Genomic DNA, 144,179 nt, shown 5'->3' with positions numbered 1-144,179 from the left:
TGTCACTGGACTAATGACCAAAAGTTGAGCTGTGCCTCTAAGAGTTTTACGGGTTAATTCAATTAACTGTTTCAATCCGTAAAATAAATTTGACTTGGAGGTATACTAAAACTTTGAGTTCTCAAGAGAAATGGATTCGACAAATTCAGCCAAATGAACGGAACTTTAGCAAAGAACCACCTATAATTAAAGAGTCTTGTTGGTCCGAGAGGCCAACATGATGAACAACTTCTTCTTCTTAGATGAAGCACTGTAACCAATAATAACTTCACTCAACTGGATAGATCTTGATTAAGCTGATCCAGGAAAACCTCTCCTTGGTACGTTTACAACGAACGTCTCAACTGGTACACAAACGTCTCTCAACTGGACTCCTATCTGTTACCGACTCACTGAGCTAGTCACCGACACCAACTACGGCACTGCTACGACATTATGTCATCCTGATAAAGATTGAGTTTACAAACAATAGTGGAGGGATGGAGACAAATAGAAGAGAGAAAAAGTTAAGAGAACTTAACACTTGGTACCTGATCCCCCCCCCCCCCCCCCCCCCCCCCCCCGTTATAAAGATAATATAAAACATACACAATGCACAATATTCCTTAAATAACCTCAACAAAATCTACATGTTTCAGACAACGTGTGATAATTGTTTCGAAACGTTCAAGCCAATCATGTATATTGTATACCTTCTGCCGTATTTAATGGCTTAATAATTCTCGTTGCCATTTACATTGTTGTGTTCTTACCAAATGAGACTATTAATTAAAAACCAAACTAAGGGACATCCTGAATGAATTATCAGCCTTAGGCTCATGGTAGTCGGGTGCCACACACGAGCGATAAGACTTATCGCTCGGTCAACCGAGCGATAAGTAGCTCCTTATGGCTCGTGCGCGTCATCACATTTAGTCCAGTTGCGCGTGCTGTCACGGTGGATGCTAGCCATATATGTTATGGCTAACATGTTTTCGCGCGTAACAAATACAACAAGATTTAATGTGACACTGTGTATGGCACTGTTTTTTGCCGCGTTTCTTACAAAACCTCGTGTATTGTAGTTAGGGAGGGTATGTAATGGCGTGGGATTAGTTTAGTAAAAGCAATTTGACTTCAAGAATCACTAGTTGGAAGCCTAAACTAAAGTATTTTTATAGGTGGCAATTTTTATTTTGGCGGGAACACCCATATACGGGCCACGCCCTTTTTCAGGGTTTCGCGGTCACTCGAATTTTTGTATTTCAGCCCAGGAAGGTCTTAAAGACTACCTTAAAATGCTTCGTTTCGGAAATATGGCCGAAAAACGGTTTTTGGCTTGACGCAGTTCATAATTTCCGTGATTTTTGGCATTTCCGCCTAGGAAGGTCGTAGAGACTATTCTTATACACTAAAATGTACATAATGGCCAAATTTATATACAACTTATAAAGCAACATATACCCTAAAAGACTTATTTTCGGAAATGTGGCTGAGAAACAGATTTTTGCCGAGCGAACAATGACAATATTCACAAATGGGCTATTGGACTGTTAACTAGAAAGGTCTTAAAGACTCAATATGAGCAACACAGCATTTGTAAGATTACTCACTTTCTGTCCAGAAAAACCTACAAAAATTGGAGATTGATCTACTTTATTTGGCATCTCTCATAATGGGCCAGGCCAGCAGCATATTTGTGTCTTACGAAAGGGCAATTTTTCAAAATTACGGTTTCTTTAGTAAAGGTGAATGGGTCAGTTGCTAACAGCAAATTGTTCGCAATTACCGACTCCTGCACATCATACTATACTCAAAAACGCTCACTTTAGGAGTCATTAATAAATAACTACTACATGATTTGTGAAAACTCCAACAATTTTTCCTTGGCACCAATTTAGCCAAAATGTAATGACCAAAATTCAACTTTTGATTTATTCATTCCATGAAACCATTTTATGTACTAAGAATACGGGACCTAAAATAACTCGGCACTGGATCCGGGCCAGATTGTCGCTTGACCACTGACCAGTACCCCACTTTATAATTATAATTGACCTCACTGCCTCGACCAATATTGGTCTGTAATCCCTGGATTGAGATCTGTTGGCTGCAGTTTAATTTAGCTCATTTACCATAATAGTTATACCGCAGTGGTTTGGTTTGCATAGATTTTCCCATTGTATGATAATGTCTTAATGTGTGTCATTCCTTCGTTTTTTAATCAAGTGGTTACTGGCTAGCTCTTTTGTTATTACAGCTGCCTCGAGATCTTATCTAGGGCACAATACATTAGTACTAGAACATTAGAACTGTAATTCTAGAACTTCAGATTAAGATTACTTGGCCGAATGGCAGGGTTCGATATTCGACTCTAAAACGCTCAGTTTAGGAGTGATTAGTAGATAACTACTGCATGATATGCGAAAACTCCAACTAGACAAGGATCATTCTTAATCAAAGTGTTCCTCGACTTGTACTTAAGTCTTGTAACCTACTGGAGTTTGGGCCACTGAATCGAATACGACCTGATATTAATTTTAGGATGTCGGGAAATTCATTAAGATTTTTGTTCTTTGGTTTTTCAATTGTGCTACAAATCCGAGTTTGAGTTGATAACACCGAATTTCTTGTTTGACTCTCAAAGAGAAGAACCAAGGCTTAGGTTCCTCTTTTTGGCTCTGAGATCCAACTTTAAGATCGGACTTCGGAGATCCTCGCGTCATAGATCATGTAAGTGTAACATCAGTACCGTAGATCAGACTTTTGCTTGATATTGGACCTATAAATCTAATTATATATTCGAAACGGGATGTAACCAAGGTTAATTTAGATAAGATATACCAGCTTTCGGGATTATAACAAGACCCCACGAAAGGCAGGCAGAGCATCCTAAATTCTCATGCTATCCTCACGTTGACCATCTAGGTCCAGACTCCAGCCTCTCATTAAAACTATTAGGCCCGAGATCCGTCCCTTGTCCCGTTGTGTCCCGTCAGTAAGAGATCGTTCAGATTTTGGTCATTTAGACCCCTCCCCGCTCTAAAATCCACTTTACCCAAAGCTGGAAAAATTTCACATGTGAAACCTAAATAGCTAAATGAGCATCTTGAGACCTTCTATTATATAAACCCCGTGATCCTACTATAAGCTTATAACTTATAAGGCATTGCATGCCGAAATTAAGATTCACCTCAACTGGTAATATGAACCTGGTATGTTACCTGAATGTCCTCAGTCAAATCTCGAACCCTGCTAATGCTATTCTGCCAAGTAACCTTAATCTGAGGTTCTAGAATTACAGTTCCAATGTTCTAGTATTTGTGCCCATGCCCCAGATAAGATCTCGAGGCAGCTCACAGCTGAAATAACAGAAGAAATAGCCAGTCACCACTTGATTAAAAAACGAGGGAATGACACACATTATCTTACGATGGGAAAATCTATGCGACTAAAAAAAAGAATATGGGGTCATTCTGAAGTGGGAACCAAACCACTGCGGTATTATAGGAAATTAGCTAAATTAAACTGCGGCCAACAGATCTCAATCCAGGAATTACAGACCAATATTGGTCGAGGCAGCGAAATCAATCATAATTATAAAGTGGGGTACTGGTCAGCGGTCAAGCAACAATCTGGCCCGGATCTAGTGCCGATTTATTTTAGGTCCGGTATTCTTGGCACATATATCATGGTTTCATGGCATGAATAAATAAAAATTTGAAGTTGAATTTTGGTCTGGCACGTCACACATTTTATTTAAATTGGTGCCAAGGAAAAATTGTTGGAGTTTTCACAAATCATGTAGTAGTTATTTATTAACGACTCCTAAAGTGAGCGTTTTTGAGTATATGATGTGCATGAGTCGGCAATTGCGAACAATTTGCTGTTAGCAACTGACCCATCGAACTTTACTAAAGAAACCGTAATTTTGAAAAATTGCCCTTTCGTAAGACACAAATATGCTGCTGGCCTGGCCCATTAAGAGAGATGCCCAATAAAGTAGATCATTATCCAATTTTTGTAGGTGTTTCTGGACACAAAGTGAGTCATCTTACATCTTGTGACAAATGCTGTGTTGCTCATGAGTCTTTAAGACCTTTCTAGTTAACAGTCCAATAGCCCATTTGTGAATATTGTCATTGTTCGCTCGGCAAAAATCCGTTTTTCAGCCACATTTCCGAAAATAAGTCTTTTAGGGTATATGTTGCTTTATAAGTTGTATATAAATGTGGCCATTATGTACATTTTAGTGTATCAGAATAGTCTCTACGACCTTCCTAGGTGGAAATGCCAAAAATCACGGAAATTATGAACTGCGTCAAGCCAAAAACCGTTTTTCGGCCATATTTCCGAAACGAAGCATTTTAAGGTATATGTTGCTTCATAAGTTGTATATAAATGTGGCTATTAGGCACATTTTGGTGTATCGGAATAGTCTTTAAGACCTTCCTGGGCTGAAATACAAAAATTCGAGTGACCGCGAAACCCTGAAAAAGGGCGTGGCCCGTATATGGATGTTTCCGCCAAAATAAAAATTGCCACCTATAAAAATCCTTTAGTTTAGGCTTCCAACTAGTGATTCTTGAAGTCAAATTGCTTTTACTAAACTAATCCCACGCCATTGATATTCCTGACATATCCTCCCTAACTATTGAAATGAAAGTTTGAAATTTAATTGCTTATAATTGAAATGGAGTATTTATTGGGGTCACAATTTATCAATTTGTATTGTCTTAAAGCTTCAGCGATGATTGATCATCAAAATGAATGATCTCGAAGATGGTAGATGAGCGATGACTGCTGAGGCTTTTTTGGCTTTGAGAATTGCATACAGTAGAGATTATCATATCAGAATAAATGATAATTTACTATCACGCAGTCGAATCAATGAAAAGCGAATGTTAGGTTGAAGTATAGTAAAATATACTATAAAGTATAATGATGAATGATTCTCTTCCAAATAAAAGAATATACAAATTAGAATTTAGACAATCAAAAAGGGGAAGTTGACTAATCTCTCAGTATAAAACAAAAACACTAATCTCTCAGTATAAAACAAAAACCACAGGAACATCTCGAAGTGGTTGGGGTAGGGGTAAGGTTATGGTTATGGTTCAGGCGGATTCGCTGGTCAGATTTCTTTGATACTGGCAAAACACTAAAATTAAGGTGGGCTGTGGTAAAAAGCGAGGTATTAGAATATACAATCATACATATCTTTGATATAATATCATTATCATGACATAATGTTCCCTAATTTAAAGTACAGGATGTGTTGATTAAACTATAAATTATGATTGTACAGTTTAGAACATTTTTACCTCTTAGAATAATTAATGCTAAAAGTTAGGAGACATGTAATCTGAGCTACTGGATAACTGCCAATTGTGCATTGATTATGGCGTTATCGGGCATTGCTAAAAACAATGCAAAAGAACGCAAAAGTATTAAGATTATCACAAAATTATAAATTATGGAACCGACAGAGAATGTTGGTGGGGTGTTTTTGATCATGATATTAAGCATAATCTACACCCATCATCCGTGATAGTAACAACCATGAAATTGGAAGATGTTGTTCGTCTCCCTGAATTTTCTTGCTGGAATATCAGTTGAGGTAACTGTTAAGTGGGGGAACTATCTAAGTGACCGAGGATTTCTAACATGGTAGGCTGCAGAAGAGTGTGGTGTTTCGTAAGTGGACTAACATTAAATGTAAGACAGTGAGTAACATCCTCATAGTGTTGAGAGTATCCAATTATACATAAGTCAAAACTTTGAAGTAGATGTGAACAATAAAGTCAACAAGTTTCCGCACCTCTAGTCTTGTCCAGTCGTAAGACATTTTCTCACTCATTTATCTGCAAATTCTTGTTTACCATAATATTCCCAATATTGTGTTCATTTCTGTGTCGTGATGTTATCGACACCTGCGAAGATTGCTGCATCCTCCCGGACACATGACAACCAGTTTTTCCGAGGTCTACCTCTTGACCTTTTACCATGCTTTGGGATCCAGTGCAGAAGATAGTTGGGTATTCTTTCTTCTGGCATCCTCACAACACATGGCCAAACCATCGGAGTCTAGCTGCTCGTACGAAAGTATCAACAGGGGCGATGTTAGCCCGCTTAAGTACATCAGCATTAGATACATGATAAAACCATGGGGGGGGGGGGGGGGGGGGGGGGGGGTCCAACCCGATGTCCGATATGAGGGTTGATGAGGCCAAAATCGGAAAAATCGGAAAATTGAGAAATTTACAGAATCGATCTCTAAAACCTCTCAGAAGTGATATAATTCAACCAGAACCCCTACATATGCTATATTGTTATGAGAAAACGAACCAAATTTTGGACATTCCAATAGTATGTTTTATGTGTTTTTCCACTGCAGGGGCTAGTATGCTCACTACTAGTTGAAGTTATCATGTACTCCCAGACCCAGGTGCTTTGGCCTCTTGACGTGAGATCGATTGTTTCTGCTCATTAATTTTATCCCTGTTACTTGTTATTATGTATTAGTACAACACTAGGTACCGGGTTATATTTTGTCATTTTGTGGTCCCGTCTTTAAACATACCATAATATCACTAGTACACTGCACCTTAAATGTATAGTCACGTACATTTGTATCGTAACACATGCTTGGCTGGGGGATCATGTTTTGTGTCCGTTCGGTACCCTATATGTTAAAAACGGACAAAAAGTAGGGCGGACAAAAACAGACAAAAACAGACAAAACATTTAGATGTCCTCCTCCTCCTCCCTAGTCTTCCTCCTCCTTCTCATCAGTCCTCCTCCTCCTCCTAAGTCTTCCTCCTCCTCCTGAGTCCTTCTCCTCCTGAGTCCTCTTCAGTCCTCTTCATGACTCCTCGTCCTCCTCCTCCTCCTCACCCTCCTCCTCAGTCCCCTCCTCCTCCTCAGTCCTACTCCCAGTCCTCCTCCTTCTCCTTCTCCTCCTCCTCCTCCTCCACCTCCTCATTTCTCCTCCTCATCCTCCTCCTCGTTCTCCTCCCCATCAGCCCTCCTCAGTCCTCCTCATAGTCGTCCTCCTCCTCCTGACTCCTCCTACTCAGTCATCCTCCTCTTCTTCCTTAGTCCTCCTCCTCTTTCTCCTCCTCATCAGTCCTCATCTTCTGTCCTCCTCAATAATCGTCCTCGTCCTCATCCTCTTTCTCACCCTCCTCCTCAGTCCCCTCTGAGTCCTACTCATAGTCGTCCTCCTCCTCCTGACTCCTCCTCCTCCTCCTTCTCCTCTTTCTTCTCCTCCTAATCAGTCCTCCTGCTCAGTTGTCGTCCTCCTCCTCCTCGTCCTTAGTCCTCGTCCTCGTCAGTCTTCCTCCTCAGTCCTCCTCAGTCCTCCTCCCCATCATCCTCCGCCTCCTCCTCCGCCTCCTCAGTCTCCTCCTCCTCATCCTCCTCCTCAGTCCTCCTCAGTCCTCCTCCTCATCATCCTAATCCTAAGTCCTCCTCCTTCTCCTCCTCATCAGTCCTCATCCTCAGTCCTCCACTAGTCGTCCTCGTCCTCGTCATTAGTCCTCCTCCTCCTCCTCTTCCTCCTCCTGAGTCCTCCTCCTCTTCCTCCTCCTGAGTCCTCCTTTGGAGTCCTCTTTCTCCTCCTCATCATCAGTCCTCCTCCTCTTCTTCAGTTCTCCTCCTGAGTCCTCCTCCTCATCCTCCTCCACCTCCTGAATCCTCCTCCTGAGTCATCCTCCTCATTCTCCTCCTTATCCTCCTCCTCCGCAGTCCGCCGCAGTCCTCCTCCTCCTCCTTCTCCTCTTCCTTCTCATCTTAATCAGTCCTCTTCCTTAGCCCTCGTTATCATCCTCCTAGTCCTCATCCTTAGTCCTCGTCCTCATCCTCCTCAGTCTTCCTCCTCAGTCTTCCTCCTCCTTCTCCTCATCAGTCCTCCTCCTCCTCAGCCTCATCCTCCTCATCCTCCTCCTTAGTCCTCTTCAGTCCCCAGTCCTCTTCCTACTCGTCAGTCCTCCTCAGCCTCCTCCTCCTCCTCCTCCTCCTCCTCCTCCTCCTTAGTCCTCCTCAGTCCCCAGTCCTCTTCCTACTCGTCAGTCCTCCTCATCCTCCTCCTCCTCCTCAGTCCTTCTCCTCCTCGTCAGTCCTCCTCCTCCTCCTCAGTCCTTCTCGGTCCTTCTCCTCCTCGTCAGTCCTCCCCAGTCCTCCTCCTCTTCAGTTTTCCTCCTTCTCCTCCTCCTCCTCAGTCCTCCTCTTCTTCAGTCCTCATCCTCCTCCTCATCAGTTTACACAATTTATTGTTACAAAAATGTTTTTAAACGCATGTGAGTCTGTAACATATTGACATGTTACTGTTACTGACTCAAAATGTGCTGTAGAATTTTTTTTGTTTAACATAGTTCTACTCTCCAGTACTATGGAAAAGTTGTTACATGATAAATAAAGATTTTGATAAATAAAGTGATTTTCATCCCTTTTAATGTTATTAAAAATTGTGTAAACTATTCTTTGTATCTAAGAGATAACTGTGCTACCCATTTCTGCAGATAGCCTGTTACAAATTGTGGAGACAATTTAAATCAAAAGTTACTAAAGCGTTCGTTATTTGTTACGATTGTTATTACCAACCGTACCTCTTTCAATTGTGGACCGGGGTGGATGTTTCTGTCAAACAAGAGTTGATACGACAGTGTGTTTTTTTTCCGGACGAAACGATTCTTGTTTGGAACAAGAAACTATTTTGGGGTTCTGGGACCACCACCAATCGATTTCTTGTCATATTTAAGTACAGAAATAGCTACCTATATCGCCTAGAAACCTCAGAGGGAAGATTTAAATTTTCCCGATTTTTCCGATATGAGGGTTGATGAGGCCAAAATCGGGATCGGAATGATCGGATTGGATCGGGTTGGACCCCCCCCCCAACCATTTGATTTTCAGGATTCTCCTCAGACATCTATGATGGAACACCTCAAATCTTTTCATCTGCGTCTGTGTGGTATTCCATACCTCACTTCCATAAAGCAGTATAGTGAGAACAGCCGCTTTGTAAATCCTGATTTTAGTCGGAGTCTTGATCTTGCGACTGTACCATATACTGCTAAGCTGATAGAATGCCCCAGAGGCCTTTTGAATTCGAGCTGATAGTTCTTTGTCAATTGTTTCATTCGCACTGATGATTGCACCCAAGTAAGTGAAATTGCTGACCTGCTGTATTGGGAGACCTTCCACATTGATGTCCATAGTGTCGTCTTTAGAATACGGCCTCTGCGATGCACTTTTGCTGACAACCATGCTCTGTGTTTTGCCAGCATTAATCTTCAGACCCGCATAGTCACTGTATTTGCAGAGAAGGTCAGTGGTTTCCTGCAGCCCCTCTTTTGAGTTATCTAACATGGCCATGTCATCAGCGTAATCAGTGTCCAAGAGATGTTTCTCTTCTACCCCGGGGGCTGGCAGCTGTAATAAAGCCCCCTTGCTAATGACCTTGTTCAGTTCCATAAGGTATGCTGAAAAATTCAAACAAAAGTTGAAGACTGGTGGTCCCTGTATATCACCTTGCCCAGTACCCGAGTTGACATCAAACCAACCTGTAACCTCTCCATCAGGGACAAAAGGATTTCGCGATTATTTATATGACCCTAATTCTAATGTACTTGTCAGGTAAGCCGTAGTGCTGCATACTTCTCCAAATGAACTGCCTGTCAATCGAATCAAAAGCTGCTTTGAAATCAACAAAATTAATATACAGAGGGATATTATACTCAATGCATTTATTGGTGTATAATACAGCGGAGTGAATAAACCTGGTCAATACATGAGCGATTCTGTCTAAAACCACTTTGATTCTCCCGGAGGAATTTTTCCATGCCATTGCTTAGTCTCCGCAGGAGTATCATCTGTAGGAGCTTCGAGGCTGTGGATCTTAATGTAATGCCTCTGATGTTAGCGCAATGAGAGGTGTCACCCTTCTTTCCAACGATAATAATAACACCTTTGGACCAATCCTCAGAAATCTTCTCATCTTCCCACACTTTCTTGAACAACACAACTAGTTGATCGACCAACCCATCCTGTCCATACTTAAGTTGCTCGTTGGTGATACCATCCACTCCTGGACTTTTGTGATTCTTCAGTTTTTTGAGGGCATCAACAATCTTGTTTCTTGTAGGAGCCTCATCCGAATCGGAAAGGTCGTCAAAACTGGGCTGCGGAGGGATGTTGTCTAGGTCAGAAATATTGGCCTCTTGCGGGGGAGGGTTCAATAGCCTAGAGAAGTGCTCTTTCCACCTTTCTTTCTGGGCATGTGAGTCGGCAATCAACTGGCCAGATACGTCTCTAACTGCAGTTGACTGCTTCTTCTTCTTTCCAGATATGACATTGATCTTCTGCCATACCTCACGTTGCTTACCTTTTCTCGCAGCTTCTTCCAAGTCATTGACCATTCTATGTGCCCAGTTGTTATCGTCTACCTTGCTACTGTTTTTAAAGAGCTTATTCAATCTAGAATACTCTGACCTGTTAGCGTTCGAATTAGGGTCTTTACGCTTAAATTCCTTACGGTTCTTCAATAATTCTTTTGTCTTCTGAGATTGGTGCCTGTCCTTCTTTTTTCGAGGTCTTTGCCCAAGGATTTCCATGGAGACTTGTTGGACAGTTGTCTTGAAGTTGTCCCACATTGATTCCTGGTCAACCTCAGGTTCCAAACAGTCAAATTTGTTTCTCAGAACAATATTGTATTCGGAAACAAGTGAATGATCACGCATATGCTCAATAGCAGGAATCTCAAGCTTACGTTCCTGCTTCTTTTTCACTGACATAAGCTTCATTCTCAGTCGTGCTCTTACCAAATAGTGATCAGACCTAATGTCAGCCCCCCTACAAACTTTTACATTTAGCAAAGAGCCTCCAAACTTCTTACTGATACAGATGTGGTCTATTTGGTTTACAGTACGACCATTAGGTGATCTCCACGTACCTTTATGTATATCCTTTTGCTGAAACATAGTGCCACCGATGGTAAGTTGGTGGGCAATGCAAAAGTCCAACAATCGGGTACCATTGTCATTTGATGAGCTGTGAAGCGAGTGTCCACCAATGACACCTGACATAGAACTGCAGTCCGATGTGACCTTAGCATTAAGATCACCGAGCAGTAATTTTAAATCATGTCGGGGTAGCTCATCGAATGCACTTGACAACTGCTGGTAGAATTCATCCTTATCATTATCTGAAGCCCCCTCAGTTGGCGCATATACCACAACAACAGAGATGTTCAGGTGTTGACTATGCAGCCTTGCACTCAACAAACGGTCAGATATCACAATGCTGGCAAGCATAACCGTTGCCCTTATATTCACAACACTATTTACCCCCTATACTATTATATCCCCTTTATTGTTTTCCAGGCATTAAGACTCATCGAAAGTAGTTCAGCAGGTATATTTAAGTTCAAAACATTCTAATTCAATGTTAAAGATGACAGGAATAAGAAATAGTTATGTGGGTGTTTTTAAGAAATTTGCACAAAATACGCGCCAGCATGTTATACGAAATTAGGTAAAAAACCCAAATTCGCCATATTTGTTAAAATTGAGTTAGAGATCTGAAACTTTGCAGGGCGTCTAGACCTTGTCCAAATCGACTGTTAAAAAAATTTCATGTTTCAGGAGTATCGGGAAGTGGGTTTTCTGGAACCCCTGTTTTACAACAGATTGTCGTGAAGTATAGTATATAATATGTATGTATAGACGCTTTAGCAGTCAATTGTAGCCTACATTTAAGTGTCCATAGATTCAAAAGTATAAAAGATACAGTCATTTCGAACCACAGGTTTTAAAGATAATTGTTTATAGTTTAGTTTACACTATATTGAAAACTAATTTATCGTCATCATCATCACTTGATGACGTCATCAATTCAAGTGTTTTTAAAACTTGATTTTTGACAAAGTAATAACTTTTCAAATCGATTTTAAACCATTAAGGAGTAATTTTATTAAAAATCTGAATACATTTTCACCTTAGATAATTGTTCAAGCATTCTGAAAATCTACCGGAAAAGTTTCCTACCTTACTCCTTCATAAAGATATTCGCTATTGAAGTTAGTGCTTATTTGAAGAATAATTTTATAAAAACACAAAAGTTGTGAATTAGTATTCTCTGGTGTTGGACCATCCCTTGGGTTGTGGAGCTCAATTTTGCTTCTTAAAGGTCTAAATTGTGTTATAGGCTAGTTTTAAAGTTAAACATCGAAAAGTTGCACACGTGGGGACACGCCCAAATTGATTTAAAATAGCTTATATCACTGAAAATTGTTATTTTCACGATTTTTATCAACTTTGGAGTCCCGTTGTGATTCAAGTTCTTTTTAAAATCTTCTGAAACTTTGCATGCTTATCAAACTATATATTAAATACCACTATGCAAAATTTTACGGTGATTCAATATTGTATGCGCACGCAACGTCCGCTCAAAGTTTGCACGTGCGAAAGGTGAGAATTTTGCTCATTCGTGATTTCGAATATATTCTGCTTTCCCACGATATTTAAATGGCATTATATATGAATTAAATGCCAACTTGAATGAATAAAAAGTGCCATTTTCAGTCTGTTATCGACAGATATACCTACCTAAACACAAGGAAATGTTTTCAAAGGTAAAATTTCGAAATCGTTGAAATTACCTCCTTATTAATGAAGTTTCGACATTATAATCAAAAAGAGATGATATTTGACCAAAACCCATAATCATGGGTAGAGTGAACCGCTGCCAGTGTCTCTGATCTTTTCCAAACAAAAGGAAATGATATTAATTTGAGGAACCGTCCGCAAATGCAAATTGATACCGATAATGAAATCGGTCGCTCGCTTTTCCCATTCATTCACGGCTTACGAATTGTAATAAAGCTTATTGAATGGGAAAAGCGAGCGACCGATTTCATTCTCGGTATCAATTTGCATTTGCGGACGGTTCCTCAAATTAATATCATTTCCTTTTGTTTGGAAAAGATCAGAGACACTGGCAGCGGTTCACTCTACCCATGATTATGGGTTTTGGTCAAATTGGTAGATAGGAAATTAATGAATTTGTAATCCTCTTTGAAAGGGTAAGACCGACACGTCGCCTTCTTATACCGTCCGTCCTCCCTGAATAAATAAGTAAGGAGCCATTATCCAGTAGCTCTGATCCTGTACCAGGCATATGGGTCTCAGTTATACCAAGCAAGTCCAACTTATACTCAGAGATATTCTCTGATAGCTGGAACAACTGACTTGAACTACTTGTCAGAGATAATACATTCCATGTCCCAAATGTAAGGCCTGTTTTAGAATAATTCGCTGGCTGTTTCTTATTATTAGAGTCGGAGTCCACATTTTTCTTTCATAACATTATAAATATAATATATTCTTGTTGTTTTTCTTTCAGTTTGAGGTGGCAGTTTCACGTTATATTGCAGTCAATTCATTATAGCTGCAACTATAACACAAACATTGGAAATTTTTCTGTCAGGAATCTTCGAGAATTCACTAGTACTGATCTTGGCTTAAACTGCACCTTTTTCAGACTGACGATGGGTTTCGACTTCCGAACTTTAATGGACCACCTGCAGACTCCTGTTACCTCCCATTTTGCACACAAAATTGTTGACATTTAAGAAATGTTGACAATAGAAAACTGCAATACTGTCAAAGTTTTATAAGGGTTTTATAAGTTTTATTATTATATTATAAGTTATTATTATTATATTATAAGTTATTAATAAGTACTGATATTGGCTTAAACTACACCTTTTTCAGACTGACGATGGGTTCCGATTTCCGAACTTTAATGGACCACCTGCAGACTCCTGTTACCTCCCATTTTGCACACAAAATTGTTGAGATTTAAGAAATGTGGACAATAGAAAACTGCAATACTGTCGAAGTTTTATAAGGGTTTTATAAGTTTTATTATTATATTATAAGTTATTATTATTATATTATAAGTTGTTATTATTAATAAGTAATTATTATTATATTATAATTTATTATTATACGTTTTATTGAGGGTATGATGGTCGAAGAATTAATATATCAGTATCACTATTAATATATCAATATTATTAGTAATATTGTTCAAAATATTGTCTTTTCTAGATTTATTTTGTTTATAAATTCATAGATTTTAATCTTTTACTTTTGATCTTATTTGGTAGTCTTAGTTTGTGTTAACCCAATAGAATTTCGGTAAAAAAATATACGAAAAATTATAATAATGATTTAGAAAAAATCAATATGAAAATATTTATTCCAGAAATTTATAAATTCTAAAATAAATTATTTGACCTAAACAAATTCTTCTTCCGGTTACTTTCTCCATCCGTTTAGCCATTGTTAACTCCCTTCCGGCCCCGTTCATCCATACCTCCACACCTCCCTTCCATTCAAATTGAACGCGTAATACGTGTCGTCTACCTTATCGGACGTTCGCGTTTTAATTTAACAGGACATTACGTGAGCAGACATTAAATTGAATGTAGCCACTTAGTGAAACAACAATGGGGGTCACAACGTGATGCAAAGCATTTGCACGCCAGTCCGGCTCTTACTAATTCGCTCGCCCAAAAATTTCACGTGACTTTGGTTTTTTTTTTTTTTTTATTGAAATCTTTCAAATCAGTCAATTACATACAAGTTTACACAATGAATTAGTTAAATATAATATTGTCCTCTAAGCATGGATTGTAAAAGTTGAAATTGTCTTGGACAAAATGTATGTAACTAAAGGACCTGAGGGTCACCAAAACACAGATATTGAGTGCAAATGCAGCTCCTGCATGGCATGGGCCCTTATGGTTCTGCAGCCGTACAAAACGGTTTTACATAAACCCTGATCCTAACCCTAACCAAAACCCCGAAGCTATCCATAACCCTTACCACAACCCTAACCCTAATGCCTTGACCATTGTTAATGATCTGGCCCGGCGCGCGCTACTTCGTAGCACTTGCCGTCGGGCCAACATTTCGAGAAGAAAGCGGCGCGCGCTACTTCGAAGAAATTTAGACGAGTAACATCCGTCAACCTAATGCCTAACCTGAGCCCTGAACAATCGAATTCATGTTTTACTAGCCTGTCACGTGACAAAAACGGTTTTTTGCCCATTACTCTCCAGGGAAATATTTTTACCCTAAGTCATGGGTGGTGATTCGGAATCAGCGTTCAAAAATACAACGATTTAAATCAATTTCATACCCAAAGGGCCTTTTCAGAAGAATTTTCTTAAAATTTGGGCGAGCGATTAATTTAGTAGAAGCGCGCCAGTCCATGTGTGCGGCGCTATTTTCAATGTTCAATTTCAAGCTTTCTCCATAATATTAACTATTTGCTATTAGTATTACAAACTTTACTGGGCGGCGCTCAGCCCGTCATTCCACCGAATCTTTATTTTATTTTTGACAATGATAGCCTGAGGAGTATTGACAGACTGAGAAGCGAGCAATATAATCAAAATAAATATATAGTAATGATTATCTACGCAGCCTAGCGGGCGCTATGCGGCTATGAATCTTGTAACGCGATGCGTTACTGTGCCGCGCCGCGCACTCAATGAGGCTTCGCACAGCGAGATGCGCTACTGTGCCGCGCCGAGCTGCCATGAATTGACATCGTCAATTAATTATGAATCTACATATTGATACATCTCCGTGTATATCGTTAATTGACTGACCCAGCTACTATAATATTATACGCAGAGCTTTGCCCGAGAATGGAGAATAACAAAAAAGGCGCGCGGTATAATAGTTACCAGGTTCAAGGTTTCCGATCAAACGCTGCTATTTGTAGCTATTTGATATACTATACGCTGCTATTTGTAGCTATTTGACATACTATACGTTGCATGCCACTTTTCGCGAGCGAAGCGCGCGCCGCCGAAACATGTATCAAGTAGCTATTTGTGAACTTTCGTCGCCAATATGCAATAAAAGCAATTAACCTTGACGGATGTTACTCGTCTATATTTCTGATCGAAGTAGCGCGCGCCGCTTTCTTTTCGAAATGGTCCGATGGCAAGTGCTACGAAGTCTGTAGCATATTGGAGTCTTTAGCATACTGGAGTCTTTTGTAGCGCGATGCGTTACTGGCTAGATCGGCGAAATGCGGTACTGTGCCGCGCCGAGCTGCCATGAATTGACATCGTCAATTAATGGAGTCTTTAGCATATCGAGCAGAAATTACCCGGGCCGTAAGTGCTTTTAGTTTTATTAAAAGCTCACATGGTCTCTGATTTATGCTTTAAAAAACGCGAACGATGATACAAAAATATAAAATAAATCCAAGCAACTTTAATTTTATCATGCACCTCCTAGCTGTGCATGAATACTGATAACGAATGACATCAAAATGGCTTTTCCTCAAAATACTCACTGGAAGCGAAACAATTGAATTTGATTTTGAAGTATACAGCAAAACCCCAAGCCAATTAACCGGCAACCGCGTCCGCGTCACGATTTACTGCTAACCACGATTTAATTAACGAGTGATACTTTGCTCTAACCAGAGCCCTCTCGCTTGCAGTAGCGCGCGACCGTCGAAACAACAATTTTAGGTTTACTACCTACCAGGACGCGCGCCGAGTTGGATTCGTCGACGGTCCTGGAACAAATACTTTACGAGTATCACCCGTTAAAAACAACAAGCGCGTCACGCAGTTCGCGTATACACATGGCTATGTGAAGGTGATACTTGTAAAACATAGTTCTAAGACCGTCGATAAGTCCAATTCGGCGCGCGTCTTGGTAGATTATAAACCAAAGATTTACCGGCCAACAAACATAATATTAATTATATTTATAATCAATAATGCAATGTGAACAATAAAACTTCCTAATAACGCGACGCCCGGCCGACAGCCGTTTATTTTCCTCTAACTCCGCTGTTTATAAATATTTTGGTTGAATCTATTCAATGAAAATTTTGACAAAGTGAGCTTGATGCTTGAGCCAGAGGGAGATCAATGTACAAAGTGAAACAACGGTTTGACAAACCTACAGTTTCATGTTTAACGGGTACACTGGTACAGATACCCTTAAAATATTTGTTCTAAATATGAATTAGACCGTCGACGAGTCCAACTTGGCGCACGTCTTTGTGGATTATAAAAGTAAAATTTCATGCTAGAAAGTATTATACTATAGCGCAATCATTGTCACAGAAAATATGTTAATTGTCGTTTAGGTTTATTAATTAATGTTGATATAAATTTGTTCTCATTCAAAAGCATTAATATTTGACCACCGGTCAAGCAAACATCGTTTTGACGTTGTTAATTGCGATCTTTTGGCGCCCCACTTTAACAGTCTGAAGCTCTAAATCAACAGTCAAAAGGTTATTTTATTAATTGTATAGTCTTATGATCAGTTATGAACTTGCATCGACCTCTTCAGACTACACTGTTTATTCCATAGTTCACTAAGCAGGAAGAATATCTTTGCTAGCTTCAGAAAGTTGAGTAGTTTGTGCGTTTGTGCCGAGTGCTTGCGGAGGGTAGGATCCTTGAGGTGGGTAAGACGGTGGAGGAAGGTTGGATACTTGCGGAGGGTAAGATGCTTGCGGAGGGTAGGATGCTTGCGGAGGGTAGGATGCTTGTGGCGGATAGGATGCTTGTGGAGGGTAGGATTCTTGTGGCGGGTTGGATGCTTGTGGCGGATATGATGCTTGTGGAGGGTAAGATACTTGTGGCGGGTAGGATGCTTGCGGAGGGTAGGATGCTTGTGGAGGGTAGGATGCTTGCATCGGGTAAGAGGGAGCGTGAGGAGCGACAATGACTTGAGGATTTTGAGCTGTTGGATCTTTCTTCTTCGTCAGAAACATGATTGTAAGGATCAGAGCAGTTATCACATTCATGGGTAACGTGATATAGTTATATGTTACATACACATGTTACATGGTAAGGTCTCCTCCTAGTCGTTGGAGTGGCCTGCATCACACACATCGCGTTGGCGGCGTAACATATGTCTCCACTGTACTCGGTTGGTAGCCAAAGCTTCTGTTGTGTCGTTGTCGATGTTTTCAACACCTGTAAACTTAGCAGCATCTTCGAGTACGCAGGACTTCCAGTTCTTACGGGGTCTGCCCCTTGACCTCTTTCCATAGTTTGGCTTCCAGTTCAACAGAAACCTCGGTAGTCTAGAGTCTGGCATTCTAACTACATGTCCATACCAACGTAGCCTGGCAGCACTGATGAAAGTCTCAACTGACTTGATGCCAGCCCTCCTAAGAACTTCGTCGTTGGTTACATGAAAGAACCATTTAATCCTAAGGATCCTTCTCAAGGAGGTTTGATGGAAAACCTCGAAACGTTTCATCTGCTTTTTGGTGGTGTTCCAGACTTCAGCTCCATACAACAAGATGGTGAGGACAGCAGCCCTATAGATCCTGATCTTGGTTGGAGTCTTTATAGTTCTGCTATTCCAAATGTTCCAGAGCTGATGAAAGGCGCCATTAGCCTTCTGGATACGGACATCCAGGTCTCTGTTGATTGTCCCATCCCCACTAATAGTTGCACCCAGGTAGACAAAGTTGCTAACCTGCTCGACGGGTTCACCCTCAACCGACAGCTCAATACAATCATCCTTGATGAAAGGTCGCTGGGAGGCGCACTTGCTTACAGCCATGCATTGGGTCTTCTTTGCATTTATTCTGAGCCCAGCGTAGGAGCTGTAATGAACTAATAGATCAGTTGATTCCTGTAGGCCTTCCCCTGAGTTGTCCATAATAGCCATGTCATCAGCATAATCGGTGTCCAGAATGACCTTTTCCTCGACCGTCTTCATCTCTTTCTGCAGCACTGCGCCTTGACTGATGATCTTGTTGGTCTCAGCCAGAAATGCAGAAAAGTTTAGGCAGAAATTAAAGACAGGAGGTGCTTGAATGTCACCCTGACCTGTGCCTGAGTTAACATCAAACCAGTCTGTCAGCTCCCCATTAACCCTCACGGCACTCATGGTACCCCCAAAAAATGACTGAAATATTCTGACATATTTTTCAGGCAGCCCATAGTGTCTCATACTGCACCAAATAAAGTCCCTTCTGATAGAATCGAACGCTGCCTTGAAATCCACAAAATTAATGTAAAGAGGAATGTTAAACTCAAGACAGTTATGAATAATAGTTCGGAGAGAATAAATCTGATCAATACATGAGCGGTTCTGTCTAAATCCGCACTGATTCTCCCTGAGGAGACACTCCATACCAGCATGTAACCGCTTAAGAAGAATCATCTGAAAAAGCTTGGATGCTGTAGACCTTAAGGTGATCCCTCTGTTGTTCCCGCAGACTGAAGTGTCTCCTTTCTTCCCAATAACAATGATCACACCCTTTAACCAATCTTCAGGAACAGTCTCTTCTTCCCACACTTTCTTGAATAGACACTCTAGTTGATCAACTAGAGCACTCGCACCATACTTCAGTTGCTCGTTAGTTATCCCGTCCACTCCTGGGCTTTTGTTGTTCTTAAGCTTTGTCAGGGAATAACTAATCTCGTCTCTGGTGGGTGGTCCATCCGAACAAGAGAGAGAGTTAAAGTGGGGTTGGGGTGGTACTGTATCAAGGTCGGCAAGGTTGACACTTGATGATGGGGGGTTCAGAAGTTCAGTAAAGTGCTCCTTCCACCTATCCCTCTGCTGTTGGGGATCCGTGATCTTCCTACCGTCCTTGTCCCGGACACAAGATGCTTGAGGCTTCTTGTTCTTACCAGAGATCTTCTTGATCTTTGCCCATACCTCACGCTGCTGACCTTTGCTCGCTGCTTCCTCAAGATCAGTAGCTACTCTAACTGCCCAGTTATTGTCGTCTAGCTTGCTGCTTTTCTTGACTAACTTATTAAGTTTAGAATACTCTGACCTGTTAGTGTCCGAGTTTGGGTCTTTGCGCTTAAACTGTGCCCGCTGAGTCAATAAATCCTTGGTCTTCCGTGACAGGTGTTGCTCCTTTGCCTTCCGGGGTCTTTTGCCTAGTACCTCCAGTGAGACATCAGTGACGGTCTGACTGAGATTACGCCACATATCCTCGAGGTCGACCTCACTATCCAGACTTGCAAATCGGTTTTGAAGAGCCACATTGTACTCTAAAACCGTAGTACTATCCCTCAGGCGCTCAATGGCAGGCACATTGGGCCTGTTGGCGTTGATCTTTGTCACTGACTGAAGTTTGATTTTCAGCAGTCCTAGAACCAGATAATGATCGGAGCCGATGTCTGCCCCGCGACATACCCTAACATCAAAAAGTGACTGACGAAACCGCTTTCCAATGCAGATATGATCTATCTGATTGACGGTGAGCCCGTTGGGGGACCGCCATGTTCCCTTGTGAATGTTCTTGTGCTCGAAGAGAGTTCCCCCGATGACAAGCTGGTTCGTCGCACAGAAATCCACAAGTCTTGTCCCGTTGTCATTTGTTATATGTTACAGTGTTAAATTGTCTAGTGACACATGAAATTGACACGATTCCTATCGGTACTGCACTCAAATGTGTGATAAATGAGCCGACTAACGTAAAAAATGATCGAGTACATCTGAATTGGTTTGAAGTTTTTACAAAGGTTAAAATGGTGGAGATGCCTGACACAACCAAAACCACAAGCCAATATCCAAGTCCGTTTCTATAATCGCAAAAAAGCATCGATCCTCCGAAAGCATAAATACAATTTAAAGTGGTGTACTGAACACAAACCCCAAGAAGAATGATTTCTGGGTCAGGCAGATTGGTATTTTTTTCAGATTCTTGTGGATTTCTTTTTTTCAGGAAGTGCACTGTTATCACAAGAGAAGCTATAGCCATGACCGGGATCGTGATATAATCGTAGTGCTTTATGATCGAGTCGTAGAGGTAATAATCTTGGTAGATGTTAGTGCACTGTAGTATGAAGATCCAGACTGAATTTAATCCAAGATAGTTGCCACTAAGGTTGATGATGAAAGACCCAACCAATGTTAGTACTCCTTTAACCAATTTGCTGTCTTCACTTTTAAGGGTCGTCAAGAGAGCCACTACTACAGACACCCCGATAAGTAGGCCACACACCAGTATCACACGGATCGTACTGTATAATCCTAGTTGAAAGATTATCTTTGATATAGCAACTTGTGTGAAGTATCCCGCCGATATCATATTCGCAACTTTTCCCATTTTTGAACCTATAAAATAGTATATTTTATTAACCTGTAAAATAGTAGTACTATTACTAGTATAACTATATCGAGCGTGCTAAATCACTCAACACTCGAAGTCGATCTTCGAGATTTTTCTAAAAGTTAAAACGAACTTGAATCGATGTATTTTCGGACACTGATTCCGAATCACCCACATGACAATGGGATAAAATGCTCCCTGGCAAGATATTGGCCAAAAGCTGTTTCGATCACGTGATATGACCGTGTAAGGAAGTTGGTATAATTTCCGTAAGGTCTAGGGTTAGGGTTTCAGTACATGCTTTTGTTAGAGATTAGATTAGATTTAGGGTTTATAGGGTCGGGATCAGATTAGAGGGTAAGGGTTTTGAATAGTCGTTCAGGGTCAGCTAGACAACGGGTTGAAAAAGACACGTGACAGTCGAGTGTAGAGTGATTAATCATCATCTTAACTATATAATATATAGGTAAAATAGTATATTTGTTACAGCACTGCGTTCACAAAATTAGTATTACCTTAGCAGACATTATTTGACCGGACATTGCGTAAACGGACATAATTTTGAACGGAAATTAAAATGAACGATAGGGCCTCCAGGGTCTAATTAGTGCCCGTTCAATTTAATACCGATAAGGTATTATATAGTTACTAGTGTAACCCGTGCATATGGCTGGGACTTCACTATCGCAGTTGAAATGCAAATGTATAAACCCGCTAATTATATTCAAAAACACGCATTACATTTTCGTAGTTAAAACGGTGCGAAAGTATGAACTCGCTCATTCCAAACAGACCACAAATAATTCTGAGTGCACCTCACATATCTTATAGTAATAGTTGATAGGCAATCTTGACTCTTGAGTTTCCTGCCAAATTACCTAATTATATAGCAAATATATTATAAGAGGTTAGAGAGCGAGAGTGGGAGAGTACACACACACATACACACACACTCACACATTTTAGTATCACATTTGGGTCACAAAATGATCAATTAAACCACTTACCACCGCCCGATTTAAAAAACTTTATCATTTGGCTTTGTCAGTTTATGAACACTATAATTAGCCTAATTATATAAGGTCCCGCAGGTAAAATTGTTAGTATGAATATTGAATACCAGCTCCTTAAGTTATGAACTTGCATCGACCTCTTCAGACTACACTGTTTATTTCATAGTTCACTAAGCAGGTAGAATATCTTTGCTAGCTTCAGAAAATTGAGTAGTTTGTACGTTTGTGCCGAGTGCTTGCGGAGGGTAGGATCCTTGAGGTGGGTAAGACGGTGGAGGAGGGTTGGATACTTGTGGCGGGTTGGATGCTTGCGGAGGGTAGGATACTTGTGGAGGGTAGGATACTTGTGGCGGGTAGGATGCTTGCGGAGGGTAGGATGCTTGTGGAGGGTAGGATGCTTGCATCGGGTAAGAGGGAGAGTGAGGAGCGACAATGACAGGAGGATTTTGAGCTGTTGGATTTTTCTTCTTCGTCAGAAACATGATTGTAAGGATCAAAGCAGCTATCACATTCATGGCTAACGTGATATAGTTATATGTTGCAGGCTTAAATCCGTATATACCGAAACATACAATTGACAGGGATCCTATTGGTACTGCACTCAAAAGTGTGATGAATGAGCCGACTAACGTAAAAAATGATCGAGTACATCTGAATTGGTTTGAAGTTTTTACAAAGGTTAATATGGTGGAGATGCCTGATACTACCAAAACCCGCTCCTACTAAATCGCTCGCCCAAATTTTAAGAAAATTCTTGTGAAAAGGCCCTTTAGGCATGAAAGTGATCTAGATCGGTGTATTTTTGGACGCTGATTCCGAATCACCCCCCATGACGTAGGGTTAAAATGCTTCCCTGGAGAGTTATGGGCAAAAAACCGTTTTGGTCACGTGACAGGCTAGTAAAACGTGAATTCGATTATTTAGGGCTCGGGTTAGGGTTAGGGTTGTGATTAAGATTATGGATAGCTTCGGCCTCGGGGTTATGGTTAGGGTTAGGGTTGGGATTAGGGTTTATGTAAAACCGTTTTGTACGGCTGCAAAACCAAAAAAACCAAAGTCACGTGAAATTTTTGGGCGAGCGATTTAGTAAGAGCCACCAAAACCACAAGCCAATATCCAAGTCCGTTTCTTTGGCAAAAAAGGATCGATTCTTCGAAAGCAATAATCAAATATACAGTGGTGTACTGAACACAAACCCCAAGAAGAATGATTTCTGGGTCAGGCAGCTTGGTATTCTTTTCAGATTCTTGTGGATTACTTTTGACCAGGAATTGCACTGTTATCACAAAAGAAGCTATAGCCATAACCGGGATCGTGATATAAATGTAGTATTCAAGGGTCCATTCGTCGAGGTCCAAATACTTATAGTCATGGTAGATCAATGACGATCTAGTGAACTGTAAGAAGATCCAAAGTGAATTTAATCCAAGATAATTGCCACTAAGGTTGATGATGAAAGACCCAACCAATGTTAGTAGTCCTTTAACAAATTTGTTGCAGATTCCTTCACTTTTAAGGGTCGTCAAGAGAGCCACTACTACAGACACCCCAATAAGTAGGCCACACACCAGTTTCACATCAATCGTATGGTATACTCCTAGTTGAAAGATTATCTTTGATATAGCAACTTGCGTGAAGTGTCCCGCCAATATCATATTCGCAACATTTCCCATTTTTGAACCTGTAAAATAGTAGTACTAGTATTATAACTATATCGAATGTGCTAGATCACTCTAAACTCGATCTTCGAGATTTTTCTAAAAGGGCCCCAGATAGTTGAAGCCAACTTGAATCTATGTATTTTCGGACGCTGATCCCGAATCACCCACATGACATAGGGATAAAATGCTCCCCTGCCAAGATATTGGCGAAAATCTGTCTCGATCACGTGATATCACGTGATATTAAACTCCCTTATGAATTAAGGGAAATCTCAAGGCCATCCGTGTTTAAAACCCATTTAATCAAGTACCTCTGGACAGTTCTAAACGACCATATAACATCCTCTGACAGTTAAACAATTTACCTTAATGTAACTATATTGTCTAAATATAAATTGATATGAAGTATAATTAATAAAATATGTTAAATAAAGTGTGTTTATAATTATGATTTATGGTACATTGTTATTTATTATATTTATATTTTAGGCTGTAACCTTATTAGTTCAATGGAATAAACCTAGCATGCCTTGGTTGCAGCATCGCTTCACTTATAGGTGCATTTAGGGCCCGATGTAATTGCTATGATCAGTTTACTGGTCAACTGGTGTTTCGGTGTCCCTTATTTTGTTTACACTCGGTCACTTGTCAAGGCATGTAAGGTCATTCGGCGATATTTTCTTTGAAATAAAATGATGTATTTGTGTAACAATTTGAAAGTTTATTGATAAAAAAAAAAAAAAAATTACCGTATGAGGAAGTTGGTCTAATTTTTTGTTAGGGTTTCAGCACATTCTTTTGTTAGGAATTGGGTTAGGGTTTATAGGGTTGGGATCAGATTAAAGGGTAAGAGTTTTGAATAGTCGTTCAGGGTGAGCTAGAGAACGGGTTGAAAAAGTCACGTGACAGTCGAGTGTAGAGTGAATTAATCATCATCCTAACTATATAGGTAAAATAGAATATATGATGCTTTTGGACACGAAGGGAAACTCACAACGTAAGGCTTGAAATCTTCGTAAAACTAGTACTACATCATTAGAGCCTGCAAAAAACATTTAATTTTAAGATAGGCACTCTATCAAGTAAAATTCATATATAATCAATAATCATCATAGTTTATTAACTCAAACGTAAAAATTGGCAGGCAAAATTTAATCAGTCAAAATTCGTAGCATGCAAGTAATTATGGATGGAAAATTATAGTATAGTATGAAACAAACTAAACACTTTAGTAAAGCTGATAAGCAGTGATTAGCACTTCTTATCAAACAAAAATGCACTAATCAGTGTTAAAACTGCTGTGTCCCATTACGGCATTACTGTAAATTTTGATAACGCTAAGAGATCTCGTTAAAGTAGTGACGGTAACACTAAGAGCATAATATTATCTCTTCAACATACCAGCTTAATTTGTAAACACGGCCAAATTTATCAAATGATCCCGGTTGTAAGTATAAATTACAATTTATTTTGTCCTGCTCAAACGAAACCAAAAGACAGCTGGAGGATCAGGATTGACAGCTGGTGAAAGCAACCAATGCTCTGAAAGACCAGGACAGAAAGATACATGAGATGGACACAAGCTTAGAGGAAAAGGAAAATGCTGCAGCTGAGCAATCTGCAATTGCAGATATTCTAGCTGAAGTGCAGAGAAATGGGGCAAGAATGGCAGACATGGAAGCTGCAATGAAACAAAACCAGGAGAAAATCGCGAACGAAACGGAAAAAGTATCCTTATATGCCGAGATATTGAAGAAGTCGAGTGAAGGCGGAACAAAGACGAGCACATTACAGCCCAAGACACTTGTTAACGTTGTAATGTCTGAAATAAAAAACTCTGATAGGAAGAAAAATCTGATATTCCACGGAGTACCAGGTTTTGTGAAAAAGTTTACCAAGTAAATTGACTATTAGGATACTTGGAAGATGTTTTGATAACACTAGGGTTTGCCAAGCTGACGCCCATTAGTTTGGAATTGTTGAAACCCGACGTAGATTTGGTATTGGAGGACCACAATGAAGATGTGAGCATTCCACGCACTGTTCGGGTGCAATTACCAACGGAAGCAATTGCTTCAAAAATGCTGAAAAATGTACCACGACTGAAAGCGGATAAATACTTTTCTAGTGTCTACGTAGCACCCGACAGAACCCCAGCTGAACAAAAGGCAAGAAACCAACTAGTTGAACAGCTAAAAATGAAAATTAAAGAGCAACGTGAAGTTAAGTGGGTGATTAGAAGGGGGTAGGTAGTAACCTGTGGGAAGGACTGACAATTTCACCCAGAACTCCTAGATCATCTATGGGTAGCAACTCACGGCTTGAGACTTATTAAGATAAATGTAATTGCGTGGCAATCAACAGTAAATGTGTGCCTAATGCAATTTCAAAGATTTTTATTTTTAAAAGAATTGATTAAACTTGGTGTTAACTGCAATCGGGTTGAGTTCGAGTAGTGTTTTAATGATCGAATTGAGTTGGCTATGTGACCAAAATCTTTATTATTATTATATCGGGTCTCAATAAGAGGTTATTAATATTAAAATGCACTGTGTGATATAAATAAAGAAATCTAAAAATTTACAAATTACCGTTTTATCTCCATTCTATTAAGTCCCCAAACGTTAGTTTTGAATTTTGAACAAAATCTTGACTCTTTTTTGTCTAATAAAATTGGTTTTGTTCTCTTTACGATCCCGAATTTGAAAGTTTCAAAATTAAAGATATTTTTGTGTTCAATATAACAGTGCATTGGATAAGGCAGAATGTTCATAAAATTTCTAAAATAAATTTACTACGGTGGCCATTAAGACGGATTTGAAAAGGGGTGAGAGTTTGTCCGAAAAAAGTGTCTTCACGCCCGTTTTGTGTGCAACATAGCTGGCACTGAATAGTATATTTTTTTACACCTACTTCTTATTATTACTGGGCGGCGCTCAGCCTGTCATTCCGCCGTAGTTTATGAACACTATAATTAGCCTAAGGTCCCCAGGTAAAATATTTAGTATAAATACCAGCTCCTTAAATAATTAAATATAAACAAAAGAGGGCACAAAGAAGCATTACTAGCAATTGTGTCCTTTACCCTCTTACATAATTTGAACATTTTTGTGGCTAACTCATTGAACAACATCTGAATTAATATGTATTTAGTATTAAAATATTCAGTAAGTAATCTTTTCATGTACGCTGTACACTGAAGTTTATAGTAAATGCAAACCAAAATTTGTCGATCAGCCGCGCGCTGAACCAGTGTTACTGTTCCACTAGGTAAAAATTGTGTATATTTTAATTTTGTACATTTTTGAGTGTAAATTAATTTATTAATTTATCACAAATTATTTTATTATAATAAAACCACTTATGTAAAATGGTTATTTTAATTTTAAATATTTGAACTAAATATAAATTGATTATTTTTTTTTATTGAAATCTTTCAATTATTATCATCAGAATTTATTACAATATCAATGTTGTATAGAATTTCTAAAAATGGACTAGAGAAACCAAAAAATGCCTTGACAAGTGTACAGCGATGATAACAATCAGGGGACACCAATACACCCAAATAACCAAACAAAAGGCCTCGAGAGACCTGATGAAAAGTCGAGCAATTACATTGGGCCCCAAGTGCAGAAGGAGAAAAATGGGCAAATAATATGAGCTGTGAACTTAGGAGGCATTTCTAGGTTTTTAAGAATAATTGCCACAACCCAAAAATTCTCAATTACAATTGGCTGATTTGTAATATTTCCAATGGAATGAAGTTTTAACGATAAAATTTAAATAATTGAATATAAAAGACTAAATCAAAATTGTATCCGAATAAAGCAAAAATGCGTGATGAGTACCTCAAAAAAAAATTAAAACAAAAATAATAGAGGAATACACTACCCGTAGTCTGGAGAAAAAGAATTGTCAGGATCTGAACTAGGGTCAATATCTACAGATGCAGTACAAACATGTTCCTTCCAGATGTGTTTAATAAGTTCTGTTTTAAACACACCTGGTCTGATAATCTCTCGAAGGGAAAGAGGAAGTCGGTTCCAAGTGAGATGAGCTCGATAAAAGTAAGATTTAGATATAGCTGAGCCAGGTGGAATTGAAGATATTACTGATAAGTGATCAAGATGTGAGCTTCTCAGTCGGCTTGACCCGGAGAAGAAAGTAAGGTACTGAGGCAGAGTGGTGCATGGGTGGTATTGATGCACTAGGGAATGAAAGAACTTGAGATCATGGTAATCAAACCTGTACTTTAGGGGCAGAATATTTAACTGTTTACAATGGGCATTATAGATTTCCTCTACACTATAGCTTACACCGTAATCATTACGAATCCATTTGAGGGCCCTTTTCTGCAATCCTTCAAGCCTATTGATAGTGCTACTGGACGCTGGTCGCCAAATGATGGGACAGTGTTCGAATATTGAGCGTACAAGAGTAAGATACAAGACTCTTCTCTTGTTCAGATCATTAATAAAATGACAATTTCTCTTAAGCATGCCAAATTTTTGGTTAGCTTTACCATATAGAGCATCGGTCTGGCTATTAAAATTGAGATTAGACGTCATGATTATGCCTAAATCTTTTTCAGAATCTGTATAATCAAGAAGAGTTTGGCCCATAGAGTAAGTGTAACGTGTAAATGGTAAAATGCCATCTAAGGGAGACCACCTCTTAAGTATAGCTAAGACCTTACATTTATCAGGATGAAACTTCATCTTATTAGTTCTTGCCCATGTCATGAGATAATTAATATCGCTTTGAAGTATATGGTGGACCTTGGGATATCTCTCTCCACATTTTAGTATCATCAGCGTATAAAAGGATATTAGTGCCCTGAGAAAGTCCAGAATATATATCATTTATGAAAAGAACAAAAAGTGTTGGTCCGATTATTGACCCTTGAGGAACACCTGACAACACCGGTAGGGTTGCAGAGATAGCCCCATTAACAACTACACATTGCTGACGTCCGGAGAGGTAACTTTTCATAAATTGGAGAAGCATTCCATCGATGTTATAATAAAATTTTAGCTTGTATAGTATTAAGTCGTGGTTAACGGAATCGAATGCTTTGGCAAAATCGAAGTAAACAATATCAGATCTAATGTTCTTGTTAAGAGAGAGGGATAGGCTATCGCAGAATTCAACCATCTGAGTTGCACAAGATTTGTGAGGCAGGAAACCATGTTGACGAGGATCAATTTTATCATAACATCTACTCAAAAGTTCATCTCGAATAATTCTTTCCATGACTTTCATAACTAAGCTAGTCAAAGATATTGGCCTATAATTCTTAATGTCATTCTTGGAGCCTTTCTTGTGTACTGGAACAACAATTGCATATTTCCAATTTGAAGGTAGGAAGCCGGATACATAGCACTTTGTGAAAAGAATCTCCAGTGCTGGGGCTAACGTAAAGGCACATTTTTTAAGAACTTCACCATGGATTTTATCCGGTCCCATAGATTTTCTAGTATTCAAATTCTTGAGAATATCTACTATCCTAGACGAACTGAAAAGGGTAGATACATAATCAATATCATCCTGTGTGAGTGTGTTATCAACATGTACATCATAATCACTAGGCGATGAGAACTGTTGATGAAAAAAGGTATTAAATAGGTTTGCTTGGTCAGAATGATCACTTTTGTGTACATCTTCTAGGTGAATTTGTTCAGGTATGCGAGTATTCTTAGATGTTGCTTTTACATAGGACCAGAATTTCTTTGTAATTAGATTCGAATCATCCTCGTCCTCAAAGCTAGATGCCATCTTGTTGGAGGCAATTTTCTTAAAATCGCTTCTGCTTTTAGAGAACTTAAAGTACTTCTCAGCCTTGCAGGAAGGGTCTGTGGTTTCTTTATAACTTTTGTGTAGCCTTTCTTTTTCTAGGCAGGCCTGATGAGACTCAGCGTCAAACCAAGGAGGTTGAGCCCTGCCTCCAATTTTAATCTTTGGAATATGTTCATTGGTTCTTTGCTCTAAAACTTCCTTAAACTTGTTCCATGATGTTTCAATATTACCAGTGAACTCTGCCTGCCAGTCAATATCTGCAAGGTCTGCATTAAGTGCATCCCAATTTGCTCTTTAAAATTTAAAGATTCCCTCTTTTGCGATTTGATGCGCTTCACCTTTGATTTCAAAGTAAAGGAGACTGCAAAATGGTCGGACTTACATGGAATATTATGTTCTGAAATTTTTATATCGGAGATAAGATGGGGTTTATCGGTTAAGACTAGATCAAGAATGTTTCCTCCAGTATGTGTTGGACTGGTAATAAGTTGTTCTAAACCAAAGTTACTAAAAGTATCTAGAAAGAGCTGTTCAACCGGATTGCTGCTACAGTAATTCTGCCAATCAATACCAGGTAGATTAAGATCCCCTGCAATGACAATACCTCTAACACCTCTACGTTGCCTTGCCTTCCTAACATAATCTTGGAAGGCGTTATGATTGTTGGCCCCTAAAGTACCTACCCTATAGAAGCTGCAAAGAATTAGTTTACTACCGTCCCTAAATTTGAGTGTTATACCAAGAAGCTCTGCCGGGCACTTGTACTCTAACTTAGTAGATACAATATCAATGTCCCTACGTATAGCAACTAAAACGCCACCCCCATGCTTCCTAAATCTTCTTGGATTCTGTGGATCTGGTGGATGGGTTTGTAAGGAACGATCAAGTCTAAAAACTTTGTACGATTCAGGTATGACTTCAGAGTCAATGATAGACTTTTTAAGCCAAGATTCATTGATCAGGAGGATGTCCGGTTCATGGCAGTGAATATAGTGATGGAGTTCAAATATTTTAGTGTTGTCAAAAGAAGGATTGTCGGACTGTAGCTGTGAGAAGGGAATCAGGCCATGCGTATTAAAAGAAACAACCTTGAGGTATGTAGTAGGCCCAGGGTTAAGTAAGCTTGGGTTGACAATAATTAAAAGGACAGCGTTCAAGGTATGTATCCAAAGCATGCAGCTAACAGTAATAATATTGAGGCAGTGCATAATTAGCTGAATGTATCCGTAACTGTCTGGCTTGTTTTCAAGACCAGTGAAGTTCAGCTTGCCAAGTAAGCCAGGAGAAGCCCCTAATATTTTATAAAGCCACCAGTCTTTTTTGAAGAGAAAAAACATTAATACCGCAGCATAGCTTTTGCTATGACTGTGGAAGAGATGAATAAATTCATTGTCTGAGATGCTGTGGAAGGCTGGGACAGTAAAAGGTCTAAAATGACACTCCAAAGCCATCCCAATCGTCACACTCATCACACATAATGCAAAATAGAGATACAAATAAATCAAAACAAAAAGTCTTAAAGCATCAAGAACCCCGATGTCGGGCACAAAGTTACCTGTTATACTAACCTGCTTAGATCTGCGGTTCTTACTGTTGTTATAAATACCAACTCTTAATCTATATTGACTTAGATCTATCATCTAGTAGCATTAAGGGAACCCTGTTAACCGACATCCAGCTCCAAAAACTTAAAAAAAACAGTCTAATATATCTTAAAATTCGAATTATGAAAACTAGCTTGACCCCTAAAGCCCTAATAGTAATTACTGAAAAGTGAATGGGTCAAAAAAGTTACTATGAACCGCTCTCAGATAAAGTTTAGCTAGGACACCCATGCCCCTAGCCTCACTGGGATGGATGTCTCCAGCCTTGAAAAATCTATCATCTCTGATATGAGGTACTCGTGGATCAAAGTATCGTAGAGAAAATGGACGAAAAGCGTCTAACATATGGAATCTTCGATATATACATTCATTCTTGATGACACTATTCATTTTCATAACAAAAGAGTTAGTTCTCCAGTCATGCCTGCTTTTGCAAGGCAGAGGTAAAAGGGACTGAAAATAAACTTTTGAAGAAGTATAAAGTTCTTTGATTAAAGCACATAGACTCTTAAATTTAAGCTTAATCTTATCTAAAGAGTCTGCATATCTAATGTCGTTCGTTCCGACACTAATACATATCTTATCTACAATGACAGACTCATTCGTAGACTTAAAATCTCTAATCTGCTCCATCACTTGATGTATTCTTGCTCCTCCACTGGCAACAGACACAACATCAACACATTTTCTACCAAGTTTTACAGTGTCCAGCCTGGCAGCATAGCTATCACCGGCGATTAGGCACACATGTCTGAATGCTGGAGCTGTGAGGCTACCGTTATCAATATCACTCTTGACGTGACCTGACGGTTGTTCAGCTCCCTTCGTTTGTGCTACATCCGGTAGAGGTGGCTGAGGACGCTTTAAGGATGATTGTGGGTATAAAATAAAATTTGTTATACTAAAAAAAAAATTTGTTTTACTAAAAGGCACAATTAAAAACCTTATTTTTTCAGGAGTTTAAACTTGACAAGCTAATCACAATGCTGGCAAGCATGACCGTGCCTCTTATATTCACAATACTATTTACCCCCTTTCCTATTTACCCCCTTTACTATTTACCCCCTTTATTATTTACCCCCTTTACTATTTACCCCCTTTACTTTTATACCCCTTTATTCAGGCATTAAGACTCATCGAAAATAGTTCAGCAGGTAAATTTAAGTTCAAAACATTCTAATTCAATGTTAAAGATGACAGGAATGAGTAATAGTTATGTGGAGGTTTTTAAGAAATTTGCGCAAAATAAGCGCCAGCATGTTATACGAAATTCGGTAAAAAACCCAAAATCGCCATATTCAGGTGCCTTAAAAACCATGTTAAAATTGAGTTAGATATCTGAAACTTTGCAGGGCGTCTAGACGTTGACCAAATCGACTACAAAAAAAGTTTCAAGTTTCAGGAGCATCGGGAAGTGGGTTTTCTAGAACCCCTGTTTTACGACAGATTGTCGTGATATATACATACATATTATATACATACATATCTATATTATATTTTAAACTTGACGAAATTTCCCCGGCAACGGGGACATAGAAGAAAAAACACCGAAAATCGACCTCAAAATGACCCTCTGGTGAAATCAAACCCAGCTCGCAAATGGAGTTGAAACCTCGCCATTTTTAGCAGGGTTGTAGAAAAAGGATAAGAATAGGCTATAGCATTCTTAGAATTTTGATTTAGGCTTTAGATTTTTTATAATTAACGTCGGAAGTGAGGTAAAATAACCGTTAGAATAATGTCGTTATTTTAGCAAAGGTTTACTGCGCTGTTGCGTAGCAACGTTAAAATGCACGTGCGCGAGCAAAAACATCTTAACTACGCGCGTTGTTATGCTGTATGCTACGTCATAATTTCAAAACTAGCTCACATTTACGCTCACGCTATGACTTATATTCATAACTTTGGTTGTGATTGGTATTTTTTGATGCGGTAAAAAGTATCGTTTTGGGAATCCGAATACTAACAACGCTGTCGCCATTGTTAAATAAGTTTTTGTATCATAAATGATTTCATAAACTTTGTGATTGAACTTTATATAGATATAATATAGATATCTATATTTAAGACTATTTACTAATTTAAGACAATGAGTAAACGACATCTACAACATTCAGATGGAGAGGAGAAATTATACTTCCCAAAGGATGGTGAGACTGTACAACAGTCATTGGTAATAGTCTCCACCATCCTTGAGACTTTAGAAAATTACGACGATTTCAAAAAAGACAACGAAGATTTTATCAAGATTTATCTTAATGAACCTGATTTTAGCGGGAAGGGTAAAAGAAGGAGTAAGCGGAAGTGATTTTATTTATTATTTATGATTTTATTTCATTATGTCAGAGATTTTATTTTATTATGTCATTCTGTTCTTTATCTTTTATCTTTTATCTTTTATCTTTTATCTCTTATCTTTTATCTTCTGTCATTGTATATTTCGTGTAATGATTATATTTTGATTGCGTTTCATTTTTTTATGTGATTTGATTTATTTATTTACAATTTACATTTATATTTTGTTCGTAACCCTATTTACAGAACTTGCATCGTACTATCATACATCCATATCTCTCTCTATGATCAGAAAGGTCCGTCACATTTCATTTAATCCAACCGGTACAGTGACTTCTTCCTATCTATTTATAGATATTAATCAATTGTTATATAATATTTTTATATAACGATAATAATAATAATTCTAACGTTTTTCCAACCTATATCCATTTATTCACATTTGTAACTCAGGTTAAATCTACACTCAACGTCCCAAGTGTTGAGTCATTTGATAGATTATGTCATTTTACCAATTTCATTCAGCACAAATTTCCTTTTTTATTTATCACAATTCTTTCATACGTAAAAACTTCAATTTGAACAGATCTATCAAATGAGACGATGAGGGACCTGACATTTACCGAAATGATTCAAATGTGTAATTCATATATTTTCAGTGAAGCAGGGTTCGTGAACTAAAGCATATTTGTTGGATTGTTTGACCATTGACTAGCGATGACCGATAAATTCGAACGATAAATTCGCTCCCTTATAGTGTCCTTTAATAAAATTTTCGACTACAGCGGATTTCAACGCGCGGTGTTATGCTGTATGCTACGTCAGAATTTCACAACTAGCTCACATTTACCCTCATGACGCTATATACCTATATATATTTATAACTTTGGTTGTGATTGAAATTTTTTTATGCGGTAAAAAGTATCGTTTTGGGGCTATATGATGAAGAGAAATTAAAACATAACTGATGCTTAAAATTTCCTCGAACAAAGCTTTCGACTAGCGGCGGGTTTCTAGTCTATACTATAATTTAAACTTGACGAAATTTCCCCGGCAACGGGGACATGAAGAAAAAACACCGAAAATCGACCTCAAAATGACCCTCTGGTGAAATCAAACCCAGCTCGCAAATGGAGTTGAAACCTCGCCATTTTTAGCAGGGTTGTAGAAAAAGGATAGGAATAGGCTATAGCATTCTTAGAATTTTGATTTAGGCTTCAGATTTTTTATAATTAACGTCGGAAGTGAGGTAAAATACCCGTTAGAATAATGTCGTTATTTTAGCAAAGGTTTACTGCGCTGTTGCGTAGCAACGTTAAAATGCACGTGCGCGAGCAAGGACATCTTAACTACGCGCGTTGTTATGCTGTATGCTACGTCATAACTTCAAAACTAGCTCACATTTACGCTCACGCTATGACTTATATTCATAACTTTGGTTGTGATTGGTATTTTTTGATGCGGTAAAAAGTATCGTTTTGGGAATCCGAATACTAACAACGCTGTCGCCATTGTTAAATAAATTCCATTATGTCTACTGTATAACAGAGCTGTATGATGAAGAGAAATTAAAACATAACTGATTTTTAAAATTTCCTCGAACAAAGCTTTCGACTAGCGGGTTTCTAGTATATATATATAATATATTCAGGGATAGACGCTTTGCCAGTCAATTGTAGCCTGTATTTAAGTGTCCATAGATTCAAAAGTATAAAAGACACAGCCATTTCCGACCACAGGTCTTGAAAATAATTGTTTACACTTTAGTTTACATTGTATAAAAAATTATTTGACGTCATAAACACCCCTTGATGACTTCATCAAGTTAACCGTTTTTAAAACTTGATTTTCGACAAAGTAATAACTTTTAAAATTGATTTTACACCATTAAGAAGTAATTTTATTCAAAATCTGAGGAAATTTTCATCTGAGATAATTGTTCAAGCATTTTGAAAATCTACCGGAAAGTTTTCTTATCTTACTCCTTCATAAAGATGAAGGAGTGTTATACTAATTTAGAGTTAAAAACTAAAAGCAATAATTGTATGTTCTATAGTATTAGTATTGCAAGGTTTGTGAGGTTACTCGTTCTGTGGGGTACTTTCTCAAAAGCATGGTAAATATAAGAGGTAATTTATTCTCAAAGAGAAAACGAGTTTAATATAAAGAACTATAGATGTGGATACTGGTGGGGAGGTGAAACACATTTGTTTACTTTAATAGTAAGCACATGTTCAGCGGGTTGAGGAGGTGAAACACATTTGTTTACATTTTTAGGGTAAGCACATGTTCAGCGGGTTGAAGAGATGATACACATTTTGTATTATAGAAGGCTTGTAACACTTGTAACGCTTTCTTGTTACCCCCCTTTGAAGGCCCCGAATTATTTTCTGAACGAAAGCTCAAAAATAACCGAGAAATCGACCTTCTTATTAACTCATTTTGATGACTGTTTCTGACCTAAAATTGCACGAAAAATCGATTTAGCTAGGTTTCAGAACCTATAAACACTTCCTTATCCCTCAAAGTTGATGTTTTATAGTTGATACGAGCAACAAGCAACATATTTTTTGATCCTTCGGTTCTACTCATGACCTAGGCAGTTAAGCTGAACCCGACAGATCGAGGCAATCCTCACCTTAACTGATCAAACTGGTACTAACACAATTTTCAGATATAAATGTTCTTTGCGATAAGTTTATTGCAGCTTTGCAACTTGAGTGAAGACGAGAGTACGAAAACACACAGCAGGTAAGCAACTCACTTTTGGTGACTGTTTCTCACGAACATTCTGATCCTGCAACTTATGAACAGCTAGGGAGATCGTCTCCTTAACAAATCGAACAGGTACTATCACAATTTCCAGAGCACAGCATGATAACAAAGTCAAAATAAACACAATGAAGGTAGGTTACCAACACCACAACATAAAAACTATACTAACAACTGAATTAAATTTATTCTGACGACGGGCAGCCCTGATGTGCTCCGTGATCCTCAACGAGCGACCACTTGTAAATTGTAATAGAGGTGTTATGTCATGTGATACCGATCCGTCCAATCACAATTACAAACAGGACGAGTCAGCAGATCGATATCGTGTGTTTACTTTCCTTATCTTTAATTGACCCTCTGTTCACATTGTTATCTCTACCACATCTCGGCTCGGCAAGGTCCGCGTGCAATATCTGCACCGCGGTAAACACGCCATGATTACGTCATGAACTTGAAATAGTGTGATTGTTGTACTTATATAACCGTGCCCATTGCCCACGTACAATACAAACTGTTGGGGGGGGGGGGGGGGGGGTTTAAGATAAACAACCGATCTTTATAGTGTGTTGGTCGCTCCTCCAACTGACTGTGATGCTAACTGTTCAATCAGGAACGGAACATTAACATTGTTTAGTTATAGCATGTTTCGGTTTAGTTGTTCAATTGCGGAGATTAGAGGGGGCCCAGATTAGTATTATTAAAAACATTTACTCTAATATGAGGTCGCGATTGTGAACTGAGTGAGATCCAAATGATGAACTGTGCTTTAAGTTTACACCAACTGGAAGCAAAGGAATAATGCATATATCCATGAGTGCTCCTTTGCTTAACTTTGACAGTAAGTGTTTGAAAACAGAATCTAGGACACGACTTCACTGACAAGAACTGTATGTTCCAGGAGGAGGCAATATACAGGAGGACAAGCATGGTTATACCTGACAGAGTTGAAGTACTAGTTCACCATGGTGCAGTTCATGTTTACCAGGTTAGACACTCAAAATTTCAATTTGTGCTGTGTAATTAGTCATTGCCGTTTTAAATATGATGTAAACTTGGAATCCTTCTCGCAATTGTAATACGAGTTTGTGTAACTTTGGCTATCTGAAGCGGTACAAGATTTTGGGAAACAAAGTTGTGGCGAAGATGTTGCCTTATCTGAGCGACATCGCATTCGTGTGTGCCCAACTTTTAATTTGAACCCTGTTTTTTTGAGGGAGGTGGACAGTGATTTTTTTTAAATGACCAGGTCTACTTAAATAACTAAAAAATTATGTTAATATTCTGTTCATGACTGGAAGATAAGTTCCTAAAATCCCCCCCCAACAGTTTGTATTGTACGTGGGCAATGGGCACGGTTATATAAGTACAACAATCACACTATTTCAAGTTCATGACGTAATCATGGCGTGTTTACCGCGGTGCAGATATTGCACGCGGACCTTGCCGAGCCGAGATGTGGTAGAGATAACAATGTGAACAGAGGGTCAAATAAAGATAAGGAAAGTAAACACACGATATCGATCTGCTGACTCGTCCTGTTTGTGATTGGACGGATCGGTGTCACATGACATAACACCTCTATTACAAGTGGTCGCTCGTTGAGGATGACGGAGCACATCAGGGCGACAGGGCTGCCCGTCGTCAGAATAAATTTAATTCAGTTGTTAGTATAATTGTTATATTGTGGTGTTGGTAACCTACCTTCGTTGTGTTTCTTTGACTTTGTTATCATGCTGTGCTCTGGAAATTGTGATAGTACCTGTCCGATTTGTTAAGGAGACGATCTCCCTAGCTGTTCATATGGTGCAGGATCAGAATGTTCGTGAGAAACAGTCACCAAAAGTGAGTTGCTTACCTGCTGTGTGTTTTCGTACTCTCGTCTTCACTCAAGTTGCAAAGCTGCAATAAACGTATCGCAAAGAACATTTATATCTGAAAATTGTGTTAGTACCAGTTTGATCAGTTAAGGTGAGGATTGCCTCGATCTGTCGGGTTCAGCTTAACTGCCTAGGTCATGAGTAGAACCGAAGGATCAAAAAATATGTTGCTTGTTGCTCGTATCAACTATAAAACATCAACTTTGAAGGATAAGGAAGTGTTTATAGGTTCTGAAACCTAGCTAAATCGATTTTTCGTGCAATTTTAGGTCAGAAACAGTCATCAAAATGAGTTAATAAGAAGGTCGATTTCTCGGTTATTTTTGAGCTTTCGTTCAGAAAATAATTCGGGGCCTTCAAAGGGGGGTAACAAGAAAGCGTTACAAGTGTTACAAGCCTTACTGATATCTGGATATTATCCGGTTGGAAGAGACAAGGACAAGTGAAACAAGGAAGTTAGGAGTAAGGGCAAATTTTCGGCGTCAACGCCATCTTCAGGCTCAAATTATTTGTTATATAGTAGTGTTGAAAGTATTAAAAAAGTTTTAATACTTTCAACACTACTATATAACAAATAATTTGAGCCTGAAGATGGCGTTGACGCCGAAAATTTGCCCTTACTCCTAACTTCCTTGTTTCACTTGTCCTTGTCTCTTCCAACCGGATAATATCCAGATATCAGTATTTCAATCATGAGACTAATAAACAGCGAACTACTCCGTTATTTGATGTTACAAGCCTTCTATAATACAAAATGTGTATCATCTCTTCAACCCGCTGAACATGTGCTTACCCTAAAAATGTAAACAAATGTGTTTCACCTCCTCAACCCGCTGAACATGTGCTTACTATTAAAGTAAACAAATGTGTTTCACCTCCCCACCAGTATCCACATCTATTAAGTATCAACTGCTTCAAGTTTAAGTATACAAGTTATCTACCAAGATCTATCAGTCATAAAATATAAAATATATGTAATGCTTTTGGACACGAAGGGAAACACACAACGTTATAAGGCTTGAAATCTTTGTAAAACTACATAGTTAGAGCCTGTAAAAACATTGAACTTTAAATACATATGTATATTTGTTAATGTTAGCTTTTTTATGCACGAAACACCACAGGTGAAAGAGAGAACACAAGTATGTAATACATCTCTACCGAGTTGAGAGACTTACTGACTAGAGTCGGAGGGGACCGCGATAATTTGCTATTTGCACGGGATCATCTAACATTAACTATAGTCCTAATTTCACTATATCGCAAACAAATGGAGCAAAAAAGTACGCGATTTATTATAGTTTGTAGCGTGGTTAGCACAGCACGCACGCACAATAACCGATTGTCCAATCAGTATCCTAATCCAGAAGATAAGTAAATCAACCAATAGAAAACGTGTATCTAGGTCACATGATAGAGAAAGAGAGTAGTGAGTTATAAATCATTTTAGACAGCTTAGTATTAGAAAAATGTAAGAATGTGTTAAGTCATCCTCTTGACCGTAATCTAAAACCAGATATGTATGTATAATGTGTATACTGTATATGTGGATTATGCCTAATTTTAAATATGCCACAAACCAACTTCATGATTGAGCTCGACTTTCTGATTTGAATACGCGATCATGCAAAAGGAAAATGACCTATATAGTGTGTGTAGACTGCAGTAGACTGTATGAGTTTAGATTATATTCCTCATAAGAGATTCTTTACATATTATTATTACGTTAGTCATCTTAGCACTGAATTTCTACACAATAGCTATGTGTGAATTAGTGGCGCACGAAGCAGGGACAAAAGGATTTCGCGGTTATTTTGGCCAAAAATCGCGATACCGCGAATTAAATTTCGCGGTATATTAAACTATACATAAAATTTGTCGCAAATAATGGGAAAAATCGCGATTCCGTACATGCCGCGATTTCCTTTTTTCCCTGGCACGAAGGGGAACTTGAAGAGTGTCTAATTAAATGGCAAAAATTATAATCCCCAAATGATCCCTGAAAATGTGTGGGATATATAATTATGAACTCTCCTAGTCATCGGAATTTGAGGAACTTCAAGACGCATACATTTCAAATAAGGACGCGTCAAGATACAGCTAGAAAACCTCCGACTTTTATTATTTCTATATCAATATTATTACTGATAACATCAGAACGGCTTTTCCTCAAAATACTCACTGGAAGCGAAAGAAGAATTTGGAGTGTACAGCAAAACCCCGATTAAGTTACGAACTTGCATCGACCTCTTCAGACTACACTGTTTATTTCATAGTTCACTAAGCAGGAAGAATATCTTTGCTAGCCTCAGAAAGTTGAGTAGTTTGTACGTTTGTGCAGAGTACTTGCGGAGGGTAGGATGCTTGCAGGGGGTTGGATGCTTGCGGAGGGTAGGATGCTTGTGGCGGGTAGGATGCCTGCGGAGGGTAGGATGCCTGCGGAGGGTAGGATGCTTGTGGCGGATAGGATGCTTGTGGCGGATAGGATGCTTGCGGAGGGTAGAATGCTTGCGGAGGGTAGGGTACTTGTGGCGGGTAGGATGCTTGTGGAGGGTAGGATGCTTGCATCGGGTAAGAGGGAGCGTGAGGAGCGACAATGACTTGAGGATTTTGAGCTGTTGGATTTTTCTTCTTCGTCAGAAATATGATTGTAAGGATCAGAGCAGATATCACATTCATGGCTAACGTGATATAGTTATATGTTTCTGGCTTAAATTTGTATATATCGAAACATGCAATTGACAGGGATCCTATTGGTACTGCACTCAAAAGTGTGATGAATGAGCCGACAAACGTAAAAAATGATCGAGTACATCTGAATTGGTTTGGAGTTTTTACAAAGGTTAAGATGGTGGATATGCCTGACACTACCAAAACCACAAGCCAATATCCAAGTCCTTTTCTTTGGCAAAAAAGGATCGATTCTTCGAAAGCAATAATCAAATATACAGTGGTGTACTGAACACAAACCCCAAGGAGAATGACTTCTGGATCAGGCAGCTTGGTATTTATTTCAAATTCTTGTGGATTTCTTTTGTTGCACAGGAAGTGCACTATTATCACAAGAGAAGCTATAGCCATAACTGGGATCGTGATATAAATGTAGTATTCAATGGTAAATTCGTCGAGGTCCATATCCCTATAGTAGTTCATTGACGTAGCTGTATTGTAGAAGATCCAAACTGAATTTAATCCAAGATAATTGCCACCAAGGTTGATTATGAAAGACCCTACCAATGTTAGTAGTCCTTTAACCAATTTGTTGCAGTTGCCTTTACTTTTAAGGGTCGTCAAGAGAGCCACGACTGCAGACACCCCAATAAGTAGGCCACACACTAGTTTCACATCAATCGTATGGTATACTCTTAGTTGAAAGATTATCTTCGATATAGCAACTTGCGTGAAGTGTCCCGCCAATATCATATTCGCAACTTTACCCATTTTTGAACCTGTAAAATAGTAGTACTATTATTATAATTATATCGAGCGTGCTAAATCACTCTACACTCGATCTTCGAGATTTTTCTAAAAGGGCCCCTGATAGTTGAAACCAACTTGAATCTATGTATTTTCGGACGCTGATTCCGAATCACCCACATGACATTGGGATACAATTTTCTCCTGGCAAGATACAGGGGGGGGGGGGGGGGGGGGGGGCCAAAAGTCAGTACCCATACGTTGGCCTTCATAGCTCAGTCACTGAGTGCCCAATTGAAATAATTCTTTTTGGTATGACTTACTACCACCACTTGTTCGAGGAATTTGTCAAATCGAAAAATATTCGCGTTCTTTTTTTCAACTGAAGGTTCATTTTGGCATTTATTTGATAGTTTGGATAGTCGGATCGAGCCAAATTTTATTAAATGGTATTTGGCCATTTAAATTACGTTTGTCCTGAAAAAATGAGAGCTGTATAGCTTCTCAGATGACTGAGATATGAAGCATAACGAGTTTGTTCATTACGTGTGATCAGGTGATTGGGTTGAGGCTAGATCCGCATTATGGGAATCGTGCAGAAGGCCCAATTACGGTGTCGTAATTGGGTAATCAGTGAGTACCCTATCAATTTTTCTAACGAGATAAACAAATTGCTTGAAAATTGTGTGGCCCCCAAAAATCGAATTTTCAAATTTTGGTGACGGAATCCTCGAACAAGCAGGTACAGTATGCCATCTGCAAAGCAACAACTCTCAAATATAAAACACGGCGGTGGTATAATGACCCAACGTATGGGTACTGACTTTTGGCCCCCCCCCCCCTGTATTTTTGAAAAACTGTCTCGATCACGTGATATGACCGTATAAGGAAGTTGGTCTAATTTTTCGTTAGGGTTAGGGTTTCAGCTTATGCCTTTGTTAGAGATTGGGTTAGGATTTATAGGGTTGGGATCAGATTAGAGGGTAAGGGTTTTGAATATTCGTTCAGGGTCAGCTAGAGAACGGGTTGAAAAAGTCACGTGACAGTCGAGTATAGAGTGATGAATCATCATCCTAACTATATAGGTAAAATAGTATATTTGATACAGCACTGCGTTCACAAAATTAGTATTACCTTATCAAACGTTATTTAACCGGACATTGCGTAAACGGACATAATTTTGAACGGAAATTAAGATGAACGATAGGGCCTCCAGCGTCTTATTAATGTCTGTTCAAATAAATTCCGATAAGGTATTATATTGTTCCTACTTGTTATTACTGGGCGGCGCTCAGCCTGTCATTCCGCCGTAGTTTATGAACACTATAATTATTAATTAGCCTAAGGTCCCCAGGTAAAATTTATAGTATGAATACCATTAAATAAATATTAAAGTCACAATTAAAAACCATATTTTTTCAGGAGTTTAAACTTGACAAGCTAATCGTGGTATACAAATTAAGAGTTAAAACTAAAAGTGATAATTGTATGTTCTATTATAGTATTGCAAGGTTTGTGAGGTTACTCGTTCTGTCGGGTACTTTCTCAAAAGCATGATAAAGACAAGAGGTAAATTTATCCTCAAAGAGAAAACAAGTTCAATAGAAAGAACTATTAAGTATCAACTGCTTTAAGTCTATAAGTATAAGTATACAAGCTATCTACCAAGATCTATCAGTCACAAAATATAAAATATGTGTATACATCACTACTGAGTTGATAGGCTTATACTGGCGAGTCGGAGGAGACCGCATCATTGCTATTTGCAATGCTAATGATCCCGTGTAAATAGCACGGTATCATTTTACATCATCTTATAATCCTAATTCCATTCTTACTTCAGAGAAGTAAATCAACCAATAGAAAACGTGTATCTAAGTCACGTTATAGAGCAAGCGAGCAGGAGAGTGAGGTATAGATCACAGCTGGGGATTAGAAGGCCACTTACTTGGTGTGCCCCAGCTGTGCCCCAACTGTGCCACAATAACTGTGTCTAACTTTAATATCAAATTTCCAGATTATAAAAATGTAAGAATGTGTTAAGTCAACCTTTTGAAAATGTCTCCGGTTCTACTCTGATGATTTCCGGTTAATCGAAGCTTTCTTGGGTGATTTAGTACCTCAATGCATTCACAGTGGACTCACTTATACATTGTCATTAAAGATAAATTCATTGAAAACGGTGAAATGTGCCTGGAGGGGGATTCAGCTGGGGATGACGTTGTGAAGGGTGATTATATAATATGAAGGACCTGCTAAAGTCCAGCTGTAAAGTCCCCGCTACACCTCAACAGAATTCCTCTGCGGACACGTGACGGTCAAGTCGAGCTTCATTTCATTTTGACACTGAACTGTTGATATTCGGTTACTAATTCATATCAATATCATCATATCATATCATTTTGGAACATGCTCATGGGAATTAAATTATTTTATTCGCACTTGTTTCTCTTTCGACTATGTATAGTCAAGACGTGAGTGTTAGGGCTCTCATTGACAAATTTATGTCCAATCCTGTTTAATTCTGTTTAATCCTGTTTAATCCTGTTTAATCCTGTTTAATCCTGTTTAATCCTGTTTAATCCTGTTTAATCCTGTTTAATCCTGTTTAATCCTGTTTAATCCTGTTTAATCCTGTTTAATCCTGTTTAATCCTGTTTAATCCTGTTTAATCCTGTTTAATCCTGTTTAATCCTGTTTAATCCTGTTTAATCCTGTTTAATCCTGTTTAATCCTGTTTAATCCTGTTTAATCCTGTTTAATCCTGTTTAATCCTGTATGATGGAGTGGTGTCAATGAGTGGTGTGTGACGTGCAAGGGTGGAGTGGTGAGGGTGGAAAAATGTTCAGTTTACATTAACCTGCGGTTCTAAACAATGAAACGATGAGACTAATTGATAATTATAAAAACTATCTAATAACTTAATAACGGGTTCTGACGTCTGAACTGTACCCTTAAAATGACCGACCACATTCTGTCCCATTTTCTATTTTCACACAACTCTAAAGCGAGGTTATGAATTAATATTTCTTCTCCGACTAACCCCGTTGCATGGTCTCATAACCCGACAGTTAAAGAGGTTCATCGCAAATAAAAAATAACATTAAAATTAAAAAACTAGGCTTGTGAAGTAGATGCAAAGGAAATTCCAGATGGCCTGGTATTTAGAGATGAAGCAATCTTGGGAAGGATGGGGTCCCATAGTGAGCTACATTTGGGGGCATGATCAGTTCTGTTCAGTGAAAACAGAACTGTTCATTGAAACAGTTCTGTTCGGTGAAATGTGTTTCGAGGAAAGCTAATATTTGAAAATGTCAGTAGGACATTTTCGTAATTTTCCTTTTATCAAAGTTTTCTCCGGACATTCAGCTTCTAATACCTCGAAAGTGCCATTTACACTGACCTCACCGATAGTGATTGGTCACTGATAAAAATTCAGTCAAAACTGAGTAATTTTGGCCAAGGAAACTGTAGAAGAGCCTTTATTTGAAAATCCTTAATAATGTCCCCTCTTAGTTCTATTCCATAAATTGATTGAGCTTCAATATTTTCGGAAAAGTGCGAATATTTATCAGCAAGTAATGTGCACCGATTGCAGCTCCTCACGAATCATGATCTTGATTGATCAATTCATTAAAATGACGTAGTTGCTGCTACTGAATTGTGGCTTTCAAAATTTCTTTCAATGTCTATGGCTGTTTTCTGGTTTTGAAATTTAAATTATGACGAGAAGAATACGACAGTTTCCGTGGAACTTTAGCATCGGGAAATGAGGGTGGGGGGGGGGGGCAAACATTTAATTAAATCTACAAAAGCAATCGACACATCACCAAATTCCTTAACCTGCGGTTCTAAACAATGAAAAGATGAGACTAATTGATAATTATAAAAACTATCTAATAACTTAATAACGGGATCTGACGTCTGAACTGTACCCTTAAAATGACCGACCACATTCTGTCCCATTTTCTATTTTCACACAACTCTAAAGCGAGGTTATGAATTAATATTTCTTCTCCGACTAACCCCGTTGCATGGTCTCATAACCCGACAGTTAAAGAGGTTCATCGCAAATAAAAAAGAACCGTCGGTAATGAAATTTGCGAGTTAGTGAGGGACTTTACCATTACGGGCTGCCACACCAGATGACGATAAGAAGGCAGTAGAAAACAATTAGAGAAAATCACATTATGTCTGTCAGACAAAACAGGCATTGTTTATCCTCTTATCACTCCGCCTAGTTGAATTGGGTCTCAATAGAAGAGGGCTAGGTCATGTAAATATCTCAACACATCAGGGCAGTTGCCCGTGACTAATGGTTTTCAGAATTTAAATGTCTGATTTATAAAACGGTTTTTATACTTTTTAGAACGGCGTGAATTGATCGAATTTGGGTTAAAATAAGATAATAGTCGATAACCTGATGGTGAGAGAAACTGAGAATTTAAGCCATGCAAAACTTGTCCATGCGAGAATTGGGTATACTTAATTTATTTTCTGGAAGGGACGAATATTCAATAACTATTATCACCTTCTAAAACAATCCTTGAATATAAAATTCGAAGATCAGCGAGCTGATGATGTGAAATAAAATTAATCGCCGTACACCACACTTTATAAGTTTAATTCATCCCAATTTCCTCCACTCAATTATTTTCCATCTTTCAAAGCCAGTCGAATATCCAATAAACTGGAATAAAAGGTGCCACTATTAATGCGGTACAATAGAAATATATTCAATAAAATCTCATAACAATTGTAGCTCACCAATTTGACTGATTTGTTGCTTCTAATCCTAATAATTGGTAATTTAATAATGATAACATTATTCTACTATAACCAGACGTGAGGGTGTGATAAAACACAACCGCGTAAGAACACCGTTACTACGCGACAAACAAACTGACAAAAAGAAACTCTAGAATTGAAAAATGAGACTAAACAGCGAACTACTCTGTTATTTGAAACTGTAGAATTATAATAGAAACTAGCAGTTCATTTCCCGTGTTGAAGGAAACTATACAATGCGTACGTGGTACAATAGTCACACACTCTCACGACTCAAGGACTAATCACACAGGCACATTCCTGCTGGGTTCCGCGGAGGAGAGTGGAATGCTTGCAGAGAAGACCGTGAGATATTTTTATTTGTACGGTGAACAGTAATCAGTATAGTCGGAATCGTAATTCAATTACTCTAACTCAAACAAAGAGATGAAAGAAGCTAACGTCTGATGTGGATATCAATACTCGCTGACCATGGATGATACTCACAAATCATGAGTAAATCATATTTTGATTGTCTTGTATCTAAGTATCTAGTGTGAGAAATTTAATTTGGAATCTTTATCAGCACTCAGCAGTCTTAAACTTGTGATCAGTCTGACTCAGTGAAGCAGTGAGTCTGAAAAGTATAAAAAAATAAAAAAATTTATAAGAGTTATTGAAATCAAAACTGGTAACCCTGGTAACCATATGATTGGTCGCTATAAAAGATTAAACCATTCAGGGTTCTTAATGCCAACTTTTCATCCCAAAGATAGCGCAGTCACACACACACACACACACCACACACACACACACACACACACACGCACGCACGCACGCACGCACGCACGCACGCACGCACGCACGCACGCACGCACGCACGCACGCACGCACGCACGCACGCACGCACACACACACACACACACACACACACACACACACACACACACACACACACACACACACACACACACACACACACACACACACACACAAAAGAAGCACACACACACACACAAAAGAAGCACACAGAAGACTGTGACGAAATGAGAAGCAAGTATGCAGAAGTGTATCTTAAAACTTTAAACACGTACTTCTGTTCATCATGTAACCATGTTAACAGATCACATTCCTGCAAACAAACATCATTGTAGCAGGTGTGGGTAGTTTTATAGCTTTATTATAGGCCAGGTTACAGTTACCATTTCGACAAAAAGCTCCCGGGGGAGGGGGGGGGGGGGGGGGGGCAACAAGCAATTAGGGCTAAATCCAGTAATGGGTCCACGAAAATATGTGTTTGTTTGTTTGGGGACCGGTTTTTGGTACCCGGCCAATGTTTACAAAATCATATGATAGTTGATACATAACATAAACAATATAATTTTATTTAATATAATAATTAATCATGTAAGGTTTCTCATTTGAAAGGCCTTCTCCAGAAGTTGTTGAAATTCGTTAGTCTGTCGATATACTCGTGGCTTAATAATTTGCCCTAAAAGTGAAGTAATGGTCCATAAAATCGTGGAACAACTTCCGAAGCAGTCATTTGTGACTGAAATAGCACGTCAAGTAAGAAATTCGGTGGCCACGAAACGTGATGGTTCTCTGTGTCTTTTTAATTTGCTGGTTCGATCAGCAGAACTGACCGATTTATATGACCACCATGATACATAGCATGTTTTATATAGATACTAGAAAGACCGTGGTCGCAGGGAGGAAGGTAACAGTATTCTTTTGTAATCAGTTTTTAAATTTTATCGCATCAAAAAACATCCATCTCTGATCTCAACCGAAAATATAATCGATTATACTGTAAAACAGACTCAACACGACACCAGAAAACATTCAAAAGTTCAAAAAGAAGTTCCAACTGTATATAAAATGATAACTACAACTTGTTTAATCTTAATATAATTCTATAGGCGGTATTCTGATTAATATCTCATTTCTTATTCCCGGACGGCTCCAGCGAAATTCACACTTTCACCTAGCATCATTCACAGTTTTCCTCACCTCAACTTTACACCAGTTTTATAGCACCTTCCTCATAAATTCCTTCCGATCCCCTAAACCTGCAAAGTAGCAAGTAGCAACCTTCACCTATCACCATCCTAACAACAACCTAACAACAACCTATCACAGATCATAATCACAAATCACGTGATACTTCATTCACCCCTCATAACCGTCCGTACTCCGTGGTCTCACCTCTAATTAGTTCTTCGTAGAATGTTCAACTTCTCATACACAATGATTTTGTAAAAGCGCCCTTTAATACAATTTCCCTGGCTTATTTCACTGGCGCGTCGAAGCGGCGAAGTTCTCCAGCTCCAACGCGAACGATTAAAATTTCGTTCGCAAATCTTTGCACGTGCACGTGCACGCTCACCGCAGTTACCATGGTCACCGCCGTTACCATAGTTACTATGCAACTTTCTATTTTTCATATAATTTGCACGTGGGCGGTCGTACATACATACATACAAACAGAAACTTTCGAATTATAATAGAGAAGACTAGAAAACCCGTGGTCACAGGGAGAAGATTAAAAATGGAACATTTGTGTGGTGCCCGATATTATACTGAAACTACAGATCGTCAATAAACTACGTTCATAAGATTATTTTTTAAACGAGGATCCGTCTAATTCAGGTAAAATGAGGCACTCTGAGTATCATTACTGTAAGACTGTAAGCTAGAGTAAACCTCTAGTAGAGTAAACCTCCTGTAAACCTCTAGTAGAGTAAACCTCCTGTTCATCTTATTATTGTCTCTTTTTAGCTTCCTCGACATAGCACCTGTGAAAGTGTGAAGGAAGCGACATGCAATAATCAGCTATTTTACAAGACGTGTGTATCTGAACTACATACAATAGTTTACCCGTATTATAGTTGAGGGAACAGGGTGCTAATTGACAGGCTGTTTGCCTGTATGGGGGGCTAGGAACTAGGTAACTCTGCAGGAACTGTACTGTGTACCCTGTCTAGCTATATTGTCTCTCTTTCTCACACATCACAGATGTGTAAAATAATAAGTAGTTAAGTTTAGGTCAACAATTTCTTTGTAACATGCTTTACCGTGTTTAAAATGTGGTAGATATGGCTGCATTTACTGTTTTAGCATGTTGAACTTCTGACGGACTCTTCGAGTAGATTCTAATTTCAGAGGAAACAAGATGTTATAATTTAGAATCCTTAATTAATACATGTGGTATTAGGAAATGAAGGTGGTCTAGCTGCCTTTATCACTAACCCTTCACCTCCCACTTTATTTAGTTTTGATAAGCACAGCGCCTCAACCTCAGGGACGTACTCCATCTCACTTCAGCTGACGTTCACATGAATAGCACACCCTGTAAAATTGAAGGGACCATGACATTGAGCACAAGCATGATTTACAAAACATCAGCAGCTACCGATTAGACTGTCACTTAGGTCAATCACCTCCTAATCACCAACATAAACGGTAAAAACCACACACGCCCAACACAACCAATCAGTCAATCAATCATCCAATCAGTTTTAAATGAGCTGTAGTGAGACTAGACTGCTGGTATTGCAAGTAGATTTAACAGTTTGCAGCCCTGCTTGTGGTTTTAACCAGGGTTTTAAGTTTAAATGCCAGGCCACACCCTGGTGTAGCGACGCGTCAAGTAGTTTAGCAAACGTCTCATTTTAGTAGGCAAATAGGACTGCACAAATTGGTAGTCTCCCTTAGTTAGGGTTAAGTCAAAAGAGATAAACCCACCACGGAGACAGTTTTTAGGGAATTAGGGCTAAATTCCTCAGCCCATACAGACCTATGGTTTTTCTTTACGAGGCTGTAATAACGGTATTTACACAGACGGTCAGCAGATATCAACGCCCTGGATCGTGATTTAATAACTCATGAAGTCTTATCAATGATGAATTGAGTTGGAATTAAGCTCAAAATCAAATTACTGTAAAATAATAACAAACAATCGTTCATGATTTTAATTTAGCCTGAATTAAAGTTTAAACCCTATTGAGGCTTAGTTCTATTATAGTATTATAACCGCCGTCGCAGCTAAATAGTAATTATTTCTATTTGCTCCTAAATAATTGGTCTAAATCCCGGTTTAACGAGTGCATTCCCCGACCTTCCATTCAAAAAGTGTGAATGGACCATACCTTAACACATTTTTCGCTGACAGACGCTTCAAATAAGATTAGCCGGGCAATAGATTTAGCAATTAAGATGTTCCCCGTCAGGAGGGGTCACATGACCAGAGACAACCACCCTTGAGTCCTGAACCAGGTCAAGTGATCAAACTCTACCTCTGAAGTTTAGCCCCAAAGAGTGTTAACAGCCCGGAAAAGTACATAATCAATGGGACTTGGCGCGAGCCAATTTGTCGACCAATTCATCAATCGTATGCGTGTTTTAATTACCACGTTTTGTGATAATCTATAGTAACATCCTGGTCGGGTTATTGGCTAAACGTGACCAGTTAGTTAATGTAATGGACCATTTTCAAATTATGAGTGTCATCATTTCGTTTACTCCTCCTCAATTCGATCAGGAAAATCGAATTTAGCTGACGGAATATTTTGTTGCACGTGTTATGACGAAATAGCCTCGAAGGAAATCTCTTTGTATTTAAATTTATGATGATTAATTTCAAACAGCAGATAAATTCATTTAGGAAAATTTAATTGATTATAATCATTCTAATTATTGGAGCCACAAGTCTGTGGGATTGTTCTTTATAGAGTAGTTACGTATTGTATTGGTACAATGAGCATCCGTTAAACTAATTCATAGTTTGGCTAAATCAGGTTTCATTAATTAACCGGCAACCTATTATATCTTCGTGTAAGAACTTTCATAAACCTTAAAAAAGAGAGGTTTTGAAGTTGGATACTGAAAAGAGAAGAACAGAATATTGGCAAATTGAAATTGTATCGCAGTTAAACCTAACTACATACTTTACCGGACTTTGTTTAAACTTTTAAATGGAAATTAATTGAACGCTCGAAGTCCTAGCGTTCATTTTCATGTCCGTCCAAATTAAGTCGGTCAAAGTTCGTTGAAATTTTTTCCCCGCGAGTATTCCACTACGAACTTATTCATATTGTCCAGGATATGACAATTTTTTGATTTCGGCAAATTTCAATTTTATCATAGGACTAAATTATGTCAACATTTTTACTGCTTATAACGACTGCTTTTTTGCTAACTATATTGAATATCGATCAACAAATTATTTGCTAAAATCGGGGAAAAATTCCCAAAAAGATGAAAATCTTTCGGATTATGAGTGGTTTTGTCTTTTGAATGCCTTGCAACGTTTATTTGAATGTATAAGTTCACGCTATGTCCGGACAAATAACGTCCGATAAGAAACTTTCACAGCTGCAGTTTGAGTTAAGGAGTTACTATACGTTTCATTCTTCACTCTTCAGTCATCTCTCAAGGCCTTATTAAGTTATCAAACCATAACTTATATCTGTAACCGGATATCTTATATCTGGTGAAATCTCCTAATCAGTTCAAGTGACAAAGATGAAAGAGCATCAACACTCTTGACTCTACTAAAGTACTAATCCATGATACCTCCCCTGACTATCTCTAAGTACCTTGTGAAAATAGCCCTGTAATACTAGTCAAAACACCGAACTGTACCACTATGATATCAGTACATAACACGGGTTTCAAGCAGAGAAGCAATTAAGACGCGAGTGAGGTCTGTGATGGTAGAGTGGGCGAGAGCTCTGGTTTCTCGTGCAGTTGGTGAATCAGGCTCGTTGAGCGCGTGCACGTGCACGTGTCACGTGCACACCAGGCTCGTTGAGCTGATGAGCTCCTACTTGATCCCCACTTTACCTCCCGCTAAGGTACTTTGTAAGGTAGGGCAATAATGAGAGCTTCACTGCGTAGAGGTGATTGAAACTTAATTTTCGTGCTTGTTGAAGAGGCGATTACTGGTAAAAGATTAACAGTTGTTATCATCAGTAAAGCAACTAAACTTGAATATAAACTTGTGTCTAGCGCGTGTAAGAGAAATCAAACAAAGATTATATGGATCGGTAGAAATTATATAAACAAATACATTTTACAACAACATCTTTAAAACATTTACAACATCAATTTGATTAAGGGAATTTACAGCGGGTATATCGCACAAGTCCGATGTATTCCAAATATAATACTAGTTGGTGAGCTTAAAAATAGAATTACTTCGGGAGAAAGTAAATAAGTAATAATGTAATCATAAGTTACTAAACTCTAAAGTCATCTCAACTTAGTTTTCTGTGTTATCATTCAACTAGTCCTACAAGATAACATTTGATCTGCCCATTATTTCCATCATCTTCCATCTTCAAATTCTTAAATCAGTCTTTTAATTTATCACAGCGATAACAGTTAGAGTTTCCACAGCAATTGCAGACTCCAGAAGGTCCTCAAGACGCTAGATACGGTCTCCAGATGGTGTTAACCCTCTCAGGTACCGACATCTCGCTGCTGCAGAAGGCAGGTGAAGATGCTGATCTGATAGCTGAGGATATTAGCTGGTGGGGACTGCCGGGGGATAGGGAACCAACACTTCCAATCTCGTCTATAGGGCTGGAACACAGCAGGGGGAGTTTAGAGTTCCCTGCTCCACACAGACTGCTTAAACTTAGCCTGAAAATAGGCGGTGTTAATCATTATAAAACAGGTTGTGCTGTGGTCTTTTTTAAAATATTGACAGAATACGTGAACGAAATTTTCAATTTCAGCCAAGCTTAGTCCAGAAAGAACCATATAAGATAAAAATTACAGTTCCTCTGGATTCGACCAAAGCTTCTATTTTACCGTCGCAGGTCTTTATTTCAATTTTCTGCAGTGGCGTTAGACTCGAAACACGTGGTGAAATTATGTTTACTAACGCTCGAGCAAAATTGCTGTGATAAATGTTGTTCTTTTTTAAGATCAAAGAGTCACTGACTAGTCTATTTTTAGCAGTATATGTCAAATGTCATGCACTAAATACATATATATATATATATATAACAAAATGTGTCAACTTGTCGCGTGCCAAGGTTATAAACATGAACTTACTGGTTTCGTATGATAAGATCAGCTAGTCCTGCTAATTGGAGCGGCAAAATGTTCTTGATCTCATCACTGGATTGTAAAGAAAAGGAAGGTGACAGAGCCGGAGATGGCAAAGTCTTTTGTTCAGGCGACAGCGAAGCTTTTATCGCAATAGGTCTGACGATGTCGGCAACCTTTGTTAGGGATTCTAGAATGCTCTCATCAGACTGAAGTCATAAAGTGGTAAGCACAAAATCAACACAAAAATATTTGATAATTTACACGGCCGAAAAATAAGAATAAAGTAATCAAGAAGTAGAAATAACTAATTCAAAACGGACAGACAATTAACTCAACTAGAAATAACTTGAGATGCTTGCTTACGTTTTGTGGTTTATTTCTGTTGTGGCACTTGCCCGTCTTCCGTTCGTTGGGTCCCGTTCTGGCTCGTTTCACAATGTGACGGATCATAGCACTTGTGGGAACGTGGCGAGGATCGTTAATGTCTTTACCTGGAGAGAGGCGAACTGTTAATATCTATATCGCAAGGTGAACTGTTTATATATTTTTGTGCGTCACTCACAGTGATGCTTATATTGATCAAATAGACATGTGAGTAGATACCGCCGCGATTAGGATTAATCGATTTGGACAGACATGCCTTCTTCAATCCTTTTAATATTAAAATCAATCGAGGATTAATATAATATTAATCTACCTTCTTGAATAGCAGAGCGTCTGATAGCATACTCCAGCTGAGCGGGGGTAGCACCAGATATGAGGTGCTGTTGTCTGATGAACTGTCGTACTCTGTTAGTGGGGCGGTGTCGGAGAGGGTTGGTGGGGTTCCCTGCTCCGTGGGATCCCGCGTATTGCACTACTCCCACATCAGGGTTGTCACTGTATATTGCAACCTGTAATAGGGAACAGTTAGCAAACTTAGATGATAGCCCATTATGTATCATTCTTCATATTAAAGTTCGATTTATATAATTACTAAAATCAACGACGTGATTATTTATTGAAATGAAGAAGGCCTAACTAGCATTGTGAATAATTGATATTGCGTTTGTATATGACAGTGATGGAGCCGTTTTCCAGGGATAGATTTAGTGGGAACTGATGAACCTAGATGTTTAAGTTTGATACTAACACAGCAAAGCTGCTGTCTCCTGGTTATACCAGAGATTTCTATTACAGGGAACATTGAATTAAGAACCGTGCTTGCTTCTGGAAACTTCAAGATTGTTGATAATTACGGACCCCCAGTTGTTGACAACTTGATAAGGTGAACGAAGACCTCTCCCCCTTATCATGCACACATTTGAACGAAACATTACAGTTTTGGGTACAGTTGATATCATTTTGATTCAGTGATGACACAACTGATAACTAACTGACAGGTGCAGCGCGAGCCACACACTGATAAGTGAGCAGCACACAGATATAAGTGGCTGACAAGCCCGGCACGTTCCAGCAACTTCCGATAAGAGCACTGTATCACGTGATAAGAACACAGTATCTGTTAAATGATTGGTAAACCACTTGTCACCAGGTTCCAGTAAACCACCAGCATTGCATCAGGATGTCAACAGTGCACGCTTTTCAGCAAACACACGCTTCTCCCTCCTCCGCACGCTTCCCTAGTCTCGGGATAATCTAATAACAGCTCCCCCGTCAACAGAGTGAAACCTAACCCGAGGAACTGTAAAGTTACAGAAGTTTGCCGCAAAAACCACCCGTCCAAACACGGCAACTATTGAAACTAAATGGTGTTAATTGGTTGTAATGGTAACAAGGCCGGATCTCCTCGCGATACATCCAGTTATAGCCCCCAGACGTGTTCCCCCTGATTGGGGGACTAGCTGAAGCGACACAAGTTCCTATGTCTGGATTGAAACATCTTTTCTACTGAAGAAAAGGTTTTGTTCGGCGGACAGCGATAAGAAATTGAATTATTTCCTGACAATTTAGCATAATGCAATATAAATTGGGACTTGGGAGGTATATGCCCTAAATTTTCTTCGCGTGTTTAGAAAATAATCATAAATTTTCAGCCACAGAATTAAAATTTCATCGTGATAAGGAGGTCTCGGTGATATTTTTGGGGCTTCGACAGGGTGCAGTGGTTGGGAGATGGGGTGTTTATTAGCGAATCATTTTCAAATTATCACGGTCGTTAGACACCATTGTTTCAAAATTTGGAGGTCCCGTCTGAAAGAGTACATACAGGGAAAGGTTGTGGACGATAATATTTCACAAGTAAATTTGCCTCAATATGATTTAAATAAGAAGTGATAATGTCCTGATAAGTTGCGCCTAACATTGTTAGATAGGACAATATATTATGATGGGAATGTTTAGAGAGGGGTCTGAAAGGCGTCCAGTAGATTATGAAAACTTCTCAACTGGTATTCAGAAAACAGGATAAAGTTCGGGGCTAATTTTGACCGCAAGGTCCTGCTGTATACTCTACAGTGTAGGCGTCCACAACTAATATCACTGCTGTGTATTAATGTTTTCAGAGTTTCGTCTATTTTGATATCAATGAGGTTATACTAAATGTTCTCAGCCCGATTCGTGGGTAATTTCGTAAATCTGGGCTAAACTGTTCATACCAAAGCCACCAAATTAATCGAATACTTTACGGTCTTAATAGAGGTTTTTGACCTATCGGCTTACTTTGGGAGAAAATTAGCGCTAATCCGTGCATACGAATGGCAAGGGCTGAAAGGATTTGTGATTGAGCCAATGACCCCCAAATTTCCATCAGACGGCCGGTAAATTTGACAAACATTGTCTTGATGGGACAGTGATATAACATGTACTAATGAGATACTTAAAACCTCTGATCAAACCATTTTGTGAAGAGTCTATCAATTGTCGATATGGCACATGTTACATGATTTGCATATTGTACCTCATCATGAATAAATACTAAATAGGTAAGTACTTGATTGGGTACCAGGTCTGAATGATATCAGGTGCTTCACAAGTTTTCACACGCAGTTATACAATCAAAATCTTGATACAAGTATCTTGTTTTGAAAGCGTGGAACTGGATATTAGGATTGGCGAACTGCTTCTACTTGTAAATACCTTATAAGGCTGTCGTGGTATTATGAGGTGAGCTGGTTTAAACATAGTTCGTAAAAGGAACAGTGACTAAGTGACCCAGAACTACTTAATCAGAAGAGGCTGTCTTTGAGGTTTTGAACGATCGTATCTGCTAGAAATTCTGCTAGAGCTTCAGAAGGCTATGAACAGTAGAAATTAATGAATTAGAGGCTGTGTGTGATGATAGAATCCGCTTGGAACTAAAACAAGACTAACCTTGCAGAGAGCGTAGCAATTCTTCCTCTTTCCAGAACATCCAATTCTAGGAGTGCAACCGTACCTCCAACCGGGGCAATGGAATATCTCTCGAACCAGAAACTAAGGAAAATACTTTGTTAGTTTGGAAAATCGCGAAGTTTTGTCGAGGAAACGTATGTTAATCTAGTTTGAATTTCACGTTGTTTTCCAACAGGTAAAACTTGTATTGGTATCCATAATATAGATTATAGAGGCTAAGTTATGAAGTATGTTGCTGGAATTGTTTAGTTGATTCGACTCCATAGTCAGTGACTTATTCAAACTTATATATCAGACCTACAAGTTACCCCTTTTTCTACTTATCACTATCACAAACATACTCAACACGGAATTTAGCTCTGAATTAATCCTGTAAAAAGTCTTCGTCCGAGAATTTATTCTAAAGCTGCTTGAAACCCCCTATAAGTATAAATAATGATCTGTTGAAAAATTATGATTTGTTGAAATCTCTTTAATCTCACCTGGTTTTCTCGTCTTGATGTGCTGGTGTCTCTGCAACCAAGATGTCCAGTTATTGTAGGTCGAACGTTCTCCTGAAGATCAAACTATGTGTTAGATTTTTACAGAATTATCTTCATCACTTGATCGAGATAATATGTTAAATATGCTCATAAACGGTAACTATTTGAACTATTTGAAGATCAAACAAGCCGTTGGACTTTTAGAAAATTATCGTTATTGTACTTGATTAAGATCCAGATGGTCAAGGGTGTTTATCGCAGTGCGAATTTTATATCGCTTTTAGCAACAAAGGCTTGGATAAGATTTGTTCAGGATGTTCAAAATGGAAAGGTTAAAGAACGAATATATCAGTAGAACCATGCTGAATGCTGATTTGCAAACACCAGAAAAATAAAGTTAAACCAAAAACGTACCAAAACTTCAACGTTTCTTCCGTATATCTTCTGCTCAAAGTTCCAGCTCTGCTGGGACTCAAAGAACCTTGGTAAATCTTTCACCGGGATCTTGACACCACAACCCCATTTAGGGGCATCAGACTTGCATGAACGACACATGTTGTTATCAGATAAAATCAATAACCGCAACAAAGTAACAATAGATGATAAATAAAAAGATTGGTCTGGGTTCAGGCTTCTCTGCGCTTATAACGCGTGACGGCGCTGTCCCTTATTACATCACGCAGGGAAACACATTAGCACTAAACCATGTTTAGACCACGTGATCGCGGTCACGTGACCCGGCTGATATGATTGAGCGTGCGACGTTCTGACGCCCGAACTCTCTGTTAGGGCCTGTTATTTCCTGTACTCTCTAGGAAAACTCTTGTAATGCTAAGTGTAAAAACGTTAATTGGGGGGCCGTTAATTGGTGAATATGAATTGGTTCAAGCTAATTAATTGATGTAGCAATTGTTTAGACGTGTTACTGATTTTGAGCCCCTGAGAAATACGTAATCTGACCTGGAGGAGCTCATGCAAATGAAGGGCAAGGACCGGGATCATCGGATCACCTCACCTGAATCCTGGGAATTGTTCTGCTGACCTAGTCACGTGACTCTGGAGCCAGGGTGTCTAGCTCACAAGTTAATTTCCCCCGCGGCGGGTCTTGTCACAAATCTTAAATCAGTAGATCACGGCACCGCAGTAGAGCGAGATGCTAATTCTAGAACTGTTCTTATCTCAGTCTCTGATAATTCGGCTCCACGATGTCTGACCCAGGTGTTAACCTTGGTCAGAGATGTTCACAGACGAGGGTCTGGGTTCTCTCTCACACTTCATAATTAGATTGAACTTAAAAAGGGGCAGAAAACGCATTCCTTCGTCACTAATCTTAAGTTTTAAGGCTTGAATTATGCTTTTACCTCTGTTCCTCAGTACTGTAAAAATCCGCAATATTTACTCAGTAAGAAATAAAACATATTTGTATCCTTTTTCAACATAAGATAACTAAAACTTAATCATAACTGCGAATTTAGAGAACCTTTGATGATGGTCCTACTGTTGTAGACTCAGCTGTTGTTGGTTCGGCGGATGATGGTTCAGGACTTGAGGGTTCCGGAGTGGAGGGCTGCGGAGTTGAGGGTACCGGAGTGGTTGGTTCAGGGGTTGTTGGCTCCGGAGTGTCTACCTCAGGGGTTACCACTTGGGTGGTTGGCTGCGGGGTGGTTGGTTCAGGAGTGGATGGTTCTGGAGTGGTTGGTTCTGGAGTGGTTGGTTCTGGAGTGGTTGGTTCAGGAGTGGTTGGTTCAGGAGTGGTTGGTTCTGGAGTGGTTGGCTCCGGGGTGGTTGGTTCCGGGGTGGTTGGTTCAGGAGTTGTAGGCTGAGGAGTGGTTGTGGGTTGAGGAGTGGTTGTGGGTTGAGGAGTGGTTGTAGGTTGAGGAGTGGTTGTGGGTTGAGGAGTGGTTGTGGGTTGAGGAGTGGTTGTGGGTTGAGGAGTGGTTGTGGGTTGAGGAGTGGTTGTGGGTTGAGGAGTGGTTGTGGGTTGAGGAGTGGTTGTGGGTTGAGGAGTGGTTGTTGGTTGAGGAGTGGTTGTTGGTTGAGGAGTAGTTGTGGGTTGAGGAGTAGTTGGTGAAGGTGTGGTAGGTGGTTTAGTTGGAGGTGTCCAATCTCTGCACACAATGTTTCGAGCAATTCTAACAAGTCTTTTCAGACACCTTGGAAGATTGAGAAGAGCCACAAGTTCTTTCGCTGTTTGTCCACAAACAATCTCCAACTCTGAAAAGAAAAGCAAGAATCAAACCTAGGGAAATAAGTAATGGAAGCAATTTATAAGACGGTTTGCGTTACATCACAGATCCACAATCTAATTGTTTGGACAGAAAGCAATGTACATGTAACTTGGTAAAAAGATAGATAAGGTTTTACAATTCATGTAAGTACTCTCTCCCAACGACCATAGTGGTCATAAAAATATTAAAGGGAAATTTAGATTGACTATAAATTCTACCAAACGAAGTTTGGCACTTACTGAGCTGATGAAGTTTTCTGATAATCTTCCAGATATCCCAAAACTGCACTTTATCAGCAGCTTCCAATGGACAACCCTCCAACAGTTGATCATAGTCCACATCTACTGATAACTCCACCATAACTTCTTCATAGTCTACCTCCGGCAAAACGCTGAAAGCGTAAGACAGGCCAAGACAGGCCAACAGTACGACACAAACCAGTTTCATCTTGTTAGAATGAGCCAGCCGGTGCCGAAGAAGTCATTTATAAAATATATTCCTCACGTGCTGCCACGTCTACTGCTCTACTAGACCAGAGTTGTGAACTTCATTTCACAGGTTGATGTAAACCAACTGTTAAACTTCAATTGTCTCAAAAGACTAAACAGTTTTTATTCTGATTCTTCTAATTTAATGCTTAATCAAATTAACACGGTCAGTGATCACAACTCGCTGGATTCTTTACAAAGAAAATAATTCGATGGATGGTGACAAGTGTCCCTTTTCAAAGGAAAGAATTGAAGTATGCTCTTTTATAGTTTTATAGAGTAGTGTGAAAGCTGACCAAAGGCTTGGATGACAGGAAATTAAAATCGATTAGTAAGACATTGATTGGTGATGTGATTTTGTAGTCTAATCAACCATTATTCTAGTAAACCTGATTAGGGAATTTAAGAGAGCCGTCTGAATAAAGCTAAGTTACAACTTAAAGCCGTTATAAATATCAAAATTTCAGCTCCAGAGCTTATTGTTGTCCCATCTCCCAATCTTTATAGAAAAGCGATTTTTGACCACATTGTTCGTCACGTCAATAAAAAGGACAGTGTAATTAAAGATAAGTTAACAGTTAAAACTTGAAGCCATGAAGTATTAAGATATCTTTTCCGGTAATTATTATTTCACCTACTTTCCTAGGAAAGCAATTTTCGACCTGTTATTCTTTCAACACCCATGAATTAGACCTGTCATATTAACAATTAAGGTACTTGAACAATAATCATTGGAACAGATAAATTGAGTCAGCAAACTTTAGGCTAGAAACTTTATTGAATTGAAATAATCATTCCACGTAACAACGTCTTCTTCAGTTCTGTAATAAAATTGTTAAACATATGTAAAAATTAACGACAGAAAGAAATTTAAAATAACATTAAAACAAAAACAGAGAAATAAAATTTACGAAATATGACCCAAAAATGTAATTGCAAAAAATGTCAAAACAACAAAAAATACGACAAGAAGAATTAAGAAATGTAAGCTAATACAACTAAATACTGTACTACTCATGATACTAAACTAATTAGTAAACGTAAAACTGGTTGTTCAGAATTCACAGTTCATGTGTAAAAACTAATGATAAAATCAGCACTTAAGCAACGATAACTCGGTTGTCATGGTTACCATCCAAGATAGTCCTATCAATACATTATTGATTACATGAACTGTGAATTCTGAACAACCAGTTTTACGTTTATTAATTAGTTTAGTATCATGAGTAGTACAGTATTTAGTTGTATTAGCTTACATTTCTTAATTCTTCTTGTCGTATTTTTTGTTGTTTTGACATTTTTTGCAATTACATTTTTGGGTCATATTTCGTAAATTTTATTTCTCTGTTTTTGTTTTAATGTTATTTTAAATTTCTTTCCGTCGTTAATTTTTACATATGTTTAACAATTTTATTACAGAACTGAAGAAGACGTTGTTACGTGGAATGATTATTTCAATTCAATAAAGTTTCTAGCCTAAAGTTTGCTGCTTCAATTTGTTCGCAAGTTAAGAGTCTAAAGAGAAATTCTCCAAGAGAAATCAAGTTCAAATGCGACTCATAAATATAGCCCCCTTGAACTAGATAAATTGAGAATATCTTTTATTCATCTTATACATCACTTGTATTTAACAGCCTGCTAAGATCCGGCGAAGAGGAGAATTGCGACAAGGTATTTCACCTGTGCCAGTTGGCATGTCGTCAAGAGTTTTGGTCCATGATTACGTATCGAATTTAGCTTTAAAGCTTTAAGTTGATTATTAAGATCCACAAATTTTAATAAATTTAACGATAAGATTTTACGTCGAATGAAAACCCAAGCTAAAATGGAAAATAAAGATATAACCAACATATTTTATCAATGTAATATTCATTGAGAGTCAGTAGGTTCCTGAGAGGTTACAGGCTAGCTGGTGCAGAGGAGGTTGGTAGAGGTGGGGGAGTGGTGGTTTGAGGTGGAGTGGTAGTTGGTCTAGGAGGGGTTGTCGGATTTGTCGTTGGTGGTGGAGTGGTAGTGGGCTCAGGACGTGGGGCAGTGGTGGGTGGTGGGGTGTAAGTAGGTGGGATGTAGTCCTGGCAGATGATGTTGCGAGCAACATGGACAATGTTCCTCAGGCATCTCGGAAGAAGCAGAAGATCCAACAGCTCGGTTGTTGTTGCGCTACATATTAATTCCAGTTCTGAAATAATATTAGTTAACGAATTTTCTAAAAATTCACTTGCATTTTCTAGTATAGTTGAACTTTTCATCTTGAAGTGAAATAAATGCTTCATATTATTTAGCAGTTAAGGTGTGGACTAGCCACACCTGACGAAAACGCTTTCGGTCCATTACATAATACTTAAATATAAATATGAAAAATTTGCGATAAAATAGACAAAGTTTATCGGCAAAATTTACGTGCTTAATGTCAAATAAGCTTATTTTTCTGCAGAAATAGATTGTTCAAAGAAACCTTTAAATTTGGTAAAAGTTTGATGAACCTCTGCATTGGTTCTAAATCTAACACTTCTTAGGGCGTAGTTGACTTACCATAGTAATAGCTATAGACACCTTGTGGCGTCAATATAGCTATGACGGTGCTATTCGAATCGGTAGTAACTGTCTATCCATTCAATATAAGTATTAAAATATTGCCAACTATGTTGCCTCAGTCAACTGGTGTTCAGCGTCAAATCACCTTACAGTTACATACCGCTTAAGTAATTTCAGTATTTTGTTAGGTATTTAAAAGTAATTTGTCTTAACAGGATATTAATTCCATATTCCATCAACACTTTCCAAGAGCTCTCCTTCAAAGTTTCTGTAATTTTGCCACCTTTACGTAACACGGGTGACCTATTATTTGGTACCTTCCAAAGCTCTTATATCACTTTTTATGAGTAGACAGATCAACAATAAAGTTAAAAACTGTTGAGTTAATCTCACCGTGGTAGTGCCCTCGTTTCGTCATGACTTTTAGCACGATGTTTGATGTTTTTAAAATATAAGCATCCTGGATCAGCTCCAATTGTTATCTGGTCTATATGTCTCTTATAAATGTCTCTTATAGGCCATGTCTCACCTCCATTAAGCCATAACTCATCTTTTACTCATCTCACTCCAACCAAGTAGTTGTCTGACCCTGTTAGCGCAACTCTTCCCAACAGATGATCAGGCTTAACAATTCTCGGAGCCGACTTCTATAGTCTGGCTACTTCTAGACAAAGAAGCCACTCGTGACCGGACAGTCTGGATAAATCTCCTATATTTCAGTTCAAACCTACATGTTCACACTCCGTAGTTATAACTTTATAATCTTGTGTTGTGTTACCTGACTTAATCCTCTCTGTGGTGGGATGTAATCTAGATTCTAGCTACAACCACCCTGCCTAGAAGTAACTTTATAGTTTAGCTGGAACCCTGCCTAGAAGGCCAGCTGATCCTTGAACTACAAACTTACTTTTAAATAAAATCCAAGCATTTTATCTAAGATTAGATCTCTAAAAAGTAACCTCACTTACTCAGACGACGGAGGGCTTTTAAGATGCCGAATATATCCAAAAACTGCAGTTTGTCAGTATCTTCAAGGTCACAGCCCTCTCCAAACTCTTGCCCTGATAATTCTTCCACCAGCACCTCATACTCCGTCTGTGGTAGAACACTAAATCCTTGGCAAAGCAGGGCTAGACAGGACAGCAGAACAAAACAAAACAGTTTCATCTTGTGAAATATGTGAGACAATTCAATGGAGAACTAGATTCTGATCTGAATTGCCCACCACTGCACCGGTTTTATAGAATCTGGTGCGATGGGAGTACCATGTAAGAAATAGCAAGTATTCGATTGTGTCTGTAGCCCATAGCTGGAGTTTTATGCAATAAGTGCGATCATGAACCATATAGATCTTTTTATAAATCTCAGCCTTGCATTTTAGAGTTCTTTTTTCACGTACTGTAGAAACCATTTTTGTCATACCTGGTACCTTTCGAAAGAATAAAAGATTTTCAGTTTCAAGATGATAGATGTTTCGTAGAGTTGTTATTTTCAAATAATAGATCCACCTGCTCCAGTACGTTTCATATCTGCAGCTTTAATATCCGGGTCCGGTCCGGTTTCCAAAAATGTGGCCGGGTACTCAACCAGAAATTTAAAAAAAAAAAGTGTTTTTAAAACCTGAAATTCATATTTTTCGTCAAACCTTTCAAAAAATGCTGTTTATGAAATATCGAGGTTTCATAATCCTTTTATAAAAAACGATAAGTCTAGTATTGTATATTGATTCTATAATTCTAAGAAATTTGAGAAAGTGCAGTTTCTATCCCCACCAAAGTCAAATTTGTAAGCACTCACGCGCATTATATCCAAATGTGATTTTACATTTTCGCATTGGATCGTTGCGCATTGGATGGTTGCTATGCCCTGCAGCATTACAATTTATTCCTTCAATTGAGACCTTCGCCCCGCGCATTTAAGCTACTCGTCTGTTACCTTTCAGGCCAAGCAAATTTGTTGCTCATTACACTTCTCTTGAATCAGCTTACTGGGCCGCGCTCAGCCTGTCATTCCGCCTAATCTCTATAAATTTATGAACATGATAGCCTGAGGTCCCCAGGTAAGAATCAGCAATTATTGTTTAACATTCGATCAATTATTCTGTCTTATTTTGTTCCATTTTAAACTGTACGGTCAGTTGTGAGTTGTTGCTTATTACTTTATTATAATACTTCTCTTAAATCAGCTTATTGCTGAATTCGGTTTCTTGCACTTATATAATATTTTGCTTCCTAACTGGTATGTTAGGAAGCAAAAAAGGCTGTTTAATGTAACTTCAGGAAGGCGTGACTGTGAAAATAGAATTGAGAAATAGTTGAGATAACTACGCGCATTAATGCTAAAATGTGATGCTTTTGGCGGAGATATAAACTGCACCATTTGAGAATAGGTTCTTTTTATTTTATATTCGTTTGATAATGATCAGGTTTTGCAAAAAATTTCAAATTTTAAAAGTCAAAATAAGTATCATCAAAATTTGATATTACGTATAACATAACATTTTTTTTTGTATTATATAAAATTTTTTTAGTATAAATACATTAAAATAGTTATTTTGAATTTTGAAAATATTTTGAATTTTGAAAATATTTTTAATTTTAATCATTACGTACCAAAATTTAAAATATTTTTAAAATTCAAAATATTTTCAAAATGCAAAATAACTATTTTAATGTATTTATGTGAATTGCTTTATAAAAAAACTTGCTATTACAATTCAGAAATGATTCGCCTTCCATACACAAACATAAAAATCGGTGTACAAAAGTTACTATTGAATCATTATTCATATTGAAACGACTTCAGTATAATTATTTCGCTGCAGTGGTGACTAATATACAAAAAGTCGATGGGTCCAGTGACACGCGAATGAAAAGCCTCTATTTTGAGTATCATTATTCATATTGAAACCACTAAATGGCACCAATAGAATTAATGAACAAAGTTAATCTAAGAACTTCGATGAGGACTCACATTAACAGGCTTAAATCCTTGATTCTTGCCCAGAAGTTGGCATTTCTTCAGAATTAGAACTTTATTAACAATGGCTCAAGCCTTTGAAGGTGAACTTTATTGGTCTACACTTCTCTGATTTCACAAGACCAACCCTGCTACAATTTTGAATGAGTGGCTTCTCCTCAATTTCAGCTGCTAATATGTCTTCGTCAAGTTGCTCCAATACTTCTTCAGGCTTTTCCCTCATGCCATAGATGACAACATTAGTCCACTTGTTCTTTAAACTTAAGAGAGTGGAATCGCATCCGGCTCGCAAATAATGGCTATTTTGACTTAAAATTTTCTTGTTTACTCACTAAGAATCGAACAAACATTATTAGATTTCAGCCAGGACAATTCCACACAAAATCCACGCGGTTTCAAACAAGCTACCCTTTACACTAACTCTTTAAAAAGAGGGTCGCACCGGGTACCGTGGCAGGAAACCCTGTCAGAACCCACCAGATTCTTTCTTCCCCGTACTTCTGTCCTCTGAGATGTACGGTTTCTGAGAAGCCAGGAAACTGTGTCCCGTGAAGTGGGCTAAGCTTCATCGGTTGTTCAGGAGTTCCCGCGGTATGACACCTGCTCCGTCGCCCAATCATCAGCAGATTTCATCCCGGGTCTGATATATGCCGAGTCTGATGTATGCCGACTCGTTAGAGAACTATTTGGGGAAGGGTCATTTTGTCTAGCAGACCTGATGTAACTTTGTGTTTAACAGCTCTGACAGGAAGCAGAGCTCCTTGTAGGACTTCCCTTTGTATCATGTAGTAAGCCAGAACAACATGGCAAGCGGACCCTTCACCTTATGTAATGTTGTTACTTACTGATAGGTCAAAGTTGGATCATCAAAACATCCGTTCTACATTTCGGTGCGACATTATATTAAACCTTTGCTCTGTCGACACGCACTAACTATGTTTATGGAGGAGCTGACATCATTTGTAAATGTAAGGCAACATCCTGAAACCGTCATTTCGTATCAGTGTTCCCGAGCACGGTTTTGGCTGGTACAAGGTTTAAGGAAACGGCGCTCTCGCGGTATCGGCCACAAAGCTTGCTTTGACGTTTTTTATAAACTTTTTTAACATTTAATAATTAACGTTTTGTTAAATTTAATCCTTAATTATTCGGAGCTTTACATTCAATTAATATTTCTTTGACCTACTCGGGTATGTTGATTAAGTTTTGGTTAGGTTTTGGTTAAGTTTCGATGAGGATTTATTAGGGTTCCGATAGTTGGTCAATGATATATGCCATGTTCAATTCCTTGTCATAAATCTGATCATTATCTGACTAAAAATATTTATTTTTTGTTGACATATCGGCCGAATAGAACAAGACAACAACTATTATTTATATTAAACACTTCAAGTAATTTTTATCAATAATTTTGTCCAAACCTTATCACTATGCCATTTATAATGAACGTAAAAACGGCTTGGTATTATGATCGTTAGCCATATTTGCTGAATAATACAACTACTATTATTTATATTAACACTTCAAGTAATTTTTATCAATAATTTTGTCGGCCAAACCTTATCACTTTGTCATTACTCATTTGTTATGAACGTAAAAACGGCATGGTATTGTAGTCACTATTATCGTTAGCCTTTCCTCGTTACTTGATGGAGCAACCTTAGAATCTAAATTAAATTTTAACATTACATATTATTAGCATATTAGTTTAATATTATAAAATCAAGTGATGAAGCAGTACAAACTACGAATCGAAACATTTTTTAGCAACTTTTGTGGTAAAGAGTCCTTTTCAATATCTGCAACTACACCTCGAAAAACCTTTGTGCACACCTAATAGTAATACATGTCGGCGTCTTTTCATTTCGTAACTGTTGTTTGCGGTCTAATCAATAAAAACAGGAAACCCCTCGATGGAGCCTCTTTTATTTGGCTTTGCCCAAATAAAGTTTAAGTAGAAAATTGATTTCTTTATTATTGCAATTTACAGTACTTATATCATGAGCATGACCAGCACTTCCTTACTGAGAAAGAAAGTGACAGAGTACGACTTCTCAGTTATAGCAGGTTATGCGAGTCTAAATTGCTTGTCTACTTTTCATAAATGTTTAATTCGCCATTGTTCTGACTTTCTGCTCTGCCGAATTGCAGGGTGTCTCAAAACCAAACGTGCTTGTTTTGTTTTGTGTTAAGCTTAGTTGTAACGACGAACCGTTATAATAATATGGCGACAGATAATTGGGAACTGTGCATCTTGATTAATCCATTCCAATTATATATCATATTCCATTATTTGCAGTTTGTTACGATTTATTTCATTTGACCTCACTTTTCTATTTAGTTTTGATATATTTTCTAGTAGTTATGTTTTCAGGAGTTCCCATTGGGGTTTTTATTTTTAACTGATTATGATGTAGATAATAAATTAGTCCATTAGAGACAATCCCCTCACGATGGGCTTTCAATCAATTGCTTAAAATTAGTAAAATTGATATTTTTCAAGTTAAACTCCCATGCAAGCTACAGCAATGCCCCTCATGATTTCAACAGCTAGCTTTATATGATTTATTTATCAATTGGATTTTACCTCATAGATCTCCCCATCCAATTAACTATAGTTTTAATTCACCGTTAGATGATAAACTGGATGTCACAGTAATAAATTTTGAATTTTGAAAAAAATGTTTCATCGCTTGTAATAAAAGCGATTTTGAGTTTAGAATTCAGCTAAGTGTAGGAGGGTACATACGAAACCTCCTAAACTTCAATTTCTTATTTTTCTGCCCGCACAGCACGGTTATCAACGCTGACCTGACCTGGAAGGCTCTCACTAACTTGCTTCAGTGCAAAAGTTAAACTCTTAACATTTTGGCACAGAATATTCGAGCAGTTTTAAATCACTTAACTCACATCTCTTTCATCGATTCATCATGTCATAAGTTTCATACTTTTATGTGTTCCCTGGGGTTAATTATAACGTTATAACATTCTCGAGTTAGTATTATCGATTAAACAAAGCTCTTTTGATATAATATATAAATGCAGCAACTTGTGTTAACTGCCTTCTTAAGCCTGATGGTGGCGTTGCAAAATGGACTTTTGTTTTAACATAATGCCAACTTGCTAAAAATGAATGGCTGATTTACAACCGCAATGGTAAATGGTAAAAAGCCTAGGAGTAAGCCGTATTATCCTTTTTGGCAAGGTATTAGGTAAGTTATATTAGCTACTTGCATGGAGGTAAATTGTAAATAATTTGTCTCGTCCAGCAACTAATCTGACCGGGTATTCAACCGACCTTGATATCCATTGCAGTGTTAACTTTCTGTTGTTTTATTCTTTGCGAAATGGCCATTTGTTTGCAGCATTTTAACCATGATTGCTTTAACTTTAAAGGACTATAAAGGAGGATATAAGTATCAGCCGTTAAGAGGGGTCTGAGAAACTATTTACGAATTAGTTGTCGTTTAATCATTTTCTACCAGGGTCTGGGTTGTACTCGAAGTCGAATAAAAAATAATTGATATAAATTGTAAAAGGTCCTGAACATTCTTCCAGGAAAATCCTTCAAAAATTCTTTCTTTTTGATCGGCCAGATTGCCAGAAAAATACGGACTTGAAGTTGAACGCCTGGCACTTGAACAAAAGTATAAATTCTGTAAAAATTACTGCGTTACTATATTAATATATGATGAATATTTGACTTAAGGAGGGGTTAATAAACCTTGCTTATATCGGTAACACGTGGATCAAACCTTGAATTATCAGACCTATAACCATGATCCCTTACGTTGAGTTATGTAAGCTAATTGTTGAGTTTATCTCCACCTACAAGAGTTGAGATATATTATTGTAATCAGTTGTTGTCACAAATTTATAAACTTAAAGGATTCCTTGCTACTACCGTCCTGCCCGAGGTTGTAACCGACGACAACTGGATTAGTATAATTTGTTGTTCAATTCTAACGAAGCTATGAGTTATCTGATCTCGGACCATGTACTATTAGTTTAGATGAAGGAATGTGAAAATAAAGGGAAAGTTAGCACTTCAGAACTTTATATATATTCTATAACGAGTAACGACCAAGTAGTTTCGAAATCCCAAAAGTTGGCTTCGAAGTCAAATCTAGGAGCTGGTAATTGGTTCATGAAACGTTTTATCTTAAGAAATCGTATAACTGCGCTTCTAATAAACTTTACGAAAGACAGATGCTGAATGATTGTCAGATAATTGGCTCGAAACGCACTATGATTAACATTAAATCAAATAATTAGTGCGACTGACAAGCTTTTAATGGATAATCATTCTTCAGCGTACTTCCATCATCCACAAAACAAATAATGTCAACAAAAAATGTCTACTTTATTTTTAAGCAGTAAATAAATAGCGGTAAATAGTAGTAAATAAATAGTATCCGAATGTAATCAGCTCCCTTTCAGTTCCCGTAGTACTCCAATTCCTCTACACTCTCTGTAGAGCCCTGAAACGAGAACTCGGGCTCCACACAGCCGAATAATGACGATACATGTTTTGACACTTGACAGTGACTCTGGGGCTTCATCGGTCAGTATTGGAAGCTGATCAATTTAATGTTATTGCTGTCAAGAAAACGATTAGGTCCACAACCCCTGCCTGTATTCACCTGAGACCCTGATACTGCTTTCCCAACATCCCTCTCCATAATTCTCGGGTTAAAAATCCAATAATTACAATCGTAAAAGTTAACCAAATAGTTAACGTTCCGTGGAGCACTTTTCCAGCAGTTCAGCTAATATTCGGGGTGTGGATCGTGTCAATCTGCCACCCTTCAATCCTTATACCTAGCTATAAAACTGTAACGGTCTACGCGGAGTGGCTTTGAAGCAGTACATAAGGTCACACTAATAGAACTAATATAAAGTATACTATAAAAAGAGTTTTAAGTCTTTATAATAGAGCTCGTTTTTATAGAAGCAGAGGAATCCTCACAACGAGGAATAGTAGCCTCACAAACTGCTAATCCTTGAAGCATCTCATTCCGGTCATGACGCTCAATTTAATTTATTTAACAGCGCCGCTACTAATTTTGCTTCATTTCTTCGTTATGTTACTCCGACAGTATAGGCTATACTGTAGCTATTCGCTAATTGTGCAAGTAGCAATAAATAATTTGGTGAAAGGTCAAGTTACGTTTCATAGCAATGCTTTTGGTTTAACGGCTCCTCGACTCCACGTAAATTTGTTGTGGTGCCGCCCTGGTGCGTTATGGTGTATTCGTGAAATTGTCTTGTTAAATATACAGACATTACGTTTAAAAATGAATAGTAATGGGCGGAGTTGGAAATTAATGAACAACCTGAAATTAAAAAAACTGGAAACGTGATAACTACAATAGTTAGTAATTAAGTTAGTAATTAAGTATACTTCAGTAACAACAGCTCGAGCTCACCCATTCGCAGCTGGCAAATTAAGCGACTATTTCGGATTCTATGGTGTTTGACATCTTCCGTACGTCTGCGAGTTTTTACTGCTTTATGCCGATTGTATCAACACACAATAAAATAATGCTTATCCTTGTTTGGTAACAGATTTTACGGTTGGCTACCAACGCGTTACTTACAACTTTATAATAAGGTGCGAATAGATCGATTACTGTCAGTTCCCGGGATAACTTTTAAATTCTGTCTCTTCGAGTTCCTCATTTTGGCACCTTTGTCCTGTTGTTTGGTAGGTATTTACTGTATAAAGTGTCACTACTAAAGTTATCCCGAACTTTCCTGCTTGCAGATTAAATCGTTTACTGAGAAATTCTTGTGGGATTTGCTGTGTACATCTTCTTTGAAATAATATTCATAACCTTCCATCATCCATGGCTTCAAAAGAAAATGCGAGAATTTTATGGACTTTTTGTCAGATTCTCATTTTATTTCTTTGAGTATTTCTTTGAGTACGATTCTTCGTTTCGGGCTAGCCGTTATTTTACTCAATCTTTCCCGACGTTACTTCAGGGACCGGTCCTGTCACAGACAGGAACCGGGCACTATTTCTGTGACAATCTTTACACCTCACTCCTCAGTGCCTCATAGTCGACTGCCGATATGTGTTTGTAGTATTTTCTTTTTGACTGATACTGATCTTTAGCGCAGTTCGAAAATACTTTGATTTCAATTTGTTTTTAAGTTTCTTGTGAGTTTCTCCTAAGTTTATACATAAAGTCACCGCGCCTAGTAAAGAAACCCTTATAAAGACGTTGTTTATCACCCTGTCTCCTACTACCCATATTACATAATGTGAAATCCTATCTAAGTTTGCTAGGTTATCTCCACAAGGTCAGAAGGGTTATCTCACTCGTTCACGGACCATCAGACCCACACGAATGCGTACAATTAACCTAGTTTTCCTCCTTGACGCCATAAGGAGTTAAAGTGCGTCAAACTGTTACCTACAAGGCAACGGAGAATTGTCTACCCAACTCTAACAGTTAGGACTCCAGCATACTCAAACTGTTGAAAGATATTATTCGACTCACATTTACAATTGTCTCCAAATTTGACTTCTTACAAGGAATATGGTTAATATCATATTACACTAAGATATTTACAATTGTCTTAAAATTTACAAGGAGATTTACAAGGAACAGGGTTAATACGACATACACTCAGGATATAACCAGTTCTCTGCAGTATAACTATATATTAAGAGTTTAGCTGTATTACAAGAGGTTATATAAAGAGTTTAGTATTGGGCAGGTGGCGAGGTGTGTTAACTGCAAGTACAGGCATGCAGAACAGAACATTGCTCACGCCTCTCACTTTTTAGGCGTGTCTACAGGAAGTTAGTACCTCTAAAGAATTGAGAGGAGTATGACTAGGAGGGAGGGTCTTCAACACTTTTAGTCTCAGGACTCAGAACCATGGTAAAATTCCAAGATTCTCAGTGTGCATGACCAACATAGCAACAACTTCTTACGATAAGTCGGTACGCACATGCCCAGAACAATTCTAAAACGTTGTTGTGATGGCTTTGAACAGGAAGTAAACACCATTGGAACTATGTTTTTTTGGTGGTTTGCCTACCTCTGGGGTATGGCAGTCCTGTGGGAGGATGCCGGTGGAATCAAGATGTGTAGTCAATGATGATGGTAAGTGTTGTGGGGTGTTTCATAGATGAACGCTTAAGTGGTGGCTGAGTGTGGAAGAGAGGCGAAACAAGACGGCGTTAAAATAGTCGCTATGTTACGCCTGTCTGGTCCAACTCCTCTGGCACAATTAAGCGCTTTGTGTGGTTTGCAAAGTTGACAATTGTAGAGATGTGTTGGTTGTAGAATATGTCATTGACAGAGAGGTAGTAGTCCCGGAAATATTGACCTCTTATTTGGGCAATAGCCGGGCACTGTCCGAGAAAGTGTGAGACAGTCTCCTCTCAGTCGCCGCATTTAGGACAAGCACTTGTGTCTGATTTGCGAATGGTGTGTAGGTGTTTGTTGAGGCCACAATGTCCCGTGATGAGGTGCACTGCAGTTTTGTAATTTTGTCTGTTGTTACTATACTGAGTGTAGTGTTGAGATTTTTGATGATGTTGATGTTTTTGGAACTATGTTGATGTTTTTGGAACTATGTTGATGAAAGGAGTATCACGGATACTCCTTTCATCAACATAGTTCCAGTGATGGCTTTGAACAGGAAGTAAACACCACTGGAACTATGTTGATGAAAGGAGTATCCTGGAACTATGTCTTATCCGAGTCTCACAGATACTTAAATAGAACAATAAGATGAGGCTTGTGAATTTTGTTTTGTTTTGTGTCGTGGCATATTCTCTACCTATATCGAGGCTAGGTCAAGTGGACGTCTTATGAGGTCCCCTGGTGTAAGACAAGGTGCATGATACCCATACTATCTAGGATAGGTCTTGATCGAAGACCTTATCAGCTACTGGTGGTGAGGATGTTTCAGTTTTGTGTTTACATCATGCTGATCGTAGTACGCTGCTAACTATCTCCGGCATAACTGCACCTGTTGATGGATTCTTGTTAGATTACAATTTTGTTGACAAATAAGGGAACATGATTCAACGATTCCAAGGATGTTGAGGACCCACCCGTAAAAGTGATAACTACGAATAGCTATTCCTCTTGATTTATAATCAGAAAAGTGCAATGCAATAAATCGCAAAATAGATACCACTGCACTGGAGTTGTGTTGATGAGAGGAGTGTCCCAGTGAGTCCTATATAAAAGAGGGTCTTTAACTCTTTCAGCCTCATAAGTCATAACTAGGGTAATTTCAACATGATGATTGAGGATCCAAGACCTTGGTGATGGCGTGGTTGTTTGGTAGGTAGATCCTTGATCGACAACTTTCTTCGTCGTATCTGCATTTGTTGACGTATTGTCAGTGAATCAAAATTTTCTAACAATGATAAGTGAATCAAGACCCTTCAACCCATAAAGGGATAGCTCACAATATATGTTCCTCATAGGCTCTATCTATAATCACACAAGTGCAAATGTAGCCAATAGAAATATATCTAAGCTATCCTAAAAATGTCCCGAAATAGAAGTGAGCTATATTATAGTGATCACCATGACTTTAACTTATATGGATTGGAACTTGTCTATATTGACCTCAGTCATGGCAGTATGACTTCCAATATGCATTGAAGAAGATTATCCCTCGGCTAGAGTCTCAGCTTGTGTTATCTTGTTTTTCTTCGTATTAACTTATAAGGTATTATAAGTCTTTTAACACGATACAGAGTAGCTTTTGGTTTGCACTTACCTGGGGACCTATGTTCATAAACATAGAGATTCGGCGGAATGACAGGCTGAGCGCAGCCCAGTAAGCTCGCACGAAATATTATAACATATTACAGAACTGGTGCGTGCTAGTTACTCCAAGCAATGGATGGCTAACCTAACATCGAGCTGCACTATAAACCGGAAAGACCAACTATAAGTGAAGGCCGGACCTCCTCATGTAATGTTCCCCAAATCCGAGACACCCTCTGCTTGATAAGGTAGCTGAACTGCCCTCTGTTCACCTCAACCACCATGCCCAGTGCTGATAGTTAAATTGGCCTGGACTTGATGCTTTTGGGCAGTAATTCTTACCCCGCACGCAGTATTAGCTTTTTTGTGTTTTATCACGTATTTTCGTTGCTACTTATGGCTATAAAGTATATCCACCGCCGGTTAACCATAGTTCACTAATAGTTGTCTTAGACTTTTAGACTGTTTTTTGGTTCCCGAAAATTTTGCAATATCCATAAAGACCGCGCGGATAAGATTTTATATTCTTACTATGTTGAGTCGAAATCTTTTACATTCTGTTTTAGACTTTAGTGAGACTTGGTTTTGATGGCACATAGAAGGTACCACCGCGACCGGGTCCTTACAACTTTCCGCCTGATAGCTTGGTGAAGTAAAATTAATGCTGTAGCTGCTAGATAAGCAGCGTTTTCAGGAAATTAACGCGAACACATAGCTCGTCTATTTTTCATCCTTTTAAAAATCACTTATTTAGGAATAAACTAAAAGTAGAGACTTAAACGTTCCTCACGTTGATCGAAAACGCTTATTTTATGACTTATGTTGGTTTAAACGTCTGTGTGATTAGATATTGAGTTTGAATCTAACCCCGATATACCGCGGCTGCGCTGTTTCCTTTCCACAAACTCCGCGGCAAATCGAAGTTTTACTATACAGAAAAACTTGTTGAGTTGAGACACAGTTAATAAACTGCGGAGTGATTAAAATGCTATACAGCAAAAACAGAAGGCTCCAACCAAACACTTCACCTACTGATCCTTACCACCCTACCAACTCTCTATCGCTGTCTCTCTTGAATCCTCCTTCCCTCACTCCTCGTGGTGCAAAAAACCATTCCAACCTATGTATGTCCCCCTACGGGTTCCACAAGCCCAACGGTACATACCTTATCGGACCTTATTTGAACGGACATTAATTGAACGCTGGAGGCCCTAGCGTTCATCTTAATGTCTGTTTAAATAATGTCCGTCCGTTTAAGTTCCGTCCAAATTAAAGTCCGTTCAATTTTTTTCAAAAATTATTCCACTGCGAACTTATTGTCCAGGTTATGACAACTTTTTAAATTTTAGTTAATTTCAATTTCTATCAGTATCATCGGACTAAACTATATCATTGGATCAATGAAAAACAAGTTAGCGATCCGCTCTTCAGATGGTACCGTTAGTTCCCACCAAATAACCGTCTTTGCCGACCTTGAGAATATCACAAGGTCGGCAAAGGTCTCAGCCGTGTTTCCACAATCTCACTGGGAAACTTAAGCTGTCCCTCAATGACTGACAGCACTGTCCAATCTCGAGACCCACTCAGGATCTCAAAACCACGACTCTCCTTCCAGTCGTCTGTAACTGCTTTTTTTCCTCCCAGCAGGAACAAATTCAATGAACTGTCTTCCATCGCTGGCCTTGTTCTTATAAGTGTTCACTCGGCGCTCACAATGGGAGATAACCTGTTCAGAGATCTGCTTCAGAACCTTGTCGTGCCGCCATCTATATCTTCCTTGACTGAAAGCTACTTTACACCCAGCCAAAATGTGCTGAATGGTACCCATCCTCTCCTCACATAACTTGCACTTCCCAACCTCATCTTCACTCCACTTGGAGACCATAGAGGGGGTTAAGAGAGTGCCTTACACAGCACTTAGCATGAACCCAATAAGTAAGTCACCATACTTAAAAAGTGTATGCCATGCCAGCTCAAATCCGTCTTCATTACGAGCTCTCTCCACTCACCATACCTGCTCTGCATCTCCAGAGAACCCACTTGAACCTCCCTCTCTCTTTCAATGTTCTCCTTCACTCTCAGTATAACCTCCCTCTCTCTTTCCCGCTTATCCATCCTCTCCCAAGGTTTTTTCCAGTCACCAAAACCGATGCCAACTCTTCTTTGCGGTTTCACCATCCCTCGCACCGATTCACAGACCAAATCTCTTCTAGCCTCTTCCAGTTCTGTCTCAGGCCTCCAAACTCTACCAAAACGAACTTGGGGCTGGACTGCTTTAATCAGGTCATCCTTAGATGTCTGATAAGATTGCAACATTCGACACTTCTCTACCTTCCATGTATCTGTCAAGCTGCTCACCGGTAAGGCCACACTGGATGATTGACTGAACATACAAAGACCACTCAGAGTGTGCCCCACCCTCAACCGCTTTCTGAGGAACCTATATCATGTATATATTGGTATTCTGCTCCCATCTGGTAACTGTTGTGATCGGAATATCATAGATGGCATACTCAGCTTTACGTATAACTATTACTAAATTTGACCAAAACCCATAATCATGGGTAGAGTGGACCGCTGCCAGTGTCTCTCTTTCCCAAACAAAAGGAAATGATATTAATTTGAATAACCGTCCGCAAATGCAAAATGATACCGATAATGAAATCGGTCGCTCGCTTTTTCCAGTAAAGACTAAAGGGGGTATAATAGTATAGGAGGTAAATACTAAATAGAATAGTGAGTATAATGGCGACGGTCGTGCTTGCCAGCACTGTGATGAGATGAAGTCTAATTTATTTGTCAATGGTAAAAAATAGGCATGTAATAGTAAACAATTCCATAATAATAACCCATACATGTTAGACATTTTTAAAAATCTTAAGAATGAAATAAAGTCATTCCACAATCTAAACGACCAAGTCTTGTCAGTGCCTGCACTATGTGCATTACAGTATTAGCTTTGTTGTGTTTTATCACGTATTTCCGTTGTTACTTATGGCTATAAAGTATATCTGCACCGCCGGTTAACCATAGTTCACAAATAGTTGTTTTAGACTTTTAGACTGTTTTTTTGCTACTTCAAGTTCCCGAAAATTTTGCAATATCCGTAAAGACCGTGCGGATAAAATTTTATATTCTTATTATGTTGAGTCGAAACGATCCTCACGTTGATCGAAACGCTTATATTATGACTTAATACTTATGTTGGTTTAAACGTACGTGTTTTTAGAGATTGAGTTCGAATCTAACCCCGATATACCGCGGCTGCGCTGTTTCTTTTGATCCTTTCCACTAACTCCGCGGTAAATCGAAGTTTTACTACACAAGTGACTTGTAAAGAAAAACTTGCATAGTAAAACATTTAGTTATACTCAGCCTTACTTATAACTATTACTATAATTTTATAAATTAGATGAAGTCTGATTTATTTGTCAATGGTAAAAAATCGGCATGTAATAGTAAACAATTCCAAAATAATAAAATTATTTCTGAATGAAATAAAGTCATTCCACAATCTAAACGACCAAGTCTTGTCAGTGCCTGCACTGACAAGACTTCATGACTTGTTTCCTTTTTATTGGCTTTCCTTGAACACATTGCACAGCCTCCATTCTTTTTTACTAGTATTCAAATTAATATATTCGATTTTTTTCTTCTCTTTCGTGAAATTGTAATGCGGTTAATTTTTAAGATTTTATTTTTATAGCTTTCTCTCGATTTTTAGAATTGTTGAATTACCAAAACGAGCTCCTTAGTGTTCTCCTTGGTCATTTCATTTTTAATTCCTGTTTAATTCCTGTTTAATTCCTATATGCATTACATATTATTGTTTTATATTATGCGCTTTATATACTTACATTTTATAAATATAATGTAGATTCGCTTACCAGTGGAAATATAGTCAATTCAAATATCTGCTTGCTTGTTACTCATGGTCGATACAATCACAGCCCAACCAACTACTTGATCATACCGATTCACCTACATGTGCATACGTCATCTGGGAGCCGTCAGTTGAGCTTGTTCTCTGACTCGTGGGTTAAAAACATCGTGTACAGTACTTCGTGAGTAGTACAGTACTTCACAACGATAATCTGCCTCCCCAACCAAATATCTTACATTTTAAAATATAACTATTAATTATAAGTGAATAAAACCAACTTACTTACCATGCGCGAAAGTCCGTTTATTTTTCATTCGAATAGTTTTAAAACTTCACCGAGCACAGCAATTATTATGGATAAAATGTGAATCGAATAAAATTTTGTCACTGTCTATTAGATTACAATTGGAAATAAAATGCATAAAGCCATAATACCATGTTGAATAATGATACAGATCCAACTGGAAATTTACGCACGAGTTGATTGTCTAGATTGATTGTTTTGCTAAATCTTTACAAAATAACACAAGTGTTCCTCAGAGCTTCCAAAAATCAGGTAAGCACTTTAGAAGGGTGTCAGCCAAATATTACCATAGAATCGGATAATGAACTAAATGTCGGGAGTACAGATTTTATACTGGGCCATAAAATCTTATTACAAGATCCAATGATGGTTTCCAAACCAATAAGGATTAAGGGTCAATATACCTTGTCCTAAAATGTGGATCCGATGGCTTGCCTCAAGGATGATAATTTATCACTCTACACTAGACTATCACGTCATTTACTTAAGGACACGTTCATTCGAGTTTGAGGATATTGGTAAACAAAAATAATAGCGTTTTTGACGATAGTGGCTTAATTTTGACATCTATTAACCTAGCACGTTCAGAAGTTCTGAACATTAGCCGCGTAACCCATACTCCCATATGCACTGCTCAGAAAGAAAATCTATTGTTGTTAGGCACTATAATGGTTCAAATGTCACATTTTGTGTGACTTAGTTAACTGCAGTTGTCTAATTATCATTCCTTGCTCTGGAACATAGTAGATTAGGTCAATCTAACAATTATGATACAACATTGGTTAAAGGGCACGGATCGACCGGTTACAAGGCAATATTTAGGTAACTTTGTCACACTCAGAATACCATACCTCTATTCTACTGTGAGGTGTCCTCAAAACCCTTTTTACTCATTATTTGATGGTTGATCTACCAAGTACGGAGTACCAATCATAGCCTTAAAATATGTTGCTTTGAATAGTAAGCTAATACAGGCACTTTGTTATTGGGAAATGAGGTTAATTCTGTCACAATATATGGAATTTAAAATTTTGGGCGAATTATTTATATCTGATTTTGGTTTGAAAGGCGGGAAAACTTTACATGATGACAATGTAGTTGATGCAAGTTAAGATCAGTTGATGTTTACATTGTCACAAAAAATTAAACGAAATCGTAAATAGGTTAAAAACAATGATTATATAATGAAATAGTCTCTTATAATAAGTAATAACTCTTATAATAACTGATGTGACAAAGTAAACATGTCTTGCCCCTATTTTGAAGATCTATATATTCTATAACTCTATTAGAATTTAACATTCTTTCAGAAAAAATTGGTAGAATATTGTCCAGAACATCAGAGCTCAAGTTTAACAATTTGGGTTAAATTTGTCAAAGTCACTAAAAATGTGACAAAATTAACTTTTCCTGCCCCAACAATTTCAAGATAGTGTGTAAAAATTAGCATAGGCTGCCTTATTACCTAAATAAATCAATCCAAACTACAAAAAAATATATGTTAATGTGATGACGATTACCTAACTGTAATAATAACTGATGTGACAAAGTAAACATGTCTTGCCCCTATTTTGAAGATCTATAACTGTATTAGAATTCAACATTCTTTCAGAAACGATTGGTAGAATATTGTCCAGAACATCAGAGCTCGAGTTTAACAATTTCAGGTTAAATTTGTCAAAGTCACTAAAAATGTGACAAAATTAACTTTTCCTGCCCCAACAATTTCAAGACAGTGTGTAAAAATTAGCATAGGCTGCTTTATTACCTAAATAAATCAATCCAAACTACAAAAAAATATATTTTAATGTGATGACGATTACCTAACTCTAATAATAACTGATGTGACAAAGTAAACATGTCTTGCCCCTATTTTGAAGATCTATAACTGTATTAGAATTCAACATTCTTTCAGAAACGATTGTTAGAATGTTGTCCAGAACATCAGAGCTCAAGTTTAACAATTTTAGATTAATTTGTCAAAGACACTGAACATGTGACAAAATTAACTTTTCCTGCCCCAACAATATCAAGATAGTGTGTTAAAATTGGCATAGGAATTAGGATGCTTTATTGCCTATATTTATTGATCCATACTACGAAAAAGATCGGTTAATCTGATAACGATTACCTAACTCTTATAATAACTGATGTGACAAAGTAAACATGTCTTGCCCCTATTTTGAAGAACTATACCTCTATTAGAATACTATGTAATTTTATCATCAAAAAAATGTCGATAAACTAGTTATTTTGCCAGCAAGGAGCTGACAGAGTTATGATAATTTTTTTGTGACGAAATTACCCTATTTTTGACCATGTTGTGGTAGATTAATTGTGACACTGTTAACATATTACCACACGTTAATGATTTATGTGACTGGTGCATGGTACTAGCAGTGTTGTTTGATCCATAGTACGTAATACAAAGGGTTTAAGCTGGTATATCATTATTTGTTCAATTTCACACATGTTCAGATATCATCAAGATTATGTGACAAAGTAAACTTGTCTGTGCCTTCTGTGTTTTAATTCCTTGCGACTATATGATATAATAAAAATTCCTAGCACTTCCAGGCCATTAACTAAACCTACACTACTCAGCATTGCTTATCAGGGTTCCCTAAACATTGTTCACATATTTTCTTAAATGTGTGACAGAGTAAATCTGAGTGCACCATCTAACGAAAAAAGTCGTCAAATATGTAGGTAATGGTCATATGTACACATCCAATCAACTGGACACTCAAAATTTTGGTCAAAAACGGCAGCAAGGGGTCCATATTTACTCTGTCACATGTTTATAGTGTGACAATGTAACCATTTCCGTGCCGGCCGTATTTAAGCGATATCTTATCACCTGATTAAGATATCGTTATGTGACAAAGTTAGCCTAGAGGATGAGACGATTATCCTAACCATCAAGGGTTTGTGTAATTTCATAGTGTGACAAAGTCAACTACACTGTGCCTTTTAATAGGGTCACTTATATTTACCAATATCCTCAAACTCAAATGAACGTGTCCTTAAACACGTTTTCCAAGTCTGTAGATGGCCCTGAGGGATTATTCAAAAACTTTACCCTTTAATCTGACCCCAACCCTAACCCTAACGAGAAATTATAAACCAACTTCCTTATATGGACATGGTCACGTCACTGATCGCCAGGCGAGCATTTTAAACTTTTGTCATGTGGGATGATTCGGAATCAGCGATCAAAAATACATTGAATCAAGTCTGAACTGTCAAAAACTGTTCACAAATTATTCCCGAACTATTCAACAAGGCTTACTGCTTTACTGGGGTTATATTGCAATATGAGATTTTTTCCGTTCACCCTTTTGTAAAAAGGCAATAGTGAAAGGTTACGAATGGACGTTTTTGAAGAAAAACGTGGATTTTGGAGAACGAGGTGGTTGGGTTTAAATATGTCGTCGGTACGTGTGTACTTCCGTTAAGTTACCATGACAACTAGCGCGCAGTCAAGCGCGCGAGTATTGCTTGCGGGGATGTGGTGTAACTGTATATAGCTAGCATGTCAATGAATGCGCGGCGCGAGAGAATTTTAATGTAAACTATGTAATGTATAGCATTAGGTAGGTAATAAACCCAATTTGTACGTGGCATGCGTAGTATAGTGTACTGATGTGTATCAATATTATTATTATGAAGTGAGCTGATTGGAGCCTATATTTATAGTTATAGTGAACGGAAATTTAGCGTCCGCCGAAACAACGGACGCCATTCTTGTTGATTTTATGTCTCATTCGAGAACAACAATGTGGTTACTTTTTATCGTAGATTTAGCTTCTAGAATCTAGATATCAATAAATAAAAATGTCTGCTGACTTTTCCCAGTTTGGAATGGAACTTTTAAGTTTTATCATTACGCTAGTACATGTATGTTCTAGATATTTTGGATTTTAGCTGTTATCTATGTGCTGGCTCCAGCCTCCAACTTAGTTTTCAGTCAATTATGACATTTAAAAATAATCCATATTCACTTTTCACTATAAATCGCTGTCCTTCTATACTAATATTTATTTCCTTCGTGATTTGTTAGTAAATATCATATATTAAGTTTTGTCTACATTAAGTTAAAGATCGTTATTTTAAACCCACGTACAATATTTAAAAAACTACTTGCATGCATGTTCAGTTCAGTACAGTTTCGAGCTAACTCCTAAATTAACCTTACAATCATGTGTCTGCTTGGGAACAATAAAAAAGTTTTGATAAAGATTTTTTGTAACATGATTGAATGCAATGATACCTATTTACTTATTAGGTCACGTTATTTTATCATTACCATATTGTGGTCAATGGTCAAGACTCACTAGGTACTCAACTTAGTAACGCATATTATTATTCCTCACCATGATAACGTCATACTTTTACTCTACACCTGGTCTCTCACACCTTCACTTCCTGGTTAGCTACACTTGATTTCTAACCCAGGTATCAGTCCTGTCACTGCAGGCACTAGCCAGGTAACATCACGTCTCATGATGTGTTGTAAACCCGCAAGTAGACCGGAACAGAGACGCACAGTGACAGAGGGTGGGCCCTTCAGCTACATCACGAGTTGTGTCCCGCGCGTACTTGATAGCGATGACAGACCTATAAATAGTTCTATAGAATAAGGTAAAATTGAAATACCTGGAGAGCGTTCTGTATTGGGGGTTTGAGGACCAGGCCAGACGGGAAGTTGAAAAGTTGAAGGTTGGTCTGACGTGGTTATCATAGGTTATAGTTGAGTTAAAGGTAGGACTAGCATCGTTGCACGGAGTGATTTGGAATGCGTGACAGCTCAAAAATTTGAACTTATTGTGGGAGTTTTACAATGGGTTTACCTGTGCAGACACTTTATATTGAGGCAGTAAAACTAGCGGGCTGTGATTAATGGGTTTTGTTTGAATACAAAATTATGTAACTAAATGTAAAAGCCTCTTGCTAGGTTAATAAATCCTGGTTTTATTAAAACCAGCAAGCCGTTCTGGATAGCCAAAAATCACTTCAAAATCGAAATTAAATTACTTTGTTTTTCCGTTACTCATATTCAAAGGGGGATTGTGAGGTGCACAACGAATAGGGGAAGAATTTAAATTAGTTTTATACGCACTGAGAAGTCAAGTACACCATGTCCTTGGCTTTTTTTTGAGGAACTGAGTCGCAAAAACGGCCCTCATTCTAAGAGATGAGGTACATCTTGAAGAATTTCAAGACGTCGGATGAAAGTTTTAGTCTCTTAGTCTTATTAAAGGAAACGGTTATTACGGTATTTATTAATTTATTGTCGATTGCAAAAGCCATGAATTATAGTTAATTATAGTACACCACGAACTCCAAAATTATGCTATTTATTTTGTAATAACTACAATCTATATCGTGCAGATATATTTTAAAAGTAATACCTGTGATAATTTCGCTGTAATTCAACAGCTTTGTTCGAGGCGTGCGAAAATGACGAATATGCTATTTATTCTTCATCCAATCATATTGGAGCGTCAAAATTTGGCACACATACTCGTTTTATAATCTTCTTCGGTACTCTAAAATTATATGCGCAAAATATTTTTATAAGCGATCGTATATTTCATATTTTGGAGTTGGTTTGGCTGCGATTATTAGGAAAGGATTATAATATCAATATATATCAATATGATACATATATTATTAAATTAGTAATAAGAATTATTAGTGTGAATTATCAGATGGCCTTTCAAAAGATTTAGGAACAATTTCCATGGGGTTACTTTGAAATAGTTAGTAATATTATTAATATTAGTAATAATATTACCAGTAATTTCATGAGCCTCTCTTGGGATTTGATCTTGACAGTATCATTTAGTGGTGAGTTGGGACTGAACGCTCACGTTCCATTTATCAAAACTGTTTTGGTTTGCTTCTGGGCTTGACCCCAGGAGATGAAAATGTGCGCTTTTATATGATCTTTGTGTTTCGCGGTGATGAAAAAAAGATTATGTTATCAACCGCAATTTTAACTTTTTTTCGTGAATTCAAATTCAATTTAACGCAGTAATTTAAGTGAAGGTTTGATACTGTATTACTAATTTTACCTACTAATAGGAAGCTAGGAAGATGAGTATGCGATCACAATACAAGCCACCTGCCAGAAGGATCAGTTCAACGTACGATTTCATGGGACTCTCCGGTTGCCACATCACCCCTAAGGGCTCTGATAAACCAGCGGATATGCAAGTCTGCTTTTTGGAGGCTGATTATGTAAGTTCCGATCAATTAATTTTCAATTGTGTTTGAATTGTGTTTCAGTTCCGGCATAGTAAGTTCCCGTTTAGGTTTTGTTTAATTTGAACATCAAAGTTCTATTATTTCTGAGGTAAATCGTTGATGGAATAATCGACATAGGAGTAAATTCTCCGTAAGAACATGACTACCTGTCCAGTGTCCATCTGAGGGAAGCCACGAAAACTCAGTTAGTCAATTTGTGTCTGGTAGATACCCAGCTGCTATAATTAGGTATACCACCAGAACTTTCAGACTATCACTATTTTGGTGTTTCAAATGTCAGGTGCCGGTATAGACACTGATCAATTTGAATCGTCTGCCGTATCGACATAACGGCATGTTAGTATAATTTGCCTACCCTCTTCGTCTTGTAAAACATAATGGCCGACTGCTTAATTTCATTACTAAGGAATTACATGCAAATTAATGCAAAGGTTGAACTGGCACCATAAATTCAGCTGACACTCAATCTGGTCCAAATTTTTAGGACTAGCTTACGCCACGGTCTCCCTTTGTTGTAATCTAATAGTAATATACCTGACGAACATCTCAACACCAATGTTTTATGCAACTATATTAGCTGTCCTCGCCTTAGATAAAGTAAGGTAATATTTTATAATGCTAATAGTTGTTAGATACTTTATTTTCAGTTTAGTCCAGGTTTACCGATAGTTTTATTCCACCGCTCCACAGTTACTATATAACTCATATTCAGTGGATCACTGAACGTCGTCCACCACAGATCGTACCTTGTAGACACTCCAGTTCAACAGTTTAAAATCATTTTTGTTATTTTGTTGTATCTGTCGGAATGTTACAACACATCTCCCTACTTTCCTAACAAGTCAGGTCACACCCCTCATACTTTCTTCAGAATTGTTAATATACTAAGTATATTTATACGATACTAAGTTTGAGGTTTAAAAAGTTGGGTTCATGAAACTTAGCATAATATTATTGTCTATAGACGGTGAAATATCTTTGATCACGCGACAAATATATTTGATCACGTACAATATCTTTCATAGTGGTAAAATATCATCCATCACGGAAACATATCATCCATCACTGTGAAATATCTTCCATCAGAAAAAGTTTACAGATGGGTTTTTGACAAGATAAGGATAATTCAAAGATTAGACAGAACAAGGTTTAAATAAGGGTGTCTGCACTTGTCAGGATACAATATTTTTTTATAAGTGGCTTGTGAATTGGGAAATGGTACTGGCAAGAAATTCCAGGTTAGTACTTCAGCTTTGAAGCCGTGAAAAGCGAAAGAATGAAGCAGGAATGGACATTTTTTATCACCACGTACGACGCTGGATATGTCCAGTAAGTAGCATTCTTCCGAAGAACACGTACCTACTCAATACTATTATTAGTTTTGAGCAAGTTTTACGACAGGGACAGGTTTTCAACAGATCAAGTCAAGTTAAAGATTGAACAAATCAGGATTTTGACAGGATACCTCCCAGATCAATGCGTGCTAGGTTCTGAAGGAGGAGTTGATAAACAAGTAGATTATCACGGCGATGAAAATTTCCAGCAAGTAGCATTCTTCTGGATTTTATAACGGAATTCATTCTTGGGAGGAATTCGATAAGTTGACTTGAGAGCTATTTTCAGTATTTTACTCGAGGAAGCGTTTATCCTCTTCTTCGAAAACTCTGTAACTGTTCAGGAGCTGTATGACTCCGCCGTCGTTAGCTAAATAGCGTGGCTTTCAACTCGTGGAGAAAGCTTAACTCCCGAAGTTTCATATCTTTGCTCACTTTCCTGGACGTCATAAATAAACAAAGTTCATTTACTTCTTCCAATAACTTTAATTTGTAAAATAAGTGACAGATTTTTTTTCTCAGCTTTAGCAGACCTACCTCCGACTTCAGGCAGCTATCATCATCCTTACTAAATATGTCCTAAACCATTTATATAAACATTAAACAAGAACCGCGCACAATAAATGTTGCAGTAGACCACAAAGAAAGGGTTAACAAATAATCATTTTTAATACTTTCAACACTACTATATATAACAAATATTTGAGGCTCTAATGATGAAAGTGCAACGATTAAAAATTGGCGGTTGAGATCTTTAGTAATCAAAATAAAAGGCTGGTGGTATTTCTACTCGAAATACTAGGAACATACTTTACTAAACAAACTTAGAATAGATTTAAAGTAGTCCGATTAATGATAGGATTGTATATTCGCTAATCTTACCGTCAATAACACCTACAAGTTTTAAGGATGACAATTTGCTTGTTGAAGTATTTTTATATTTTCCTATTTTTATATTTCTTTATATTCTTATATTGACGTAGTGGATGGTTTAGCTGGTTTCAAGCGCAGGTTACTCTCAAATTCAACAATAAATAGTGACCTTCGGCACTTGAAGCCTCCTCAAGCCTCCAGTGATTTATCTATCATATTATGTTTATTGTTATTGTTAAGAAGCAACAGCTGCATGATTGGTTCATTGATATTGTTTGATTGTGCCTTTGAAATAAATAATTTTCTCTTAACTCTAAATCGGTGCATAATAGATCATTAAGATGTAAAATACCATCAGATAGCATTGGTGCAGTGATCTCTGATATCTCTAATTTAAAATATGAGCTCTCCGTAGCATTATTAATACCTCAGCAACCGTATCTTCCAGTAGAGTCTGCTTTTATTCATGAACATGGTACACTTTACCCTGAAGTTATGTATAAAGTTATGCTTTGTCACTCTGAGTCTCTGACGTTATGTTGAAAGGTTGTTGTTATGCTCTAACGTAAATTATGCTCTGATATATTATGCTCTGACGTATGCTCTGACGTATGCTCTGACATATGCTCTGACGTATGCTCTGACGTATGCTCTTACGTATGCTCTGACGTATGCTCTGACGTATGCTCTGACGTATACCCTGACGTCACATGTTATTGTTAGTTAGCTCTCTGACCTCATCTAGACTGAGACATATCCCAGTACCTGTCAGTTGCAAACACAGTTGCAAACACAGTTGCAAACACAGTGAAAGTTATACCTTCTTAGCATTGCAGAAGACAACATGTTATCACGGCGCTGGAAATTACAGCAAGATGCATTCTCGGGGGAAGCCCATGGTAACCGGTGTGTCTTAGTAAAATCATCTACCTCCTCGTGGTACTAGTTATCTGCAAATACAGCTATTTTCTTAGCCTGAAAATAACTTACTGTCCATCAGAACTGTACTCAGAAGTCAGAACATGATATATCACAACTATCGTGAACAAATTTAGTGCAAGAGTGCTGCCGTGATGAACAGTGGTAGAAAATCTTAAACGTCAGTTATAGCCCATCAAATGTTATCACTTTGGTAACGGTTCCTGTCGATTTTTCTGAAGAAGTCAATAAAATAGCATCCTATCTGAAATGTTAAAATGATCCAAAAAGCCGTTTACGAGAGCTGCGAAAACATTCAAAAGTTTAAAACTATATTTGAACAACCTCCAATTTTAACCATTGGAATTTGATACATTTTCATTAATGCGCTTAGCTGATAATGATTGGGCAGGCAGGCTTGGTTTAAATACAACCAGATATACGCTCTGTATTGTATGTGTAAATCTGGCGGCTGGTAAACCGATTTTGACGTCGGAAACAAACTCGTATAATCTCGCAACAATTGGTCATAGTAAGGCTTCCCCAGCTTTGTATTTGCCCCATCCCGACGACACTGCAAAGACAGATATATATTGCGCCATTGTTTTTAACAACTGATTCACATTTTCTTCAGGGACTTTGCTATAAGTAAATATTTGTCAACACTGATAAGTTGATACAAGGCCGTGAATATCATGACAATTCGCTTGTTTTTACAGGGATTTCGCTAAGTAATTATCTGTTAAACTTAACATTGATTTAAGGCCAAGAATATCGAAGCTTTTATATATCAATTGAGTATTTTGACTGTCACTCCAAATGTGCCACTGACAATTATCTAGGGAATAAAATTCACTCGTGGAAGAAGCTAATAATTAACTCGTAAGACTTATAGAACGCAACGTAGATCATTTTCGTATATTGTATCACCAGTTATTTGTTACTTATAATTATACCAACTTTTAAAAGTTAATGTAATTACTTAGCTTTAATATTTGTAGCCCTGTAGGCTGTAAGTTGTATCAGCATTGAGTAAAACTACATAAATATTGACGTTGTTTGACGTTGTTTTGACCTGCTATAGCGCGGAGAGCGTGCAAGAAGGTACGCGAATATATAATACTCTCATGGTACGCCACGTAGCCTTATATCATCATAGATAAGTCTGCTACATTACTTCATCACTGATCAACACCACGGAATATAATTACCCAGTGGTCCTCTCTAGTCTCTACACCTACCAGGCTTACCTGTCTGACGTTGTCTGCTTGAGGAGTTGACATCCAACCTTACAGAATATCCACGCATTTATAACAACTATTATTTAGTACAGTATAATGCGGTTAACACCGTGCAGTAAACCATACATCACGTGACGCGTCACAATCGCTAGCTGCAGGTTTCCTTTGATAAAAATAATACTTACTTTCCTACTTTAGCATAATTATATTAATAAAGCTGTGATGTGTGCACTTTCACGATTTACCATTACGTTTTGTTACTTTTATTTATGTAAATGCACCTGTAAGCCGTTACTTATAGTTATGCTTTATTTGTTGTGTTCACAATTCCCATGTCTAGTTGTCTAGCGCTAATGATTTCATTTTTTGATGATGGTGTTTTTAACACTGCTTACCGTTTCCTTATTTATATTCATTATGCAGATTGTATATCGTTTTATATGTACCTAAACCGCAAACTTCCGTCAGGAATGCCAATTAAAATTAAATGCACCAATTTTCCAGAAAGGAAAAGCACTCCAGATTAATTGTTTTTCTCCAGAAACAAATTTCTGTCAATTAAAAACGGGAAAATTACAAATGAAGCGGAGGGTGCTCCTTGTTGTTTCGTACGTCACAACTATCTCTTAATCATTACTGTTAAATACTACTATAAAAGTATAAAGTATAAGTTATATATTAATAACTACAATACATACAATTAATATATCCCACATACAATAAAAAGTCCCGTACCTGGTAGTGCCCTGGAACTAAGCACTCACTGCTCCCCTACTTCAAAGTTCACCCGTGCACTTTTTAAATTAGCTCCTCTCATCAGCTCTTCTATAAGTAGAAATATGCACACTCTCTCTCTCTCTCTCTCTCTCTCTCTCTCTCTCTCTCTCTCTCTCTCTCTCTCTCTCTCTCTCTCTCTCTCTCTCTCTCTCTCTCTCTCTCTCTCTCTCTCTCTCTCTCTCTCTCTCTCTGAGGTATTATAGCTTTATAGTTAACAACATTTACAGTCACGCAAAAATGAGAAATATTTTTCATTTGTTGACTGCTGCGTGTCAGGTGGCACATTGGAATTCTTATTGTTCTTTATTGCGAGGCCATTATAAAGCATTAAATAGAGTTGAGATCCACCCTAAAATTTCCAGCTTGCTTATACCGCTCCGGCGTTCATTTTCACAGGGAGGGGTAGTAAACTAGCAGTTAAACTGAAACCCTATCCGTCACACCTGTGATTAGCCACTAGCCAGAGCACAAGCACAGAAGTTTTAACTCACATATGAACATATTATTACATATGAACATGCGCAGCTATCTTATACCCTAGTAAGTAGGGGAATACAATTTCGTCAGCTATTGCACTCTCACAGCCCTCACACTCTCACACTATCCCTCATTCCTACAGTTAGTGACTTTTAAAGCTTTTTTTGCTTCGGATCCGTGTTTTGGTGCATGCTTGCATAGTAAAGAGTCTAGGGTTTTTCTGGCAAGATGTTTACCTACAACAGCTACATGTTCAAAGTGTCTCCAACTAAAAGAAATAATGATCGTGCTGCGCGAGAAAAAGCTGAAAAATGTACAAGTGTTGTGCGAACTGGGAAAGCGGCGAAGTTGCTGGGGTTCAAACACCCTTTGGGTTTAGCTATTTGCTATGGGGTAAGCTGAAATGTTATATATATAGGGTTCTGAAATGTGTTTTAACGCATGTGGAATTAATGGTATTACTAACTCGTTACTGTAAGTATATAGTAGTTACGAGTTGATTAAGTAATGTTGGTTAAATAAAGTCATCGTAATGTTTGATAATAGTAATACTTTTGTATTTGTTAGTAATTCTTCCACTTGTTAGCTATTCAAGATGTAGAAGTGCCGTTATACATAAAAATTAAAGGTTTTCCAGTAAAGTGCAGTATTTTCTGGATTGCTGCACTCCTTAATTGAAAGTGAAGTATTTTCCTACAGACTCTGTAACTCTGTAATAAAGCGTGAACTATTCGGGATCACCACATTTCTTACATAGTTGTTAATGTGCTAAATCTTCCTGTAGAGTGTAGAACATTCGGGGTCGCTCTTACTCAACCTTCTAGAGCTGAAATTCCATCTCGTATGGTGATAATCATGGTAGCCAATGCTTTGTTCTAAAGGTAGAGAAATTTAGGAGACGAATATGTTATAGCGAATAGCACGTACTAGTACAATCCTTAAGAGATAGCCTAAAGTGTTTATTTTCCAAGGTAAATATGTGTTATCTAGTTTTACTCTTATAAATGTCAAATATTTACCTGCATCATGTAAAATATTTGGGATCGCCCTTACTTTATAGCGTCAAAGATCAATAAAAGTAAAAGAACTAAGTGTAAAGGTGAAAATTTTTTCTGATAAGCGCAAAATATTTGGGATCATCACTCTCTTCTTAATGTTACATACTTTTCTGCAAAGTGTAAAAAGTCGTGAAATCCTCAAGTCACCAAAAGCACGTACTATATGAGTATTGCTGAAAGCACAGTGTAAGGCCTACACGGACCGCCTCTAATATGTTAATAAAAGAAAACCTATAGTGTATATTTAAAAGGTGTGTAATTGTGTTACGGTCAAATTTACAGATATCTCAAGAATCGATGGCATAGAAAAAATCGTTAGGTATTTCAAAGGCGTCTTTTCTATTATAAGTAAGTGATAAAATGTCGGAATATACATCCAGAGGGTTGTTTTTTCCTCATCCTTACAAATCTGTCAAATATCTTACGCAAGTGTAACATTGTTTATTATGGAAGAAATGATGACGCTGTCTGTCGTTGGTGATTTATGATAACATTATGAAGAAGCCGCATATATTCAATAAAGGGTATCAGTGCTTGGATCAGCTATTCTTCAAAGTTCTTTCCCTCGCCGATGATCTAAACAAGATAACACTAAAATACCACCAAAAAATAAACTGAAGCCTTCTTCTTGTCAGAGCCAAAGAATAATTTAAATTAGTTTGTTGTCGGTGTTTACTATAACATTCCTCCTCTCTGCACACTTTATTAGGTAATACTGTCCTGCATTGTTCATCTTTTCATCAAATTTAATGAACATTCATGGCATTGGAAGACACTCCCGGGGACTCTCTATACTGCAGTTCAGGCACGCATAAGGAGGACTTAATAAATCCTCTAAATATCTTAAGAATGCCATCGTACCAGAAGCATACCAACTGCTCCTCAAACTTGTACATTGTTCCATGAAGCTCTTTCAGACACTACTCGGCAGCACATCTCACTTTGTAATTACCTTCGTGTCGAAAAGTAGTAGTTTTCCAATTAGAGCTTGCCGGCTACAGCTTATTTGCTCTATACCTACATTTGTTTTAGCGCGTTTGGTCGTTGCTATTGTTATTTTCCTCCAACTCTCAAAAAATGAGACTCGGTTACAACAGACGTGCGGCAAACAGAGCTGCAGGAACCAGAAAAACTCGGAGCATAAAGTACCCCCATCCTCGAAACCTTACACTGCTTTTCAAGGTGAGATAACTTCACTTCACTTATCAACAGGTAGTTGGAACATCAACATGTGTACGTATTCCTAGTCAGTTTTCTGCTCCAAAAGTCAGCTCTGACCTTACTCCCTCTACTATTTAGCTATGCTGTAGAGATGTTGTAGTGATGTTGTTGAGTTATTACCGGGTGCGTTTTACCTGCGCAGGTTTCCGGAGAGTGCACGGTTATTGGTGGTTGAATGGACAAATAGGGTTGTTTCGAATGTTGTTAATGCGTTGATTTTTTGCGGCTGCTTTCATGTGCTATTTATACCAATATTCAAGTCTGCCTAGAATTTGTAGTTGCATTGCAAATTCTGTGAATAACATACAGACTGTTGCATAGTTCGTGTAACTTAATTTTGTAAAGCTGGGAGCTCTCCAGGCATGAAACTTTATAAGTTAAAAGTTACATGTCTGTTTTAGGTGTTACTTAGTGCCACATAGCGACAAATCTCAATACCGTATAACATTTAAGCGGTGAAAGATCCTGGCGCCATGATTAGAATCATCATTAGCGCCATGAATAATTAATGATTTTACATGTATCGGCTTATTCATATAAATAATGCACTATAGTTACACAGGTCAGTTGGTTTATTTTGACACTCCCCATAAATCAGATCCCAGTTATCTTTTGCTCTTGCTTCCGTTCTTGTTATGGTAATTTCCACCAGTTACTCCTAGATTTGCTATGTTTGCCTATAAAACCACTTCGTGAAATTTAAAGTTTGAGTAAGAGCATAATCAGGAGAGATATTGAAAAGATATTTCAGTATTCCCTTTCGTATGTAATTACTTGACCGAGCTTCTGAAAAATAGGTTTCCACGTTGCGCAGGCTTATGACAAAGGACACAAATATGTCGCCATAGCTGTAAGAAAGTAACGTATGAGGATGTAATTATGGCTTCTAAAGTCTAAACTCTTAGTAAGCTAAAACGTTCCTGCCTTATTGCCTTCAAAGCCAAAAAAGAGAAAAACTAAAATGTCAGCATTCTTTATCTTTTAAGTCTTGTGTTCCAAATTACTGATGTTTTCTGATCAGATTCAACTTTCAAGTAACGATAAGATGTTACAAGATATGTTACTGAATATTAATAAAAGTCACGTTTCAAATTAAAGGACATACTCTTACTCAAATAATTTGCCATAATTTTGATTCTTTCAACACTACTATATTATAACAAATAATTTGACTGCAAATAGACTATATTGTAACAGGTCACAGCTGCACCTTATAGCTTCATAAGTATCACAAAATTGTTATACTAAATAACCCTGTAATTATGTTTCTTATATTTGATCCTTCGAACAGCTGTTGAGCAATGAAACGCAAACATAATCTTAAATTATGTTTCAAAAATTAATTACAATCCTAATCCTATCATGCAGTTCTAATGAAGTAAAATCACAACCATATTAACCCAAACCGTTTCTTTCAAATAAATCGTGCCCCTTCTTCTTTTCCTCTTTCCCTCTTATGCTATCTATCCTCTCATTCAATCAGTTTACTGGCATCTCGTTATTAGAGTTACCTGTTATTGATATCAGTAATATTGATGGATTTGAGACACACTCGGACCTACTACAAACCAGAGTTCTCACCCAGTTGCAGTTGCCCAGTAAATTTAAGTATAACACTATAACAGCTGAACATTGCAACATGTAATAGTTCCGGCCAACCTCTAGTCTCGATACCACGGGTATAGTCCGGGGGTGCTGTCAACTGTAAAGTGTAAAGCACAATTATTTGATTTTGACGACCCAACATGAAACTCGGCTGCACAGCGATGACAGAAAATATTTACCTGACCTTAGTCAAACTCTGAACGTTAATCCGGCTTCTAACCGAGAATATCGCGTGTGAGAATGTTATTGAGGCTGAATAACTCCACATGTTTTTCCGTTTATTTAACCATGAAAATATCTTATAGATCCCGAATACCTACGGTCTCCAAACGGCTTCTCACCAGTCAAAACAAAAAATCCGAAAAAAAGTGGCAAAAAAACACACTGACACACGTTCTCACATATCACAGTTGCAAGTTGGCTGACCTCACGTTATATGTGCTCCTATATATAATACAGTACTTCTAAGTAACTGAACTTGTATTATATCCGCACTCGGTCTATGCAGCAGCTAATTACGTTACCAGCGATTTTGAATTTTCTATTTGGTTTGCCGTTGTCAGCGCGTATTTTACCATTGTTCGGGTCAAATGTTTACCGCAGTTTATGCCACTAGCACGCACAAGCCAGGTACCAACAAGCCCAGTACCAGTTCAAAGTCCAATCCCAACATGCGTACCGGTTACACTCAACGTGCCCAGAACAGGGCTGCTAACCGTAGGGGGCAAGGCAGGCAAGGCTCTGTAAAAAAGATAGACTATCCCCATCCTAAGGCGTTGGAGGTCTGTTTTAAGTTGGATGAGAAGAGTATTAAGGTAGGTTGGAGGAAATATGTTTTTATCTTTTCATGTTACATTGTGTAAAGGGTTTCATTTTCATAAATCATTGATTTTGTTATAATTGCATAATTTTTTTCCCTGCTCTTGCCGAAGGCAAAAAGATCGTAGGGAATAAGTAATCGGGTTTGGATATATGAGCTATCCCGATGGACCTGCGGTGACGACAAAAGTCTGCTCCTTCGCAATATAGACCACTCCCCTATAATTATGCGTAAAGGAAGCGTCTGTTATGCTGCGCGCGACGCTCGGCATGTGTTAGTTAATTGCAGTATCCAACGCGAATTTCAATTGTCAAACGATGCCGTTCAAATTAAATTAGCCCAAAATTTGTGCGCGGCGTACTAAATATTCGAGTACATGCAATCCTGCACGCGCGCAATGACAAATTACGATGAAAATATTGCAACTTTTTAACAACAAAATAATCCAATATCTAATTTTTATTAATCGATAAAATTAACTTTTCGTTGCAAATATTAACGGTTTAACTTTAAGCAGGGAAAATTAATCGTGCGTGGTGTAACCGCGGCGATATTCTTGTTTTAGAATCACAAAATCACATGTTATATGCCAGACTTGCGTGCAGCACCGCAAGTCCGGATGAAATAATTAAAAAATTAGACCTAACGGAGAATATATGTAATCATGTATTTTGTTTCTGCTTTTACGGTTGGCCGAGGAGTTACCATTTTATAGAATTAAGGAATACATTATTTTGGCTGTAAAGCAAGGATTTGAAGCAATGAAAAAAGTCCGAATTCATTTTATCTTAAAGTTTACAAATGTCTTCTTTTTATATGAATAATGAATTTGTCTGTTACTATAATAAATATGCTCAATCCACGATGTCCTAATCAGAACACATTTCAGGAGGGTGTAGAGGAAGGAGAGGCATCTGCAGATCCCTTTACAATCGAGCTGAAGATGTACCTGGAAATGAAAGGGTTCCCACACAAGGCAAGATACTAAATACTATTATAAGATAAGCTATGCTGCAAACTTTTTAGACTCTACAAGTAGTAATCTGTTACAACTCAGCTTATTTAAATTTTACAATGATAGGTAATGTACCATCGCAAGATTTGTATGAATTTTATTGGCCCTAATTTGTTTTACCCAACCGTAGTGTTTCAGTCTTAATCTTATCTCTGGCCACACAAGGCCAATTTGGTCAAATAGGATGTAGTCTCAAATAATTAATTTTCTTTTTTATCTCAGATACATATTGTTGATCCAGAGAAGGGAAAGAATCTACCAGAATGGTTTAGAAAAAATAATTGGGACGGTGTCCTTCCAATGACCAAGTAAGAGGATTTAATTAAGTTTAACATGTACTTCTTAAAACTTCAAGATATAAAAACGATTTCTGGGGCAAACGACCCTACAATTTTCATCACGTTCCTCTTTTAGTTAATTTTCAATAACTAAATGTATTTCCAGTTGTTTTTTTATATTATCTCACTTTTAAAAATTAATAATGAATAATGAATTGATTATAAGTAAAGCCATGAGATACCAACAAACATATCAAATTAGCCGAACAATTACATGTATGTTTCAGCTGCATGCATAACGTTAATATTTTTAGATTAAAAAAACACCAATCCTCACCTGATTCGTTGGACAACTTCATTACTTATGCCTAGATTATAAACCAATGTAGAATGTTTAAAGTTAAGTATCTAAAGGACCAACCCTTTTGTTGATTTCAGATACGACAAGGAACAATACAAACTGGGCTCAGCAGAGACGATGATGGCACTGGAGAAGAAGTTCTGTGTTCCCTCAATGTCTAGCGGTGGTATGGGAGCTGGCCGATTTAGGTACATTAACTTTATCGTGCTGTATAAGTTAATAAATCAGAACAAGGGATTTTATACCCACTAAACTACTTTTGACATGCTGGAATAAGCTGATATTTAAACAACAACGTTAAATCTACCAAGCCGGGGATATACCAATTGTAGCCACAGCTCTCATTTGTGTTTTTAGTTCACACTGATCGCTTCAGAGGTAAAACCGTCAAGAACCTGACTCTATCGCTGCTGAAATCAGTGAGACCCTACGACGATACTAATCCTGACTGGAAGGACCTCGTGCTGGAGTTCAAAGAGTTGGACCAGTATTTGGTTCAGTGTCACGGGTACGTCTTTTATATTAGTAATACGGGTACGTCTTAGTAATCAGTTGTTTTACCGAGCAACAACCCTATATTAATCATATTTTTTGTACGTTTTAGAAATCAGTAGCTATCACTAATGCTTTCTTAATCCACTTTTTCGTTCACTAATCAAAACAAAATTTAGTATCGTACAATATAATTGTACTATGATGAGCTTCGATCAATAACAAATTTTGTTTTGAAAATTCTTTCAAATATTCTAAACTAAACCATTTGAAACCCTCTCAGACGAGAAGGAGACTACATGAAGAGTAAGAAGTTTTCTCTGTGGGACATCAGGATGGTACCAGCTCTATATAATCTGGTATGATAAATTAAAGTGCATTTAAATAATTTCAGCACTTCAAATTATGAATATCCCAGTGTAATTGGTGCATCAAAATTGTGAATTGTCCGCCGATGAAACCAACTGAGTTTCTCAGATCCAATAATTTCCTTATAATTAACTAAATGTAAATGTGGACATGAAGGCACGTTAAGCTTATCAAGGTGTTTAATTAACCATCGAACTTAACTTCCAATATTAATTAGGGTTCCTGTTAATAAAGTAACAAAATAAAAATGTTTATCATTACCGGGAATAAGATGTATAGTTAAAATATAACTGTTGTGTCTGTGGTATTCATATTTAGTCTATGTAATTTGACCAAAACCCATAATCATGGGTAGAGTGTACCGCTGCCAGTGTCTCTCTTTTCCAAACAAAAGGAAATGATATTAATTTGAGGAACCGTCCGCTAATGCAAATTGATACCGAGAATGAAATCGGTCGCTCGCTTTTCCCATTCATTCACGGCTTACGAATTGTAATAAAGCTTATTAAATGGGAAAAGCGAGCGACCGATTTCATTCTCGGTATCAATTTGCATTAGCGGACGGTTCCTCAAATTAATATCATTTCCTTTTGTTTGGAAAAGAGAGACACTGGCAGCGGTACACTCTACCCATGATTATGGGTTTTGGTCAAATATCATTTCTTTTTGATTATAATGTCAGGATAATTTACACAATCGAAACTTCATTAACAAGGAGGTAATTCCGACGATTTCGAAATTCTGCCTTTAAAAACGTTTCCTTGTGTTTAGTTAGGTATATCTGTCGATAACCGACTGAATATGGCACTTTTTACTCATTCAAGTTGGCATTAAATTCATATATAATGCCATTTAAATATCGTGGAAAGCAGAATATATTCGAAATCACGAATGAGCAAAATTCTCACCTTTCGCACGTGCAAACTTTGAGCGGACGTTGCGTGCCCATACAATATTGAATCACCGTAAATTTTTGCATAGTGGTATTTAATATATAGTTTGATAAGCATGCAAAGTTTCAGAAGATTTCAAAAAGAACTTGGATCACAAGGGGACTCCAAAGTTGATAAAAATCGTGAAAATCAAAATTTTTAGTGATTTTAGCTATTTTAAATAAATTTGGGCGTGTCCCCACGTGTGCAACTTTTCGATTTTTAACTTTAAAACTAGCCTATAACACAATTTACACCTTCAAGAAGCAAAATTGAGCTCCACAACCCAAGGGATGACCCAACACCAGAGAATACTAATTCACAACTTTTGTGTTTTTATAAAATTATTCTTCAAAAAAGCACTAACTTCAATAGCAAATATCTTTATGAAGGAGCAAGGTAGGAAACTATTCCGGTAGATTTTCGGAATGCTTGAACAATTATCTAAGATGAAAATGTCCTCAGATTTTGAATAAAATTACTCCTTAATAGCGTAAAATCGATTTGAAAAGTTGTTACTTTGTCAAAAATCAAGTTTTTAAAACACTTAATTTGATGACGTCATCAAGTGATGATGATGACGTTAAATTATTTTTCAATACAATGTAAACTAAAGCTTAAACGATTATCTTTAAAACCTGTGGTTCGAGATGACTGTATCGTTTATACTTTCGAATCTACGGACACTTAAATGTAGGCTACAATTGACTGCAAAAAGCGTCTATATTATATATTATATATATATCTTCACGACAATCTGTTGTAAAACAGGGGTTCCAGAAAACCAACTTCACGATACTCCTGAAACATGAAATTTTTTTTACAGTCGATTTGGACAAGGTCTAGACGCCCTGCAAAGTTTCAGATCTCTAACTCAATTTTAACATGGTTTTTAAGGCACCTGAATATGGCGATTTTGGGTTTTTTACCTAATTTCGTATAACATGCTGGCGCGTATTTTGCGCAAATTTCTTAAAAACCTCCATATAACTATTTCTTATTCCTGTCATCTTTAACATTGAATTAGAATGTTTTGAACTTATAAATGTACCTGCTGATCTACTTTCGATGAGTCTTAATGCCTGGAAATCAATAAAGGGGATATAATAGTATAGGGGGTAAATAGTATTGTGAATATAAGGGCGACGGTAATGCTTGCCAGCATTGTGATAAGCGCCATGAGTTGGCACAGAATTTTTTGTCTCTGATTTTGATAAATTTGGTACCAAAAGTTGCCTTTAACTATGAATAATGAAAATTCACCGTGTAGCACGATTCGTTGAGATGTATGTGTGCCTCCTGTGCATTGCAAAAGTGTAATATGGACGAAAAATGGTTAATTTATTGCTTAAAATGCCTATAACTCCTAAAATATTGAATATTTTGAAATAATTCTTACAGAATCGTAATAAGCTTAATCAGACGCAACTTTTGATACCAAAATTATAATATTTAAAGCACCAAATTTTTCGAAAATTCTTTCAAAATTTTACACAAGGGGACCCTTGTGTTCAGATTAAAAACTTTTGAAAAAAAATTCCTTTAAATCTTAAATATTAGTACTAAAAGTTTCGTCTTGATGAGCTGATTACGATACCATAATAACTATGTGATAATAATTGAAAATATGAAAGTTATAGGCCAAAAACTAAAAATTTGCGCGAAAAAAGCACGCGCGGCGAACAAGCGCCGTGTAGCATTTTTTCCGAAAATTGCTACACGGTGGATTTATTTTATTCACATTTTTAGACAACTTTTGGTACCAAATTTATCGAAATCGGAGAAAAAAAGTTCTGTGCTCGCGCTTGGCGCTTATTACACTGACTAATTTTAACTGTCCAGTGTTTTTAAAAAAATGAAACCATACCTTGTTTATTTGCACCAAAAGATTTCGTAGAATGAATTATTATTCCAAAAGTAAAATATATAACTTTAATAAATTTTTTAATTTTAACTGTCCAGTGTTTTAAAAAAAATGAAACCATACCTTGTTTATTTGCACCAAAAGATTTCGTAGAATGAATTATTATTCCAAAAGTAAAATATATCACCGGTAAGGTATCATGTTCGATCACAACAATCTGCATGGTAAATGTATTTTAAAATAGGGGTTGCAAAAAACGCCCCACTCCTCAACTATTGCCAGTTTCCTATCTATCAAAATGATAATACCATTTGAAGCCCTGCCTGCAAATTTTGAAAGTATCTAGTTCAACTTGAACATGACTTTGTTGACACCTCACCATGGCAACTGTCCGTTTTTAACCGAGAAACGCGAAATCTTTAATTTGTATGGCAGTCATGCTGGCGATTGTGACTTTAAAATTCCTTTCGGTATGTTGAACATAAAAAATGGGAAATGACGGGATGAGTTCGGGTTATATACTGATCATACTTTTTTACTTTGATAGGTTTCGAGTCAGATATTTGTACATACTAAGAAAACTACTACTATTACTATTAGGTCGGAACTAAGTTCGATCTACGCCAGATAACCCATCGGGGTTCGCGGCTCATCTTTAGAGGTTGTCCCAACTTCCTTTAGTAACTGGATAGACAAGAAGCATTGTCTCAGTCGGCCTTGCTGTGCTCTACCAATACCATGCACAGACTAAATCACAGGCCGCAGTAGCTCAGGATGTCTGATGCAGTGTCCCGCCATTTTTAATCGTCTGCTCCGTAACTTGTTTGACAGTCTTGGTAGGCTACCATATAATGCAACATTGCTGACATTGTCTAACTAAAAGCGATCAATAAAAAAATAAAAATAGTGTGTCAAGACACTAAATAATAGTAGTGTGGTTAAATTCCTTAAAATAATTCACTTTAATTGAAATTACCGTTCAGGTTACAATCGCCAACTACTTCAAGCCAGGATTTGCCCTTCCGGACGAAGTACCCCATCTGAGAAGCTACCTCCAACACGCTTTCGAAGACCCCGTCTTTAAGAAGTTCTGCCCGACCGTGCGCAAGGTATTTGGGGTGGAGACGTTTATATTTACTGTAAATAAACTAATTAAACTAAACTTTAAAGTAAACTTTAAAGTAATCTATAATCTAATACTAGATATCTAATCTATACCTTTAAAGTAGACTATATACTGTATTTGTATTTGGCACGGTTGCATTTTTCGTGTTTGGAGCGATTAATAGTTGATGTATGAATTTAAAATGTTTAGAAGGCAAATTTGCACAGTGGTGAGTCTCCGTGTTAGTTTTAACTTTAAGTTTTTACCATCATTGACCCTTGATAAAAATAAATCATTACAGATTGTGAGGTACTACGAGCCAAAACTGAACGTGCGAATAGTCCTTCCAGACGACGTAGTGTAATCGTCCAGTCCCGTAAAGAGGTCACGTGTTCATGGCAACGGTGGATCTGAACCAGCCTGTGTCACGTCACGTGACGTCACACGTGACGTCACGTGACACTGTGATGACACCTCGTGACATGACAAGACCCCCACGTGGTTATTAACGTGGTATCGTACTGGTCAGTATCACGGAGAGAGCTCTGAAAGGATACCAAATTGGCGAGACAAATAATATTTCGAGTTGGATTTATAGTTGGAATGGTGAATGTCTCTGCAAACTTGAATATGGGAATGCATCGTTAGTTGTGTAAAACGGAATGTGGATTGTCAGGATGACAATGCAAAATTGTTTTCACGAATTAAATTTTTTGAAAACGTATTAATATTTTGCGATACTTTTATGATTGTTTTGATAAAGTGGGATTTCCTGGAAAAAATAACTTAACCAACAATGAAATATAATAAATAAATGCTGTAGAAATGTCAATTATTTTTGGTAACAGATAGCTTACTAGAAATACGGCATATCTTGACGTGCCCTACTGCATATGTTAACCAAAAATATATCTTATTTTTTATTCGTATACATATTGACATTAAAATGCGTTGAACTGTTATGGGTAACTTGGATGCATGAAGATGATAAGGTGGGTGAATACCTGAAAGCGAAACTATTTTGTGAGTGTTAACTAGGAAGATTGTTGCATGATGTATGATAACTTGGTTTTTTATTTTAGAATCCTTGATTATATGAAACCATGTTTCAATTACCAATCTGTACTTAATTTGCCACAAATTTTAATAAACCTTAACTTTATCGTTTTCATTTTTCTCTTTTACAGAAATTGCAATTATGAAAGGTTACCCGATTACCTGGGGACTTCGGCTCACATTAAAAAAAACATACCTTATAGGACTTTATTTGAACGGACAATGGACATTGGATGCCCTAGCGTTCATATTTAAGCCCGTCCAAATGAAGTTTGTCGTTTATGGTTCTGTCGAGTCCAAATCGAAGTCCATTTAAATTTTCCCCAACGCTATTCTACTAAAAACTTATTATTTAGGATATGAATACTTTAGCTTTTTATTTTCGGTCAATTTCTAGAGATCTATCAGACCAAATGATATCATCGGATCAATAATTGAAACAATTTGTCATCAAAAGATGTCATAAAGCATGTAAAAATTTGTTGCTAAATCAGATTATGGCATCGTTTTCTTCGGTTTCGTTTTTCATTATTTGCCGATAAGGTAAATTGCATTTTTTTTAGATATGGCGGAAAAAGAGACGGCGAAAATGTCGAACCTTAAATTTAAATTCTGACATCATGTTTTATGAATTATCATTCATGATTCATTTACTAGCTCACGTTATAAGAAACGCTGGAAAAAGGGATCAAATTGGTGACCATTTCAGGTTATGAAGTTTATGTGAGTTCATCTGTTAAAAAACTGTACTTGTTGAAAATTAAATTTACAGAACGATTAAACTATTACATATACAAAATTAGGTTAACTTACGCAATAAATTTCCATTTCGCTAATTTTTCCATTGTTTGAACCAACTTTCATTCAGTACGCGTACACAATTTAACTGGAGTTCTGTTTAACTTCTAACAGAGTTAAAATTGTTGTTTTGACTGGTACCTATGGCTATATCAATACAAGGGTTGAGAATAGATTATCGTATTTCACTCAACTTAACATCCAAATCCTCGCTACTTTTCAGTGGTTGGTTGAAATCGTTTCACCACTTTTGTTTCACTCTGATTCTATGATGTCGATCAAAAGACTGATATTTGTATTGTTTGCACTTCAATCAAACAATCCATTATGGTTCGCTATGGGTCAGGTGGGTCCACCGGGTCCACCGGGTCTACCGGGTCCACCGGGTCCACCGGGTCCACCGGGTCCACCGGGTCCACCGGGTCCACCGGGTCCACCGGGTCCACCGGGTCCACCGGGTCCACCGGGTCAACCGGGTCCACCAGGAGTCCCAACTACTAGTCCACCAGGAGTCCCAACTACCAGTCCACCAGGAGTCCCAACTACCAGTCCACCAGGAGTCCCAACTACCAGTCCACCAGGAGTCCCAACTACCAGTCCACCGGGAGTCCCAACTACCAGTCCACCAGGAGTCCCAACTACCAGTCCACCGGGAGTCCCAACTACTAGTCCACCAGGAGTCCCAACTACCAGTCCACCGGAGTCCCAACTACTAGTCCACCAGGAGTCCCAACTACCAGTCCACCAGGAGTCCCAACTACCAGTCCACCAGGAGTCCCAACTACCAGTCCACCAGGAGTCCCAACTACCAGTCCACCGGGAGTCCCAACTACCAGTCCACCAAGAGACCCAACTACCAGTCCACCGGGAGTCCCAACTACCAGTCCACCAGGAGTCCCAACTACCAGTCCACCAGGAGTCCCAACTACCAGTCCACCGGGAGTCCTAACTACCAGTCCACCAGGAGTCCCAACTACCAGTCCACCGGGAGTCCCAACTACTAGTCCACCAGGAGTCCCAACTACCAGTCCACCAGGAGTCCCAACTACCAGTCCACCAGGAGTCCTAACTACCAGTCCACCAGGAGTCCCAACTACCAGTCCACCGGGAGTCCCAACTACCAGTCCACCAGGAGTCCCAACTACCAGTCCACCAGGAGTCCCAACTACCAGTCCACCAGGAGTCCCAACTACCAGTCCACCAGGAGTCCCAACTACCAGTCCACCGGGAGTCCCAACTACCAGTCCACCAAGAGACCCAACTACCAGTCCACCAGGAGTCCCAACGATCAGTCCACCGGGAGTCCCAACGACCAGTCCACCGGGAGTCCCAACTACCAGTCCACCAGGAGTCCCAACTACCAGTCCACCAGGAGTCCCAACTACCAGTCCACCAGGAGTCCCAACTACCAGTCCACCAGGAGTCCCAACTACCAGTCCACCAGGAGTCCCAACTACCAGTCCACCAGGAGTCCCAACTACCAGTCCACCAGGAGTCCCAACTACCAGTCCACCAGGAGTCCCAACTACCAGTCCACCAGGAGTCCCAACTACCAGTCCACCGGGAGTCCCAACTACCAGTCCACCGGGAGTCCCAACTACCAGTCCACCAGGAGTCCCAACTACCAGTCCACCGGGAGTCCCAACTACCAGTCCACCAGGAGTCCCAACTACCAGTCCACCGGGAGTCCCAACTACCAGTCCACCAGGAGTCCCAACTACCAGTCCACCAGGAGTCCCAACTACCAGTCCACCAGGAGTCCCAACTACCAGTCCACCGGGAGTCCCAACTACCAGTCCACCAGGGAGTCCCAACTACCAGTCCACCAGGAGTCCCAACTACCAGTCCACCAGGAGTCCCAACTACCAGTCCACCAGGAGTCCCAACTACCAGTCCACCAGGAGTCCCAACTACCAGTCCACCAGGAGTCCCAACTACCAGTCCACCAGGAGTCCCAACTACCAGTCCACCAGGAGTCCCAACTACCAGTCCACCAGGAGTCCCAACTACCAGTCCACCAGGAGTCCCAACTACCAGTCCACCAGGAGTCCCAACTACCAGTCCACCAGGAGTCCCAACTACCAGTCCACCAGGAGTCCCAACTACCAGTCCACCAGGAGTCCCAACTACCAGTCCACCAGGAGTCCCAACTACCAGTCCACCGGGAGTCCCAACTACCAGTCCACCAGGAGTCCCAACTACCAGTCCACCGGGAGTCCCAACTACCAGTCCACCAGGAGTCCCAACTACCAGTCCACCGGGAGTCCCAACTACCAGTCCACCAGGAGTCCCAACTACCAGTCCACCAGGAGTCCCAACTACCAGTCCACCAGGAGTCCCAACTACCAGTCCACCAGAGTCCCAACTACCAGTCCACCAGGAGTCCCAACTACCAGTCCACCGGGAGTCCCAACTACCAGTCCACCGGGAGTCCCAACTACCAGTCCACCAGGAGTCCCAACTACCAGTCCACCGGGAGTCCCAACTACCAGTCCACCAGGAGTCCCAACTACCAGTCCACCAGGAGTCCCAACTACCAGTCCACCGGGAGTCCCAACTACCAGTCCACCAGGAGTCCCAACTACCAGTCCACCAGGAGTCCCAACTACCAGTCCACCAGGAGTCCCAACTACCAGTCCACCAGGAGTCCCAACTACCAGTCCACCGGGAGTCCCAACTACCAGTCCACCAGGAGTCCCAACTACCAGTCCACCAGGAGTCCCAACTACCAGTCCACCGGGAGTCCCAACTACCAGTCCACCGGGAGTCCCAACTACCAGTCCACCGGGAGTTCCAACTACCAGTCCACCGGGAGTCCCAACTACCAGTCCACCAGGAGTCCCAACTACCAGTCCACCGGGAGTCCCAACTACCAGTCCACCGGGAGTCCCAACTACCAGTCCACCGGGAGTCCCAACTACCAGTCCACCAGGAGTCCCAACTACCAGTCCACCGGGAGTCCCAACTACCAGTCCACCGGGAGTCCCAACTACCAGTCCACCGGGAGTCCCAACTACCAGTCCACCGGGAGTCCCAACTACCAGTCCACCAGGAGTCCCAACTACCAGTCCACCAGGAGTCCCAACTACCAGTCCACCGGGAGTCCCAACTACCAGTCCACCAGGAGTCCCAACTACCAGTCCACCGGGAGTCCCAACTACCAGTCCACCGGGAGTCCCAACTACCAGTCCACCAGGAGTCCCAACTACCAGTCCACCGGGAGTCCCAACTACCAGTCCACCGGGAGTCCCAACTACCAGTCCACCAGGAGTCCCAACTACCAGTCCACCGGGAGTCCCAACTACCAGTCCACCGGGAGTCCCAACTACCAGTCCACCAGGAGTCCCAACTACCAGTCCACCAGGAGTCCCAACTACCAGTCCACCAGGAGTCCCAACTACCAGTCCACCGGGAGTCCCAACTACCAGTCCACCGGGAGTCCCAACTACCAGTCCACCGGGAGTCCCAACTACCAGTCCACCAGGAGTCCCAACTACCAGCCCACCGGGAGTCCCAACTACCAGTCCACCGGGAGTCCCAACTACCAGTCCACCGGGAGTCCCAACTACCAGTCCACCGGGAGTCCCAACTACCAGTCCACCAGGAGTCCCAACTACCAGTCCACCGGGAGTCCCAACTACCAGTCCACCGGGAGTCCCAACTACCAGTCCATCAGGAGTCCCAACTACCAGTCCACCGGGAGTCCCAACTACCAGTCCACCAGGAGTCCCAACTACCAGTCCACCAGGAGTCCCAACTACCAGTCCACCAGGAGTCCCAACTACCAGTCCACCGGGAGTCCCAACTACCAGTCCACCAGGAGTCCCAACTACCAGTCCACCAGGAGTCCCAACTACCAGTCCACCAGGAGTCCCAACTACCAGTCCACCAGGAGTCCCAACTACCAGTCCACCGGGAGTCCCAACTACCAGTCCACCGAGAGTTCCTACTGCCAGTCCACCTGGAATCCCCACTGCCAGTCCACCGGGAGTCGCCAGCACGAGTGCGACGTTCCCTCCCAGTAGCGCTGTAGCCACTTCCAGCTCAATAACCAAGGGGCAAAGTAGCTGCATATGTCCAAAGGTAAAATTTATTATAGAGTACACTTGACTGGTGTTAAGGTGATGTGAATAAAAAATCTCTTGACTTAGTCAATTTAGACTTGACAGGTCAAGTAAAAATTTCGACGGTTCCATTATTTTTTCATTTTTACGGTTGTGCGTTCCCGCATACTGATTTGGAACAAATTTATGCTAAACAACCTACATTCACCACTCGAAAAATATCGAATCTATGATCTTCAATGCGAAATCTTTATAGAAAAAGGTTATTATCATTACATATGCTGACTGAATTAATTTACTGTACATGTAATGTTATATACTGATCTGCATTCAACAATAGGTTAAAAACGGACAATTCTCCGTTCCCACCGGAAGCCTGATCAGTCCCTCAGAAATTGCCATTCCTAACGTGTGACGAAGGCTACCGTGCCACACGAAGAAAGTTCACCTGTGCAGATGATACCACTCCTCGCTGTATCCGGAGGGTTAACAACGCGCTGTGTAGTTGTCTGAATAGACTGGGACGCTGCATCAAGGGGAGACAAACTGTGGTTTGTACAATTTACCGTCTTTCTTGAAAATGAATTTGAAGAGTTGATTTTAAACCAATAGTCCACATTTCAACAGAAATAAGTTTTACAGAAAACAAAAATGTGGTTAGCAAATTTTCAAAAAATAGCTATACAATTCTATAATTGATTCGAGGATTACGCTTTACCTTACATAACATATGATCACGACTATTTCATTAAGGTGAAAGAGTGTTCCTCCTATTTGGTGAAGTGCTTTACCTGGTCCTCCACACAACACTGTAGCAATGAAGTGAGATACAGAACCAACTATCAGGTTAACAACGGTAACTATAACAACGGTTATAATAACCCTTGGAATGCGGGGAACGGCTGGGGAATCTGAAATATTCAATATAAATTTGGAAGGACTTTCTTTAATTATGTTATTGCAGGATGAACTGTTTTGCTGTCTGATCATTTCATTGTGGCAATAGATTTTATAAGTCAATCAATTCATAATGATAAGTGTGTATAACAGTTTTTCAGCCATGGAGAAAATGCCCTGGTATTTGTTGAGGTAAATTCATGCTTAAAATATTTTGTCCAATGTTCAATGTTGGGAAATAATTTCATATATTGATCTTTTACGATATATAATTATTAATTATGATACATTAGATGTGTCAAATGCATTTCTAAGGTTCATCGATAAATTATGATCTATTTGAAAAAACAACTATCTACGATTTCACATAGTAACTACCTCACCTTTTTTGTTCCACTATGGTAACTTCATACCTGACACATATCGCAGCCTATCCTAACCATTTGATTGTATGATATTTCTGAGATATCCAACTTTGTTCTCAGTCAGTCAATTAGGAGCAACATGACCGATATAACAATAATTAAATCAATTAACAAATGACATACAATCGGCAAATCAAAAACCTGAAAACGTCCATGCCTCATAATTCGTATTCCCAACAGACCCCCCTCTTCGCTTCCAGGCTTCCTCACTTCCTGCACCCCTGGACTCAATTACTCCCCTTCAACCAAATCTTATGTTTGCATTCACCGTGCCTGCATGCCTTGAATATTGAGTAATAATATACACCTTTTTGTCACTTGTAGTTATTGGAAACTGTTGGTAATATGCAGCTTTCCAGTTTGGGAAGCAACTGTCAGTATTGATCAGAAACCTGAATTATTAAAACCGTCCTTTGAGTATCTACTTAGCACACTGGATATGATACAAGAACAGCTGGTAAAATTACACAGCTCTCCGAGAATCTCTAGAGAGCCAACACTGAAACTATGCTTGGTGTAGCTCGTTGGGATAGTATCGGAATTCTGGTTCCTGTAGTTGGGAATGAGGTAGTTGTTTGTTCACAGATCGCCGTCTAAACTTACAAGGAAATATTTCCTGTAGATCCTTGGTATATAAGCATCATTTGACAGAGCATAGTGTGGAGTGAGCTATGTGCCCATCCTTAGAGAACCCGGTGAATGTCCTTGCTGTACTGAAGGAAGGAACTGAAACCGAAGGGTTCCGTTCAGGCCCTTCACTCTTTGTTTCTGTCTAGTTCTAATGTACCGTCACAATAGTGACTTCAATATAAGCAGAGGTAGCACCGCAAAATATAGGTTCAGTAAAATTCCGACCTGCCTACATTTTTTCATGGACAGCAAATTTGGAGACAAAAACCATTGCAATTAAGCTGAACAACTCGCAGCTTTCAGGCACTCTCAGATTGAATTGCGTAGTATATAATTATATAACATTGTCTTACACACAATTGTTGAGTTTAACACAACAAATAACTTACAAAGTTAATCTTTTACACTGAGTAATGAGCATCCTGACAATTCAAGATGTATACAGTTAATAGAATACAGTTAATTTTTTACATGTTTTGGGTCTTATTTATGATTTTTTTTATAATTATCTTATTTATTTCATTGATGTATTGTCACGACGGGTTCGTTAGTGTTCCCTCTGACTATTTAAGTTTAATTCCATCAAGAATTACCCACACTGATTACTGAAAGTTTAACGATAAGATTGCAGACAGATAACTAGGCGTGTTGAGCTGGCGATGATTATAATTGAGGCAGAGTATTCAATATCGGAACTTTACATCATTGGATTCCAACACGTTGCGTGTATAATAAGAGTTTCTAACTGTAACGTTATAGTTAGAAACTCTTATTATACACGCAACGTACTATAACTATAATACATCTAATCGTGACTAAGGTGACACAATTTCAATCTGTTGAGGGATCACGATCCAGCTTGACGGTATAGTTATTCATTTGCCAAGGTTCATTTACGTGTGCCCTCTTTTGTTTTTCATCAACTGTTGATAATAAAAATAATTTTTCTCTCCGATGTGATGTCATGAAAAAATTTTGACCTCAACCACAATTGTGGGCATCTCAATCTTATTTTATTGTACACAGTGCACCACTCCTATCTGTTTCCTCTGCAAATGGGGCATTCATGTTACGATTATACGGCCCGTTTACCTAGTAGGTACCTTGACTTTAACACCTCAACATTTTCATGGTAGTTTCCTATCCAATTCTTCCACTTCCATCGGTCGAGAATTACAATCAGTAATTGACCCTCATTATCATCGCTGTCCTCGATCATCCACGTGAGTAAAAAACTTTATGTTACCTCAGTTTCTCCTTTTTTAAACTTGTGACACTAAGTTAGTAAGTGTACGGATTTATAAATATAAATATACTGAAAACTTCTGGGGTAATCTGTAATCTGTATGAATAAATCTTTTTAAATTTCAAAATTCATATATATTTTAGATCAATGTATTACATTTAAATTTGGACAAGACCAAAATATCTTCAATGAGTCAACATGATATAATATGAAAGTTAGGGAAATTGTACGTAAACAATATAATCTATTTCAGCTAAACCAAAATATAATATATTACGGCTAAACCTAAACTTAATAAAATGTAACCTCTTTTGTTGATTTGATAGACACATTTCTTACATGCACCTGGTACACACGGACTAAATACACACTAAAGTAGTACACAATTCCACTCGTGACTTGGTTATCATCTCCCGTGATCAACACAACCTCGTCATGATGGTAACAAAGGTACCAAGTGTTACCTTTGTTTAATACTCATAGAATAATGCCCGTGCCGTATACACACTGATACAGCTACTCAGCTAATACAGTCGTGACTTGTATCAACACAACCTCACGATGAGGTTGTGTTGATCACGGGAGACGATAACCAAGTCACGAGTATTAATACAGGGTGGCCCAAAACTAACTGCCCACACGCAACCCTTTAATAACTCACCTAACTCTTCTTAGAATTGCACAGAAATTTCAGAGATTATAGATATGAGTCAAACTTAGATTTCCAGAAAGTTTCGTCAAATTTAGTTAGTTACAGTGGGTGTGGCACGCCACTTCCTCTTTTTCACTATTGTCACCATAAAGTAAGAACACTTAAAGATGAGAACTTCAAAGTTTCTAGACACATTTGGTTTAATAATCAAAGTGCTTTCCCAAAATTTCAAGTTGGTTGTTCACAATATAAGCGAGTTATGACCCTTTTAAGATCTTGCAGATACGTGATCCAGAACTTAATTTAGTGGGTTGCAACCAACACACTATCAAGGCTCTTCCTAGCGTATCTACAGCTTATATTAGTGTAATTCTGCAGCAATAAGGACGAAAGCGAAAAGTTATCCAAATAACTGCGTTTGTAGAAAAAATATATACCTTATCGGACCTTATTTGGACGGACATTACTTGAACGCTGGAGGCCCTAGCGTTCATCTTAATGTCCGTTCAAATAAAGTCCGTTCAATTAATGTCCGTCCAAGTTAAAGTCAAAAATTTTTCCATTTCGAACTTTTTGTCCAGAATATGACAACTTTGAGAACTTTATTGTGCCGTAAGTTAACGACGAAAAGGTTCTCCTTGGTCTGCCGGAGGCACAGAAAACTCTACTACTACTACTACTAGTATATGATGTTTTCAAGGGTCACTTGACGGAAAAAAGTCAACGAAATTATGGCACTCAACAACATAGTTCATGAACTAGTCCCCGCCAACATGACAAACTTGTTCCAGCCTCTAGATATTATGGGTAAATCGTGTTGCCAAGGACATTGTCGACGTTGTTATAGTTCATATTACTCGGGGGCGGTAATGAAACAGTGCTAGGAAAGCTCCACGTGATGTTAAGGTTAACCTTAAGTTGTCTAAGATAAAACCACTTCACGCCGAATGGCTTGTAAAAGTTAACACTGAAATGCAGGACCGGGGTAGTTTGATAAAAAAAGGTTTCCATAAAGCTAGAAATCACTGATGCTTTAAGCATGGACTATTTCATGCACGAAAACCCATTTGATGAAGATGATATGTGAACACTGATCAGTACACATTTTTAAACTTTTTACTGCTTAATGACTGCTTTTCTTAACTAACTGTATAAAAAAATGGATTCAAAAATCATTTGCTGAAATTTTAAAAAAAGTCAAAAAACCGTCAAAAAAACTTCGGATTTTGTGTTTTGAATGCCTTCGAGCGTTCACACTAATGTCCGTTCATAATTATGTCCGTTCATGTAATGTCCGTCCAAATAAGGTCCGATAAGGTAGAACTTAGACGCCTTTTATTTCTAATGACTATTGTTAAATGATAACTTCTATACGACTCTTGTATTTTCAGTGAAACGAAGAAGCAAAATGAATCCAGAGTTTAAAGATGAGACGAAGATAGAACAAGAAAGTATTATACCAGAATTGATAATGGCAGATATCAAGAAGGAGGAAGATGATTTTCTCATTAAATTAGAAATGTATTCAAATCCTTCCGAAATGCAGCACCTTGCCCAAGAATCATTTACGGAACACCGTCAAGAATTTAATTCTACAATATCTGACTACACAAATAAAGACCAAACATCTTCACAGATTGTAAAAAACAATAATGAGTTAAGACTTTGCCAAACCTCTGCTGCCGAAACAGAGTGGTTGAAAGTAACCCAAAAACAATCAAAATGCTCTGAAACTTCTTACGGCACCGAAACAAAATTGACAATGCTTCTCGATGTGCCGTTTTATACCAGTGAAATACGGTTTAACTGTTCTGAATGTCCATACAGTACAAGCCGAAAATCATACTTAGCTTCCCATCAGAAAAGTCATACCGGAGAAAAACCGTTTAAATGTTCTGATTGTTCCTATAGTGCTGCCCAAAAATCAGCTTTAGTTTTACATCATAGGACTCATATCAAAGAAAAACTGATTACATGTTCTGAAATTATGCAAAGCAATGATGAGTCAACACTTCGCCAAATTTCTGCTGCCGAAACAGAGTGGATGAAAGGAATCCAAAAACAATTAAAATTGTTTGAAACTTCTTACAGTGAAAAACAGTTTAAATGTTCCAAATGTCAATACAGCACAAGCCAAAAATCAACTTTGGTTGTACATCAGTGGACTCATGCCGGAGAAACCCCTTACAAATGTAAAAAATGTTCCTACAGTGCAAGGCAAAAACTATCTTTACTTTTACATCAGAGGACTCATACCGAAGAAAAACCATATAAATGTAATATATGTTCCTACAGTGCAAGGCAAAAATCATCTTTAGTTTTACATCAGCTGACTCATACCGGAGAAACCCCTTACAAATGTTCTAAATGTTCCTACAGTGCAAGGCGAAAATCATCATTAATTACACACCAGAGGACTCATACCGGAGAAAAACCATATAAATGCTCTGAATGTTCCTACAGTGCTAGCCAAAAATCATCTTTAGTTCGACATCAGAGGACTCATACCAAAGAAAAACCATATAAATGCTCTGAGTGTTCCTACAGTGCTAGCCAAAAATCACACTTAGTTTCTCATAAGAAAACTCATTCCAGAGAAAAATCTTTTAAATGTTCTGATTGTTCCTATAGTGCTAGCCAAAGATCACACTTAATTTCCCATCAGATGAGTCATACCGGCGAAAAACCATATCAATGTTCTAAATGTTCCTACAGTGCATGCCAAAAATCAACTTTAGTTGTACATCAGCGGACTCATACTGGCGAAGAACCATTTAAATGCTTTGAATGTTCCTACAGGACTAGCTGGAAATCATCTTTAGTTTTACATCAGAAGAAACATGGCCATCAATCATCGGAATGTCTTTCTAATAGTGTTAGCCATAAGTCAATTTTGGGTTCCCATCAGCGGAACGGAGAAAAATCACAAACTTTTCATGAAAGCAGCATGGTTTCCAATTCTATACAAAACATCGATAGTGTTGGCGGCCCCATTTTCGTCAAGCCTCTACCTTTCGTGAAACCTGTAACATTTGCAAAGCGTTCAACCTTAGCTAACTCCATTCCATCCAGTTAAAGCTTATAAACTGATGTTTAATGATGTGTATTTTGATATTCACTTATCTTACGAATGTTATTTAAGTCAAATATTACTTTCATTTTTCTAAATCCACCGCAAAACTCTGTGGAAAATTAAAGAAATTTACTGAGTTACAGGCAGGAAATAAATTTCAGCAACAGCTGCGTATCGGTTTGAAGCAGCGTTGCCGGTTTGCAATGATGGTGAATTCTGATAATCTTGTACCCTATTTAAGAAGGACATAGTATAATTTTCACTGTTAGACCTATTATTTGTGCAGACAGCCTTCTAAAAACCTTAAAATGTGCGACTGCGAGATGAATACGAGGAAAATAAAATGCTTGTTTACATACTGCCCGAAAAGGGGTTCGCAGTTCCTCTTTAGAGTTTGTCCCAACTTCCTTAATAGACAAGTAGCTTTGTCTTGGTCGGCCTTGCTGTACTCTACCGTGCGTAGGTTCCCATAAGGATAAATCACTGGCAAGTAGCTCAGGATGTCGGATGCAGTGTCCCGCCATTTTTAATCTCCTGCTTCGTAACTTGTTCAACAGCCTTGGTAGGTTACCATACAAAGTTATATTTATATTGCTGACCTTGTCCTTCCATGAGATACCCAGCACCATACGCAACATCTTTGTTTATGTCCCGTCAAAATTTTTCTCTTAAGTCCAGGTTTCTGATCCGTAGAGCAGTACTGATTCACAAGCCGCTATGAAAAATCTAATCTTGAGGCTCTTTGAGAGATTGGATTTACAGATATCCTTCAGTCTATGTAGGGCACCCCACGCTTTTCCCTTTCTAACCCCTATCTCCCTATCTGTGCTCTCAATCCAGGAGTCTAAGTAGATGAAATCATACACATTTTCTATGCTTCCCCGGATCGACTTTGTAGGTCACATGTCACATGTCACATGTCACATGTCACATGTCACATGTCACATGTCACATGTCACATGTCACATGTCACATAACTCACATGTGTCAGTGGAGAGAAGTTCAGTTCCGATCCAAAACCTGACTGTAGGGAAATAGGCAATCAATCAGTTAGTTAGAATTTCTTAGATTTAATAATTCATTTTTGTTTTTGAAACAATTTTTATCCATATTATGAGAAAATATGACATAGTCATAATCGACAGTAACAAAAATTCAAGGAGATATTCGAGGTAAAGACGGTTTAAGGCGAGTTTTTATCTTGGATAAACTCCAGCTCTTGAAATAACTATTGCTTAGAACAGTAGAACTTTAAAAAAGTTAAAAGCAGTAAATTTGAACTGATCTCGTAGAAGTTGCTGTGACAGTTTTGTCAGTTCACACAGGGAACCAACTCACACAGGGAACCAACTCAAGAACGAGGTTAGTTGCTACTTTCAGGTTGAAATGATGACATCCTCTAGGTAGAAGCTTTTGACTTCGCGAATGTTTAAGTCTGTTAACGTTAACAAGCTTAATCTAATTGATGTTCTATGCTTTAGTTTCCTCTTTGTAACAATGGTAGGTGGGCAAGGTTGCTTGTACTCATGTTCTGATGACTATGAAAAGATTAACGAGTTGCTATGTCACGAAAAGGACTATAAGTAAAGTTATTTTGAAGTTGAGTATCAAATAGCAACTGACCGTTGAATGACTCGCATGGCATCATTCTGACTGATTGGTTTATTTCGAGAATTTTGTTTTAAACAGAACTTTGGGTTATTTCATATATTTATCTCATTATATACATTCCTAATCGGGGAATTTCCGGTGTCCGCGTGCCATGCATACTCACGTAGGTAGGTGAGTAATTTTGAAACAGTATCATTCCGCTCGTTTAATTCAACGATTCAGTATTTGTTATTGTACAACAAATTAAACACATGGATTCAAACCGTATAAAGTAAATACTTAAAGTAATCAACAAGTTACTTTATGAATAAGAAAAGTTACGAATAAAGAACAAAAACAAAATAAGACAATATATTCAAGAAAGAAACAAAGATTAAAGTGGTCATAGTATCAATATGTTATGGAGCAACGTTTATGAAAGGTACTTTACCAAAGCACATGCGTGGTTGAAAGGTACCACCTTAGAGCCTTAAGAAATAAGGTTGAAAGGTACCTTAAGGTACCTTAAGAGACATGCTAAAGATTGAACATTCTAAGTTATGCGTTCTTTGGTAGAAGTAAACAAATACAAATCATAAAGGTATCATACGAAATTGGCGTTTAGAAACACATACAGTTCCAATTAAATGAGTAAAGGGTAAAATTTCCAGGTGCCAATTTCATTTGACAATATTAAGATATCAATAATAATTAAGGGAGTCTCTGTAAACTTTATCGAATGCTTGATGTTCATTCCTGGTCGGCTGATTGCATGCAGTACAATAGTTATAAAATACCAGTTATTGTAAAATTAAAAACGACTGTTTCACCCTCATAATATGAGCACCATAATAAATGGAATCAGTTTCAATTGAAATTGAAAAAAGCGACCAGTACGAGACCTATCTGGTGAACAAAAAAAATGTATGAAAATATGATCAATACATAACATTATGAGTGTTTTAAAGTTTTACGAGGCGGAGCATAGTCCTGAGTCTTTAGAATTCTCCTCACTGCAGTCTTTACTGCACTTAGCCTTATCATTTTCCATAATGGCAATGTCTTTGAGAGGCTCATTTATAAGATCGCTAGACCCGGCACGTTTCATGCCAATGTTTTGTTTGGAGCCGCGTCTTCCCTGGCACTTGGGCACAACCCCCATTTCCTCACCCCCGGGGGTGTGGTCAGAGGATTTGGAGATAGAGTTGTCCCATCGTGCCTCCACCGAGTTGTGGCATTTGTTGACAAATATGGAGAACTTGGAGCGGGCAAATTTGCCGAATCCCTTGTGGACGAAGGAGTAGAGGAAAGGGTTGCCAAACACGCTGAGAATGTAGAAGTGGATCTGGACCTTGTCCAGCCATATAAGGGATTTAGCACTTATCCCATGCACTCCCAGTAAGATCACCAGGATGGACGGTAACCAGGCCACCACAAAGAGACCCGCGACAGAGGCCACCGTCATCAGAGCTTGGTTGTTGGAGAGATCCTTAAATCGATGCCTTGCTATGATGTACATTCCGATATTAATCAGAACGATTCCAGCGAAAGGTATGAGCATCTGAACCATAACTCCGGACACCGCCAGGCTCTTATGCCGGGAGTAATCAATATCACAAGCAGCAATACTCGGCCTGAAGTATACCTCAATGTCGAGGGAGAGCGAGATGACGGAGCATATTGCGGAGTAGCCCCACAGTATGAGAGCTAGGATAGTTGCTTTGTTTCGGACGGAGAGGCTGAACCGGAGAGGGAAGAGGCACCGGAGGAGACGGTGGATGGAGACGGTGAGGATGAAGTGCATGCTGGCTATGGTGCTGATCGTTACTGTGTTGGCTGAGAGGAAGCACAGCACTTTTCCCATCACCCATCTGAAATAGAATTTTCTGTTAGCTTATTGTAGTAAATCTTAGAATTTATACAATCGTACTGAATCAGTATGTATGGAAGGTGATTCTCTAAGCAAGCCTGTTAGAATACGATATCTAGAAATTTTGCCACACCAAGTGTGGATTCTTTTCGATATAAATTTATCAGCACTATCAGGTTCATAGGTATAACTTGCTTTCTTGACAAATGACTTTATATTTATATGAATTCACGATTACTTTTAAAGTAGTCGGCACATCAAAGTGGACCTCAGAATATCTGTGCGAAACCGGGCCGGTATGCACTTCTTTTCAACAACAACATTACATGTTCATAGACACTTATAATTAGTGAAGCAGTCAAGCAGTTTAACAAAAAGCTGTTGTGCGACTTCTCTGAAGTTACACTGAAATAGACTGGCATTTCCTTAGACTGTACAATAATACTCCGAACTGATCGCTCTACAGTAGGTACTCTGCTTTACCATCTAGTATCAGCTCAGTTCCGATATCTCTCCCTCTCAAGTTGTACAGCTTACTGTGGAGCCGTGGTACGGCTATGGTCAAACCTTAGGAATTCGCTTCCGGCGCATTTCTTTCTCCTTATTATAGCCGTTTGTAATCCGAATCTTGCTATTCTAAACTTTACAATTTTCTAAAAATAACAGGCAGAGCTCAGCACCTTAGGTATGAAGACAAAAATACAGGACCACATCATCACTGAGCCAGAACCTTGGAACCTTCCAGGCTATCAGATACTCAGCCTCCATCTCAATAGCAACACTTCAATACATGACTCTAAACTCATAAAACTATTGAAAATTGAAGGTCTGACATAACGACCTGTTACTGTGGTGTCTAAAAGTCGCGTCAAAAAAGCCGTTGTTTCGGAAGAAAACGTGCTGTAACTCTTCTCTATTTGCACAATATACAACACGTCATGTCGACATAAATTGCTGCTAATTTTCAGCTTGACTGGATTTGGAATTATTGACCAAAACTTTCAAAATGTTTTTTTTTTCACCTTTACAATAAAATTTTCTGTTATTTCTTCTTTAAGATTATATGATTTCTTGGTTCAGCGATTAAAGTAAATAATTTTTAATGAAACGTTGTAAAACAGTTGAACAACTGAACTCACCCTCGTGCAAAATGAACGGTGATAGAAGGAAAGACTCTGATGACGATGTAGAGAATGTCCGCTATAGCCAGGTGCCGGACAAACACCATGGTGATACTATCCAAGCTGAACACTGTGTACTTCAGGGTGGCAAGGATTACTATCAGGTTTCCTCCCACTCCGAAGATGAGAGCGAAGAGGGCGTAGATTCCGAATACTATCGTCTCTGGCAGGGACACGTACGTCTGAAATGGGTGATTTGTTAAACTCTATGGTGGTTGGTTTCATCGTTAAAGCAAACTTTAAATTTTATCATAAGGCAAGTTTTATAAAACAAAGTTTAAATTCTACGATGACTTTTACTTTAAGTTTTAATTTCATCAATAAAGTTGAATAATAAATTGTTAAATGTTACAACCAATAAAAATGTAGGGATGTTAAAAGTTTTTATATTCAATTACAATTCGTCAACCTGTTTTTGGTTTACGCATATTGATTAAGTTTAGCATTGCATGCCCTGTCTTTAAATTTTGTTTTAAACACAAAATGAATATTATGCTATTATGCGCGATGAAAACCCTCAAATCACCATAAAACAATAATAGGGTTTCTAACCCTACTATGTCGGGTTTATAACCCTACTAGGATGGGTTTCTAACCCTACTATGTCGGGTTTATAACCCTACTAGGATGGGTTTATAACCCTACTAGGATGGGTTTATAACCCTACTAGGATGGGTTTATAACCCTACTAAGATAGGTTTATAACCCTACTAAGATAGGTTTATAACCCTACTAGGATGGGTTATCTGGATTGTGGTATGGGTAAGAACGCGAGGTCTACCAGACAGTTCTAGTCGGGAAGTAGCCCAGAAATATCAAGATTCCCTACTTTCCGGCTTAGTCATGGCCTCCCCGTTATAGGGGTATCATGATAGCACGATGGAGTTAAAAAAAGCAAAGTTGACATCACCGTACAGGGTATATTAAAACATTTTCTCATGACATGACATTGCCCTTGGATAAATTACATTGTACATTATGGAACCCGAGGTTAAAAGTGATAATTTTGGAAGCCCATAATTGTCCGATATGACAGTTTGCCCGGAGATAACAGGAATTGCAGAGATCTTTTATGAATTTTAAAACACAATCTTAATATATCCTTCCTTAATTATGACAGATGACAACCCTTTGGAATACAAATTCCTTCCAGTCAAATCCGAAGACCCATTACAAAACCGGAAAGCCATAGTAATACTGGTGAACGAAGAGAAATTGCAGAAGAACAGCATTAAAGAAAGTTTATTCAGGAATAAAGAAACTTTGTTTAAGATTGGAGAAAATTAGTTCAAACCACGAATTAACTTACTCGGTGCATTTCAAGATGATCTTAAAGAGATCATTATGATCTATAAAGTGTTTGTATCATTGCACATAACAAGATAACAGGGATCAGAATGGTGTAAAATGTTTAATTTCAGGCCTACATGGTGCATGTATCAATTATAAAGTTATTCTAGTTTAAAAAAAACATATTTTAAAGATTTTAGTTTTTTTTTCGTGCAGCACTCATCAAATTTTTGAGATGTTATTTAACTTTCAAATAGTCATATCAAAGGTATATATTATTCAAAGTTAAAGAAATAAGAACTAACCTGATAACATTGTCCTGCGGAGGAAGTGAGATTCGCGTCCGACATTCCCGTCAGAGAGAGACCAAGGAGACTGTCTGTGTCTTCGTGGATTATACATTCCGCCACCATCTCTACTATTGCCTACAGGGAGGATTCTGTTAGAAATGTTTTATCTATCTTTAGTTTTATTTCCGATGTTTATGTTAGCATTATATTGCACAATGGAAAAATAAAATAACTGGTACATTGATTGAACCATTGATCTAAACGTGTTTCTTAGCATTTAACACTCCCTCAACCCAGTTTTAATATGTGATCTCACATTGAGATTTCCGGTAAAGTGAGGTTTGAGATTTGAAAATGAATGAAGCATGTGCACTTAGATAATTAAATGATGAAAATAAAAACTGCAGAGTTAGATATTCTCCGGAAGCAATCAGAATTCAGACGAACGATTCAAGGTAAAGTAGTTCCGTAAACGGAGGTAAAGTACACGTTTTGATTTGTAACTAACTACTATATCTTGCAAAGGGCACGAGACATGTGCCAAATCATTTGTAAGGTATGCATGCGTTAAAAGTGTCATAATTGTCAATTATTCGGATGATAAGGTAAACTTCGAGACAAAATTACACTTCACCTCGACGATGTTAATTTATGTTCAAGACACGGGTAGCAACTATGAGACTTACAAAAAACCCGCGAATAATTCTATATAAAGTAAGCACGTTCCATGGTTATTACAGGCTGGTTGAGTGGGAAACAATAATCGGGTGTTCCCGTTCTGAGACTATCAGAGTCTTAGAGTCAGCTCAAATAAGGGGTGAAGCCAGCCTGTCAATCCTAATTAACGACGACTTAATCAGATCAGCTGCCGCAACTTTATCAGGGCACTGTAAGTCCGGTACAACGCTCCGGACAGTTTCAACTTGAACTCTGACAATTTGAGAGGTGTAGGAAGCCGATAAGACTGCACAGGAGAGCTGATGACACTTGCTCCAGCAATAGTGAGGAGGAGGAGGAGTGAGGAGGGATCCTGCATAGTACAGGGAGTCTGACAGCTCTATCACTGGGGTTTTGTCTAGTCAAGAGAACTGCAGTAATATCGTGCCAAAAAACAGGAGGTGAACCTGCCAGGGCAGGGCAGGGTGGCAGGACAGTGGCAGTGTCTTTCTAACTTTATCTCGGAGAGATGATTGGTTATGCTCGGTGCTCATGTCTGAATCATGGTCACCGTCATGGTGAGGGATGTTGCTGGTGATAAGTTGACCGTGTCGGAAAGTAGTGAAATAGTAATATGTCACATTAGAGGATACATTAGGGAACCAATTTGGGAACTTAGAGTGCGATTTTTTCGCTTCTTTTGAAAATTGTGTCAACAAAGTGAATTAAATTTATTGATTGACCCTTGCGCCAGACTAGGCCAACAGACAATTTTCATTATTACAACCAATAACCTTAAAAGAATGGACTATGGAGGCTTCACATATCACTTCCACACAACAAAATCTTCCACACAAAAAAATCTTGAGCAATAGAGACTTCTGATTGCTCATTAAACAAAGATGGCGATAGAAATATGGCGACTCGAAGCACTAATAATGTAAGACCAAAGGGTTTTACGAGAATTTGGATTTCCAAGAAGCTTTTCAAGTGTTGTATTAACGGATAACCCCCTTCAATCATTAGCCGATGGTTAATTATTAATTATTGACCAGGCAATTTCGCTTATTCTAAATCTACACAAAAGGCTTTCCATATTAACAAAATATTACGCCAGACGCACAACAGACAATTCAAACTAGACACCAGTCACCAAGTTCGGAGAAATGAAGCTCGACATACTTAAACTATTAAAAGTTCTGGTATCTTATAAACAATTGCTGATGTGCCGTTAGCTGCGGGGCTGTTGTTAAACACGGACCTATAACCAGAACTCAATCGCCACCAGGCATGTTTAAGTTCTATTATCAGGTACTGGACACATGCGTGTTAAACACCAGTGAGCCCCGAGCAGTGAGTGCTATACTTGCAACCAGAGGGTAACGGTGATGGATCATGCAGCTGTGGGGAGATGACAGAGGCATGTCGGAATGCAACTAGCGATAAAATCAGATACTGCTGCCAGAGAGGATCAGGGCAGGGTACCAAAACAGAAATGTGAGCGTTCCTCTGGGCTGAACTGTTAAACACGTGTGTGGGCTGTGTTAAACAAGTTGTGCTGTGTTGTTCTTCAACCATGTTCAACACGTTGATTGTCGGGGTGGCCACTGTTAAACCTCCTGCAACAACTTGTCATAGTTCTCATCAGAGCTTCAGAATATGCCGTACAGCACTGTATTTTAGCACTGATAGCACTACAGCGCTGACCGGCCTATAGCACATCAAGTACCCAACTCAAAACAAATCTCATGTGCAACTACAGTAAGTGTCGACTATCAGAATTTGAACTAGACTGGATATACAGACATTATCTTGAGAAATACAACGGTAGTCTCGCCACCGCCCCCTGTATTATCAGGAGATAACGAACAAGTCTGACGACAGAGAGAGAGAGAGAGAGAGAGAGAGAGAGAGAGAGAGAGAGAGAGAGAGAGATCCCCGGTGAGGACTGTGAGAAGGACTCCTCCGACTAGTGAGCCCGAGAAGGGAAGTTGTACAAGATTCTGTTATCTGGAGAAACCCTTCTACTCTCTCTCGCTCTCTCTCTCTCTCTCTCTCTCTCTCTCTCTCTTGCTCATCCCCACTCTCTGACGTACACTGCTGAACTGTCCTGATACATCCGCATCAAGCTGGTTCAACTCTAACCCTGGTCAGGCTTCTGCTCATTTGTATTCGAACTATCAGGAAATTACGTCAAACCCCGGGAATTGAAGACAGACGTAAAGAGAAAAAGTGAAAACTGACATCATGACATCCTAACACATTGGGAAGAATGCAGCTGTGGGGAGGGAGAAGTGGGACCACAAGTGAAGCAGGCCAAGTGAACCCTCTCAGGAGACGGACCAACAGGTGAACAGCAATATAACCCATACAACTTCCCCATAGCTGCCCTGTGTGGAAACTGGCCCACCTACTATCACAGTGCATTAGTTGAAGTTGCTAGAAGTTAGCAAGGAGTTGTAGGATGTACTAATATCTTGGCATTAGTCTGAGTATGTGGAGGTATGGAGATGGAAGTGCCGATAAGGGGGGAAGTCAGGGAGAATTAGTATAGTTACTGCCATTACTGTGATTATCGTAGCCTAGTAAACTGTTGGAGCATAACGAGCGCATGGAGCAAGCAGTTTTTAGTGCGGAGTGCTGTCAAAAAAGTTATCATCAACAGGAACTTAGATGTGGACCCAATTTGTGGTCCTGTACTTTTAGTGTGTTTTGTGACATCTCTTTGATGTTCATTTATTAAGGTTAATTTACCCTAAAACTTCCTAAAGCTTCCTTAAATTGGACACGTTTAAACTTCCATTGATGTTTTGTTGTACTAGGCAGTAGGCACTGGAGACTTTAATTTATCTGTTATTAACAAAACGAGATACACTCTTCTAGTAAGCTAAATGGGAAAGGAACCAAACTGTACCGGGCCGTTAATTGTGCCTTATCAATAAGTAATAAAATGGTACTGAAGACATGAATTCAATTTTATAAAAAGGATTGTGAACCGACGTCATTTTATGATTTATCGAATAAATCTTTTATTTCAGTAAAAAATGTGATTTAGAAAGTTACATTCAATTGTCGCAATATAATAAGACTCGGTTGATTGATCGAAAGCCCCTCGTAAGGGGAGTGTCTCCAATGGTCGTATTTGTTATAATCAGTTTTAAAATATAAACCCCGATGGGCACTCCAGTGCTTCCCCTACCAGTACTATATGTTAATTGTGTCTCATCACTGGGACTAGAATAGTACTGAAGACTGGAATACAACGTTAGATTTGTGGGATTGGTATATACACGTAACTTATGGGAAATTGGTAGATCACCGACCGGCTATCAGCCGGTTATAAGCCGGCTATAAACCGGCTTATAGCCGGCTACAATTTTTATAGCCGGCTATAAGCCGGCTTATAGCCGGTTAGTAGCCGCTTACATTTGTTGTTGAGCGACGGCTATTAGCCGGTTATAAGCCGGCTGTTAGCCGTTTAGGTATCGGCTATAAGAAATTCAGTGAAAACGGCTATTAGCCGGATATAAGCCGGCTATTAGCCGTTTAGGTATCGAAAGTGGTTATAAGCCGGCTATAAGCCGGTTATAAGCCGGTTATAAGATATTAACTCAACTACATCGTACTGAACGATAGTCAGGAGCCGGCTATAAGAAATTCAGCGAAAACAGCTATAAGCCGGCTTATAGCCGGCTATAAAAATTGTAGCCGGCTATAAGCCGGCTTATAGCCGGTTAGTAGCCGGCTTATAGCCGGTCGGTGATCTACCAACTGGCCTAACTTATAATACAGTTGCGCGTTGCGTTTTTTGGGTAAGCAAGTAAAAGGAATAAAATGATAAAATGACAGGGCCATCTATCTTGTCAGCAACAACTCATATAGTTCGAATTGTGCACAGTAAACATTATGCTCTTTTATATCTCACTTACTTCGAGTAAATCTTTTCAAGAGTTAGTTCTGTTTTAGCAAAAAACCGATATTACTTTATCAAAGCTCCAATTTGATTTAGATTCGTATCCAATGTGATGTGGAAAGATGCAAAAAATTGCAGCAATAAGCTACCATTTGTATCCATATTATTGACTGTTCAAAATTTTGCGTCACAGTAAAAATAATCATAGTCGAATATTTGCACCATTGAAATCATGCACGGTTAAACCTATGAACATTTTGTTAGTGATCGAGCACATAAAAACAATTTAAATTAAAACCGATAAACTAGCTTAAAATCTTATACAGCAAATAAAACCGGAACAGGCAAAATACTGGCCTAAAACAATAAGTGCAGCGGTTTATATACACCACCATCAAAGAATGTTCCCCGAGAAGCCTTGCTCGAGTGGTTTTCCGTGACTGCAGGATGATAAGTATCCTTGATGGGCTATCAGTGACGTCTATTAGGCCATCATAAAGCTGGTATCGTCAGCGGTGTGGTCGTGATGCCATCAAGCTGCACACGTCTCCAGGGATCCAACTGCACGCGTATCTTCGCAGGTAAGATGTGAGTTCAGCAGAGTTACTTTGGTTAACAGCATGTGACCAAGAATTGAGTTCAGCAAAGTCACTGAGGCTAACATGTGACCAATATTGGTACGATATTGTACCAATCTACCAAATAACATAGTGCATTTCTGCGGTTTTCATTTGAAGAGTCAGGCAGGAAGCTGGAGGGGTAGCGGTGTGGCAGGTAACGGACGTCTTACGGATAAGGGCGGGCTGTGTTTAATACAAAACGGTTTCTTAATTCAGAATGTGTTCCAACCTTATTCTTGGTGAGTGGTGACATGTTGGTCATGGTCATATTGGCATCATGCCAATATGTTGCGTGCACTTGCGAGGATCATCACGCGTCCCCAATCAACAGTCACCATCCCGTCACAATGAGACAATGGAGTCACAATGTCGTCACAATGAGACAATGTCGTCACAATGTCGTCACAATGTCGTCACAATGAGAGAATGTCTTCACAATGTCGTCACAATGAGATAATGGAGTCACAATGTCGTCACAATGAGATGATGGAGTCACAATGTCGTCACAATGAGATGATGGAGTCACGGAGTTTACTGTTTTCAGACCTGATCTAGCTGTGTCAGGTAAAATGTCATAATAATGTCATCAATTTCACAGCTAGAGGGTTATGTCACCAGTACCTTCGTCAAGCAGTCCTCAATCTGACAGTTTGAGATAGCCCGGTATAGTGTTGTCAGGTGAACTTGGCCCCTAAGATCGCCCGGTATCAGCGTGTCTGCCAATTAATATGCACATAATATGTACCACGCCCTGACGCCCAACTTCAACAGACTTTTATCTTCGAATTTTCGGACCAAGAAAGAGGAAATGTTTGACGGTCGGAATGATTGCCGCTAAAAGATAGTAATAGTTGGGTACTGAATATCATGCGAAATACAAACATCTATATCGGTTACCTTTATTAATTTCGAGCATGAGAAATTATTGGCTGAGCTTAGAGCTGTCACCTGAATCTTATTTTGGACTTGTTTTGGGCACCATGCTCTGCCTTGTTGGTGCTAATACAGTTTAGAGAGGGCCACAACAGAGCGCATACCTGACAACCCTACTAGAAGCTCCCCTCAGCTCCCTTCTTTGACAAGCTGGCCACCGAATACATGTGGCTACATTCTACAGCTGTTTAACTGAATATACGTGTCATTCTTACTGACATTCTGAAGAAATCATTGATCTCAATATTAACATCAATATTGATTAAACACTACCATCACCATCTTGTCATGAATTGTGGATACGGATACTTTTAACCGTTGAACACAAACTAAAGCTAAAATCCCGCAGCAACTCTGTTAGATATTTAGAAATTTTATAGTTTTTAACGTGCAGGTAAAAGTGCAAAACTTCTGGAAAACTATTTATATCGTTTAGTGTTGATACTGGCCGTCAAAAATCCCAGTAGTAATTTTATAGCGCCATCATCACATTCTGTTGTGAGTGGTCATTAGTTTTTAAATTCCTGCAAATTGGCAACATTTCAAAGAGATTTTCCTAAAAAAGTAGCAAAATAATCTTGAACATTAATTAGAAACATCTTGATCAAACAAGTGACCGTACAAAATGCTTTAAACAAAAGGACCGCTCTTAATTTTCTGGGGCGAATGACGAGCTAAGTACTCAGATACTGCTTCAAAGTGTGATGGTTTTGAATTGCGAGTTAGACTTTTGCTTACTAGTATTATAGTGGTCCCTAAGTTTTCGGGAAAAATAATTGCCAGTCTTTAGCTTTTCCGACCTTTAGTCCATACTGCTCAAAAAATCTCCCAAACTGTACGAAATTATAATTCTGCAGCACCAGCAAATCGTAGACTGGAATTACATATGTTATTCCAGACTTCAGTGCGTGATAACAATGCCACAATGGGCAACTAACAATTCTGAAAAGTTCGAGGTGTAATTTTCTCCTAATTTTTTAACATCTGGTCACCGGGACCACTATGATTATTTAAGATTACGATCATCTTAGACTAAGGTTTTAACTCTTTAATATATTATTATATGCCTCCAACAGTTACCATTGCGTCAAATGAGACGAGAAGGACGGGGCATATTGGCACTCAACATTCTTGAAAATACAGCTCATAATCGCTATTTTCGAACCATCGAAGTATATCTATTTTATCTATTTATGTTCAACAGAATTTAAGGTACAAGATAAGTTGTTAAAATATAGGCAACAAATTAGCTCGGGCCCCCTCCCCCCCCTCATAATTGGATTGGGGATGAAATAAAAATCACAAGCTTAACATCAAATACCAAGTAAGTAACCATCTTTTAACCGATTTGCAGCCATGTGCACCACAAAAATAATCAATGGTATGCTAGTAGCCACCTACTAATAGTATAGTAGTAGCCGCCTAGTAAGCACCCACGATAACCAAATATTCAAATGAATATTGAGTTGGCTTTATGCCGGCTGCCCTCTCACCCTCTAAAAAATGTTGCTGTTTGGCATCATTTAAAGAAGTTTTACACGTGCAATAGTTGGCAACAGTTTCCCCGGAAATAACAACGATATAAACTCCCATTAATAGTAAAAAAAACATACATGACACACAGGAGAGAACCTTATCATCAGGAATATCCTAACATATAAAGTATAAACATTCCAGACGACCAACTAACCTTTTATGACACATATACCCGACGTTAGCTGTGTCGGTGAGCGAACGTCTAAGGTATCTACCGGGAGGATTATTGGAATTGATTTCGTCTGAACTTGTTAAAGTTGGCAAATTACAGATTAAGGTTTTGCAGATTCACATAAGTCACTGTTGACAGCATTACTTTAGGGACAGGTTGTTAATGTTGGGTAGAGTCTACCCGGTAGACCATGCTGCAAAAAGAGTTATCGTTAAAAATAAAGTGTTCCTGACTTGCTTAATTCTTTAATTTTCAACATTTATGGTATAGACTGACTACCCGGTATAAACTTTTATCCCTTCGGCTGATTCACACGAACGTGTTGGCGCGACACGATCAACAACATGTTGTTAGCACTAGTTTATGATAATTTGCAGAGCCGCATGATGGTGAATTGGATGCTGAAGAACAGTAGTATCCCATAGTCCCCCATACATGAACCTAGTCCCGAAACATTGAGTAAAAAAGTACAACGCAGGTTAGTCGATTGAGAAAAAGCATTCAACATGACCAACCCTGCGGTAAAACATAAAAGAAAAAGTAGTACCCGAAAAAAACTAACCTCAGTAGTAGAATTAGCTATCATGTTTTCAGGACCTTTCAACAGACTTGACTAGAATTCCAGACCAGTGCGACAAAAGCCAAGCATCTACAAAATCTAACAGGGATTGTGGCAGGATGCAGCAGACGGTCCCGTCTAAAAGCGAGGATATCAGGCTGTTCAATTAACAGCTGGAGTAGCGTGGCAAGAAGACCGGGTCCCGTCAACAGGAAGAGGGATGCTGTTTGCTATATGGCTTCCGTCCGTCCGTCCCGTTGACAATCTACTTCACCTCCCGGAGGTGAAATAAACCAGAAACTGGCGTCACTACCACCGTTTCACCACCAGGCTGTTGTGCGCGCCGCACGGATATGACCGTATTGTTCGGTGTGCTTGCTCTGCTGTAAACCTGTTTTTGCAAGCTTACGTCGCCGTTTAAACCGGAGGGCGTGTCACCTGACGGAACAGTCACCCCACGTGGCATGACACGCAGTGTTCTGCGTTGCTAGGATACGCAGGTAAAAATCACGTGATGTCACATGAAAATTTGTCCTGTTTAAAAATCATGATGAGCCGCGTGCGGCAGCCGGAGATCGAGCGGGCTGGTGAAGCCTTCCAAACTAGTGCTGCATCAACACTATTGTCAACAACCACACATTGTAGTAACGTGCCGACTTATCGCTATATCTTATCACATATCGGCTAGTCATTATCAGCTTACGATATGTACAAACTTTTAAATCTCACATTATGGTCTGTTAAATTTAATACCACATTGCTGAACCTCACAACCCTATTTGATGCGCGTCAGCTGTCAAAAGCTGTACCCCTTTGAAAGGTTTGAAATCCAGGGCTTCGGAAATTCCCCTGTTCTGAATCCCACCAATCTCCAGAGTCCGCAGTACAATTAAAGCCGCTCGGCCTGCTGGTCTAAACCCTGGTGACCGCTGGAGCCAGGACAATAGCGGCCTAGGCTGCTCCGGGCTGCTCGTGCCGCCGCAGATAAAAGGAGTGCCAATTAATAAAGGTAACCGATATAGATGTGCTGAGGTCCGCCCGTGAATACCAGGAAAAGGAAGTCTTATTTTGGTGAATTTCGGTTTAAGGTGGAGTCCACGACTGGTTTAAGTTTAACATCGTAACATTCTAACATTGTAGATCTTTCGTATTAATTATTGTTGCGAGCTATGTTTACTGTTAAGCCTAGAAGATAATATTAAGGAGAATGGTCCAAGAAATTACAGACGTGGTTATTTAAATCCGTGCAAGAATCGTTATATCCAAGTCAATATGTTTCGTGGAACTGCTAGGACAGGAAATTTGCTCCTCAATTTCAGTACAATATTTCAAGTTTTCGTGAATTTATACTGAGGAGTGAAGAGGAAACATTAAAAGCTTAATTCCACTGTGGACCAATAGTAGTGCAGGTTTCAGCCATAAGAAAAAACTGTGAAGTTCACTGATAAATAAGATACAAACCTACTCGCCTCTAGGATAGGTCCACAAATATAGACATCATTTAAACCCTGACATTTTCCTAACAGCATGATACCCCAGCAAATATAATTGCAGAGAATGAATTAGAACCCCACAAAGTTCTCCACTTAACAGATCAGAACAGTGTCAAAATAGCCCGTTTAGTATGAGCTATTATCTCCTGACCAGAGGACAGATGTACAGTAGAGTAACTGTCTTTCTTAATGATTGTCCACCTTTCAGAGGTCAATTTTCAGAGTCAGGGTGACTTTAAAGACTCCTTGACATGATGATCAGGAGGGACAAGAATAACGACGGTCAATAAGAAGTGGTCACTTGGTGACTCATGTCTGTTATCTTGCTACCTAGCTGCCATGATGTTGGGATGGGGGATGCCGTGGGAACTAGGCTCGGTCAGTAGCTGGAAATGAAGTTTCTTTCCCAGCCGAATATAATTGGGTGCCGTGTGGGCACGTACTTGGGTATGTTAAATGCAGTTTTAAGAAATAAAAGCAACAGCTTGTTTCTATAGAGGCAGTGTAAACAAAACAAAACCTAGAAACAACACAGTTAAGTGAAGTCATTTGAAATTTAAAGTAGGATTAATGCGCATATTAAATATTTGTATGAGTACGACAAAAAGTATGAACAAAATTACTGAATATTTTACAATAATGATATATAATCTTACTATATATAAAGCGAGACGATATATATATGGTATACCGATTGTGACATACGGATGTCAGGTGTGGCTCCCAGAGACTCTCTTTGTCAGAAACTATCAAGATAATATCAACACCAAATCTCTCCTGAAGGAGACTGCAAGAGATCCTCTCGAAAAGCTTCATCTCTCATTCCTCAAGTGGACCTTAGGAGTGGGCAGAAAAACCTCAAATGCGAGTGTATGGGGTGATACAGGCCGCTGCCCCCTAGTGATAAAGGCATCAAAGCAAGTATTTGGGTATTTCAACCGACTTGAGCAAATGGACAGAGCTGGTTGCACAAGTCTAGCCAGACAGGCGTTCATAGAACAACGCACACTCAATCTGCCATGGTACAAAGGTATAGAAGATCTCCGACAAAGCCTTCAGTCAGTATCATCTCGCAGGTTGACCTACCCCAACCAATTCAAAACAGCACTACGTAGTACTTTTATTAACTGTTGGAACGAGGAGCGGCAAAACAACCGAAAGCTCAGTTTCTACAACACTATCAAAAGTGAATTTACAGCTGAAGCGTACCTGAACCTGCAGCTCAGTGGAGAAGAGGTGAAGCGGCTGGCGCAGTTCAGAATGAGTGCTCATAAGTTCAACATCGAGACCGGTAGATACGCCATCAACCGTGAAAATCCGCTCAGTCGCATTTGTAAGCACTGTTCTTCATCAGACCTTGAAGCTGTCGGTATACTGGCCGAACTACCAATGTTTGAGCCGATCATTGAAGATGAGAAACACGTTCTCACGGATTGTTCGCTTTACGACGACCTGAGGCGAAACATAGGTCAGCAGGCGAGAACCATGATCACCTCTGGAGCGGAGACCTTTGCCGACCTCTTCAAGGATATCCTATTGATCAGAGAAACTGCCAGATTCTTGAGTAAAGTGAACAAGCGGAGGTTCCCCCCGAGTGACAGAAAAGAAAAGGAAGGACCTACAACATGACTCACGGACTCAACATGCGAAACGTGGATCCGACTGTGTGTTATTTTTCGTGTGCGTTTCACACTTTTGATTTAGTGTGGAATTTATGTGTGGATCTTAGGCATGGACACAAAGGACTGGTTGTTCGCGTCATGAACATTCCTTTTTGGAATAGCTCGGTTTTTAAACTCTTTAGACTATAACCGTCAACCGTGCATTTTTCAGGACAGGTTTCGGTTTTTTCGTTTTTGACTTTCATTTTATCTTTATTTTTTAATATTTAGATCCGACACAATGTTTATTGTAATGATCATTTTATTTTGAAATCCTTGAAATCCTTGAAATCCCTATATATATATATATATCTGTGCCATTTTACTGACACCACAGCATCAACTTTAACGCGACTTTCCGCAAAAACCGTAGAAGATATACAACTGGAACTTTTTTGGCTAGGTCAAATGCTTTAATGGCCTTCAAATCAGCATGAAAAAATAAAAAATTGGCCAAGGAATAATGATCTTAGAGCCGAAAATTTGGACCCCCAAGTGGTGTCAAAAACGCCAATTAAATAGGTAATAATTATTTTAGTATTTTGATTTTTGAGTCTTGACACCACTTTAGGGTTAGACGGGTTCCTGCTAGTATATATAAAGCGAGACGATATATATATATTTATCTGTGCCATTTTACTGACACCACGGCATCAACTTTAACGCGAATTTCTGCAAAAACCGTAAAAGATATACAACTGAAACTTTTTTGACTGGGTCAAATGCTTTAATGGCCTCCAAATCAGCATGAAAAAATAAAAAATTGGCCAAGAAATAGGAGTTTTAGAGCCCAAAATTTGGTACCCCAAGTGGTGTCAAAAACGCGAATTAAATAGGTAATGATTGTTTTAGTCTCTTGAGTCTTGACACCATTTTAGGGTTAGACGGGTTCCTGCTAGTGATACATAAAGCATGAGCATTGAACACGAATCAGGATAATTTAATTCAACTTGTACATAATGCAGTTGCTTGAAATCGTAAACCTTATTTAATTCGATAATATCTACAATCATGAATAAGATCAGCAGTAATGGGGCTTTGGGATATTAAATCTGAAATGTGAAGCAAATACAATGTCGTTTAAAAGTAAGTAAAATGCCTTGTTCAGACAATGATTCTGGCTAAATAGCGACTAGAGAAGATAAGTCATCTTCATCAAATTAAAAAGGTCTATCGAAATTACATTGGACGGCGTCCAAGGGCGATGCTAAAGGCAGATAATGGCTCAACTCCACATTATTACGGATTTTGGACGATAAAAGGAGGGATAAATCTTATAGACAATGAACAGAGATTTACAGTAAGAACAAAATCGAGTGTCATAAATCAAAGCATCGAGTTCCTAGTGCATAAATTAAGTTCGATAATCACGAGAATTCTTAATCGTCAACTTAAACTCTCAACAAAGAAAAGTTCGAACTCGATCATAATTGTAACAACGGAAAAGTATAATGTCAATGAGCATTTAATGGAAAAATCTTCCTAAGAAAACATAAATCACATGACATATCGATTTTAGGATTAATCTAAGTTCAAACAATAAGTAAAGTCTGCATTCCCAAATGTTCATCTACTCAATTGAAATTTTCAGACTCGACCATGGGACATGGGTTGTACGACTTTTTTTCTGCGACATTTTACCTCCTGATGTATTTATATAGCTCCTATATGGCTATAAAAACGTGCAAGAAACGTGACTATACAGTTTACAGTTACACTTTACAGTAACGCTTATAAAATAAACACCAACATAATTCCCAAATCAAAGCCCTAACACTTCTGCAAATTTATTAATCGGTGCGTTGAAATTTCCAAAGAGCAACTACTCATGGATGACCAATACTGTTGCATAATATCAATTCAACAGAAAACTAAAAGGCATTGTTTCCGAATGAAACTATGCAGGTGTTTCGGCGCGTCTAATTCTATGCATCTTATACTTGTCTAGAAACTATAATATCGTATTTATAGGACAAACTTCTGATTTTATGGTTCTGGGTTATGTTATATCAGATCTGACGATGAATGATCTGTAAAGATGATTCGCTCATGGCGCACGTGCATCGTCATAGGTACGTGCAGCGATAAAAACCTAGAACGTCATGTAGATTGTAGAAGGTCATAGTTACTGGATAATGTACGTTTACGTGATGTACGTGAGTTGTAACAACGTGAGTTGTAACAACTGTGAAACAGTCCAGCAGTCCTATATATGAAGATTTACGGCGGGACAACCCTCGGGTTAAAAGAAAACTGCACTTGCTACAAAATACCAAAACATTACAGTTCACAAACACACTCAAACTGGATAATCAGTTAGATCGAACCACGTGGTTTCGAAACCAATACTACTGTTCTGTCATCTGTGTTGGTTAAAAAAATCAAATGTCAAAGGTACGGGTTTAACAAATACAAACACAACTGCAGAACGCTCACGTGCTTGGTGCAAAACACCACGTGCTCGGTGCTATATGATCAAAGCACCCTGTCAGCTGTTTTAGTTCTTTCTGATCAAAGTGAGCACTGGATTTGATAAACTGTAGACAACTGTACCAGTACCACTGAAGGCGACCTGTACAGTAATTATAATCGTATGATACGCGCAGCTGCAGGGTACTATTTTGCAGGGTAATATTTTGTATCTTGGCCTAGCTTTAAAAATAAACATTGCTCTCTCAAAGGAAGTGGAAATTTTGGTAGAATAATAAAAAACCCAGGATTTGTGAATAAAAAGGTTGATCATGGATACTTTCCAGCACTTTGTGCATTGAATACTTTTGGCTTTTGCATCTAACATTTAATGGTTCCATTAATCCACCATCGCAGCTGTTGGCGCTGCAGTTGGTGATACTCATTGGTTGTTTTCATGTAGTTCAATGGTGTCAGCTGACAATGGCAAGTGGCCAAGTGGGTGACTGCATGGATGGAGCCGTGGATTAAGCCGGTGACGGCACCAGGTTTATGAGCGATCACTGACATCTCTATTTCAGAATGCTATAGTCAAAATATCAAATATCAGCTGTTATAAACTGGAATAATGGTTTGATTTGTGAGAGAGCTAGTATTGATACCGGATACGAAAACATTACAACTAAACATGACTCATAGTCATATAGTGATGTTTTTATCACTACTTTAAAAACCTGCTTTACCAAATCAAACCGTTATCCCAGTAACCAGTTACATTTAGCCGACCAATAACGTCTTTCATTACGATTACAGAATGCCTGCTCTAGACTATGTAAAAGTAAAACATACTCATGAAAGTCAGACAAAGATTGTATAAGTGTGCAGATTATTCTTCAAGTTGAGAAAGGATTTGGTGGGGCACGGAGAAGGTCTGGGCTCTGAACAGCTTAACGTGGTCGGGTGAAGGCCAGTCTATATCGACAAGGGAATAGGGATAACGCACAAGAAAAGAAAAGAAAGCGTTAGTCCTATTCGAGTTTATCAGGGCGAGGCAGGCAGACTGGTGCACTATAGTTTTAGTTACCCTTGTAGTGCCCAGAGAATATTGGGCTATTGGTTTTAATTGGTAAATTTTATACAGGACTGTTTTGAATGTTATCTGAAATCTTTTTATAATCATATTATGATCATTCACAATTAATAGCATTAACAACCATTTATGCATTTATTTTGGGTTAATAAGGGTTTAGTTTTACTAACGTAAGATATTGTCATTGAAATTTGATAGATAAAAGACCAATTTATAAAGAACATAGAACACAAAAACTTTTGCTATCATAGTTTCCACAGAAAATAGTCCAGCTTAAGTCTACCTATAAGTAAAGAAGTTATAAGATTAGAACAATTGGCTTTTATTCTTCAGAATCGGTGATTGTGCATGATTTAGGCAAAAGAATTCTTTATGTTAATAATATTTTCGATCTGTATTGTATCTCAGTAATTTAGTTTATGATAAAAGATGTGAGCAGAAACTACAATATAGTTTCGATATTTAGTTATTTGTTTAAGGAAAGATTAGACTTGGGGCCTTGGGCGCTGTTCTTTAACTATCCCTTGTTTAGAACTTTTGTTTAATAATAAATATCAATTTAATAATCGGTGAAGGATTACAAGTTTGTAAATATTCATTTACTTTTCATTTGTAAAATTACGCGTCTGGTTATGCCAGAAGTTGTATTTATACCTACAAGTTTCATTTACCAAAAATATGAATAAGGAGCAGAGGAAAATATTTTAATATTTTGAATGCACTAAATCATAGATCTTCTTATTTTTATCATAACACAAGCGATAACAATTCATGGTTCTATATAGATTTCCTAATAAAGCACCCAAATCCGATTATGTCAATTATGGCCAGCCTAGGGCCTACCAAATTACCGTTCTCTGTTTAGAACCAGTCATTTGCCAGAAACTGCCACAGCTTCCTTATCCATAGCCAGTGTTTGCCAAGTCTTCGAAGTTCGAGCCCGGTTATTCAGCCGAATCAGTTAGCAGACATTTTGAATTGATACCTTACTGACTGTTAACAGGAACCGAACTAAAAGAAGATGACGCAGGTTGGGACCCAGCATTAGGAGAAGGCACGATGAGTCAAAAGACTATTCTAATTGAGATCATCCTTAACTCATTGTCTCTTTCATTGTCTACAACTTTTTATTGTAAAATAGTAACACGCTTCAATAGAGCTAGACATCGTTTGGTAAAAATGTTGTCTGGCCGCAGCTGACTGCTTATATATTTCTACAGACGGTCGTCTATAGCTTATTATTCTTAGATCACAACGGTATATAGCCAGGTTTCTTAAATACGTTTTGTTCGCGAATGACAGGAATAGAATGATTTAATGGGGTTGAGGTCACTTTTTTGATTTTTAACAGCATGAGGTTTATATCCGTTTGATTTACGTAAGTAAGTTACTTTGTGATTTTAATGACTCTGACTCAACAGTAGATGGATTAGTAAAGCGAATGGAAATGTGAGGAAATATTATCAAATAAGCAATTATTCTCCCGGATATTCTCGATTTTTTAAACCCATGAATTATTTCCTGAAAGGACACAAATAGTGACGATGACACAAATGAAAAAAAATTTGTTGTGTTTCAGATAAAAGTTTCGGTATTATTTATAAAAAGAGAAGATTATGCTGAAATTTTTTTTCAGTGTCGCTCATAATCTCGATTGGTGCAGTAACAATGTTTATCAAAAAGTCCAAAGACATAAATTGTAAACAATACCTGCCAGGAAAAATGATCCCTCGCAGTATTGAACTTAATTCGGAGCTTAAGTTACCCGTCACTCCCTTAATTAATAATAACTTAACTGTCGGTAATTCAGTAGCCCTATATTATTATTAGGGCTTATTATACTAGTCGTTAGTCTTTACTATCAGGAGTATCCTCCAAGAGAGTACAATATAGACTTACAATTCTATTATTGGGTCATTAGCAAAATGCTCTTAATTGAACTACAATTAGAGGCGTGTTCCGTCAGAGTATTACACAAAAAACCGATTTTACTCTTCATGTTTTATCGATATCATTAATCATTATATTTATACTATTATGTGATTATGGTTATGGAAGAGAGTTGTATTAACTGATTGTATAGTAGAGCAGTTATTGCGCCATAATTATTGATTTAAGACTTTTTGATCACTCAATTATAAGTTCCAGGAACCTGGACACGATGCAATTAATTTCTTGCGGCATCTCAATCGGCACTTGAACTTCCCGTCCTGTCAAACATCTTTCCTCTTAGTCTTATCTAAGATTTCACCGCGTTATAATTACACCAACACAGCTGTGATCTAACTAATTACTTAACAGGTGTGGCTCGTCTCTTATCACTAATCTCCTCTACCAGCACGCGTCTTGGCCTGCTACCCAGCATCTGCTGTTGTCATGGCATTTTTATGCAGCTACCGAGCGCGTGATATCCTAAGCTCAGTCACATTGTATCACAAGGTCGTAGCACTGCTCTCCCACGGTACGTCTGCCTCCGTCACATCCGGCCGGAAATCCAGCAGAGACGTTCATCTAAATTCTAAAATTCTTGCAATAATAATCACAAAACAAAGATAATCACTCCCCACCTGAATAATTAGACATATCACGTGACACAGCAAGTGAGGGATTATCCTATACCAGAGGAGGTATAATTGCTTATCCATTATACCTTATATGGCGGCTCGGTGGAGATGCCTATAACCAATGTATATAATCTGAAGCTCGGAGAGCTGTGTACTTTTACTGTTCTTGTGTTCTTGTATATCCAGTGTGCTAAGTAGATACTCATCGTGCGGTTTTACTGATGAATGTTGTTCGGATCATTGTTTGGGTGTAAAGTTTCTAATTTTGTGGATTTACAGTGTCGTGTATCGTGTGAGGAATGCACTGTTTCGAGTTCTGTACAGTGCTACAGTGTAAAATCTTAGCTGCCGTTCATGTTGCCTTATTTTACTCTGCGTATTTATTGTTAGTTAGCTTGATAACTTAATTAATGGAGGAAGAGGAAGATATTCTATGATGCAGTACAATATGACAAATATCATGATGAATATTATATTATCGACGTTTTTTCCCTTTTAAAAATGCGATAGATAAGGCGGATGTCGTTTTGCAATCATGATTAGCTTTTTGAGAATTTATTTCACTATTGAAAAGTTAGTTTACAGTTTCATACAAAAGTAAAACAATATAACAGACCGTGTATAAGGAAAACTACCTAGGTATCATTGTTAGTAACACTATAGAGCTTTTTACATCGTTAGTGAAACTTAAGATCCACATAGGACGTTGACTCTATAGTATACATTGTTTTACTGACCAAGCTACACCACATCTTCCTGCTATACTGGAAGAACTAATGTTTGAAGACTGCATTGTATAGTTTTTTTATGTGTTTAGTATTTTATCCTTCATTTTTGCTAAAATCTAATGAGCTGTGGTTAATGAGTTTTGAGGTTGATGAAGCGTTGCCGCTCTTTTCTTGGAATGCCGCTCTTTACACCAGTGGCTATACCACATTAAGCACGACATAATGAGGCGTGGCTTACTAAGCTACTCCTCATTATATTTATTTAATGTGGCATAGGTGCTTATATTTGGTATATTGATAAACTTTTAACCTGAACACGATTTTCGTTAAATTGTTAAGCTTAGTTTGGGGATTTTGAGGATTTAGTGTTGCTTCAAATTCCCAGTATTCTTGTTTTTACAATAGTTTTCAAAAGAATTATATTAGGTCATCTCTTCCCGAATGAAAGTACTAAAGACCGACACCGTCTCAATATCGCTTTACACTTTTACATTAAGTAAATTTTAAGAGTTCAGCTAGTTATTGCCTAGACTTCCAAACCTTAGAATTACTACGTTTTGGATCAAAATAGATTTAGATTTGTTTCAAAGACCGACTGCAGGTCTTCGTGATAAGGAATTTGTTCTTAAGAAATCGGGAATATAAGGAATATGATTATAGACCCTGGTCTATAATAATTTTACCTTACTTATTCGATTACAATTTACAATAAGCCTATAGGTATACCATTAGCAGAAAGTATTAAAAGCATCATTAAGTCATATTAGCGATAATTCTAAATAATAGTAGTACAAAAAAGCTCCGAATAGTGTACCGGACTGAAAAAAAAAGAAAAACAATCAGATCGAAACTTTTCACTACCAAAAAATGACTTGTAAACTGCAAAAAATATCACGACGGAGACATTATCACCGAACAAAAAAAGCACGAACGAAACAGTACAACAGGACAAAACAATAGTCCGAATGAAACAATAAAATAGAACAAAAAAGCACTATACTTTCAGCACACGCACACACCAAGATTGAAACTGTGATAATTAAGTGGTGACAAATGGAGAGGGTTTAAAAATACTGGTCCTGTCAACGACCAATGACACCAGTTCCAACTCCATAAGCTTCAGGAACCAGGGGAGGATGTTGCCGCAGGTTCTAACAATTAACACCCTTTCATGTTTGAACCCTGATGTGTTAAAAGTTTGAACTGTTCCTTTAAAGTTTGTGTGGGGTTATGTGAAACATCGGTCGTGAACTTTAAAAAGCTCAAACGGAAACTTGACATTGTGATTTACACGAACATTTCCATATATAACAAGTTAGATAATGTATTTTCAAATAGAAAGTGTTAAATGAAAGCTTTTTGGCGATGATCTGTACGCTGGTCTTAAGTTATTCCAAGGTATCACGTCACGATAAAGGCACTTCTGAAGACGTACTTAGTAGCTGCTGTTTAAAAGAAGTAAAGAGGAAACAGAAGGGATTACAGACTGTGAGGTTATTCCCAAGTTTATAATCTTTGAAGGGCTCAGTACGAATGACAGAGCATGTCACGTAGATTGCACTTGAGTGTCTTGTTGATTCTTGTAGTATAAAAAGTTCTCTGTAGAATCCACGGTACTCTGATGATACCAAAGGGCCTAAATGTAACCCACATCGTACTGATTACAGTGACATCGTGTGACCATGGTAAAGGTTAAAAACCGTCCGTTGAATCCACAGCGTGCCGATGACATCATGGTTACAGTAAAATGCCCTCTGTAGAATCCAATGTGCCGATAATACTGGTATCAGTAAAAGGTCCTCAGCAGAATCCCCAGGATGCTGATAAAACTGATAACATCCGTTTGCTTAGTCCTGGATTGACTGGAGGGGGCTCCCCCCATAATGATTTCAGAATTACACATTGGTTCCGAGCAGGTCTCACAAAAACAGCTGTACCGGTCATCTGAGTCTTTACAGTATTCACATTTACCGTATGTAGAGGTCATAGGCTCGTTCCAGCAACCCTGGAGGTATGGTTTAGTGAAATGGGATATATTAGGAGTGGAATCAGTGGTTACTGTGGTTACTATTAGTAACCACAGTAACCAGTGGTTACTGGTTGGTGGGGTTAATCACAAATTGAGGGTACAGCTGGGGTTACGAACTTAATACCGTCATATGCAGATTTCAACGCACTTTTACATAAATAACTATCATTTTTCCCCTTTAAAAAAATATATTGCCTCAATAAGAGCATGTACTACTATTTGTAGTGCTGATAAAGTATATAATAGCGATGACGACTACCTTTAGGGTGGGGAAAGATAACACATTAAAAATTCAGTCATTTGTAATTAATAGTCATTGCTTATATTTGGGGAGGGGATATTAGGTGTCCATATTGCGCCATATATTAACCGTCTTGACCATAATTACTTAATTATACGTCCACGATGACCAATTTGCCATCAAATAATCTAGAATTGATTATTGAGTTATTGGATAATAGATATTAGTTTTAACTGTATTTAGTTGTACATTCGCTAAACCTAACTAATTTAACGTTTGGTCGGGAAACACGATGGCTAAATGGCTGATAAAAATCCCTTATTTTAATAAGCATTTTTCTTTATCTTTTTTAATACTTCATGGATTTTTAGTTCCTCCTTATAAAGTTACAATTTACAGATTTTGTCATTCCATTTTTTCTTTGTTTACTCCTTGGATGTCTAGTCTCCCAAAAGGCTTTTATGAATCAGACCGAACAAGACACAATTAAGTTTAACGACACATTAGTTCATATTTAAAAGTGGACGGTGTTAATTCATAAGCACGTCAAGTTTTGCATCGGGTTTTTTATAATAAATGTAGAGACGCTGTCTTTATGCCGGAGTCAAGATTCCGAAAACCTACTTCACAGTATTTGATGACGGTTCGATTAAATAACGTTCTATTCCACAATATCCTTCGGCAACTCGGAGCCTTATCACCTTTAAGTTAAAGATGATACGGCTCCGATCATCTTTTATGGAACACATCATGCTCGTTACTGAACCTCAAATACGATCATGTCATCACTTTCGTCATACTATTAGCGGAAGCCGGATTTTTTCAACGGGAAATTTTCATGGTTGCACTTTGTTTTCTCTCAGTGGAAGCCGTATATTCCAAGATCAGACCAACAGATCGAGTCTAAAAGTCCACGATTTATGAAATCACGACTAGTGTCAACCACGACCAGGACTTGTTATTGGCTAGTGGGAGGCACCGGGAGATACGAGGTGAAAGCAAACAATCGGTAAATTCTTCGCACTTTCTAGATCCTTTAATTTAGAGCTGCCAAAGTGCATCTTCCGGGTGAATCAAAGCGAAAGAGAAACCATTCGCCCATTTTTCTAATTACCAAGCTCTGTTCAAGCTAAAAAAACTGGAAAATATAAAGTTCAGAACAAAAGTGAAATCTCCAATATCTAGCTAAACATTTTTCACAGAAATAGTGATCTGTACCTTTTCCAAGAAGCGCTGTCCCGTACTTAATGAACACGTGTCTGAAAGCAGCCGTGTCCTGTGGGGCACACTTCGTACTTCTCGTGGCAAGTCTTATCGTCTGTTACTAGACTGCAGTGCGTACACAGAACTGAGAGGAAATGGACTTACAATTCATCCACATTTCATTTCATTTCAGAACATTATATCCCTCAATATATTTTATCCCCCGACATTGATCTCTCAATATTCCATTATTCAATCTTTCATGCCTCGACCTTTCGTCACTCTAGATTTCATCCCCCGAAATTTTACCTCCAACCATTTTAAACTATGCTAATTGCTATTGGGTTTGTGTTAGATAATGGAATATGTTATAAAATTACTAGGGTTGGGGTAGACTTAGACCAACTACTGGATTTAGGTTTAACCTTACTTCTTTGGTTTAACATCAAGGGAGCAAACGGCGAGAGGGAAAATTCGCAGTCGCAAGTCGCAACCAGAGCCTTGGCATAAGTGTTCATTAATTTGTCCATTGTCAGAAAGTACTATTAAAGTTTTGTAAGTAGTGGTGCCTCACTGGCGAAGTAAGGACTTCAAACTGTGACAACACCTAAGTGCAGTATTTCTTACTGATACTATGATTTTAACTTGGTCTGTTTAAAGTAAGCTTTTTAGAATTGGAATTAAATAAGTTAATAACTAAACGCATGGTCACTAAGGTTTCCAACACAATTTCTCAATTCATTCTGGAGCATTGTGACACGATCTGGTGTAATGAAGTTATAGCACTCTCACTCACATGTACTGTTTGAGATTTGATAAGTTTCTGAAGATTTAGATCCACTTTTTAAGCTGTTACGCTCAATTTCCTCCCCAACTACCTTGTAAAGCAGGCGGATCAGCCCCTCATCATAGTTCGTCCTGAGGAGTGTGTCGTTGTTATCATGGAGTTAAAAACAAGCTGGACAGTAGTGTTTATAATAGTGCTGCTGCGTCACCTCAATGTCATAATTCTGACAGAGTCATTGAAAATACCTCAGGGTGCTGATGTTAAAATCATTTCAGTGTTAACTTCAGTGTTAAACTCACTAGCTTCAATGACAGATTCAATCAGCTACCCAAAGTTTAAACGGTATATTTTCTGTTGGAATTCGCTGATATCAGCAGCTAATTGTAGGTTTAACGGGAAGTTTGCACTCTGAGTATATCCGGATCTGCTTTTCAATTACGGAACGCCCCTGCTTAATACTTATTTCTATACATTACGTCTCATCAGAGGAGGACGGGCATGCAGCCAAACTTAGGTAATCTGAAGGAACAGCATACAACAGTTACTTGTATGATAACGGATGATAACTTCCACCGGATAGTCGATCATGGCACAAAGATGTAAGGTAGTAAGATATGAGTTTAAGTGAATCTTTGAAGCAGATTCTACCTAATGGTGCCTTATTTTGGGTGGAAATTACGTGAGCAACCATGTACTGTCTGATCAAATAAATTCCAACAAGGCCAGATATCACTTTTAGGCATTCTGGGCTCAGATGCTTATTAACTTATCAACTCAAGTTCGTTGGTCAGATCAACAGTAATTTGCCAACACCTCGTTTCCACAGTTTGATCACAGACCAGCTCTCAGAAGTTCACTGATCACTAATCAATTAACTGCTCATCACAGTTTACAATTATTCATAGATCAAGTTTAAAATCTATCACAGGGAACGGCAAAAAGGAGAAAACTCAGAACACCTCCTTGAGGAACACCCAAATATAGTACCTCCAATTTATCGTGACCTCCACAGATCCAACTTCTTCAGGCTCTATCTTCTTCGAAACTTTCCCCTTCGGCTTTACCGCCATCCCCACCTCCACAATTCCTGCAACAGCAGACAGTGTTACTTTAAACAAGGAGTTACAGCAC

The 144,179-nt window shown here is 38.5% G+C and overlaps 6 protein-coding genes and 1 long non-coding RNA gene across 11 annotated transcripts; 4 read left to right on the top strand and 3 right to left on the bottom strand.

The window, feature by feature from the left end:
- The first annotated feature begins 38,707 nt into the window (after positions 1-38,707).
- Positions 38,708-102,548, top strand: LOC134818955 (uncharacterized). 5 transcript variants are annotated; one of them, XM_063828689.1, is made up of 9 exons: positions 38,708-38,735; positions 94,773-94,970; positions 95,865-95,951; positions 96,213-96,298; positions 96,707-96,817; positions 97,006-97,137; positions 97,405-97,480; positions 101,270-101,395; positions 101,693-102,548. In XM_063828689.1, exons 2-9 carry the CDS (start codon positions 94,827-94,829, stop codon positions 101,753-101,755), a joined length of 825 nt encoding a protein of 274 aa, XP_063684759.1. In that variant the 5' UTR covers positions 38,708-38,735; positions 94,773-94,826; the 3' UTR covers positions 101,756-102,548. The 5 variants fall into 5 exon arrangements, with proteins under 5 accessions (XP_063684759.1, XP_063684761.1, XP_063684758.1 ...); XM_063828690.1 differs by lacking the exon at positions 38,708-38,735 and adding an exon at positions 93,713-93,722 and having other exon boundaries at positions 94,771-94,970; XM_063828691.1 differs by lacking the exons at positions 38,708-38,735; positions 94,773-94,970 and adding an exon at positions 84,473-84,624.
- LOC134818562 (uncharacterized) lies at positions 52,227-57,813 on the bottom strand. Its single transcript, XM_063828178.1, has 7 exons — positions 57,626-57,813; positions 57,212-57,283; positions 56,709-56,810; positions 54,094-54,289; positions 53,760-53,887; positions 53,400-53,602; positions 52,227-52,982 (listed from the first exon to the last, which is right to left on the bottom strand). The coding sequence occupies exons 1-7, from the start codon at positions 57,764-57,766 to the stop codon at positions 52,760-52,762; spliced, it is 1,065 nt and encodes a 354-aa protein (XP_063684248.1). The 5' UTR covers positions 57,767-57,813; the 3' UTR covers positions 52,227-52,759.
- LOC134818563 (soluble scavenger receptor cysteine-rich domain-containing protein SSC5D-like) lies at positions 58,631-59,969 on the bottom strand. The gene is made up of 2 exons (XM_063828179.1): positions 59,679-59,969; positions 58,631-59,425 (listed from the first exon to the last, which is right to left on the bottom strand). The coding sequence occupies exons 1-2, from the start codon at positions 59,884-59,886 to the stop codon at positions 58,683-58,685; spliced, it is 951 nt and encodes a 316-aa protein (XP_063684249.1). The 5' UTR covers positions 59,887-59,969; the 3' UTR covers positions 58,631-58,682.
- Positions 102,549-103,582: 1,034 nt separating the features above from the next.
- LOC134818637 (cuticle collagen 34-like) lies at positions 103,583-104,194 on the top strand. Its single transcript, XM_063828275.1, has one exon. It carries the CDS (start codon positions 103,583-103,585, stop codon positions 104,192-104,194), a length of 612 nt encoding a protein of 203 aa, XP_063684345.1.
- Positions 104,195-107,259: 3,065 nt separating this feature from the next.
- On the top strand, positions 107,260-108,580 carry LOC134818906 (uncharacterized). The gene is made up of 3 exons (XR_010160701.1): positions 107,260-107,328; positions 107,650-107,860; positions 108,063-108,580. It is a non-coding gene; the product is annotated as an uncharacterized LOC134818906 (long non-coding RNA).
- A 1,816-nt stretch (positions 108,581-110,396) lies between these two features.
- On the top strand, positions 110,397-114,335 carry LOC134818369 (zinc finger protein 182-like). Its single transcript, XM_063827885.1, has 2 exons — positions 110,397-110,484; positions 112,551-114,335. The coding sequence occupies exon 2, from the start codon at positions 112,568-112,570 to the stop codon at positions 114,233-114,235; it is 1,668 nt and encodes a 555-aa protein (XP_063683955.1). The 5' UTR covers positions 110,397-110,484; positions 112,551-112,567; the 3' UTR covers positions 114,236-114,335.
- Positions 114,336-116,099: 1,764 nt separating this feature from the next.
- Positions 116,100-129,179, bottom strand: LOC134818370 (type-2 angiotensin II receptor-like). Its single transcript, XM_063827886.1, has 4 exons — positions 128,847-129,179; positions 120,469-120,588; positions 118,832-119,055; positions 116,100-117,693 (listed from the first exon to the last, which is right to left on the bottom strand). The coding sequence occupies exons 1-4, from the start codon at positions 128,868-128,870 to the stop codon at positions 116,793-116,795; spliced, it is 1,269 nt and encodes a 422-aa protein (XP_063683956.1). The 5' UTR covers positions 128,871-129,179; the 3' UTR covers positions 116,100-116,792.
- Positions 129,180-144,179: the final 15,000 nt, after the last annotated feature.

The sequence above is a fragment of the Bolinopsis microptera genome, chromosome 7 (assembly GCF_026151205.1).
Source record: "Bolinopsis microptera isolate Bmic1 chromosome 7, MBARI_Bmic_1.0, whole genome shotgun sequence".
Classification (NCBI taxonomy): domain Eukaryota; kingdom Metazoa; phylum Ctenophora; class Tentaculata; order Lobata; family Bolinopsidae; genus Bolinopsis; species Bolinopsis microptera.
The sequence above is the reverse complement of the archived record's forward strand: the minus strand, read 5'-3'. Positions and strand labels throughout refer to the sequence as shown.

What these genes read in the sequence shown, in the direction of transcription:
- LOC134818563 (XM_063828179.1), bottom strand. Translation starts at nt 59,886, where the DNA reads ATGAAACTGGTTTGTGTCGTACTGTTGGCCTGTCTTGGCCTGTCTTAC. An exon ending in CAGAAAACTTCATCAGCTCA is followed by an intron (nt 59,426 to 59,678) that starts GTAAGTGCCAAA and finishes TTTTCTTTTCAG; the next exon opens with AGTTGGAGATTGTTTGTGGA.
- LOC134818955 (XM_063828688.1), top strand. Translation starts at nt 90,500, where the DNA reads ATGTTTACCTACAACAGCTACATGTTCAAAGTGTCTCCAACTAAAAGA. An exon ending in TACCAGCTCTATATAATCTG is followed by an intron (nt 97,481 to 101,269) that starts GTATGATAAATT and finishes ATTACCGTTCAG; the next exon opens with GTTACAATCGCCAACTACTT. An exon ending in TCTGCCCGACCGTGCGCAAG is followed by an intron (nt 101,396 to 101,692) that starts GTATTTGGGGTG and finishes AAATCATTACAG; the next exon opens with ATTGTGAGGTACTACGAGCC.
- LOC134818370 (XM_063827886.1), bottom strand. Translation starts at nt 128,870, where the DNA reads ATGATAGCTAATTCTACTACTGAG. An exon ending in TAGCTAATTCTACTACTGAG is followed by an intron (nt 120,589 to 128,846) that starts GTTAGTTTTTTT and finishes TCCTCCCTGTAG; the next exon opens with GCAATAGTAGAGATGGTGGC. An exon ending in ACCGTTCATTTTGCACGAGG is followed by an intron (nt 117,694 to 118,831) that starts GTGAGTTCAGTT and finishes ATTCTATTTCAG; the next exon opens with ATGGGTGATGGGAAAAGTGC.
- LOC134818369 (XM_063827885.1), top strand. Translation starts at nt 112,568, where the DNA reads ATGAATCCAGAGTTTAAAGATGAGACGAAGATAGAACAAGAAAGTATT.
- LOC134818562 (XM_063828178.1), bottom strand. Translation starts at nt 57,766, where the DNA reads ATGTGTCGTTCATGCAAGTCTGATGCCCCTAAATGGGGTTGTGGTGTC. An exon ending in GAAGAAACGTTGAAGTTTTG is followed by an intron (nt 57,284 to 57,625) that starts GTACGTTTTTGG and finishes TTTGATCTTCAG; the next exon opens with GAGAACGTTCGACCTACAAT. An exon ending in GATCTTATCATACGAAACCA is followed by an intron (nt 52,983 to 53,399) that starts GTAAGTTCATGT and finishes GCCTATTTTCAG; the next exon opens with GCTAAGTTTAAGCAGTCTGT.
- LOC134818637 (XM_063828275.1), top strand. Translation starts at nt 103,583, where the DNA reads ATGGGTCAGGTGGGTCCACCGGGTCCACCGGGTCTACCGGGTCCACCG.